Source organism: Centruroides vittatus, unplaced genomic scaffold (assembly GCF_030686945.1).
Source record: "Centruroides vittatus isolate TY-2023 unplaced genomic scaffold, ASM3068694v2 contig_301, whole genome shotgun sequence".
Classification (NCBI taxonomy): Eukaryota; Metazoa; Arthropoda; class Arachnida; order Scorpiones; family Buthidae; genus Centruroides; species Centruroides vittatus.
In genome coordinates this window covers 37,806-155,579 of record NW_027121927.1, presented here as the reverse complement: position 1 = coordinate 155,579, position 117,774 = coordinate 37,806, and the positions used below count along the sequence as shown (strand labels likewise).

Here is a 117,774-nt window from a genome sequence, read left to right as displayed (position 1 = left end):
ATTTGACTGCGTGTTTATAAAAATGTTTTCAATATTTATCGAAGAATTAAACACTTGTAAACGTACGATATGTCATGAAACGCTTTGTTATATCGCGAAAATTCCTTCTACAGTAAACTCGAAATCAAGAAAATAATAATAACTTGTCGAATAAACTTGTTGCCCAAAGCAACGAGCTTCTTTGAGTAAATTTCCAAAGCAAAGAACGACGCTATTCTATTTGAATTTACCCCAATACTAGTAATTGTATATCAGTGATGTTTTTCCAGTTCAAAATGACATCCGAAATTCACAGAATAAATTTTACAGACAAAATAATTGAAATTAAAATGTTTCGATATAATACGACGAAAATGTTCTACTTTTCTTTCGAATTGTCGGTAAAATTAATTGTTTCTGTTAATATTTTCATTAATGTGTATATATGCAACTTTTTCCGAAACTTTAGGCGGAATTATTATAACGGACGCTGCTAACATCGAAATTGCTGGTTTGGCCGATTACGTGACTCGAGCTACGGACTGGCTGCGAACAACGGACTTTCCGGCATAATTGGTGACTGCTCCATGGGTGCGTTCTTTAATAGCGGTCGCTCTGCGTCTCCGCTACTACGGGAGTGCGCTGCTGTTCGTAGGCATTTAGAAACGACGGTGAAAGAAAGAAAGATGGCGGCGCCCGCGCTATCGATAGCATCGTGATGGAGGAATCTATAATTCTAAAATATGAGCTTTAAAAGGCAAAAGAAAGGTCCCAATTGTAAAATTTAACCATAAAATGGATTATTTGTTGAAAGAGCATTCAAAATAACCTCGAAAAAAATTCGTAAAGACACTTACATCACCGCGTGCGCTAACTCGCGCTTTCACAATTTCTAAATTTCTCATTCATAAAACCATATAATGGACCCGGAAACGAAACTATCCGAGCCACGGAGGATGCCATGTTGCTTTCCACCGTAAACTACTGCTACGAGCGGCCGTTTTTGCCGTTCGACGGCGCGCACTCCCACTGGAATTTAGGAACGCGTTCCGCAGGAATTTTTAAACGGATGTCGCTCAGGCAGAGTTACGCGGAGGAATAAAAGAACGCACCCCATGTTTATTTTTTCTGATACAGTACGATTATTTTATGCTGCGGACACGAATTAGAATTTTTACAGACAAAATAATTGAAATTAAAATGTTTCGATATAATACGACGAAAATGTTCTACTTTTCTTTCGAATTGTCGGTAAAATTAATTGTTTCTGTTAATATTTTCATTAATGTGTATATATGCAACTTTTTCCGAAACTTTAGGCGGAATTATTATAACGGCGTTTATTATGAAATGCTGGTTTATAGGAGAAATTTAGCGATTACTTTTCACAAATACCGAATGTTTTGTTTTATTGGACGAGTTTTTATTGCTGACAATGGTATTTCGAACTTATTTGCAGTTTTTATTAGTTTAACGTCAAAATCAAAATCAATTTTACGTTATTCGTAATGGAATTTAATCGCTTCAGTCAAAAAATATGCCAGAGGATCTGAAAGATTTGATTTCGGCTTCGTTGTCATTCCGTAGTTTAAACCGAGAAAAATAGGAAGAGAAAAACAAAGAAAATTTAAGTACAGTATCTTATTTATAAAACATCTGTAAGCTTTTAATTGATCACCTTAATAACCGTAACGGAGAACATTTCCGACATTCTATACATATTTTTCCTACTTATTCTTTTTCGAAAAATAATCGTTTTGTGCATTCGATGTTCTTAGATTTTTAACAATTTAATTTTGTTTATAAACGATATTTATCAGAGAATTTTCAGGGAATGGGAGGTTCTTTCCGATACAAAAAATATTTGGATGAGTTATTGATATGATGACAGCAAGTTTATCGATGTTTTTCGTTTCTTACCTAAAACAGTAGACTTTTCCGGGAAAGTAATACATTGCAAACATTCTCCACATTCCTTGTGAAGATAAATGTAGTAAAGACAATAAAGCCATTGTAAGTCACTTTTTCAATGAGAACTTTGAATATATAAGATTATTCGAAGATGGGAAAATGTCTTCTGCTCACAAGAACCCAAGGATCTGGACGAAAAACTAATAAATATTATGACAAAAAAAGAACGTCAAGCTCCTCGTAAAATCTGTCAAAAACCATTCTTGATTCTAATTAGCAGCTTGGTCGAAAATTCCAGCTTGGACATTAAATATCGGAAGAGAAAAAGTGCCCTCCTGTTCTGATAAGCAGCGAACGTCATTCGTCCCGCCTTCGTTTCCGGTTGAAATTTCCGAATTCATCGTGGATGACGAAACATTTTATACTTTTTCTAACAAGAAGAAGAACGCCAACACTGGGTTTTGGACAAATAATAAAACTGAAACTGTTGATCGAGTTAAATTTAAAAACAAAGTGAAATTTGAGCCTATCATGCTTTGGATTGCAATCTCAAATCGTGAATATTCTCGTCCTCCAAACCTTCAGGCTTTGAAATCAGGACATCTATCTAAACGAGTATATTCTAAAGTGACTGGTTCCTTTCATCAAAAATCATTTTTATTGCAAGTTTATATGTAGTTTGGTCAGATCTTGCATCAGCCTAATATGCAAAATCCATAATTGAGTTTTGAAGAAGTAAAATATGAACTTTGGTCGATCGGGAAGATAATCATCCTCTCTGCGTTTCGAAACTACAACCGATTGAAAATTTTCGGTCGCTTCTGAAAAGCTTCGTTTAAGAGAAAGGCTGAGAAGCAAAAAAAAAAAAAAAAACCGACTGATTAATTAAAAGTTAGGTTCAGATCATGCTTGAAGCGATTGATATGGAGTGACAGAGAGCGATGAGTAACGACATCCCAAGAAATCTAGATTCCGTCAAATGATAGGAGAAATTGATTATATAAGCACTTAAGTTTTGTTGTTTCATTTGCTTTTTACATAATAAAAATACATTGAGTTGAGAAAAGCAATGAACTCGTGAATTTTACATACTATCAACCATTAAATTCATTAATTGATAAAACTGTTTAAAAATCGTACAAAATCGTTCGTTTGCTTTTACACATCGAAACTAAGATAAAGGGACGATATTCATCGCTTTTTCAGCCGAGCCATTCCGGAATAGCGCATCTCTTTGTTTACGAATTTCTTAGGTTCAAAAATCTATTTTTCTTAACATCTCTAATTTATACTGATAATTATTTATTTAAAAATATTGAAAATATTCGGCGTGACGTAAACTTCGTTTCTCTATACGATTCACGATCATTCCGTGTAAAAATGCGAGAACGAAACTCGACATAAATCATAATGGCAAACCGAAATTTATAAAAACTTTGATAGTAGAAGTCGGAAAAAGATCGTGGATTAGTGAAGTCTTCTTTGCCTTATTAATATGGTTTAAATTAACCGATAAGATAGGGAAATTAAAGTGATGACGTATTTATTACATCAAATTAAAAAGAAAAGATTCATGTAATTAATACATTTTTTCCTTTTGGAATTTCTGACGTAACAAGCGAAATTCCTTTTGAAATCGATCGTTGGCTTCGGTCGATCCGTAAGCTTTATAAACGCCATCGAACTGACTAAGGGAAGCGGAGGGAGAAATGTCCAAATGACCGATAGCATGAAGAAACTCTTTCCTGGCTCTTTCTACCTCCAAATGAAAGTCGTTCAGCTGCAATTAAAACAAATGCAATTAATTCATTTCAAAAATTAGGGAAACGAGTTTCGAACTGAACCGCGTTGCATTTAATTGGACGAGACTAAAAGTTCGATGCTTAAGAACGGCAAAATTAACAGTACAATCAGACTTAACGGCTTGATTCCTCAACCGAATTTCGCGATAGACAGAAACAATTCATTGAACCACTCGTCGACGCTTATTGTCCTCATGATTTTAACGCTCTGCCTTAAAGAAAAAATATCTGTGCGCTGGCGACATTTTTAAAAGTCTTTTTCAATTTCTTTTCAAAAAGAAACTGAAAGGCATGTCTTAAGATTTTTTTCTTCAAAATGACTGCCGAAGAATTTCTTTCTTAATTTTGTATAAATCTAGGAATTTCCCACAAGGGATAATCGGACTTACTTGCTTTTCGTCTTCAGTAGTCAAATCCATAGACCAAACGGTGTCCCACTGAATGAATAGCTCTCTGGCAATGAGAACGTCATCGAACATTTTCTCTAAATTTTCCAATCTGTCGATTATTACTCTGAAAAGAAAATACGGATTGATTGATAAAATTAAGAATCGTTGAGATCAGAAAATGACCATAGCTAAATTTACCTATATTGGTAAATTTATAATGGTCATTTTCCGATCTCAACGATTCTTAATTTTAATACAAAAAGATCTACAACACGGAAAATGTAAGATCCGTTATATATGAAAACAGGACCTCGAAAAATATATTTCACTAGTTATTTTATTATATAAATCATTAAAGACAAGATTTTTATTGGATATTGAGGATTTTTATTTGGAATTCTCGGAAACTTTACTAACTTCAGCAGCCCAATATGGAATGTGTAAAATGACCAACTTTATAAAATCATTTTAAAACAATGGTTTGATGTGCAGTGTTTGCGATTAAAGAAAAGAAATCGGTCTTTGGGATTATTCGGTAAAAATAAGACTAAAGATTTGTTAGAAGAATACTTAAATTAAACAAAAGCTGTAAATCTTTGTTTAAAGCCAAGAGAAAGCTCTTTTGGGTTAAAATCAATCTACAATAAATTACAATGCACCAAAAGTACAAAAGAATTTTTTCATTATAGTCCTTTGTTTCCTATAGACGGATTCCCATAACACGACACTTTTTCGGAGCGTAACTACCGTGTTATACGAGGGGTACCTGTACAAATAATAATATTTATCTGGTATGAAAAGGTAAAATACGAAAATAAAGCGGATTTAGGATTATTTCCAGTAAAGGCAGTAGTATTAAAATCAATTGAAGATTTAGTAAAGAACTTCATAAACCATCGACAGAAAGTTTACTCGACACACAAGTGTAAAAATTTAATAATCCCACTAAAGCTATTTTTCGCATAAATTTCCTATCGAATGGCGCTACAAAGTCTAGTGTTTAAACTAGAAAGACTTTATATGACGACTTTAAATTGTAAAATATTTTTGTTCTGTTTTAATTTTGTTTTATCCAAATTTATTTCGGGTCAAATAAACCCTAAATATTAAATGTCGGCTTTTTTAAAACAGTCGACGGTTCGCCTACTTTCAAAATGTAACTTATCGACTTGATGTAGGAAAAAAAGGTACGCCTCTACTACTCTGGTGTAGTTGCGAGAATCGCAGTTTGAGCAGTTTATACTGCTTTAGAAAAGTATAGACTCACTGATTTTCTAGGTATGGAGGAACTTTTAGGACGGTGGCAAGATCTTCTACTTCCATTTCAACCACGTCTCCTTCTATCGATTCCACCGTTTCCGACAATTTTTCGGTTGTTTTAATCAGATCTCGGAGATCAGACGGAGGAGAATCTGGGGTGCAAAGAGGGCACCGTACTTCCTTCACTCTGTATTCTCGGTAATGCTTTCCCAAGTCCTTCTTTAGTTCATTTATTTTATCTAAAAAAAAATATAAATTTATAATTTATTTTGGACAAACTCTGACTTTGAAGGACACAAGTTAAATTACAATCCGTTTTTATTACGTGATCAGAAAGTAAATACTGTATAGTATTAAAAAATATTCTCGCGCATAGCCTTTTTTAAAATTTTTGGTAATTACAAATTATAATGACAGAGAGTAATAAAAACAATTTACAAATATAATGAAAAATCAAAGAATATTTTCCCATTTAATAAATAAAAATAAACTTACGTAGCCACCAACTAACCGACCGCTAAAGAGGATAACAAAAAATGTGTAAAATTTGTAATATTTTAAAAATAAATTTTTAAAATTTACAAATACTTAAGGCAGTCGTTTTGAATAAATTCTCTATCAAAATAAAACTCACTTCTTTTTTGTATCAATTTCTCAAATGTTGTCTTTATCCTTTACAGTCAGAGATTACTTGATTATACTAAATCGTTTTAAATTAATTCTCTTCGGTTATTTTAGCGTTGGAACAAGCATGAATCACATGCATACACTAGTGAAATGCAAAAGTAATCTTGGAAAGATTTCTTTTGCCCCTGGATAGATGTAAATGAATACAGTGTATAATCGAACTGTGAGAAAGCAGATTTCATCAAGTGCAGTTACCCAGATCGCATATCATACTGTCGACAGTCTTCCCCATAGAAAGCTGCCCATGCTTACCAAGGCTGTATTATAATATGCCAGGACTTCATTCACTCACTGAATTATGATTTAACAAATGAAACTCATTTTTCAGTATCTCCTCGATTAAACTCCAGATTCAAATATACCTTAGGAATAAAGATGAAAAATAAAGCCGGATTGAAAAAATGAACTCGTTTTTCAACTTTGGCTTTATTTTGAATGCGAAACATGGGAAACATGTTGAAGTACGGCACTATACAGGTAATGTAGTTCAGAGTGATGGGTATGAGATTAACTAAAATTGTACCTCTTCAAATGGTCCAGAGTCGGACAGCACTTTCTACTTCAAGGTATACAGAAGCATTTTTCGAAATAAAGTTATAAGTATTATCAAAAATTAAGCGTGGAAACGTCACGATCATAAGTCGAGAGTTTATCAGCGGAAGAATAGTTAGGAAAACTAGGGAAAGAGATGGTTCAAACTCACCATCTCTTTGGAAAGAAACGATGAGTTTGAACCAGAAGCACTATTTGCAACAATGCATTTAATAGTAATAAAGCAATGTTTTCAGGTTATAACTGGTTTCATTCAAACTTTAATGCATTAGCTGTCCTAAACTTTTTCCGCACTGTATATACACTTGAGGCAAAGGAATCAAATTTTCCTAAGTAAGAAGGAAATTAGTACCACTACAAAATGTTTTTTTTTCTTTACTTCCTTTAATAATACAATAATTTGATTTAGTACTTCAATATGTATTTTGCCCCAGGCCCGTTTCTCTTTGAAGAAAGATGGTCCCGTTAAAATGTATTTTGATTTTGTAAATTAAATTTATGCCATTTTCTGGAATAAAATAAAACAACGTTAAAGAACTTCAATCACAAAAATTTATCAAAAGAAAATAAAATGCTTCTTAATTGTACGAGAGAAACTGACTGGATAGTCTTCACATCAATTTGTCGAGTTTTCTCAAATATAACCTCATTAATATAGGAAAAAACTTTATATTTTTTACAATTAAAATATTTGAAACGTCAACAATACAATTTTCGTGATTGTTGAGAGTTGATTTGTTGAAGCAATTTTAATGAGAATTTGTGCTATTTATTTCGAAGAAATGAAGAATTTCATTCTTTTTATCCTAATTTACATAGTTTTTGGAATAGATGCAAGGACGATATTCTATACCGGACATGACAAATTTTACCTAGCGAACAAACCGAAACATGAAAATATGCCGGTTCGATCCGAGCAACAGAAAGGAAACGAAGAACAGAATCAGGTTTTCTTTTCCAAACAAAGTACAACGACCGAACAGGACAGAAAACACAAAGTTTGGACCAAATTTTTCTTGACAAACGACTTTCTTCCCCAATTGTATGCTCCAAATTACAACAAATTGAATTTAATTACAAAAGAATTCAAGTTGCCAAGCAATATAAAGAAGCAAGAAAAGATTTTAAAGGATGTTAAAGAAATTCCTTTTATTAAAGACACTCCATCAATTGAAGATTTAGTAAAGAACTTCATAAACCATCGACAGAAAGTTTACTCGACACACAAGTCTGTCAGAACAAATAGAAAGAAAGCAAGAAATCAAAAGCACGCCGATGTGAATTTTCGTGCTGTAAACGGCACTAACAACACAATAAATAATAATAGCAAGCGAGAATCCATTAAACGCCAACATCCTCTACTACAAACCAGGGGCAACATCTATTATTATATATTATTCTACATTGTAATTCAGATGGTACTGTTAACAATATGGGCCTTGGTATACATTTTAATGGAATTCATTAAATATTGTAAACGGCAACTAGAAATGTGGATAAGCAAAGTTACATCGGCACAAATACAAGAAACATTGAAGAGATTAGAAGTTGAAAATTCAACCTACTCAGATAGACCTATTTCGATGAACAAATTAATGCTTTCCAGTTGCAATAACGATAACTCTCATCGTTACGCCGATAAATTTGATATGGAATCTCAAACTGGGGGAATTTTCTCAACGAATATCACAGAACCGATATTATCTGAAGATTACGAGACAAAACAAAAATTTGAGAAAGTGCAGTTAGAAGAAACTTCCATTCCTGAATATCTCAGCAACTCAGATATTTATACAAATAAAAAAGTTGAAGAAGAGGAAGCGATCGAATTGGAAATGGAACCATTATTACCTATTTCAAAGCAGCCACCGAAGTCGCTTTTAAAACATCTCAGACGCTTGTTTTTCTTCATAACAAGAATTGACAAGAAAACTAAAACTAATAAAAATATCCGATTTAACCCTCCTCCAATTCATTACGACAAGAATCCTAAAACTAAGTACTCAGCGGAGTCATTATCATCTTCGACAGATTATCTGGAAGCAAAACGTGCTGATGACTCAAAGAATTACATGTCGACTGAAGCAACTTCTAAAGACATAATATCATTGATGTTTGAACTTTATAATGTGTTAAGAAAGATGGACAAAGAAGGATTTTTTCAAGAAAAGTCTTTGAAGAACTCGAATTATGATAACGATATTAATATAAATCCGGATAAATTGGAATCCGAGACAGTTCGAGCTGTCCCTTCGCAGAAGTGTCTGTTTGAAGAGGAATACGGAACAACTAATCCATTTACAGATCAGTGCTCGGAAGGGTGGGATCTTTCTCCATGTGTAATAAATTAAGATTATTTATTGTTCTGCTGAACAAGAATTCGTGTTTTACTTTAATTACTTCTGTATAATTTATCGTTTAAAAAATAAACACTTTTAAAAATATTACCTAAAACTTTTAGTAAACTATCCTAAACCTTTTGTCCGATCTGCACCACAGTTTTCTTACATATTCTCTGGATCTTGAGGGTAAATATAGACTATCACGAAATCTGGACACCCAACTCCTCTCCCGATTTGATCTTCTTGACATTTCATAATTAACATAAAAATGGTAGCCTAAAACAACCAAATATGTAATATGGTTTCATTTCAATGGCTAGTCGTTCTTACTTTTTGGTCGAACATATTTGCCACTTAATAACAAAACCAATAAACCAATAATTACGAACTCTAATAAGAATATAACTTTTAAAACATTTTTATAAATCACAAGGCTTGGTACAAGCAAGTTGTCAAGTAAGCGAACAAACGAACGAACGAACGGTTTAAATTATATTAGTCTGTAACAAGGATGGTTTATAGTAATATAATGTTCGAACTCTGGATTAAAGGTCGAGGAGGCGCTGGAGGGGGTCACTTGTCATATCTCGAGAGGATTCGGACTTAATAACGATTTTACTTGTTATTAGCCTTTACATTTTTTTTAAATAAAACATATTTTTACCCTCAAAATTAAGCGTTTTGCCATTTTATAATAATATAAAAAGTTTTTTTTTATTATAAAATCTCAAAACAGATGGCACCACACAATTTTATTCATTATAATTAAGAATACAGTTGTTTTTAAATAAAATCTCATAACAGTTGGGAAAATTATGCAGCTTGTTGCTGAATCTTTGATTTTTGCAATATCTAATTCTTTGGCTGTGAGAAGCTAATTTTTATTATAAAAAATTAGCTTCTCACATCATTATAAAAATCATTATAAAAATTGTCAAAAATGATATATTTCAGATGTACTGTACGGCGAGATTTAGCATCAAAAAATCTCTTATGATAAATACATGTTTTTGCTGGCCGAAGTCCTACTGAAGCCAGTAATTTACGTTAAAAGTTGGGCTTTGATAAATCGTAATTTCTATAGACGCGAAGCTTTCGAGTTAATCAAACACCTTAAAAAATAAATAAAAATCAGAAATGCTTCGTCGAATTACAACTTTAACTCGTTTACTATGTTTCTTCCACGCTAGAGACGGTGACTTCCTGCACCAGATCAGTGTTCCCCAAACTTTTTTGATCCACCGCCCCTAGTTCCATAAAGTTATATCCAACGCCCCCAACCGTATTTAAACGCTCCCTAATCCATTTTCCCTTGTTCGAGAAAGGCTTGGAAATATTCTTAGAAAAATTTTTCTATGAACCTCACACTTCGTATCTTTACCGTACATTGTTTTCAATATCTGAAAACCATTGAACGCAATATTTCTTCTTACCCATTTTAACAGAGGAAAAAGAAAGGTTTGGATCACTTTGGGAACTTTTCCCAATCGGTATCGATACGTTTTCTCGGGTATCGGATCCGGTATTGTTTCATTTTTTTACAGACAGGTAAGGTCTGCCCGGAACCGGATTTTGCAGCCGAATCACAAACTGAAATGCAACTTTACACTATTTTCGGTTAAATTAAACTTATATAAAAAGTATTAATAACCTAACTCAATAAATATATTACGTCAAAAATCATTTCCAGAATCTATATATACTTAAGAGTTCTGATTAGTATTTATAAATGAATATTTAGTCAAACATTATGCAGTACATTAATGTTTGTTAATTAACTTGGTCCATCAGTGATGTTTAAAATCAGCTACAATTTGCATGTACTTATTTACACTGTCATTTGTAAACTTTGAACACAATAAAGAACTTTCAATGTAAAGACACTATTTTACCTTTTCACCAACGATTTTTTTATCGACCTCTATTCCAGAGTACTCACAGAGCCCATTAACATGACAATACAGTATTATATGTACTGTACAGTACTCGTCCATCAGAAAATGCTGTAGGACTATGTCGATTTTATGTTTCCTGTGCTACCTTTTGTTTACTATACTTACGTATAAATAATGCTAATGATAAATGATAGTATAAAAAAGCTCGTGCTTATTTTGTGTCTAGCACCTTATCCACTCGGCTATCGCTATTCCGAGATGTGGAACTTCCATGCTTATAAGCTAAACGCTGAATTTACTTAGATCCGTGTTTTGGAAATGCTTGAGAAGTGGGTCCTATTATTTGGACAAGGAGATGTTTGTGTTTAGAAATATTTGCTCATTAAGTTCTGTTCGAATCGGAAACCCAAACGTCTGGCCCTCTCCTTGTCAGTTAAGCTTTAGTGTTCGTTACAGTAGTGTATTGGGATGTCTTTACAAGAAGGCAAGAAGCAAATTTATAATATTCAATATACTTTTTTCTTGAATATTATCATAAACCTATATAATACCGCCGTTCCAGTATTATAGCAGTGTGTTTTAAAATTGAAAACTTTAATTGAGCGTATTGAATAAACCGAGAAAATTCGCAAATCGAAGTTATCTGAGCGAAAGATGGCGTGCGTATGAAATGTAGTAGGAAATTAACAGATAAACAAATTATTTTAACAGAGTGACGACTTATGCGGACTCGACTGTATGTGTATATATATATATATATATATATATATATATATATGCGTAATTCTAAAAATTCTTTATATATATCCAATTTTTACTTAATTGTATTGTAGAAAAATACACGAAAAATCAATTTTTCTCTTTGTTTTCTAACTTACGAAGGGTAGATAACTTTAAAATTCTAAAACACTACTTCAATAATGAAATAAAAATTAAAGTTAATAAAGGTAAAAGCAATCTAACTTTGCAGAGAAATACTTTATTACATTGGTAAATACCCTAAATGCATTTCGCCAAAAATATTAGGCCTTCTCAGCAGGGCTTTCAGCATACAGTTTAAACTCCAACAATTTTCCATCAATTGATGTAATGTTTTAGAATTTTAAAGTTATCTACCCTCCGTAAGTCAGAAAAGAAAGAAAAATTGATTTTTCGTGTATTTTTCTACAATAAAATTAAGTAAGAATTGGATAATTAATCTGACTTCATTGTTTTAAATAGTTATTTTGAATATATATATATATTATTTTAAATGGACTTGAATGAATTTGCTAAACTAAATTGCTTTACTAAAGTACTCAAGTAAATATTACTGCTTTACGTGACAAGTTACTAAATTACTGGATGTGTCTGAAGTCGCCTTAAAGGGAATTTTAGAAAAGTATGTACATTATTTTGTCACTTTTCTCCACTTTTTGTTTTATGGAGTTAATCGTTTGGCAAGTGAGCGGCACATATATAACAGAGCCGGGAAAGTAAAAATATGATTTATTTAATATACATAAAAAGTAAAGGAAGCAGAAATACAGTACGATGAAGTTTGAATACGACGCAGTTCCTAGCAAACGCAAACAAACAGTACCCTAATAATTTTTCGGTCAATTTTATGCGGATAAATTAAAATTCGGAAAGTTATTTTTTAATTAACACAGAATTAAAATTAACATAAAAGTAAAATCTGCAACGAAAATTTTTATGAAAAATATAAGAATAAATTAGTTTAGTTTATTTTTTAAGTTCGACCGAAAGTTTACTGTAATAGCGGTCGTTTGTAGGCATTTGGGAACGACATTGAAAGAAAGGAAAAGATGGCGGCGTCCGTTCTATCAATAGTATCGTGACAGAGTGATCTATGATTTTAAAATATGCGTTTTTAGAGACAAAAGAAAAAAAAAACGGTCTCAATTGTAAAATTTAACCATAAAATGGATTGTCTTGCCGACAGAACATTCAAAGTAACCACGAAAAAAATAGAATTCCCGCTACCATTCGAAAGAAATTCGAGATGACATCTGCGTCACCGTGTGCACTAAGTGCGTTTTCAGAATTTCTAAATTTTCATTCATTAAGCCACATAATGGACACCAAAACGAAACTATCCGAGCAGTGGAGGAAGCCATGTTATTTTCCATTGTAAACTACTTCTACAAGCAGCTGTTTTTGCCGTCCGACGGCAAAAATAGCTGCTTGTAGCATACAGAAATAATAAGTAATATAGGAATGCGTTCCGCGGGAATTTTTAAATGGATGCCCCGCGCGCGAAGTTACACAAAGGAATAACAGAATGCACCCATTGTAAACATATATTGGTAATGGCCTTCTTTAAAGCTCTTTCCGTCCAGTGGGTATTATGAGGCCCTATTTAATCAATCCCATTGTGGGTTCCGCCAGGTCCACAATGGTGGTGAGGAACGGAACCCAACATATCCGAACTGACCACCCTTCTAGGGTTTTTTCCACCCGACCGGATTCGATTCCGGGTTCTCCGGAGTGATAGGCTTTACCTCAAAACGCTCGAGCTTTTCTTCAAGGTACAAACTCATAAGCCGGATAAGCCGAAAATATTGCTTAAACACCACTTTTTTAATAAACACTCTTTAACACTTTACGTGAACATATAATACAGTAAGGATTTATTTATTGTCAAAAATTACAAACTGTCTAAATCATCGCATTGCGATTATCATACGATTCTAAAGAGGAAGTTATGACACTCACCTAGGAAAAAGACGTCAAAAGTTCCCGACTTTCCTAAAATCTTGGAAACGCTTTTCGAAACTATGTCTTTGTGATCAGGAGAGTCGCAGTTAAATATCAAAGTGGCCCACAACTCCCCTCCCCTTCTCAGTTTCGAGACGAAGTGGGTGCCCAGACCTTTTTTATTATTCCATTCCGCTTCGGGTCGGAAATCCTTCGACAGCGATTCTATCGCCTTGTTTTGAATACTTTACATTTTAGAAAAGTACATATAAAACTTAAATATTTTTTTTAAATATAAACTGTTTCAGTATTATTTACCTTTTTGTAGACTGCTCGGACTTGAATTTCGACCAATGTGTCTCGAGAAACGACGGAAGATCGAATCCGATTAGCCAAATCGTTACTGAAGTGGTCCAGTTTTACGATCAGGGCAAGTCTAGGATCGACGTCAAACAGATCGCAGACATCTCGGGATGATTCGATCACTCGATACCTTGACTCGAAGTGATTAATCTTCGTCTGAAAGTGCGGAAACGTTTCTGATAAGCAATTTACGCTTTAACAAAATCGAAAGAAGTATCTTACGTATTGATGTTCTTGATTTTTTCCATTCAAGACAAACCGAGTGGTGTGATGTGTTCTCAGATCGATCGTTCTTCCAAGTATCACTCCCAATATCAACACGGGTAATACCACGGTCATGGTATGGAAAGAACCGAAAGCTGCGTTTAAATTTAAGATAGGGTGACTTCTCGATTCTTGAGTGCGGAAACGAACGAAGAGGAGTTAACTCTCAGACTAACACTTGCCTGGCGCGATAAAAGATAATTTAATTAAAAATATCCTTTATCGCGTGTGATAAAGTACAAATTTTATCGAAAAAATGTGAATTTTCACACGAATTTTTCAAATTTGTTTATCAAGAACATTTGATAAAAATATCGGGAAACGAGAACCAACAGATGCAGGTCAAGATAAATATTTTGTACTTAAAAGTTAGTCAAACGAAAGATTATTTTAAAGAATTTTTAATAATTTCAATAAAAATAAAAAATCCAAAAGATAAATTCTGAAGATAATTTTTGTCCAATCATTACATAAACGTCGTATCCAACGAACTAGAATATACTACATAGAATGGCTGTAGTGACGCCATGTTGAAAGAAAATTGAATACACGTCCGCCATTTTCCTTTTATTCAAGGGGCGTGCGTGGCGTTTGTTTTGTGTAACGACAGCGAGATAGAATATTCTAACTCGTTGTGTAAAAGTGTGCAAAGGAAAGGAAAAGTTTTAACCCTTAACTGAGATGGTGCGAGTCAAAATGACTCTACTTAGTTTTCTTTTTTTAATTTTGAAAATAAATAAGACATTTCTTTCTTAAACCTTTTATTTAAACGTTTCTAAGCAAAACAAAATATTCTGTAGAGATAAGTTATTCATTCTCATTCTCGATAGAGGAATGTATTGCTGTTCGCTTGTACTCCGGAAGGACAGTGATCGCTCAGCGACCAAAGAGCCGGCCTTATAGAAGACGGCCAACGTGAGGAAGACAGGAGAGAGGTCACGAAGCGACCAAAGCCGACCTTATAGGAGACGGCCAACACGAGAAGGGGGGATAGAATGCCTTCCTGGAGGACATTTTGATGGGAAGCAGGCCCCTATTCAGGCGTCATCTGCAAGGAGGAAAACCCGGAAAAACTCCTGCTGCCAGCCCGTCCGAGTAAGGCGCGAACCCCCGATCGAACTCCAGTGTTTAGGGTCTGGTCACCGCCACTATAAGCGGAGGTAGAGATAAGTTAAATACATTTCTAAACATTCTTAATTTTACTTTCCCGGCTTTATGTATACATAACAAGGGAAAGCATTAAAATCGTGTCAAATTTGATCCTCAGAGTTTCTGCAAATTTCCACGTTTTGAGACCTCCTGAACTCAATGTCAAAAAAAATATATATATATTCCGTGTATGTGTGTGTTAGCGTCTATAAGAAACGAAATTTGGCATGATAGCTTGTGTATAAGGAGCATCGATGCTATTAAATTTTGGTGGTTAAAGATTAAAGGGGTGGGGAGATAGAGGATGTCATGTGTCATATCTCGAGAGAGGTCGGACTTAATAAAATTATTTGTTATTAACATTTACGATTTTTTTAATAAAAATTGTCACTACCCTCAAAAATAAGCTTTTTACCATTCGATAACAATTAAAAATACAAAAAGTTACAAGTAAAGGTTTCTTCTTCCAATAGTGAGACTAGTGGTATTTATTACGTCTTTCTTAATTATCCACAATTAACAGAGACCAAGATTAAAACAGTTCACTTTATTTCGCCTATTGAACTATGCATTTCAAATTGGTAATTTTTCTAATCCCTCTTCAAGCTTACGGCGTTAGTGTCTAATGTTTTGTCTACAACATAACAAAGAGGTTAGTTCATGTTAATACTTTTGTTATTCAGAATGATAGATATAGTGGACAATTTGTACTGTACACATCCCAATGGTGCAGTCTCTATATATCAGTCTCTTTCACTTACTGGCATGCTTTTCTTGTCTAATTTTGATGGACAAATGCAATACTCTGCCACTTCTCACAATTATTAGCTCCTTATTACCTCTTAGATGGATTTTAACTTCAACAACTTTAACATGACAAAGGTAATAATATAGTTTTCCATTGTAAATATTTTCACAAACTAACTATAACTGTAATAAAAACACAAGAACGCTACTTATATTCTGCAAAAGAAAAAAAAACAGTCTGAAAAAATCAACAGTGTACTGAGTATGGTACGGATCATACTGATCTGAATACACTATAAATAAACAATCATATGGCTGACAGTAAAGTCCTTCAAGACCTGGCTTGACTTAGATTATAAAAATATTGTTATATTGAGGTTAAATACTGCACTTATCACTTTAATCTGATCTTACCTTGATAAAAATTAAATAAAATCTAGAAAATAGATAAATTTAAGATAAAACAATCTCGATTTATATCACTTATCTAATTGCCTAAATCTCAAATCTAGAAGCATACAACAATCTAGATTTAGATGAGTAAAATAGATTCTAAAGTGACAATCCTGCCTGGTCCACCAGTGGCCAAGCAATCTTCGTTCCCTAAACACCGAGAGTTCGGTCGTGCGGTTCGCGCCTCGCTCGGACGGGCTGGCCATGTGGAGTTTTCCGGGTTTTCTCCACGTCTGTAACGCCTAAATAGAGCCAGTTTCTCTTAAAAGACCTCCCGGAAAACATTCCCCCCTAGGCAGATCGCCAAGTGTTGCGTTGCCATAACTTAAAATCCGTCCGCACTGGGCTTGGAAACGACAGGCGCTTCCAGGAACGAAATAATGACTTGGCGCGTCCAAAGATACAAAGTAAATCATGACGTCGGCAAATCAGCCCAGCCACTTAGGGGCGAAGACCCTTTACCATCGCACTATATAATCCATACCTAGCTAACGTGGGAGAGAGAGAGAGAGAGATTGCCTATTCAGAATACAACTAAAATGCGCGGTTATTAGAATCGCAATTGCCGAAACACAGTCTAAAAGAAATAGGGGATAGAAGAATCAATATATAAGTTATATTAACATAACGAAAACTTTTATAAACCATAGTGAAAGTTTAAAATATCCTAAAACTGTTTGAGAAGCGAAGCAACTAAAGAATTAACCAGGCATTTTGCATTTCAACTCTTTTCGAATAGCTTTATAGACTTTCCATATTTCCACCGAAATATTACAAGACATTTTTCATTAACATGCTACCATTAAAGAAAATGGAGTCTTGTAATATTTCGGTGTAAATGATAATTGAATTAGAAATGCCTTGTGTGTTATGCGAAAGATGTATATACGAATTTTGGGGCTACACTGCTATATAAAGGAATTTATATAAGATTTCAGTACTTAGATGTAACGAATAGAGTAAGGTTCGAAGAATTAAGTGGACGATAATCATTTTTGCATAATTTGGCCACGTAAAATGAAAAAATAGACACATTTATGTCGAATGGAAAATTTAATACGGTTTTTTTTTTATTGTCGTTAAGCAATTGTTATCATTGTTACGAAATACATTGTCGTTTGCATTGTTGAAGGCTAAATGACGAATTTTACAATAAAAATGGGGATTTCAGGGGGGTTGGAAAGGGATTACATAGTTGTAAAGCAGAAAAATTGATTGGGAAGTGCAGGAAGCGTGCGATTTGTGTGTGTGGTGTAAGAATAAATGAATGGACGCGCGTGAAACGGACTGGAGCAAGGTCCGGTGCAGCGTTCATATTTATATTATTTCTATTTTTGGTTTTTTGGTGGTCCAAGGGGGTTCTTCCAACGGGACGGTGGGCCCCAGGGCCGCCGATAAAGCGAAAATCCCACAGGGGGCCCGTAGGGCGGCTCAAGAACGGGATACGCCCGGAGAGCGGCCCAGCTACAAAAAAGGGGCCTGCAGGGCGGAACCGGAATCCGTATCTTAATCCGGATGTAATCGACCAACTGCGAGTTCAGCGCAGGGCGCCGGATCCGCCCAACAAGCAGGCAGTTGTCCCGGGGAACCCCCCCGGCCGAGCAAAGGAGCTCGGATGCCTGTTGCATTACAGATTGTAAGCAACTGGCAATAATAAGTCTATTGTTGGCGCGCGGAATTGTTAATTAATTTAATAAAAGCCAAACAATTTTTCGCGCTTATTCCTGGTGTTTCACAAGTCTAAACCATTTATTTACAAAACTGCTTCTCAAATTTTAAAAGTTTTATTCGAATTCCCATCTGAAACGGGCTGCATTTGAAAAAATTGTACTGTACACCTATGAATTTCCACTGTCGCCGCCGTCTGTCCGGCTGTCTTCCATCGTAATCCGGAACAGCAGCGCTAGATAGAGAAGAGTCGTGAGCAGATGTGGAAACTATAGGGTCGGGAGGCCCCGATTAAATATATACGAACTTCCGATGCAAACCGAAAGTCGCGTTATTTCAATTCAAACGTTTTCACTCAAAGGTGTTAGATAGACGTTAAAGGAAAAGTATGATGTACACGGATAAGCCACTGGTAATTTCAGGCGGAGAGCACATATTTTAAATTAATTTAAAATACAATTAAAAATTGCAGTTTACAGTTTTCGCCCATCTCTCTTCAGTCTATAAACAATAAAATTGTTTTCTAGCATACAGTTAATAATTTTGCTTTTTAAACAAAGATGTAAAATATGAAAATAACTTAACAAAGGTACAATCCGCCACAGAGTTTACACCGATATTTTGGGCCTGTCGCGATCGCGTAACATTGTTCTTTTATTTTTATATATGACGTCATCTATTAACATTCTGCTATTCAAATTAGTTAAGATATAATTATTTTTAATCGCTACATGTTCTACAAATTTCTGTAGATATACATGGTGTTGTAGAAATAAAATTTTAATATTATTTTTACTGCATTGCGATTCGGTATTTTTTAATTTAAACTCCAACGGATCACCGGTGTTCTCTTCCGCACTTAATATTCCGTTAATTAATTAACTCATCTGCCCGTGTTTTTCTGTAATCCGAGTACGGGCCACCGTGTAATTTCTTTACAAGATATTCTTCTAAGTAGAATTGCGAAAATGTACTAACGGTCTACATTTCTCCCCCCCTTCGGGTTTATGAGTTTTGAATGTAATTTTTAATATATGCGTTCTACTCTTTGATAGAATTTCAGTTGTGGAACACTCTTCTAGTTCTATAAAATCGTCATTCTTTCCCATTCGTTAGCAACTAAACTAAGTTATTCTGCTTTATCCGCCCGAAGAACAATTATATTATTTTGTTGTAGGCTTAGGGAAACATTTTCAACTCCTTCCTGTCGACCAACTGCCGAAATTTAAATTCGAAGAAACACGTAATATTTTTTGTAATAAATAATAGATTTTGAGACTTGAATATTTGAAATGTATCTAAAATAAAATCATATAAAATAGTTTTTCTTTCGTATTCAAATTTCCGTTTTCCGCAGGAAATTCTTCTCCAAATTGCCGCGGGCCAAGTCTAAATGCAGCCTGTCAAATCTTTGGCGACTTGTCGCTGATTTCTGGTGTTTACGATTAGAATAATTTCCATGCGTTTCTTCTTAAGACCGCTCTCGCGCAAGAAAAATCACTACGGAAAAGTAATGCGGAAAAAGAATACAGAAAAGTAATTCTATAGTGGTTCTGTGCGAAATATACATCGTGTCCTCGTCAGATCCGGAAAAGAATTTACGCAATCGGATATTATTGTAATGACGTCACGGCCGAGATGGAGGAAAACGTTATTGTAGCATTTAGTTGGCATGTCTGCGTGTCGATGGATGGAATCTCTTCTATAGACGATTGCATAAAATTCCGATTGCTCTTTTACTTCAAATACTATATTCTTTCGAAACTCTTTATTATGCAGTGGTGATGACGTAAATCTATACTTGATTGCTATCGGTGCAAGAAAGTCCTTTTCCCTATTGCGTAAAGGGAAAGTTAGACACGATTTTCTGCACTGGTTTTGTGGTACGGAAAGGGAAAATTTCTCTAAATACGTTTTCCGCAATTTTTTCCTTAAGGGGCTTTACTCAAAACCATTATCTGCCTATAAAGAAATAAACAAAAATCGACACAAATCTTACGGTTCTAAGATTTAGTAGACACTCTGATAACACAGTGCGATTTAATAGACAAGCTGCCCAACACGTGGTATAGACTTGACTTAAAGTAAAATGGCGGTCGATAGTATCCGTCGTTGCCACCAAGAGCGTTGTATCTAAACTCACAATCACTCTAGTAGTATATTCTAGCTCGTTGGTTGTATTTATTTTTTACTTTCCGTTTAGAATCAAAATGAACTGGAATATTTTGATTCTCTGAGCGAAGGTATTTATTATTAATTAACATTAAATACAAGATCGAAACTTATCCAAAATTATTTTGCTATTAGAGATAAATCTTTTAATAATAGAACGTTTGTGAGAACCCAGACTAAATAGACGAAATTTTATTTAAAATATTGAAAGAACCCACTCCAAGAAGACTTTATCGGCAGCGGATATATGTCAACTTTCGTACTTGAGAGAGTTTCTTCTTACTCGACCTTTTAACCTCCTGTCCGTATTCCACTGGTCGAATATAACAACAAACTGCCGATTTGTGCCGTCGTCTCTAATGCCTCGAACGGGTTAGTTAATTCAGTGCTTCCTATATGCCCTTCTCCTACGGATCCTACAGATATTACCTCGTACGAAGATATCACTACTCCAGTAACGGATATTACGTATTCCACGACGAGACGAGGATATCACCTATTCCAAGACGAGGATATCACCTATTCCACCAACGAATATCGCCTATTTCTGAACTGTTCCCATCATCAAACTGTCCGCACGACCCTACTACCGAAAACAAACTCTCATAGTTGGAACGTTTCAACAGGAATGTATTTATCTCAAAGCGCGATCCAATGTGCGCTCTCTCTCTCTCTCTCTCTCGGCGTGGCGACTCATGTCAAGATTCTGTTTTCTCGCTAACAGTGGCGTGCCGTCATTGGAAGCGGTGGAAGCGCCGCTTCCACCTTCCAATGACCTTCCCTTGTATTTTCTAAAATATAAATTTTCATATTTTAACGTACTTTGAATTAATTAAAATTAATATTTTATTATAACTGCATTATGTGTCTTTCACAAATTTCTATACTACATGTGAAAAAAACGATAAGATTGCTATTATATATTCAAATAATTCAGTGGTGGAAGGAATGTCGAAACCGGATCAGCTTCCAAGCAGCCAGATTATAGACATTGACGCATGCGCTTTACAGAGTATCAACTTCACCCGGTTTAGCTTGGTGGAAACTTCACACGTATAGCGCTTTCAATTTTATATCCCGGACCGGTTCTGGGTTGTTAGCCGCCTGCATGCTAGATATTCGGTCGCCCTCGCCCGATTATGTGAATCATGAGTAGACTAGATTTATAACTTAACCTAACCGATAGGAGTTTACTGGCATGTTTTTATGATAGTTCTGATATATTTATTCTGCTCTCCCATCTTATATTACTTACGGATTTCAATGTTAAACCAGTGATATTACGATTTAGTATGTCCCATCTGTAAGCGGATGCAGAAAAAACGTGTACAATTCTTGTATACATGTAATGTTAAAAAATTAACTGTTACTTTGGTAGCATTCATTTACAACCAAATTTAATGAATGAGACGTACAAGGTACAAAAAAAAAAAACTCTAGAAATTATTTTACTTAAACTTACGATTTATATATCCGTTGTCATAAAAATTTGTCATTCCATTGTTTTCCCAAGACTACAGATATTCAGAGTACAAAGTAACTGGTTTCGACTTATTTCTACTTAAGAAGTAATTAAATAATTAAGAGATTAGGGAATGGGGAAATAAATAAAACCTTGCCGAAAGAGCCAGAATTTTACTTAAACAAAAGCTTAACCGAACCAATCACTCAGCCGAGTACAGTGGGGACTGATTTCTTCGTAATATTAGGTAATAAAGACAGAAATTTTTCCAGTTCAATGAGAGTGACTAAAAAGTTGTAAATTTTGGAAATTTTCGTGGACACTGGTCCTAAAACGAATTAGTTAGAAAACAAATGACGGACAATCTATTAAGTTTAACATATTTAGATTTTTACAGCTATGGTGAGAAACGTTTAAAATTTACAACAAGCCCTGTCGCGTCCTTTGAGATATACTAGTGATGCGACAAAAGAGGCATTTGACATTGACCGGTATCGGCACCCTCGGGATTTGGCACGCACACACTACACACCTACCTGGACCGTCTCCGATTCCATCCATTAGCTACTCGTATCGAGCTATTTGACTAAGTGGATTGTTTTAAGATTTAAAAAGTAAAGAATATTTTATGTTATTTTTATGTACGTACGTTTCTTTACAAAGCTATATTTAATTATAATTTTCTTTAAAAGTATATTAATACAATCGAACAATATATTGTACCAGGTATGTATATCCACCGCACATTTTATTTCACGGAGTAAGTTTTTATAATTTATTTTTAATTTTAGCCCTTATATCGTGGCTAGCGATTCAGAATGTAATTGTGATATTAAAAATACATTTAGAGAAGTCTACAGTTTTTACTGGCTTATCGAACAAATGAATACGAATGGACCCTAGACCAGTGATTCTTAACAGGGGGCCGCGGCCCCTGGGGGTCCATAAGAAGTTTGCCGGGGGCCGCCAAATTATGCAAAATTTCCTTCAGAATATAATAAAAAGAAAATTGATGTATAACCGAATATCGTATTGAAAAGTGAAATAAGAAAGATAAAGTTTTCCTATTTAGTTTATTTATTTTTTATTTCTTCCTACATACAACTTTGTTAGTACAGAAGAAATAAATGCAAATATGCTACTTACACCGCAGTATTTACTTCTTTTATTCCAAAGCAATTCTAAGAAACTATTAATGCTTGGAATTTTAAAAATAATTAGGAAAAATAGTAGGCTTAGTAGTAGGCTTTGAAAATTTAAATATTTTTGCAAAAGATATGCAAAATCCTTACGACAAGTGGGCGTTTTAGTTTTAGTTTAGTTTTAGCATCGACATTGGATCGATTTATCGACATGTTTCTTATTTTATTTTCTGTTAAAAATTAATGAGTTTTCATGTTTAATTGTGAAGTTTGAATGTTATTTAAATAGATAATGAAATAATAAAGTTATGATTTACATTTATTATATAAAAAATAAAGCAATAATAAAAAATCAATTTATTATATATAATTTAACAAATATAAATTATTATTAAAAAAATGGGGGTCACAAAAAACTTATGAAATATTTGGTGGGCCGCGAGTATAAAAAGGTTAAGAACCACTGCCCTAGACCATCGCTGACGCGCAATTAACTGATTGCCCCTGGAAGTCGGCTTCTTACAGAAACAGCTTCTCTGTCATCAAATGTCACGGCACGCCACTGCTCGCTAAGGAGGGAATGTATATCTGAATGAATTGTTTTGTTTAACTTGTTTCCGAGAGCTTTCCTTCCTGGTCGAACGATCAAGGTGTCAAAAAGAAGCCCTCTTAGTACCCACAGGGCAGAAAGAGTTAATTAAACTAAATAAATAAAACTTATGAAAATTAATAAAAAGAAACTGTATCGTATCAATTTCATGTAGTTTAAAATGTAAGAAAACACTGGTTTGATTAAGGTAAGATCACAACAATTAGCGAATACACTGTAGTCAAACCCCGTTATTACGTTATCGGTTTATGCGAAGTAAATTTACGGTTTCTCGGGCGAGGGATGATAAGCATTTCGATTTTAACGAATTCGGTTAATACAAATTTCGTTAATTCAAAATGCCAATTTTTAAGTTCCGTCGAATTCGTTTCAACGGATTTGACTCATATACTTTAAGACTAAATGAAATACGTGCGTAAAGAATCACCGACGAGTTTTTCGGCTTATAGAACACTATCCATTAACAATCGTTCTGGTTAACCTCGGTTTTGTTATCACAAGTTATTCTGAAATGTACCAAACATACTACAGTCGACAACGATGTTAAAAATGAAGCATTGGAGTATATTATTCATGAGTAAGGAACTAAGACGAAGATAACATTAGGCCTAGGTGTGTTTTTTGTTTTTTTTTCTAGTGAGGAAGAGGGTGCATATCCAGACGAACCACCTCAGAAATTCTGGGGAACCCGGAATATCAATAATTCATCTAAACTTTATGTAATTTCATTGATGGGGTTTTTGTAGACTGCAATTTGTAAAAGTTGCAGACCTATAAATTCCCATTGGCGTCCGTCCGTCTGACTATCTTCTAATATTTGTTTTTCTTTACTCTCGAGAACGGAGTGAGATAGATGATAGTCCAAACCAGATAAGGAAAGCTTAGCGGCAGGAGACCTCGATTAACTATATACGAACTTCCGATTTGGAGCAGAAGTCACGTTATTTAAATTCAAAAGTTTTCTCCTGAACGTAGTTAGATAAGATGATAGGCATGATTCTATTAGTTAATAGGAAAAGTATGATGTACAGGGCAAGACAATACTAAAATTGAGATCATTGTGACGAAAAAATTGCAGCCCGGCATTTGTGATGATGTCACAATAAATAATTGCTCGTTTTCTGTATTGTTTTTGAAAGTGTTTCTAAATTTTTGAAGCATTTTTATATTATAAAACTTTTCCAGATTTTGAATACATGTAAAACTAAGTAAACTATAATTAATAATAAAACATTGTAATATATAACTAAATTTACAATATTTATTAGAAAACCTTACGACGGTACAAAATAAAATTATGATTGTTATATATATGTTATGTCTACAGGACGGTTGTTTCTATAAGGTTTATATAAAGAATATATTATCTTTAATAGAAATGAATATTTTCCAAGTTTCCCATTTAATACGAGTCGTGTAATTTAAGAACGATTATACTTAATTAAAATACTTAATAATTCTCTTTAGTAAATCACAAGTAAATAAAATAAATTCGTTTTCATAAATCACAAGTAATTTACTTGTGATTTATGAAAACGAATAAGAAAACCTTTCCCGAGTTTATTTGGAGTACCGAAGCACACAATACTGTAATAGGAATGGAACATTTGTCCGAGCATTGTGATATTACACTTGCAAAAGAAACTTTGAAGAAAAAAAAGGGCTTTCGTGTTCCAAAATTTCTACTTTTTACACAAAACTCATTATTGGGATGCAATTTGAAAAAATTGTAGACCTATAAATTCCCACTGTCGTCTTTCCGACTGTCTGTCTTTCCTTACTCTCGAGAACGGAGTTAAATAGATGAAAAACGAAACAAGATATAAAAACGTTAGGGACAGGAGGCCCCGAAATATGAACTTCCGATGCGCATCGAAAGTCACTTATTGAAATTCAAAACTTCCCCTGAAAGCAGTTAAAAATTACCGGCGCGACTCCATTGCTAACGGAAAAGTATGATGTACAGTACAGGGGCAAAACACTACAGTATTAATTTGAGGTGGTGAGCATATATTTTAAATTAAATAAATTAAATATACGATTAAAAATTGCAGCCCGACATTGTGACGATGTCACAATAAATTGCTCGTTTATGAATAAATTAATATTTTATAAAATATTTACTATGACCTTGAATGCACGGACAGAAATTATCCCTGACGCATAAAACTTTTGTTTTAATTAATGACTGCACATGCTAGGTACTTTCAAAAAACCAAAATAAATTTTGAGTAAAATTTTATATGATTTCATGTAAGGTAGAGTTGTATACTCTACGTTTACATGTGGCGGAAAAATTGGCAAATTAGTTTCCTTTATCTTCCTATCGGCGGCGCCATATTCTACGAGGTAAATGCACTCCGCGTTTTTATCTCGCCAAATGTTCGTAAAAAAAAACGAGATTAATAATATAAAACTAGCGTCAGAGGGCGGCAACGTCGTTCGTCCGAGAGACGAAGATTGGCGTGGAAGAGTTAGACCGTTGGCTTCGGATTAATATTAACAGTCCTTTTTTTTCTATGGCATTCGTTTATTCTCGTGATTTAAATAATTAATCGACTAACGTTTTATACAAGTAGCGTCCGAGAATTAAGAAATGGAAGCCTTAATACCGGTTATTAATAAATTGCAAGACGTATTCAACACCATCGGTACAGACTCCATTCAGTTACCACAAATTGTGGTGGTCGGTGCGCAAGTAAGTACTCTAGCCAATCATTTAAATATTAGACGCTTTTAATTATCTTTTTATGAAAAATATTTAACTTTACGGAATTTCTAAGTAACTTGCCGAAAATTCGTACAATCGGTTAATCGTTAAATGAGGCGAACAAATATGATGAAATTGTATAAATATTTGCCCGGTAATTTGTTAGATCTTGCCGGAAAAAATAACTTTCGAATTAGAGCGAAAGCCCGAAGTTCTTGGAAACAAAAAAAGGAAATAAACTTATTTTGGTCTATGGTTAAGGCGTAAATAATAAAATTGAAATTATTTCTTGGGTGATGGAAGTTGCAAAATTATATCTCTTGAAATGATTTCCTTGATAATAGACGGATGAGAAATCTTAAATGCCAAAAACCTTCAGAGGAACTTTAGCATTTTGAGGATGATTTTTCGGCTTCTTTTATTACAAAGGTAATACCATAGGTATCTGTTGCCTTAGGATTTGTAAGGCCATAAGCCGGTGATGGTGAATCTTTTATCTGTATGATTTTGCAGTACTGGTATCGTTTAGAAAGTATTCGGTTTTTTATAAATTATAAAACATTTTTGATGGATTTCAAACTTTGTTCATGCAATGTGAAAGCGGGGTCCTGATGCTATTGTGAAAAGTTGTAGTTATGAACCTCAGAAAAATTATTGTGAAATAAACAAAAGATTGCTCGAAATTGCAAAAACTCCAAAATATTTCAAAAATTTGAAAAAAAAATTTTTCTGACCACAAGAAAGACAAATAAAATATAAAATGTTAATAAAATCACATTAAATCACTTTGTATTGAAACATTAGGCACAGTCATCTATTGCAAATAACTGAAAGTAGTTTTATTTCAAAACCAATTGATCTGTAGATAAAAAATTAGTGGTTTCAATGTGAAACCACTTTGCCTCAAAGGGTTAAACAAAATTTGTTTGTTATAGTGAAATTATTTTCTTTTCACTTACATAGTTTTTTGTTATTTTTGCAATATAGAATAAAGTAAAATTTGTAAGCATTTTAAAATTTTTTAATTATTCAAAATACTTAATTTGAGTAATTAAAAAATAACAAAATAATGCTTATAAATTGAGCCACGATTTGGAGTTAATAAATTTTGAATTCGATTTTGACTCGCCTACTAAAAAAGGTTTGTCATCACTGCCCTAGTCACAACTTTTTGGGACCAATTAAGATTGATGAAGGAAGAGGCTAAATTTATTTAGATCTACAATGATTTGAACAGTTTTAATGTAGAAACAGACATGAAAACCCATAATAATGAAAGTAATAAAAATGCATACAATAGTTTTACCAGAGTCAATGGATTATGTGGTCATTGACTACGAGTGGAAAAGTAGTGGATTGGTTGCTAGGGATGTTTCAAACATTTGGGATTTGCTACAATGTGAAAATAGTCTAATACATTTTATTTTTCATTTAATCATTTGTTTTTTAGTCATTTAGTCATTAGTATTTAATTGTTAAGGCCAGGGCCGGATTATCTAATAGACAAATTAGACAAATGTCTAGGGCCCGTAATTCGGAGGGGCCCGGCTTCAGTGCAGAAGTTTTCTGTTTTAAAATGAGTTAAAAATTATTAAGAAATTCGATAGGACAGAAAAGGCTGTATTTAACAATCTTACTAAGCTTCGCTCAACCAGCCATTGCCTTAAAAAAAAGGTCAACAGCCACACGTGCGTCAGAAGTAATGTGCGCCACGAGATCTCTCGCACCATCTAGAAATATTCCTAGGGCCGCCTCTCGTGGTAGTACTAATGTATGGTTATGATTTATTTTCTAAATCTAAACTTATACGTCGTGACATCGCATATTCGATATAGCGTTCAAGTTGCTCGAGTGCGAAGATATTACAATTCAATAGTGTTTTATAAAGTGGTTTAAAGGGTGACTTGGGGTGACATCATGATATCCGCACTGGGTGTCACCCATGCTAGCTATGCTAATGTCACATTATATAAGATTTGTTTAGAAGCAACTTATTTAAACGGGGCCCAATTTAAATTTTGTCTAGGGCTCGCTAGAGGCTTAATCCGGCGCTGGTTAAGGCATTTACTTATTTAGTCATTAGCAAACATGCCAATGTGCTTTGTTCCGAGGTGCAATTCCAGATACTGTAGTCAAAAAGACAATAAAAGGCACTTTTTAAGGATGCCATAAAATCATTTGGAATGCTGGAGAAGATTCATTCCATGTGAAGATAAGAAATTAAACACAAAGGCTTGTGTATATGACAAATATTTTGGAGAAGAATTCTTAAAATCATTCAGTTACATAATTGATGGGCACTGACTCCAGATTTTTTTTCATCTAAATTCCCCGCTTGTCCATTCTGTCTAAGTTTAGTCCTAGATGGCACCTTTTTCACTTTTAATTTAGTCACTGCTAGCCATAGACAAGAAATACTTCCCCTCAACAAATAATATAGCATCCATTTAAAAATACAAATATTAAAAAAAATTTCATAATAAAACATAAAAAAATTGGTACAAATACAACAGATGAAAATTTACTAAAGGTAAAATAAGGTAAAAAGAAATTATACTAAAATACTATAGTAACATACAATTATATTTAAAAATTAAAAATAGTCTAAAAATACACAGAACTAAATATTATTAAAAATATACTGATAAATTGCTAAAATAAGAAAAACAGTGTAAAAAGTATATTATATTAAATAAAACTAGGACCTTGCACAACTTTGTCGTATCACTATAAAGTTGAGGTGGAGTCGAAAAGAAAGAAGAGATCCTTACACTTGTTAGACACAGAAAAGGTGATCCTTGTACCTGATGGTTGCAGACAGGTGATCTATGCACTTGCCACCACGAAAGAGGTGTCTTTTGCGTCCGCTGGTCACAGGAGAGGCAATCCTTGCTTGTACCCTGCTGGCCAAGGTAGAGGTAGTCCTTGTACTGGCTGGTACATAGAGATGATCCAAGAAAAAAGCAATTGATGTCAATACACAGCAGTGGCGATGTGGATAAAAACACTGAACACTGGTAGTTGGTTGTGACTTTGCGCCTGGTCAACTTGGAGTTTTCCAGGTTTTATTCATGTTAGTAACACCTAAATAGGGGGCCAGTTTCCCATAAAAGACCTCCTGAGGTATTCCCCTTCAGCATATTGTTCACATGTCGCGTTGCCATATACAAATGAAACCAAAACTGAAAGCAATCGATGCTAATTGCTTTATTCTTGTATTCTGTTCATTTTTTGCCTCTATTTTCTGTTAGGTGCATGCAATGCTGTTTTTTTATTTGACCCCTAAATTTTATTAGGCATGCTCAAGGAGCCTGGACATTGTCACTTTGACCCCACTTTATATTAATAATGAAATAATGGATCCCTATTTTTTACATTTACATTTATTTCATTTCTAGATTCTTCATCGCAATCAATAGAAAATGGCAGTTTTATCAAAATTGGCCCAACAAATTTTGAGAATGAACTCAATTCTTTAAGCCACATAGAGGACAAGTTAGCAATGTTGGGACATTACTTTGTCACGTACACTTGTGAAATGACCTTATATCTCGAAAATGAACTCGTGAACTCCCATTTTTTATTACATTTTTGGATTCCTCATCACAATTAATGGAAAATGGCAAGGTTTAATCAAAATCTATTGAACAGATTTTGAAAATGAACACAAATCTGTAAACCACATAGAAGCTTTCTTTGTTAATGCTCTGCCTCAATTATATACTCTTTTTTACAAATACACTTATAATTTTCAAAATTTATATATAAAAAATATTCAATATTGCTTATGTTATCAATAACTCTATTAAAACAAAACTAATGAGAAATGTTTTACAGGATATTAAAAAAATTGAAGTAGAAAATGAAGCAATAAGGATTAAAAGTTACTGCACTTCTTAGTTTATTTTTCCATTTTGTCTTTTGTATTCTTGAAACTATTTTCATACTGCATAGTTTATTTCATTCACTTGCCAAAAATAAAAATATTGAAACAGAACATTTTTGGTAATTATTTCTGTTGTCAACAATATACAAAAATCAATTTACTATATTATTTAATATGGTATTACATTATAGTAAATAAATAAATTAGTAGCTGTCTTACTTTGCTCTTTATAGTATGTTGTGATTTTTATAATTTTAGTTTGTGTTGTTAATGACTGTTATTGAAATGAGTTTATTTCCAACAGAGTATGGAAGACAGATTTTTGTTATAAGTTTTTTGATGGTTTTAGTAACTTAAAGATTAACTAGTGAAGAACTATACATGGTAACCATTGATGTTAATTAATTGATTATAAAATGTTAAAAAAAATTAAATAACAAACTTATGAATCTAGACTAACCAATATTTTTTTATTTTATATTTGAATAAAATATAAATTTAATGTAGAATAAGTTTTGTATAATTTTTCATTGCAGCAGTCTGAAATTTGAGTATTTGGTACTACTTATAAAAAAAAATGTTTATTCTTTAATATAACATTAATATATACTACAAAAATTATATGTATATTTAAATTATTACATACATACAAATTATGATGATTCATTTTTTTTTTATCATTCATCTTAAAGTATGACTGACTGATATACTGTATTTGCTCACATATAAGACAAGGTTTTTATTCATTTTTCACTGCTTCAAATTCCTAGGTCATCCTATACGTGTGAGCGAAAGATTCTTAGCGTTTTTGCAAATAATTTTTGTGAACCATGTATCTGCATTTTTTGCTGGATGCTTACCCTCTTATATTTAAAAACATAAGTATTTTATCTGGGTTGTTTGAATAGTTCTTATGTATTGTCAGAAGTAAAGATGAATAGCAATAGGGAAAACAAAGCTTTTGAATTGAATTCCAAAATCACACAACAGTTGGATATGAGTTTTATCCATTCCCACATGAAAACAGATGATTATTTGGAAATTTAGAATTTGGAGAAAAACTCTTGAGTCTAATTGACGGAGAGTGGATTCGAGTGGCAAAAAAAAAGGTTCCCGATTGTCCAGCTTTACAGGAACAAATTATGTTGTCGATTTTATAAGATTTTTCCGTGAAGTTTAAAATGCCAGTATTTTTTGCCGGACAATGTGTGCATTTATGTTCATTTGATATTTTACTTGGGATTAAACGAAAATAAAATTAGAATCTATATATATAATCGAGACGAGTTGATAATAATAATTAATAATCAGCGCAGAGCCCAAAACGGTTAGGAGTTGAAAGTTGAAATTTGGTACACAGTTAGGGTACGTCACAAAAACGCACACTAAGAAGGGATTTTTCGAAATTCTTCCCCATGGGGGAGAGGGACAGGATTAAAGCTTCTATATACATTATCGAGATGTGCCTAAACGGTTAGGAGTTGAAAGTTGAAATTTGGTATGCAGTTAGGGTATGTCATGAGAACGCACACTAAGAAGGGATTTTTCGAAAGTCCTCCCCACGGGGGAGAGGGACAGGATTAAGTCTTAACACTTTCATCAACAATGGAAGTGTTAAGTAACAACAAAAGTGTGAAGTAACAACAAAAGTGTGAAGTAACAATGGAAGTGTCAACAATGGAAGTGTTACGTAACAATGGAAATGTTAAGAACCCAAACGATTGAGTTGAAAGCTGAAATTTGGTACATAGTTACGGTACGTCACAAAAACGCACACTAAGAAGGGATTTTTCGAAATTTTTCCCCACGGGGAGAGGGACAGGATTAAGGCTTAACACTTCCATTGTTGCTGGAAGTGTTAAGTATCAATGGAGAACAAGAGAAAGCGACGTGCAAGATTTACGGGTGCTGGGAAAAAAAAAAAGGAAGAGAGTAATATGTTAGAACATATTCGATTTTCAAATTTAAACAGATTACGTTCGGTTTTTTCTCGACTTTTCTTCTTTACAACATTCAATGAAAATCGAACGATATAATCAGAATACGTCGTGAAAATCGAACAATATTACAATATTCGATTTTCAAATTCGACCTTTCTTTAGAAATATTTAGTTTGTTGATGAAATTACTCTTTTTCTTCTGTGACTATAACGTAATAATCTTAATCTTCTCTATCATTACTTTTGCCCGAGCAACGCCGGGCCTATCTGCTAGTTGTATTAATAAATCCAATTTTATTTATTTTGATCTTTAAAGTCACACCTCATCCTACATGTGAGGTCATCTTATATTCGACTAAATACGGTATAATGAATTTATGTGCACAGTCATGCTCTCTAATATTTATTATAACATATATCATAAAACCTGTGTTTCAAAATGTTTCATACTTTTTGGAGATATTCTGAAGTAATTGCTACTATAAATATTCATTGCACTAGAAGGTTAATAATTCTTTAAATTAAAACTTTGCTGTTAACTGAATGTTGATTGATTGAGTGATTGATATATAAAGGTTTTGGAATAGGTGGTATTGATTTATTACATGTTTAAACCACTATTTGTAAATACTTGATAATGTATTATACTTAGTTTAATCTATAATTCATTCTTAGCATCATATTTTGTGAGTTTTGATTCTGTTGTTTATAAAAATTTTTTTTTTTTTTTTTAATATGTTAACTGTGTTTTTTTGCTATTAAAGAAATTCCTATTTCATACTGATTTTAAATAAGTCAGGTATAAAATCTTGAAAAAATTATTTGCATTATCTGATTGATGTATTTTTGTAAATTAAATGTATACATTTGGGGCAAATAAATATCAAAAATTTCTGTGGATATAATTAAAACTGAACTCTAATAATGAGAAAGAAGTTTATAAATATATTTATTTTGATCAATAACAAAAGAAATTTATTAAAGAATTAATTATATTAGTATTCATGCTGAATATTGTATTTTTTCCCCCCTTCACTATATTATTGAAAAAACAAGTCTTATCAATATTGATATCTAGTTTTTTGCTGAATGCAAAATTTGATTCTAGGAACAGTATAGACACAACCAACAATCGGCTGAATGATTGGGCTAGAATTTGGCTAATTAAATGATTAATATAAAGCAATTTGTCACTAGAGAGATATTATATTAATCATTTAATTAGCCAAATTCTAGCCCAATCATTCGGGCGATTGTTGGTTGTGTCTATATATACTCATCAAGCTTTAAGATGTCTATTATATATACAGTGGTGCCTCGTATAACGTACGCTTCAAATAACGGACGCTGCGGACAACAGGCATTCTGTTTGGCCGTTACGTGACTCGAGCAACGGACTGGCTGCGAACAACGGACTTTCCAGCATAATTGATGACTGCTCCATGGGTGCGTTCTTTAATAGCGGTCGCTCTGCGTCTCTGCTACTACGGGAGTGTGCTGCTGTTTGTAGGCATTTAGAAACGACGGTGAAAGAAAGAAAGATGGCGGCGCCCGCACTATCGATAGTATTGTGATGGAGGAATCTATAATTCTAAACTATGAGCTTTAAAAGGCAAAAGAAGGGTCCCAATTGTAAAATTTAACCATAAAATGGATTATTTGTTGAAAGAGCATTCAAAATAGCCTCGAAAAAAAGATTCGTAAAGACACTTACATCACCGCGTGCACTAACTCGCGCTTTCACAATTTCTAAAATTCTCATTCATAAAACCACATAATGGACCCGGAAACAAAACTATCTGAGCCACGGAGGACGCCGTGTTGCTTTCCACCGTAAACTACTGCTACGAGCGACCGTTTTTGCCGTTCGACGGCGCGCACTCCCACTGGAATTTAGGAACGCGTTCCGCAGGAATTTTTAAACGGATGTCGCTCACGCAGAGTTACGCGGATGAATAAAAGAACGCACCCCATGTTCAATTTTAATGATACAGTACGGTTATTTTATGCTGCGGAATGAATTAATGTTTTAACATGTATTTCTATGGAAAAATGCGTTTCGTACAATGGACGTGCACCTGGAACAGATTAAGTACGTTATACAAGGCACCACTGTAATGGGTACAATTTCTGAAAATTGTAAAATGTATTGATATTATAGTAAGTTATGCTAGACAGAGATTCCAATTAAAATTACATTAGGTTTAAATTAATAAGTCTTCTTTAATCATGAAAGTCATAATTCATGAAGATCAAAAACAAATAAAAAAAAATAATGCAAATTTGTTTTGGATATTTTGGGACACTACCCAGTTAATTGAGACATTGATTGCTAGATAGGAAGCTTGTGATATGTAAACCATTAGTGGTATTCATGATGTGCAGCTAAATTAGTTTTTACGGAATTTTTAAAAACAAAAATGTATTGCTTTTCTTGATTGTTGTTTTACTAATACAGGTTCTATAGCAAAAGCCATTGGCTTAACAGAAAGTAATGTAAGAGTAATGTTTGCCAATTGTTGAAATCCAACAACTAAAGGAATAGTTATGTAACTTACAGAAATGATGTAAAAATAATTCTCCTAAAAGACAATATAAACAGGTGAAATGAGAATGGTGATGATTGTGGTTGACAATAGACAAGTTTTTCATACTTTTATATATCAAGCATCAGATTTAAATATTTCGGATGTTCTATTTAAATGTCTCATATCTTATAGCAGGGGTCACCAAACTACAGCCCGTGGGCCAGATCCAGCCCATGAGGTCAATTCATCCAACCTCCCACCACACTGTGCCACAAATGAATTAAAATATAATTATTTACCGTATTTACTCGGATATAAGATGATCTCACATATAAGACGAGGTGTGACTTTAGAGATCAAATTGAAGTAAATTAGATTTGTTAATGCAATTCTAATTTTATTTTGTTTAATCACAAATAAAATATTATCAAATGCACGTATTAACCAAACAACCATGTTTGCCTTAATATGTGATGAATGGAAGACAAAACTAAAACATTATAATGCACATGACAGAAAAAGTTTATTTTTAATGATTCAGAATATGCTTATATTCATTAAAAATAACAATTTAACTAATATAAAATAACTACATTTATAATTATTGCTAAGTGACCTGTATTTCATTAATGTTTTTATAAATAACTAGAAACTATTTTCTGCGAATGAATGAAATGCAATTCAGTTTTTAATTAATGGACATAGGATTAAACCAATAAACAAAGGAAAGTGTGTCTTAATTTGTTTACAGTAGGTGCCAACTTACACTAAATAGACTGTAGACCTATAATGACAGCATGAAGTATACACTGTTCACAGAAATTATTTCAAAAACGCAAAGAATCCTTTGCTCGCGCATATAGGATGACCTAGGTTTTCGAAACAGTAAAAAAATGAATAAAAACCTTGTCTTATATGCAAGTAAATACGGTATATGGAAATATCATAGATTGTAGATGGACTTACTATGTAGAAAAAATTAAAGTGTAAGTAAAAATGTCAAAATTGGTCCAATCTGATTTTTGCATTTGACAGTAATATAATTTTTAGGAAATCAGTGAAATGAAAAATTTGGCGACTTTTTGAGACTTTGGATATCAGAGCACTTTTTGTGTAAGTACTTGCAATGAAGTTTCTAAGAAAAGCAATTATGAGCTTACTGCAGCAATCATGTTTGTGTATTGGTAAATAAATAGCGAGGTTGCAGCCAAAGTTTTCAACATGAACGTTAGACGTTCAGCACTGCCTTCCTGTAAGCCTAGAAGTACGACAATGGTGTTTGGAATGTTGGGCATGATCCCACTGATGGTCCAAATGCCATTGTCAAACTTCTAGGCTTACAGGAAGGTGGCACTGAACGTTCACGTTTTTGTGTTGAAAACTTTGGCTAATATGTTGGTTTTCATTATTTTTTGTACAATATTGAACCGGTTATGTGGCCTGCATGTTCAACACTGATTTACATCAGTGGTTTCCAAAGTGGGCACTATCACTCGCTGGGGTGGTGGTAAATCTAGGGGAACAAAATGAAGCAAGTGGGTGGCAGGGAGCACTGGAGGCAAGGTACTAAAAGTGACCATAGGCAAGGATTGGGGTCACTGACAACCTTTCCCTTTTCTCTGTTAAAACAGGTAAGATGAAACATTGCATTTAATGGTTTCCAGATATGGAGAACAATGTATAGTAAGGATGCAAATTGTACGGTTTGTAGAAAAGTTTTTCTAAAAATATTTCCAAGTCTTTCTCACACAAAGGAAAATAGATTGGGGCATTGGGTATAACTTCATTGAGCCAAGGAGGCAGTGGATCGAAAAAGTTTGGAAATTATTGATTATTCATTGCTTCCTATCATGTAAATGTAAATTTCTTGTATTGTTTGCACATATCAAAATGATTAATGGAGACTTGGTTATTGGAACAGATACAATAATGCTTTAAAGCATTATTGTATCTGTTCCAATAACCAAAGCTTGGAATGAACAATTTTCTAGAAGTCTGATAAACTAATAAGAATGCATGGATGGTTTTTTAAAATTTTAAGAAATTTTAGTGATTTTGGAATGTGGAACTACTGTAGAAGCAAAGTTCTATTGCTTCTTGTCAATTGTGTGACATATTCACATTTAGGCTGTTTAAAAATATCTAGCTAGAACTTGTTTCTCAATGCCATATCCTTTGTGCATTCAATAGATGTGGGAATCCAGAAAAAGAATTTATTGTGCTGTGTAAAATTGGTAAACAATCCTCAAAGCAATTGAAAAAAGAATGCTTGATATATATAAAATTTAAATATTTTTCCTAATTTGTAACAATTGTTTGAAAATTTTTTAAATGTTTTTATTTTTGTTCAAAAATAGTAGTTTTTTTATTTTATATACATGTATTTTTTTTGTTATACATAAACTTCATCTAATTAATGCATCCACTTATTTGGTTTTTTAGTGCTTATATTTTGCAGGTAATTGGAATTCATTGTAATTAGTAAATATTTTAAACTTAATGTGATATTCAAAAGAAGAAGAAAAATAATACATACATGCAATATATAAAGTATAAAGTAAATGGTGGCTAAAAATACCACCAAAAAAATATTTTGAAAATTTCCATACCTATTTCTGTTAGTTGTAATTATTATTGCTTTAATCATATTATTTTCATTTAATAAATAAATAGCTCATTATTTTATTTATAATAATAAATTTAAATAATTAAACAAATTAGCGAAATCTAGACATCAAACATTTATTACCATTTTTTTGAAACCCAGTATAGATTTTTAAAACAATTTTTTGAGATTTTTAGAGTCTGTTTTAGATCAAGATAGATCTAAAATGATTTCTTATATTTAATTTAAATGATTATAAACATTTTTTAAAGCAAAGTAAATTCATCTTTTTATCTCGAATAAAAGAACTTAAACATTTAGAAAAATGATTGTGCTTAATAAAAACAGTTTTATTGATTTAGAAGTTGGAATTTAATATCATTTTTTAAATATCTTTGGGCTTCATCGTCAGATTATAAATAACTTCTAAAACTAGAACATCTTGATAATTATAGTATCAGAACAAGAAACAAAACTATTTGATTTTACAAATATCCAATTAAGTTTCAAACTAAATACTGAAAACTAAATTATAAATTTGAATAGCTTTGTTCTGATGACAATAAAATTATAGTATGTTTAGTTCTTGTTATATAATAGGTATTTTCTGAAAATTATCACATAAATTAAGATATGCAAAATAAATGATATCAACATTTATGAAGTTCATTATAAAATGATATAGCCTGAAGATAGTAATTTAAAGCAAAAATGTTTGTCAATGTTGAAATTTTCTGGTTTTAAAGATGGTGATGATTGATAGTGTAATATTTACCAGTTGTGATTATGGCGTTAATGATAAGAGCCATTTAACATATATTTTAATATAGAGTACACGAGAAAATTACTATACTTATAATCAGTGCTATTTTTAACTGGAATGCAGCAGTATGCCATATCAGCAGATAGCATAAAAAATATTGATAGTTGGTACTTAGTACTGGCATACTACCATTAAAAAACCGGGTATACTTGAATTAAATTACTAAAAAACCTAATAGCACTTATTACCTTTACTCTACTTGATAACAGTTTTGCCCATGTTGATTGGGCAGCATCAGGCAAAATAATCCCCCAGCTGCTGAAACAACGGGGGATTGCCATAGACATGTGAAGAGAAGAGGTGATGCAAGGAGAGAGAGGAGGCAGGATAGTAAGATTTATAGTTTAAAGAAAGACTTCAACAATGTAAAATTAAAACCACATTTTTAGTGGTTTTAATTTTATTATTGGCAGTTCTTCAGTGTTAGAAAAAATTCTATATGTTCAGATGAGAAGTCTAGTGGAACAATAAAAGTGAGCAGAATGAACTGGGCCACTCTAGCCACAACAAATACCATGGGTTGATTGAAGCTGACATAAAAAAGATATGAAGTGGGGCTCTGTTTCATTGGAGGCTATTTTTCAATGAAACAGAGAGCCCCACTATATTCTTGTCAAGAAACAAGGGGCAGAGAAGTGTTAATGATATTTTGAAAGGAAAAGATAAAAAAAAACATATTTTTGAAAGGAACTATTTAGCAACTGATGTTAAATCCAAAAGAAATAAGTGCAAATGAAGATATACAAAAACTTTGAAAAATACTGTAAAATGCTACAATATAAATGTGGGTTCACAATCAAAAATAATTAGTAGTATTAAATACTTTTTATTTATTTATTATTACAGTATTTTTAGTCACCACTTTATGTACTGTATGTATTTATTATTTTTTCTTCTGTTTTAGAAAAAGGGTACGGCTTGTAATTTTTCAATATCTGGATAAGATATTGGCTAATAGATTTAAGTATTAATATCTTTTATAATACATGCTCTTAAGACAATGAATTTTTTATCATATTTATTTAGTGAATTAAATCATTTACTATATTATATTAATATGAAATTGACATTTCATCAAAAATTATCTAGAAACTTAAAATGAGATTAAGAACATTTGGATTGGCGTATAGAACATTTAATCTACTCTGAGCATTTATTATAAGATTAATAACAATATTCACTGTAGTCTGTCCAATGAAATTTAAGTTTTTTTATCTTACATTTGTCCAGCAGTTAGTATCATTGATAGTTAACTTGTCATCATGATTCTAATGTTTGAGACCAACAGACAAGTAGTAGTTTATCATATTTTTAGTAGCTAAATCAAAATTTTAGTTTTGTAATGACATTTCTATGAATTGAATTTTGATGATTAAAATAATTGTATACATAAATATGATAGCCCTAGCTGAATTGTGCAATTTGTTTAATCTTATTATTCTTTAATAACAGCATTATTTCATACTATTTTGCTAAATAAATCAGACTGAAAATGAAATCATTACCATTTTAATTTATTCCTTCATTTTTACTTTCTGGCTGTTATCTATAACAGAGGTCCCGTTTTCTTTGCTGATGCCATTAAATTGTCATTAAGTATTTGTTTGTAATATACTGCTTTCATGCGATCCTGAATTTGAACAATATTGCCCATTTCGAACCCCAAAAAATACCACCAAACCATTATGTAAGGCAAGTGTTTTATTGTTCCCACAGTTTTATTTTTATCGAATGCTTGATTTTTCTTTCTCCAAACAAATTTCCTTCTTTTAGCATGCTGCAACTCTTATTTTAATTCATCACTACAAATAACACACTTCCAAAACTCTAGGGGCTTGTCCACAAATTTTTTGGCAAAAGCTACTGTTTTCTTCTGATTCACTGTTGAAATCATTGGTTTTCTACGAGCCACTTTTCCATGGAAACTTTTTTATTTATTCTTCTCTTAATAGTTGAAACACTGGCTTCAAGTTTAAGCTCTTCTTTTATTTCTTTAGCTGTTATAAAAGAGTTTTTTGATGGTATCATGGAAAATCATGGCATTTTCTCTTGATGTTGTGGCTTTAGGGCAGTGTTCCTGTGGTAAATTTCTCACTGTATTGTTTTTTAAATATTTGACCACTATTTTTCTGACTCCTTCTCGTGATATTTGATGCTTTTTGCAATAATGGAGTATTGCCATTTTTTCCGCTCATGTACAATCTGCACTCTTTCTTCTTTAACATATTTTCTTATTGATACTAAAAAACTGTATAATTGACAACTCTGGAATTAAATTTTGTGTTACAACCAGTTTAAACATAATTTCTTACTGTATTTACAACGTTTTCTTTGTTGTCAACTTTCAATTGATACCACAATATTTTACTTGTCGCTCTTCAATTGTTTATTGGTGAAACAAACTATTGTTTTACGCTAATTAACAAGGCTATAGCAATATGCAGAGTAGTTAACAGATCAGAAATGCATTTTTTTTCCTTAAAATGTTAAAGAAAAACAATTTTTTCAGTTGTCAACTTTGAAATGATCTTGACTGTAACATAAATCATGCTTAACACTTCTACTATCCTTAATCAGTATCCTATATATTTCTGAAGGAGTATATGGGATATACCGATTTAAGGATAATAGTTATGCATGATGTGATTATCCATTTTTAAATATTCTTTCTGCTTGTTAAGGAAATCAAAGTTTTTTTTTTAAACTTTTAACTTAGAAATGTTTTTGGCTCATTTGAGCCAACCTCAGCTTCAATGCCATGTAGACTGTGTAAATAAAAACTTATTCTTCAAAGGTGTTTCATGCATTTTTAAATTAATTTTACAATCTTTGGAAGCATCTTTTACTTTTTACATTGATTTTTTTTTTTTTTCATTTTCTGAAATGAAAGAATGTCCTGGAAGAAATATGAAATTAACTCTATCAATTTTTTGCATGATATTTTCTTTTCTTTACTGGAAGAATTTAGAAGATATTTAAATTTTATAAATTCAGAAGTGATTGTGAGACTGCAAATTTTAAATTTTTTATCCAGAAATATATAATAAAGATAGCTTTTGTTTGTAAATAACCTTTATTTATCTGTATCTCAATATCATAAAAGTATGTGACTATAGTGTATGCAATATTAATCACAAATATAAGTAATATATCTTTGGCTTAATGAAATATATGTCCATTTAACTTTCCTGAATACACACCCTTGTCTTTATCTATTTTAATGTGTTTTCCACTACATTAAATATACAAAAAAAATTTGTATTTATAGTTGGAAGTGGTAAAATGGGATATATTTTACTTCTAAATATTTTGTAAGTTCTACAAAATATTTACTTGTAAAAGTTTAGCGTTAAATTAATATATCTTCCTCATACACACCGGGGTGTATAATATATAACTAGAACTCACTTGTGCCTGTGACCGGTGTGAAATTAATTAATTCAAGTTAACGAACGTTTTCTGGACGCCTTCCGTGTCCTTCTTCAGGTTAAACTGCTGGATTCTATTATTTTTAAAAAACTCCGTTCCGATCTTTTAAGAACGAATTCGAATGATGATAGTTCGAAAGCGCGATGACTATTGCACATGCGCTATATCTGTCGTGCTCCGTGTCGTACTGTAATCGTATTCGTTTTTAAACTTTGTATTCTTTTTTATCTTTGGGTCACATGACTTCATGTGTCATCGGACCCAAATAAATCTTCATGCATCCTCTTGTAATAAAGTTTGCCAAGCAAGCGAAAGAGCTATCTCTTTGCGTGAATTAATGCATGTTGTTTTAGTTTGCGCTTTATGTATCTCTATCGCTTCCAGCCATTTAAGGTGTTCCATCTGAGTTGTTTTGGTTATTAGCGTGGCCCTGCGAAGTCCACATTAATGCCCGTTCAGAAGCGTACACTGCGAGTGACGTGGTAGCTCTGTTGTATCTTATATCTGCCTTGTGCTCTTTAACCCTGACTTCCATAGTTTAATAGGGATCTGATCTACATAGGATCAACGAAACGTTCTATGGAAGTCAGGGTTAAAGCAGCACAAGCAGATATAAGATACACAGAGCTACCACGTCACTCGCAGTGTAGCTTCTGACCGAGGCATTAATGTGGACTTCGCAGGGCCACGGCTAATAACTCAAACATATCAGATGGAACACCTTAAATGGCTGGAAGCGATAGAGATACATAAAGCGCAAACTAAAACAACATGCATTAATTCACGCAAAAGAGATAGCTCTTTCGCTTGCTTGGCAAACTTTATTACAAGAGGATGCATGAAGATTTATTTGGGTCCGATGACACATGAAGTCATGTGACCCAAAGATAAAAAAGAATACAAAGTTTAAAAAACAATACGATACAGTACGACACGGAGCACGACAGATATAGCGCATGTGCAATGGTCATCGCGCTTTCGAACTATCATCATTCGAATTTGTTCTTAAAAGATCGGAATGGAGTTTTTTAAAAATAATAGAATCCAACAGTTTAACCTGAAGAAGGACACGGAAGGCGTCCAGAAAACGTTCGTTAACTTGAATTAATTAATTTCACACCGGTCACAGGCACAAGTGAGTTCTAGTTATATGTTAAATTAATACAGAACTATATGTAACTATGTAATATTGCAGAACTTCATAAAGAAATTGAAAAATTAATAGTAGGACAGTGTTCACACATGTCCTACTGTTGTCCTACTGTTAATACTAACTGAACTCTGTCTTACTATACAATATTTGACGTGAGTGAGCCAATTTATAATATACTAAAAATTAATAAGTTTAAAAGCATCTATTATTTGCTTGTTTTTTTATATTTTGTTGTTTACATAACTCCTGGGAAAAAGTTCCTAAAATAGATCATTTTTAGCAGAAACAGTACTTTATCAAGTACTGGTTCTGCTAACAATAAAAGACTCAAAATTACTTGATAAAGTAATTTTTATAGTTATAATAACTTCATTTGAATTTGTAACTTTTTCAAATGAACTTTTAGACTGTTTTACAAAAAACTATGGTTTCCTTAACAAGCAGAACTGTGGACTTTAACCGTTTTTACATAATTTTGCAGAGGTGTAGCCTCTAAAGAAAGGTCATCTCTGCAATGAAGAATGGTTGTTCCTGGTGATTAGACATGGTGATAAGTGAAGATATATTTTTAGTATCTGTTATGAAGTTTTTACTTTTATTAAATTTTTTCAAATGATTTTAATGAAATATACTGTTTTTGGATATTTTGGATGTTACTTTCCTCCTCCCAGTTCTCCTGTTTTTTTTTATAATGCTATGAAAACACATGCCTTAATTTTGAATATCTAAAGATAACTGTTTGTTATTATACCACTGTTGTTAAGGTAACATATTTTGTTTTGAACTAGTGTAAAAACTAAATGTCAGAGTAAAGTAAAAGAAAGAAAAGACTGATTGCTTGTTTTTGTTTTTGACCATGCCTACACATGGAAACAATGTACAGTGGAACCTCACTCATCTAGAGTGCTTAACAAGCATAATTCGTTCCAGAGTTTTACTCGTAATGCGAAACACTTGTTAAGTGAAACAATTTTGCCCATAGAAATTAATGTAAAATACGATAATGTGTTCCATGCTAAAAAAATGCTCAAATGTTTTATGTATAATGTTTATTCAAAAAAAATTGTACAATATACACTGTTAAGGAGCGTGAATCATCATCATCATTTCTTCTAGCGCAGAATGAACCATCTTGGAATGAGAATTTGATTTGCAGAAACAAAAAAAAAATCACAGCTAATATGTTTGATAAACACTCCAAACGATATGCTAAATTCTTGGGTTATGTAAAGGCTATAATTAAATATTAGAAATTAATTAATTAGACTAGAGGTAGGTAGTTATGTTTCCATCTTGTATTAAATTTAATAATTATAAATAGTTAATTTTTAATTCAGACATTTCCAAAATTTAATTTGGAATCGGTCATTAAATTTAATGACCCAAGAATTTGGCGTATCATTTGGCGTGTTTATTATATAATGGGCTATGGTTGTTGATATTTAGGCCTATAAGTAATATGTGTGAACACAAGTTTGGAAAAATGTGTGATCTCAAGCGACACTAAGATGCTAGTGGAATGAGTGCTAAACACAGACTGATGGAGCATGCGCATTCGCCCCTCTCCTCATCACTTGTTATGCGAAACATTGGTCGTTAAGCGAGGCAAATTTTTACAATTTGTTTTGCTCGTTATGTGAAATACTTGTTGTGCAAGGTGCTCGTTAAGCAAGGTTCCTCTGTATTTGTATAGCAGATTTTTGATCACATTCAGCTATGGCCAATAGTGTGTCATCACACAGGTGGCCATTCTGTGTATCCAGGCTCTCTATTTCATATTACTGTACAGTACTGCAAACCTCTGACCATAATGCACTATACCCATGAATGTAGCACATTGTGTCAGATCTAGAGTGCTTAACTTAATAATGAAAAACATTTTGACCAGCAGTTCAGATTACAAATTTAACTTGGGACTTTACTAAAATTACAAATAACTTGAGATTCTAGTTTGTTTATTTTAAGGAAAGGAGTTACTTTTGAATTTTGTGAATTTCTAATGAAGTAGTTTGTCTACATAAAGTACTAAATACAAGTCATTACTAACTGTAGGCTTTGAAGAATTGTAATAGTTGAAATTATTTAAAATAGTGTAATGTAGAAAAATATTAGAAACTATTGCATTTCATATTTTCAATTAACATATTTGGTTTTAAACTTTCAAAGTAAATGGACTTAATTAGGACTTGAATAATGATACAAAGAATATCTTGGTTGAATCATAGATGATTTTTTAATTTTTTCCAAATTATGTTTGGAAAACTTGTGTATTTTATAGAAATGGATATTTTCTTTAATTTATTTTTACAAGAAAATATAAATATAGAATGTGTAAAATGAAACTAGATACAGTTTGAAAGCATTAAAATGTTTATATTTTATTTTATTGATTTATCATAGTAAAAAAGTTTTGAATTAAGGCTAAGTTGTAAATTAGTAAAAATTTATAACTTAGCTTTAATTCAAAAAATTTTTTATCCTATGATTTTATACTAGAAATTTTTTAGAAACAGTGTAATAATGTGAATTTAATACTGAATAAAATAATATAATGAATTCAATAAAATCAAAATCATTACTTTATATTAAAAAGAAAATACTTAGTGTCAATGTTGGAAAATGTTGAAACTATTTTTATATGTAATGTAATATCACTGATATCTAAAACATTGATAAAAATGTTTTAATGAATCCCTTATTAGTCATTATCTCCCCTTATTGGCTATATAGAAAATTGTTCTTTTGTTTTTGTCTAAAGTCATTGAGAATTCTTTAGAAAATGTAAAAATTCTTTAATGCATTGCAGATATATTCATGTATCAATGATTTTTTTCAAAACTGTTAAAGAACATGCATCTTGTCTATAGTTCTTTCCTATTCATTTTCTATATTCGATTCATGCCTTTGACATCAAACATCTTTAGAGGATAAATTTCTAGTAAGTATACCCTATCTTGTTAGAAGGAATGCATCACATCTCCTGTCTAATGTGATGCAGTTATGTGGGGTTTTTTTTAACCTTTTACCCTGTTGAATTCCTTTTTCTCAGTCAATATATAGTTCTTGTCACTGTTTGTAGGTTTGTCAGGACAGTTGAGTAGAGTTAGAGATAAAGTTAAAGTAATAAAGAAAGCAGGAGTCTTATAACTTGCTAGGATGACAATTATTGTCACAAGTCATAACCATTAAAGTTCTCTGAAATAGTGTTATATAGATATGGGAGCTCCTGTTCTTGTGAACAATTTGACCATATGTCTAAAATTTAAACTTTGCACAGATTCTGAAGCTCTCTTGCCATTCATGGGGTGATGTTGAAGTTAGTCTTTACCCAATAATAAATAATTAATATGGATTTATTTCTATTGTATGTCGTCAATTTTCATTTTTGCACAAACTCTGATGTTCCATTGCTGCTCATGAAGTGGTATTGAAGTTGGTAATGTTGGAATAATGGTGTTTTTTGCTATTAAAAAGAAATTACTAAGCTAAACTATCACTGTAATTAATCAGGCTAATATTATACTGTAATTAATAATTAGAAACTAAGTAATTTGTTACTAGAGATAGATATTAGGTACCATCTCACCTAAAATTAATAATTATAATAATTTAATAATTTATTAAATAATTTAGAACATTCTGGAAGAAAAGAAGTAGCCTGGAGCAAGACTTGAACCAGCAACCTTTGCTTACCATGCATGTGCTTGTCAGTTACACCATCTGGACCCCAAGCAAGTCTCTGCTTCCAGATGTATTTAAATTTGAGATATAACCATTCATGTCATCGTACTAATAAGCATTTATAATTTACCTCTTTGTGTTTACAATATATACAGTTTCCATTAGCTTTGTTGTACACATGTACTGTACAGCATAATATAGAATCTTGTAATGTAGATCAGTGATTCTCAAAGTGGGGGTCGTGAAAAATATTTGGGGGGTCGCTGAAAAATTGATGCCAGATCAATTTTTTGAAATATTTTATAAATTTACTATGGATTCATGTTTAGAAATAATAGAAATAAAAAATATATAAAATAATTTTTAATTAAATAAATTGCACATATAAATAATAAAAATAATATAAATATTTAAATACGAGCCTAACCCCCTCCCTCCGGGATGTTTTTTGACACATACTTATTCTTCGGGGGTCCTTTGAAATTTTTAAGTGCAGAAGGGGGGGTCGCGGTCCAAAAAGTTTGAGAAACACTGATGTAGATGTCTCTATACAATCACCACAATACTACTGGTATATAATTAAATAAAAATATGCAATTACCAATTAATTGTCATCTAAACAAACGTTTTCTTTCATTTTAAACTGTCATCGTCAGGTTTAAATGTAAATGGAATGTTTGTAAAAGAATATTCCATTTACATTGAAACCTGACAATGATCGTTTAAAACAGAAGAAAACGTTTGTTTAGACGACAATTAATTGCTGGTTTAATGGTAATTGCATATTTTTATTTAGATGTCTCTGTAGAATAAAGAATAGAGATCTCAAGAGACTGAATAATTTCAAGTACAGGTATATATTATATGTAGGGAGTTAAAAAGCAAATTTTTTTGCATAATGGGTATTTTTCTGGATGTTTGGGAAATCCATTATTTGTGATATAATGAATTCTTGGAACAATGATTTTCAGTGGCCTGAGCAATCCATTAAAACAATATTCTACTGTATATTTTCATTAGTTTTCATTCTTAGTTTTAATGGCTCATATGGAAAGTCTTACAAATTTGTTATATATTATTTAATTTTATTAGAGTATTGCAATACTCCTGTACAGTATATCTTTAGGCAATACCCCTTGGTGTTTTCACATCCATTTTGGAAAGCACTGATATATGCCATTGTGAGTCAAAAACCTGAAAATACAGTAATCTCTAAATTTAGTTTTATTTTATTTCTATATTTCTCATATAATTGATTAATTTTCTTTTTATAGAGCACTATGGTTTCCTTCCTTTTAATGGATTTGACATTGTTATTTAGGAAGATATTTTGTGTCTGGAATGCTTTGCCTTACAAAATATCAAATTGAAAACTCTTCTGATGATACATTCAAAACTTCAATTTGGACAGTCTTCAATTGAATGCCAGCATTATTTAAAGTCATATATGCTGAGATTGAACAAAAAATATCAATGATAATTAATATTAAATGTTGTATTAGGAAAGAAACCAATAAATTTTAGCAAATTCTTTACAAATAGCTTGTTTTTATTTGGGTAAAGATAAAATTCAAATGGCATTTAAGTGTACTAAAGTTAAGAGAACAAAATTTATATTAAAAACATGTTAATCAAAAATAAATGCTAATGGATTATTTAGATATTAGTGAATAAATTTATTAAAATTTATATCAGTATTTAATAATTTTTGTATACTTAATTTTTTTTTAATTTGTCCCCATATAATTTTGGTAAATTATTCAAATAATGTTCATAATATACCTTTACCACAAAAGCTTATTAGAAAAATGTTAACCAGAATAGAAAACTATTCACACATTTACTTGTTTGTTTCTGAATATAGCATATTATGAATATTTTTTGATGTACTACTGTTTTTGGAAATATGCCAAATGTTAACAGTAAACTGAATTTAGAATGCTATTTTATATAATTAAATAAATAAAAAAGATCTTAAATAAAAACTAATCTTATAAAAAAAGTTTTAATTAAATCTATATTCTTTAAATAATTACTTAATTTTAGCTAAATGGATTTTTTAAATTAAATAAAATTTTATTAAATTTGTGAATGGAAAACTAAAATAAATAAATTTAAAAATAAGTTCAAAGTTTTCAAATACTAGTATTACATTTATTTTGAATTAAAATAAACATATTAAAAAATTAGTAGTTCAGAAGTGTTATGAAATGCTTATTTCAGTTAAATTTCTCAATTTACAAAATTCATTTATTTTCTATTTTAATAAATTAATCTTAGAAATTCTTACGAAAAAAATTAACAACTTTTATTTCATAATGAGGTTTTTACAGAAATTTTTATTAAAACATTTCAAATATGAGGCAATGAAGACCTTTTTGATTATCTGTGATCTGATTTTAATTCATCAAGCTATCAAAATTTGCCATTATTTGTAATATTTTTGTTTAAAAAATTATTAATAGGAAGTTTTCAAAAATATATATACATTTTCATTAAAAAGTTAGATATAAATGTTTTGTTTCTAGAAAGTAGAAATTTCTATATGTTTTTGCTAGATCTATTTGAACAATGATATAAAGCTGTTTCTATATGCAAAATGTATGCACAAATTTAAGTAAGTCAAATTTAGTATTGAATTAATTTGGAGAGAGAATAAGTGAAACATTTCTGTCTATCATAGATGTGTCATTGTTTAAGTAGGCTTGTTTTCCTAGTATATGTTTTATCTCAATGCACTCAAAAGCATTTTTCAACAAAAATTAGAATTAATCAATAAGTCTGCTGATAGAAAAAGATTTTTCTAGGCGTAATTAAATCTCTCCTAATCCATCTTTCAAAAATTCTTAAGAATAATTATGGATTCTAAAATCTGATAGTGAGATGCGAAATATATTTAACTTTATTATTTTCTATTGATGATTTTAATTTTTTTTTTTTGTCTATTATTTAAGTTCCTTGAAGAATGATTTATAAATATAGTCCTTTAAATTTAAATTTAATTCTTCCCAGTACAGCACAGTTAAGTAGTATTAAATTAAAAACATTAATTAAAAATGCCAGGATGAATTTAATACATTTTTGTGATACTTTTGTGAATTAAATATGTAGTATTAAATTATTATAACTGCTTGATTAGCCACTCTATGTAGAACAATACCTTATTACTGTACAAGGTAAGGTTTTCAATAGTTTTTTCAAGCTCATATCTTTATTTTTTTGAACCTATTTGTCAGTTCTTTCCTTCAGGAAGCCACACTCAACCAGTAGATATTTAATTAAGAGTGTGCATTTCAGGCTTACTATTTGGCCTCTTCAGTTTCTTATAGCCAAGAAAAGAAAAAAAAACTCCAGTCTATGAAAGTTGGCACCATTATGATGCTAATAATAAAGCAAAACTATTAAAGTTTTGGCTACCAAAAAAATATTCAATCAAATGTTTTTGACCTTCATTAAGTTCATTCTTAGCTGTCAGAGCAAATGGAATAGAATTCCTTTTAAATCTAAAAATTACAAGTTTAAATTTGAAAAATAAAATAAAAAATAATTAAACTTTGTTTTATAATTTTTATTTAATTTCACAAAAGTCATGATCCATGAAGTATTGGAAGGGGGAAAAATTATTTATTGTGACATTGTCACAATGTCAGGTTGCAACTTTTAATATTATTTTTTTCATTTATTTAATTTAAAATATACTCTCCATCTCAAATTAATACTGTCTTGCTCCTTTACATAATACTTTTCCTGTTAGCAGCAGAGTCATGATGGTCATCTCTCTAGTTCTTTTCAGGGGAAAATTTTTTAATTGAAATAATGTGACTTTTGCATCGGAAGTTCATATATAGTTAATTGGGGCCTCCTGCCCTTAAGGTTTCCTGGTTTCTGCTTTTACCTATCTAACTCTGTTCTTGAGATTAAGGAAGGACAGATGAATGACAGTGGGAATTAGTATATAAATAATAATATGCAAAAAAATTTTGTATATATATTCAAATATAAATAAAAGTACATAAAGTAAAGACCAAAATAAAGAAATTGAAATTTCAAATGTCTTTAAAATAGAAAGAAGAAAATATAACTGAACTTAAACATTAGGAAATAACTTAAAAAAGCTAAATTTGGTCAATTTTAAGATTGATGAGATGGAGAGATCACATTTTAGATGCTAACCAAACCCACGTTCTGCCTAAACCTAGAAATGCACATGTGATTTTCTGTTGTAGTGAATAAAAAACCGTAATCATGGAAAAATAACATTAGGTGTACACTGTGGTATATTTATCAAAATTTTGCACAAGTTAATGACACAGATTTCATAGAAACTATGCTTGTAGTAACTTTATTATTACAAATGAAATACTACTATACTGAAAAGTTGCCAGTGTGTGCACATTCATACCTTTCCATATCACTCATTTCAATTTGTAATAAATGCATTGTAAAAGTAGATCCGGTTGCATATTTGTAATCACAATTATTTGGCATGAATTGTATGAATTCATATTAAAAACTGTTTCATTTTTGCAATTAAACAATTGCATTATGGAAAATTATATGTGCATTTATAGACTAACATATATGCATCATGTTCATTTATTATTGAGTTTGTCCAAAGCTGTGAATACATAGTTGTTCTAGGAATCTGAGTGGAAGATTAGATTTATTTTTTAAAATAGACTTGTCCCCTACTTTCTTCTGTCTGAGGCCCATTGAATTAATGATTAAAGTTAAAATCTTTGTGCAACATAGTAAAAACTGAAAAATGCTCATTTATTCTCTTATTGACAGATCTAAATGAAAAGCCTATATAATACTCTGTCTTCTTTGAATAATTTCACCATAAAGACAATATTGGAGTATATATCTGGTAGTGATGGAACGATTAATCAGAATTGAGAAAATTTCATTATGATTTCTGATTCTTAAACACGATTCTTCCACATTTTATAAGAAAATTAGTTTTTGTTTAAGTCAAAGATTAAAAATTTTTTAAATTATGATATTAACAATTAAATATTAGTTTATTAGAAACTTTCATGTTCACAAAGCAGAGATCATGCAACACCCCTGTAAAGTATGAGAATGTGATAAAATGATGTCATTCTGCTATACTTAATGAACACTAGATTCTATGTACAAGAACTTAAATCAGGCTTACTACATCTGAGAAGACCTAACTTATAAATAAATTGCAGTTAGTGTAACACACAATTTTTGATCTTAATATTTCCCACTTAAGCAAAAATTTGAAATGTTTCCCATATAATTATAACTTCAAAAAGTAATTAAACTTTTACCTATTTAATTTTATTAAATTTTGATAATGTTTAATCTACAAAAGAGAATTATTTGTTGAATTTCAATTTTGTGATATGAAAACAAACATTTGAATTCATTGTTCCTAAAAATAAGACTCTTTCTGACCTTTCTCAATTATTCTCCACCTCTTAAATTTAAATTTGGGATCAGCCTTTTATCACTTAAACTGCAAAAAGAAGTTATTTTGATTAATTATTATTTTATTAATTTTTATCACCATATTATTTATAAAAGTTTTAATGAATTATATACATTTGTAAATAGTTTATTATTGGAAAAAATAACAATAACTAAAGATTTTCTTTATTTTTGAAATCTGTATTGTAACATGTACATCTTTTAAAGTAGAAATATATTTTTACTTACTTAGCAAACTTTTTCTTAATATTTAGTTTTACAATTTCATGGAAATTGTGCAGTATGGCTATAGAGAATGTGTGTGCAGTCTCATTGTACATCTGTTATTTTCTTTAATGGCATCACTCCATCTTGTGAATGTTTAAATTAATAAATTTATTACAAAGTTAGGCCCAACCTAATGTACTAAATTTAAAATATCTTAATGTAATTTGAAATACAGTAGAGAGTCATTAATCCGAGTCAATTGGGGACAGGGGTTGTTCGGATAACTGATTATGTACGAAAAAATATAACCTGTCCGATGTTCAAATTTTTCTCCGTTGCGTGTCGCTTCATGTTGAATTTTTGTCGATTTTAAGCCCAACGAAAATTTTTATAATACTAGTCGAGTCTATTGTATCGTTAAAAATTATTTTATTTTGTACAAACAAAATAAATATATTGAAGAATATAAAAACATGAAAATTATACTTTAGAAGTAAATCTAGTATCAAAAACGTTTGATTCAGCACGACACAGTCCGACTGAAAAGCATTTGGATAACCAGCGATTCGGATTACAGGTGTTCGGATTAACGACACACTACTGTATAATAAATTAATATTTTATCAGTAAGTAATGTCAACTCAAAACAAAACAAATAACACTTTTAAGAATTTTATAATTGTAAGAAACAGCAAAAATTTGTATTTAATTTATAATAATTTTTATTATTAAACATTATAATTGAAAAATTAAATTTTGTAATTGTATTGTTTTCCATAGCAATGCAGTTTAATGGGGCTTTTATGTCACAATAAAATATTGAAATCCTTTTGTATTTGGCATATGTCAAGAATGTAGGGCTATGCTATAGTTTTCTGAATTGGACTAATATTTTTTCACAACTAATTAGTCAAATTGCTAAACAGTTTTTCCTGGCACTGAGTGTCTTGTATTAATGTCTTCTATAAATTTAAAAACAACTTTTTTACCAAATCATATGTATAACATAAAATTAGTTTAATATACTAGCATACTGTTTGATGATGAGACATTATACCTAGCATATTGTAATTTTTGCAAAATCATTGGATGCTGGAGACCCCATAGCAAGTCCTGAAGATGCATATTTTTGATATATCCTATATTATATTAAGGTTCCATTATGCATACAATCCATAAGGCTGCTGTTATCTGTAGTATTTTGATTAAATAGTTATTTCAACATACATATATATATATTTACATCAAAATTTATTAAAATGTACTACTATTAAAAATAGCATAATTAAATAAATTTTTACTTTATAGAATTTAAGATGAATTACTAAAACTTAGTATTAAATTAAAAATCTAAATTTAACACTTAACAAGAAGAAAAATCTATGACATTTTAAACAAATCTTTTATTTTATAGAGTTCAGGAAAGAGTTCGGTTTTAGAAAGTTTAGTTGGTCGTGATTTTCTGCCCAGAGGACTTGGAATAGTTACAAGACGTCCATTAATATTACAATTAGTTTATGTTCCAAAGGATGATACAACGTATCGTTCTGCTGCAGAAGGTAATTAAATTTTTAAAGTAAATTTTTAGACAAATGTTTAATTTTCTTATTAACTGATAATTTTAAAGTAATAAAATGAGATTTTATTTACAAAAGCAGAATTTGTTGTTTTGATAAATTAATTAAGTCATGTATAAAATAAAATTTTGGATGTAATATAAATTTGTTAATACTGTAGAAATTTGAGAGATGATTGTAGCAAAGACATTTACTTTATTATGTTTACAAAAAATTAAGAAAATCTTATTTGAGTAATTATATGATCTGAAAATTATTTCACTGATACATGAAGTTTTAACTTTTCAAAAGATAAATTTATTAATAAATCTGAACATATTTATTAGAAATCAGAAAACAAAACAGTGATTCTTAGAATTATTTTTAAAACTTTTAGAAAGTAAATTATTTGTTTTTTTATTCAACAATAAAGTATTATTAAAATTGTGCATTTAATGTGTGCGCTGTTTTATTGCCTTCTATTTGCTTTTAAATTGCTGTACATGTTGTATTTTTTTTTTTTTTTTTAACACTTACTGTGCTGGTCCAGTTGACCTAGTTCCTTACCTGTGTGCTGACTGATTTAAACAATTTTACAGTATTTTCTACTGAAAATAAAAAACGATTGACTAAAGCTAGGTAAAAAGTAAAAACAGTTTCTGATATTGGAAACATTTATCTGTACAATATTCAATTTTGATGTGTGTGGGCTTTATTTTTATTATTGTATAATGTTATCTGGACATGTTTTAGAGATAAAGATAAAATGAAAAAAATTAAACTGCAATATAGCTTTAAAATTTGTACTTTTATGTATGAAATATATAGTAAATCGATGAATTTATTTAAAATAATGGTGTACTTATCAATATTATTAGTAGACTTTTCCTGACTGTAGCTGTTTTTCGTAATTGAGAAAATGTACATAAGATGGCATTAGCATTATCAGAAATGTAGGAATTCAACTTTTGTATTGACAATGTCTAAAAACTATATAAATTGTGTAATATCATATAAACTATACAGGTTTAAAATAATAACAAAGTTACATGGCTTATTTGTATTTTTTCGATCTTAGTTAGGCCTAAATCATTATCGCAACATTTTGTCAGATAAATCAATATCATCAGCACTATATTCATTGATTTTTTATTAATGAATTTGAACAATTATTAGTTAGTATGTTAATGCACCATATCTAAACTTAACTTATACATAAAAAAATAAAACGACTCTATATTTGCTTGCAAAATATGGCAACAAAATTCCGAATCAGACGATGATCATAATTGGACAAAATTGCTGATATTTCAAATTTCTGAATAAATAGTGCCCACTATTTATTAACAGACACACTAAAATACACAAAGAAATAATATTTTTATTGCTGAAAACGTATTGTTACATTTTGAAGCTAGAAATTACAGTGTATATCGACAAACATAATATTACATTTCTAGCATGGTAAGTGTTAATGCATACAAATTCAACTAATTTAAATTTACTTAATATTCCATGTTATACCAGGATTATTTGAGATACCTTTTGTCTACATTATTTTGAATAATTAAGGGTTTTACTGTGGGGTTTTTTTCCTATTGAGATATTTAGTTATTTTCAAATCATTCACTACTATTATTTCTGTATAAACAACTACTATTTAACTGGGAAAACAATCAATTTATGTAGAATACCCTAACTCCAGCAGTAACATGAAATATTAATTCTAGAACATTTTTGGAGATCTTATGCCTTCATCTTCAGGTTCTGAAGTCTTTCAAACATAGAACAATGTTTGTGTATGTTTTTGAAAGACATTGTTCTACATTCGAAAGACTTCGGAACCTGAGATGGAGGCTAAGATCTCCAAAAATGTTCTAGTATTAATACTTTGTTACTGCTGGAGTTTTGATATTCTACATAAAGTAATACTTTTATTTTTTTTTACCATCACCATCTCAATTTGTCCTTAACTTTATCTAATTCTCAAAATTGTTCAAGGAAAAATATATAATTTAGATGTTAACATTAAAATAAATTGGTAGTAATTCAATATAATATCTAAGAATAAATTTAATGTCTATTTCTTTTGAGCTAGTTTTCTTGCCAACATGGGCAACCATTTAGCATTAACTAAATCCTAAATATGTGAATTTTTTTTAGGAACTGTTCATTTAGAAGAATGGTGCAAGTTTTTACATACAAAAGATAAGATATTTACAGATTTTAATGAAGTTAGAAAAGAAATTGAAGATGAAACAGATAGAATGGGGGGTACTAATAAGGTAAATCTTCAAATTTTAAAATTATACAATATAGTTATAATTCATTAGTTTAAATATATTGCATTGCTAGATATAGAATTTTATTTAAGTCAATTATAAAAATTAAATTTTAAAAAATGTTGTTTTAAAAAGATAGCTTTATTCTCTTTTGTGATTTGCCTTGTCATAGTCAGTTTAACTTTAAAAAATATAATTTTATACATCTAATTTAAAATTCTACTATAGAGAACACTTCATAATGGATGTTAAATAATTCTCACCCAAAACCTAAGGTCTGGTGTCGAAAAAATTTACTTCAGAAGAGCCCAAAAATGTTAGTGAAGTCATGCTTCAGGTGCCCTTTTTTGATGGAACACCAATTTAAAATAAAATTTGAATGTTTAAAAATATCAAATCATCATATTGTATCTAAATATTTGCTGTGGTTGGAATGGATTTAAAAATGGGAGGCATTGGATTGTTTGCCTAATAAGCATTATGCAAAATAGAATAAAATGTTGTGTGCGAGTACAGGGCACCATAGGCCGTATAATAACTAAATAATATAACACCGGTTCATAAAGGTTCAAGCTGCTGACAGAGAAAGTTCCTCTTTATAATTAATACATGTATTTAAACTTGCTTTAAAAATTTCTAGAGCCTCCAAGAATCTAAGGCAGTTGGTGCATTGCATCGTTACCAGGATGCTAGCTTGTTGTAATGTGCCTCTATATCTGGGTCAGAGGCATATTTGACAGGGACATGGATAGCCATGAATGCTTCATGTTGGCAGTGTGCTTTTGTAGTTTTTTCTACTGGTCTTTTTGTGGAGCTATATAGACAAGGTCCCTATCAAATCTCATATCTCTCAGAGGCAGGCAATATATCCCTGGAAGTTTAAGTGGGGTGGGCGGGTCCTTTGCATTCCTAAGAAATGTGAAAATGGTAGGACATCTCCTGTATGTAATATTTATGTCAATTTTCTTGACTGTAGCATTAAACACTGACTTCAGACAGGGGTGGAAAGTTAGCATATGGCTTTCCTCTCTACTGTGTTGATCATTATATAATTCATTTATCTCTTCTGGGGGATCTTGTTGGTCTGTAGCAACCTTATATGTTATCTTACATACCATTGATGCACTATACCCATGTCCTATAGGATTTTTTTTATGCATCACTCTTCATCACACATCTGTGGGGAAGAAGAATGGGTGTAGGCACACCAATAAGAGTCCTATACACTGCAATTTTTCAGGAAGGGATCGCATGAATCAACATGGTATGAAAGTCTGCTTATGATAAACTGCTGTGACAATAGCCACCCCTTGTACACGGGTTTTAATATCTAAGAAATGTACTTCATTCTTGCTTGCCTGTTCTAGTTCTAAAGATAACCCATATGAGTTGCGATTGACGGAGTCAATAAATACTCTTAAATCCAGGACCTCTTTCCATAAGATGAGAATATCATTGAGGTATCTCCTGTATAAAAGAATGCTTGGATGGAACGCTAGTAGGACCTTCTAACTGGCAAATCACCATTTCACACATGCCCCGAGATTGGGGGTTACCCATTGGAACCTGCATCCTTGGAGGAAGACCTTATCATTGAATTGGAAGACAGGGTTGTAGCAAGTTAAATGCACCAATTCCAGTACCTGTAAGTGGAGAGTGTTATCATTAACAAGCTGGAACAACCAGTCATGAATGGCACAGAAACAAGGGGAAGTTCAATTGACTGGTACAAGTCTAAAACTGTTAGGTAGCCTGGATGGCCCACATTGTGTACCAGTTCATACGAGCTAAGAACAGAGTAAGGATAATTCTGTAAATGCTCATTGAGGAGAGTGTGGATGTACCTCTCCAACAAGTGGTTAGGGGATCTGGTTTTGTCCACCACTGAATGGAGTTGTTGATCCTGTTTATGAGCTTTGGAAAATGTGAATAACTGGAATATTTGATGAGCTCACTGTTGACTTAGCTAGAGCCAGCCATTCAGCTAGCTTAGTACAGGCAAAGCACTTAACCCTAGCTTGCAGCTTATCAATGAATTTGTGCTCTATTTCAGTGTTCTGCAACCGGTGTGCAGTCACAAGGTGAAAGGTGTGACATGAACTTTTACATATTCTTTTAATTTTAAGTTTTATTTATATATTTTTATCACAGTTGCTGTTTCTTATGCTTGTATTTCATTCTCTGCTGCAGCACTGATTAAATAAGATGATGTTAATACAATAAATGCATATGTTGTCCCAGTATTCACTTATTCTTTTGGAGTTATACATTGGACTCACACAGATCTCGAGCAACTCCAAAGGAAAACAAGAACAACACTTACTAAGCATAAACAACATCACCCTAAATCTGCCATAGAAAGACTAACCCTTCTATGTAAAGATGGCGTACGTGGCCTGACTGACATAGTTAACCTTCACTACAAACAAATAGTCACTGCAAAAGTTTTTCCATAGAAAACAAGAAACATCACAGTTACATAAAGCAGTAACTCTAGCAGTGTCAAATAACACACCATTAAATTTATGCTCACAACATATGGGCACAACACAACATATAAATAGCATAGACACCATTAAGCAATCATAGTGCAAAAGGCACTCCATGGCAGACATCCCTATGACCTGGCCCAGGATTTTATTGACAAAACTACATCAAACAGCTCGGGGATGCCTCTTTGGGCAGATGGATGGATTTGTGATTGCCATACAGGATCAGGTCATAAATGATACAATACACATCTAAAGAAACATTGATACCCTGAAACAAAAACAGTAGCCAAATTGTAGACCCAATACAAAACCTGATAAATAAATCACTGCTAATTTCAAGAAGTCAGCTTTTATTAATTAAAAGAAAGTGTTGCTAAGTTATATAAAGTATTATAATGATATAAAACCCATATGTTACAAAAACAAAATAAATTATTCACAAACAATTAGGAATTTTTCTACAGACAACTACAATGTTATGTCAACAGAAAAATAACTTGCAGACTACTGATTTGCATTTTGGTCCAACCAATCACATACAAATATAAAACAAACTCAATCAAATTGGAAGAACAAAACATGCATAATGTTCTAATGTCCTGTGTCAAAATAAACATATACAGCATTCAAAGAAAACACAGTTTGAAGACTTTCACAAATTCTGGTAAGAAAAATTTATCTTCACTGGAAACTAGCCAAAACATTTTACACACAATTAACAACTAACAAAATTTTAAAATTCTTGTATAGGACATCACATAGATAAAACTAAAAAACAACAACAACAATAATAATAATAATAATAATAATAATAACATCAAAAGATACAACATAGTATAGATCAATAATATCCTTTAAAACATTTTACAAAATACTTACATCTTGTACTACAAATAAAATATACTACACATTAAACTAAAACAACTATCTCGGAACAGGGGTCACCAAACTACAGCCTGTGATCCAGATCTAGTTCGCTGCTGCATTGTGCCACAAATGAGCTAAAATATAATTATAATCTATTATATTTCCATATAAATAGATAAACTTACACTTACTATGTAAAAAAAATTAAAATAAGTAAAAATGCCAAAATTGGTGCAATCTGATTTTTGCATCTGACAATATAATTTTTAGGAAAACCAGTGAAATAAAAAATTTGACGATATTTTTTTTTAAGAATTTGGATATCGGAGTGCTGTTTGTTTAAGTACCTGCAATGACGTTTCTAAGAAAAGCAATTCATGTTTGCATGCTGCAGCATTCATGTTTGTGTATTCATAAATAAATATATTGATTGTCTTTTATTTTTTGTGTATTCAGTGGACTGTAATGAACAAAATGGAGCTTACACTCATCATTCTCTTAGTTATCTGGCCAGCTGTTAAAAAGGTTTGGTGACTTGTCATAGAGTAACAAAAAGGCTTTGTGTAGAAACCGCATGGAATGCAAAGACCAGCTGTTTGTAAATTGTTATGTGACGTGCAAAAAACAAAACAAACCAAAACATAGCATAGATTAAATGAAAGCATTTGCCAGTATCACCACATTTGTGGTTATTACGCATGTTATGAGTATTGTGTATATGAATGTGTCATCAAACATAACAAAACAACTCTATACATATTATCCCACTTCATGTACAGTACATGGACAACATAACTACTTCTATCCATGAATACCTATTAGAAATTACACCTATTTCACTGACATACAAATGGTATTTGTCCAAGACAAATGCAGAACATTTCTCATAGAAAAATAATTCTGAAGAAGGAAGACTGTTTTTATATTTCACTCTCATCTGTGGATGTTAGTCCATGGATGAGAGTAAGGTGTATAGACATTTAAAATTTCAACAAGCTAAGTTTACAAAACATGCACAAATAGAATGGAGACTAACAAAGGAATATAACAAGAGATTAAAGTCAATACTAATAACTTTGCTCAATACAAAACATACATTAAAATCAATAAACACATCATTCCAATACCCACATGCTCATTTGGACAATTACACTAAAAATTTTTATGTAGTTTTTACAGAAAGCAATTTATTATTACAAGATAATTTATTTATAAATTTTTTTTGTGTTTAAATTTTAAAAGAAAATTGTCAAATATTACACCCATGCACTCCGAGAAAGTTTGACAGTTTCTAATATTATTGATTCTTTTCTTTAAATTACTTTTCAATGGAAAAATGTAATTATATGGACTGTCAACTAGAGCATGTCCTGTTATGAACATGAAGTAAAATCATATATTACAGTTGAAGCTAAAACAATTATTTTTAAGAATGGAATGAATTTTCATAAAATTTACTGTACTCTGATTGCAGAGATTACTCTGCAATCAGAGTACAATAATTTTTATGAAAACTACACAAGATTACTTGTGTAGTGAATCTGCAATTTTACTGTAGTTCACTATAGTGCATAGAAAAAATGGGAGATTTTGTGCATACAGTATATCCCTTATCTATGTTTCTAAGAAAATTGCATTTATTAAAATTATCATCAGTTTAATAAACAGATTACAAATAGTAATGTCATAACTTATATATTTACAGGGAATTTGTCCAGAAACTATTAATTTAAAGATATTTTCTTCACGTGTTGTAAATTTGACTTTAGTGGATTTGCCAGGAATAACAAAGGTATGTGTATTTTTACATTTTGATATTTTAATCCTTGGAATTTTGTAATATCTGTGAGGCATCCTAACAAGTATTTTTCAATATCTAAAATTTTGTAAATATGTAAAAAATTTCCATTTTTACTTTTCAAGGAAATCATACATGGGCATTCATGCTTGTGACTGTTGCTTTGATTGAGCATGATGAAATACAATAGAAATTTAATATAAATATATTCTTACAAAAATGTCATTCCTTAATTCTCTGCTATTTCTTCACTGCACAACAATTAAGAGTTTCAATGTATTTTAAATAGATGCTGTGTTGTGTGCAACAATTTGACATAGTGAGCATCATGTTGATGCTCACTGTATTATACATCATGCAGTGAGAGAAAAATTAAAAAGTTAATTTTGATAATGCAAACTGTTAAGTTACAAATGAATAAAAATTTTTTAGATTTTTATCAAGACATCATGACGAGAATTTTAACATATAAATGCATTTAAGTTAAGTGGTTTATGCAATTGATATCATGATTGACAAATTTTCGATGATCCACTTCCACTTAAACAATCAGCACAAAATTTTGATGCTTTTTGTAATATTTCTAGCTACTTTAATTATTGAATTAACATAATCAATTTTTTGATAATTTCATGACTGCATTAAAAAAATGAAAATAAAAGTAATCAGTTCTGGCAAAACTGGTTGTTACATGTAAAAAAAAAATTCTTTGGAATAAAACAAAACAATAACATTGTCATTTGATTAATTTTCAAGTGAAGTGGGAGCTTTTGTTTACAGCATAATAAAATATAACTGTTTGTTTACAATTGAGTGGAGTTCATTGCTAGCTCTACTGCTGATCTCCCTTTAAAGTAATAAGGTTTTCCTATTCTGACCTTGAAAGACATTTTGTTTTTGAATTACAACAAACCTAATGTCAAATCCATGAAACCAGAGAAAATTTATAGCAAAGTGAAATTTGATATGTTTATTTTATTGCTTTATTATATCAGATTACAATAAAGTAAACATAATAAAGTATGTATTTTCACCAATCCACAAGTATTTTGCATAATTAAAAATAAGGCAAAATATCAAAATAAAAGCTAATTGTAGTTTCTGATATGATGCTGATAATTTTGGAATAAACAATGATGTCTGTCTGAAGGCAGTCACTTCATGTCTCCAATAAAATTAATTTACAACCAGTGGAAACTGGTGAACTTGAACAGGATAACTAGACGTCATGTTTACTCAGTCATTTTCTTTCTCTGATCATTTTTCACAAGGGATTACATGTTAAATCAAACCCGTTAACTTGAATGGAGTTTAGATACAGTATTTTCATAAATTGTTTTGAATTTTAATTTTCTGTTAAATAAAATAAGTAATGTTCATTTATCTTATAACTAATCAGAAACTTTCTTTAAAGCACAGGAACCACATAAAACTGAAAATAAGCATTGTATCATGTGACAACAGGCAAGATGGTAGCTTCCAGACAATGTTTTTGACCTAGATACTGTAACTGCTATTCAAACTTGTCTTCTTTTTTTGAATATTTTTATTTATTTGATTGCGGGTGGATTTCTCTGACTAGCCAATGTAATAAATAAATAGTTTTGATAAATTAATTCAAAAATAACAATTACAGTCTGATTCTATATAAAAAATTTTATCCTTTGCAGCAAAATTTTAAAAATATAAGAGTCATAGACAGATTTTTTTGGTGATTAAAAAAATATAAAAAATAGATTGATTTTAAGTGTGAAATATCACAATTAAAAAAGTCCTTACTAAACACACAGGAATGAACAGATCAATCTTTCGGAAAAGTATTTCTTGGTAGTTTATTTAACCATTTGGTTGAGCATGTTTTAGTTTCTGGACAATGCTGAGAGATTTACATTGATGCAACAATTCTATGTAATAGGATCCTGGAAATATCATATGACTAGTTTATTATAGATCACCAGTAAACTGATGCATAAAATCTTGATTTTTAGTTGAACCTTCATAATTCAAAACTTTTTAATTTAAAGTCCAAATTTTTTTTCCTGACCAATTCAAGTTAACCAGGTTTTAATGTATGACAATTAGTATAAATTTTCAACTCTAATATTAAAGAGAGTAATATTCTGGAATAATCACTGTTTTTGAATTATCATGATCACAGAAATCAATTTTAAATATAATTAAAACTAAAAAGAATAAATATTTTCTGTTCATGGATTTGCCACATATGAAAAGTTAATGACTTCATTGATATATATTATAATAATTCAGAACTGCTGAGACCCTTGAAATTTATAAACAGGTGCAAAAGGGGGGGTTGTATTAATAAGAAAGACACATTAAAGTTTCCACATGCATGGCAAACATTGCTTGCATTGGATTTAATTTTATGTTTATCTTTTAAAAAATATATTGTAATCTTTCATTTTGAAATATTTTTATTTTACTTTTTTCATTTTACATTTTTTTATTTTTAAAATTTTTTGAAATGTTTTATTAAATAAATTAAAATTTAATTTTTATCATTGACGTGTAGAATGCTTCATAAGTCTAATGTTTAGGTTTATTCAAAGTTTTGTGAAAAGTTTGTTAAAAATTTTTTTATTGAATGTACAAGTTCATTTAAAGAGTGTAAAAAAAGTTGTTGCAACAACTTTTTTACACTCTTTAAAGGAGAGTCACTAAAGTGACCAAAAACATTTGTTTTCTTCTATTTATCTATTAAACATCAGTGCTGGAAGTAGCAAGTAAAAGTATTTGTGTGTGTTTTTCAGTTAATTAATTTAAAAACTTAAGAATAAAAGCCTCAGAGCTCAACTCTCCATTTTACCAAGAAACCAAATAATGGACAGGACAGCTTGTAGTGTACAGGATTCCTATGCACCTGGAAAGTCAGGAATTTTCATTGGTGTTCAGAAAAGTCATGGAATGTCAAGGAATTTGTTAAATTGTCAGGAAATTTTCATCCTTGGCTGTCTTATTGATTTTTTGCTGTCAATATGTCTGCAAGCAGCAAGGCAGCAAGAAGTGATGTGGTGCAATACAACATATGAAAAGGGGTGTAGAATATTTTCAGGACCCAAAATTTCTCAAAGTTTACACAAAAATTTACAAAGTATACAAAATGATAATTAATTTAAATGGTATTATTTATCATTTTTTATTTTAATAATTTTGATTGCATAACAAAACAATTGCTTATATTTTTTCCAGTTTATTAATATTTTATAAAGTTCAGGAAATTTATTAAGAGAGAAATTTAATAAATATATACATTTATACATGAATTACATAAAATTTAATGAATAATAAAAATAATTGTTTTCTTTTTTTCAATGCCATATAGATTTTTGGTTGTGAATTAATAACAGGATTTTAATAATACATTTCATTTTTAATTTTAATAATTTGGCAATTATAAAAAAATAACTAATTAAAACATTAGAGAAGCAAAACATATGTGCATAGGAAGTCAAATACTGTTTTATTTTGTCAATGTTTCATACTGTAAGGATATGAGGGTCAGGGAATTTGTACAAAGTTGGTCAGGAGAGGTCTGGAAAAATTATGAAAATTAAAACAAAAATTTGAGTAGGAACCCTGAGTGTAGAACTGTGTTGCATAAAGTCGACTGCTAACTCAGTGCCCAACATAGAACCAAATCAGCAAAAAAAAAAAACAACCCAATCTGAAAGACAGGCACTTTTTAAATAGTACTCAATGAGTCCTTTTTTGATTATGGAAAATCACTCTTTTTAAGCTAAGGATGAAGTATAATGTGTGTGATCATATAAAGATTACCAGCATTCTCATTTGAAAACTAATGTAGTGCTAATATAGTGGAACCCCATTTATCTGGATCCTGTTAATCCAGATTTCTGGTTTATCTGGATTATAAAACACAATCCCTGTCTCAGAAAGATAGTCATAAAGAAAATCTATAAATGTAAAAAATCAAAGAGCTCCCAATTACATTCTTGCCTGAGTGTAACAAGAATAGACTTGTTTCCTATGAATTGGTATATAACATTGTTATGCATTCCAAAGGAATGTTTTTTGAATTTACTTAATATCTTGAAACTTTTCTACTCTTTTTAAAGATTTTCAATTTTAAAAAATTGCTACTTTCCTGTTGTATAAAAATGCTGTCCCCTCACCACATCAAATACTAGGATATACAAAAAAATTTCAAATTTGTGTGTTATGATAAAAATGTGTTTGAAGTCTTTCTTTATAATGTACAGTACACTATGTATAATATATATATATTAATTTTTTATAGGTTCCAGTAGGAGATCAACCTGAAGATATTGAAGTACAAATAAGATCACTAATTTTAAAGTATATTAGTAATCCAAACTCTATTATTCTTGCTGTTACTGCTGCTAATACTGATTTTGCAACTTCTGAAGCTCTAAAATTAGCACGTGAAGTTGATCCAGATGGTATAGCATCATTTTTTTGATAATTTTTTTTATAATGTATAATTTAGTAAATATACTCTAATTGAATTGAGTGAAATGTGATTATAGTAAAATTTTATTAGATTTTCAGTTAGTAAGAATTAATACAATTTATTTACAATTTGTAAACATTGTGATAGAGATTATAAACATTTATTACTATCAATATTATTATTTATTCCATAAGGAAGAAACTGTACTGTCTTTTGTTGATGAATTAAATACAAGTACTTTCAACATTTCAAAATATCATCCTCAATTGAATATACAAAAGACATACTTTTGGCATTTCATTTAGAAATGTTTAAAGTACAGTACTTTGTATTTAATTCATGAAGTAAATAAATTTAATGTCAAAAGACAATACATTTTCTTCCTTATACTATATTTGGCATTATATAAATTTTTATTGTTTATTCTGTGTGGATTTATTCTACTAGTCTAGTACTATACCAGACCAAGGTAAAGGCATGGCTCCAGAAAAATTTTTAATGAGGTTGTGCGATGATCATGTATGAATGTATTTAGGAATTTCCTGACTATATGATGTGTTTACTATGGCTGCTTTCTATAGTAAGATGTACTGTACATACTGTTGTGAAACCTAATGTTTCAAGATTTGTGTGTTATGTATGTGGTATAATGCCTGTACAAGAAACACAATAAATATCTTATCCATTCTTTAGGCACTTTATTTTTTTGGTGAGTTCTGATCATTTACTGATTTTTTGCAGTGTATGTGTGCACAATTTGATTTTATTTTGCTTATCTATCAATATAATGTATGATCAGATGTGATGAATTTTGTCTGTGATTTTGGCTCATAGTAAACTGTGTGTGTAATGTTTTCTAAGACCATCTGTAGTGTTGATTTATCAATACATTATAGTTAATGAATATGTAATAATTTGTTTTGTACACTTTTTATATATTATGTTTGTTACTTGGATACATTGATGTAAGTAGTTTGCATGTACTGAAAGCTTGCAAACTGATATAATGTGTTGTAATTGATAATAGAATTAATGAAATTAATTCTATTAATGATAATTTCATTAATTCATAATAGAATTAATTTCATTAATTCTATTATGAATTATAGAATTATAATAGAATTAATAGAATTCTATTATAATTCTAGAATTGATTTCTATTATAATTAGAATTGATAATAGAATTAATTTCATTAATTCTATTATCAATTCTAATTCTAACTGATTCTAATTCTGTTATCAGTTTCTTTCATGGTATTTTCTTACTCTTACAACAAAAATTTAGAAATGATTTCAGAACTGTAAATATTGAAATTTTTGTATCCACAAGAAAAAGCATACTTAGCAACAAAATTCTTTATCAATTAATTTTATCTTTTTTATTATTAAACTTCATTCAAATTTGAAACACTCTTCAAGTGATTTTAATGAAATGCACTGTTTTTAGTACATTTTTGGTGTTTGGGGTTCCTATGCACCTGGAAAGTCTGGGATTTTCATTAGTTTTGGAAAAAGTCATGGAAAGTCGGGGAATTTGTCAAAAACTGTCAAAAAGTCAGGGAATTTGTCTTCTTAACTGTCTTGTTCATTTTGTTTGCTGAAAATGGCTGACCAAGCGTAGCCATCTGCAGGCGGCAAGAAGTAATGCTGCAATCTTTAATAAAAAAATAGACCAGAATCCATTTTGAATCTGAAATGGCTCTTTTCACCATTCTGAAGCCATATAATTTTACAGTTGTGGATTAATAACAGGATAAACTACTATTATGTAATAGTGTTTAATTTTTAATTTTAATAATTCAGCGATTATAAAAAGATGAATTTGTTAATTAGAATAAAAAATAACTAACTAAAAATTAGTTTACAAGCTTTTAAAACTTGAAATCGTAATTTATTAGATTGTTCACTTCAAGATAGCTAAATAGATCAGTAAAAATCTGTAATTTAATTGTTTTTTATGTTTAAAACATTACTATACAACATAGAAAATTATAAATAGTTACCCGACATTTACAGTAAAATGCTGACGCCGACTAGTAGTTTTTTACATTTGTTGTTATGACTTTCCTTGAAAGAACTGTACTGCAAGTGTATTTTTCCCCCCTCTCCCATTAATTTCTGCAACTCCGATTCATAGTTTAACAATTAGTTTAACAGAAATGATGTTGGGTAACAAATATCCACTGATTTTGGCAAATTTTGGCATCATACTTGTAATAGATATACTGTAGTTATTGTTTTGAAAATCAACTAGGTAATCCAATAGTTTAACCAATGTTAACTTGCTTATAATTAATTATAAATTTAAAAAGCTGGTAAATTTAAAAAAAATTAATTAAATCACTAAAAAATTAAAATAAATTTGATTTATCTTTTGTGTGAAACAACACCAAAACAATTTTTATAGTTATGTTGCAAAAGAAAGAGATTTGTAGTTAGGATAGCTGAACTTCTATATTTTATTAACATATAATTGTAATTTTGTTTGATGTTTATTTCTGTACACTCAAACCTGTTTTTGTGCAGTATATGAAAATTTCAATCAAATTGGAACATAATTGACTTCTGTAAAATTTTTTAAAACTCTATTAGATGTTTTCTATGACATCAGCAAGTTTTTTTATCTCTTATTCAGTAAAATTGTTTCTGTTACTTTTTTTTTGCCTCCTATTTTAATAGCATAAAAATCAGAAATATTGTGTTAAATGTAGACTGCAGGTGTGAAATTTCAGGCCTTGTTAAATGAAAGAAAACACTTCCTGCAACTATATTTATCAAAAAAATCCTTTTTTAATGATTACTTTTAACTTTTTATATAGTTTTTCTGTAAAACCACTTTTTGGGAGGGTGTTTATTTTGTGGGAATTATTTCCCTGCAAATTTTTTAAATGTTAGATTCGTATTTAAGTGGAAATAATTAATTAATATAAAAAAAAATTCTTAGAGGATTTTTTTTCCCATTAGGGATTGCAGAAAAAGGCCCAAAGAATTAAAAAAGCAATTCCTAGTTATTTGGTATGGTTTTGAGTTATTTTCTACGTGAGACTTTTTTATGCAATCCCTATTCACCGCATAAAAAAAATACTTTTTAATTGTGTTGCGAAAACTATTTTTTATAGCTACTCGTGAAGTTTTGTGCAATTTTTTTTAATGCGTTTTCTTTTATGCTGTCCCTATCCACCGCACGAAAACAGGTTTGAGTGTATTTATTTTATTTAAATTCTGTACATTAAGAATCCTAATTTTCGTAATACTATGACGTCATAGGAATACAAGTCTCACTAAAATAGAAAAACGTAAAATAATTAAATTATTAGATGAAAAAAAGGAATGAATAAAAAAATTTTTATAGAAACTTGAGAAATAGTCAAGACAGTGCAGCTGTCAAGATCGATCATTTGGATTGGAGTTTGATTTTCCATTGTTTGAAAAGACAATGAATACTTCTGTGACTCTGATTCTTCGATTGACATAAGTAAATCAGAGAATCCATTAGATCCCCATCATAAAGCGTGGGTGACGGTCTGAAACCAATCCAGGGAACGATCGAGGGACAGGAAGGTGATGATAAAAAATGGTGTCTCAAAGACATGAGGCTGTCGAGAGTCATCTCTTCCATAGCCATCGCCACCGATCACCTCCAGTCATTTGCCTTTTCCCCCCACTTTATCTCCACTATTTCGCTGCTGCTGCTACCTTTTCCTTCCACAAATTAACAGTTGCCTTTCAAAAGGAGGACTTTTCTAACTCAGGAAAAACACGAGTGATTTACGTTAGTGCTAGACATCAAACAGAAATCAAATGAACTTTCCTTTCCGGATCGTTCACCGAACATTGCTCCGGATTCCACTACCGCCACTACGAACTTAAGACGAGAAACGAAGACAACTTTAGCTATATTGTAAGCATATTTTTACAATAAACAGGTTAAATGGTAAAGAGGTGTCTTTGTCCATCTGTACCATGTTTCCCACTATACTTATTAGTCCCTGGACTTTCCTCACATTGGGAGAATTAACTTTATCCCCTTTATTTTCCCAAAGAGAAAGAGTCGTCATATCTCGCAAGCGAAACGCGAAGTTTCAAATCTTATGTTCTAATTGACGTTTGAAATTATGTTAAACCTGAGGAAGGCTATTTAAGATTGCTGAAAACATTAGTTCATTTATTAAAATTTGCTATAAAAGTGAGAAAGATGGTTTGTGATATGATTTGCAATAATTATAAGATTTGTAATTAAGGGTTAAAATAGATAAATTTTGTCTGCATTCTTAAGAAAATGTTATGCAAAGACAAAATTTAATGCGAAATTAAATAAATAATAAATAAAAATTATTAAAAATAACTATTAAAACTCTGGCCTTTTCACCGAAATCAAAATGGCGGCAACGAAACACTTTTTTTCTTTTAATGAGTTGCCAATTCAGCTAATTTTTTGCTAGATTTAGTGGATTTGTTAGAGAAGCTATAGTAAAAACTTACACCTATTTCTCTTTATATACAATCTATTTTTATGCCATTTTGAAATAATGTGGTTGACAAAAGAAAACTATTTTTTTTACATGATCGATTTTTTTGAGGGAAAAATGCTTTATTTGAAAATTTTTAAATTTAACTTTTTGTTAAAATTATGTTGCTGTTTAAAAAAAATTACTCTTTTTGTTGAAAGATTTTAAAATTATGTGTTTCTAAGTCAAGAGTTCATTTTAAGCATAGTACAGTATTATTTGTATATCAAAGAGTACTGTTTGTTGATTTTATGCTATCTTGTATTTACTAGATTTACATACAAATAATAATGATAAATGATGATAAAATAAAAAGCTCATGTTTCATTTGTAAATTGCTTATTTTTTCATTACATTGAAGTTGTGGATTCTATCATACATTTTTCTACAGGATGTATGCATACTGTATTTTTTTAATGTGACAGTCTTTGAAACATAAAACTAGGCAAAAAGAGGGATAGATATTATCAATGTTCGCAGTAAATAAAATGCTGTTTTATTATGTCGATATTCCATACTGTAAGAAATGTGAGGGTCAGGGAATTTGGGCAAAGTTGGTCAGGGAAAATCAGGAAATTCAAAACAAAAATTTGAGTAGGAACCCTGAATGTTACTTCTTTCTTTTTAGCCTTCATCCCAGTTTTATCATGCTTTGATAAATACTCATTTTAATTTTGAAAATCTACAGACATTTGCTTGATTTTATACCACTGTTGTTAAGTTGAGGTATTTTATTTTGAATTAGTGTAAAAATGAAATGTCAAATATAAAGTAAGAGATTAAAAAGACCTTAAGACTAGTTTCTGTTTAGACCAGAGGTCGCCAAACTTTTTAGATCGTCAACTCCTTACAACTTATCGAAACTTTACATCGACCCCCACCAAAAAGTTTGTTACAAGCAAAAAAGAAAGCTCTTACTATTTTAATATATATTTTTTAATTTTACATTTATTATATATATGTTAATAATAATTTTTGTAACTGACAATAAGATGGATAAGCTTGATGATCCTTAGCAAGATTAGCAATATTCGGTTCAAAATTTGTTAGTTTTAGTTTTTTCATCAACCCCCAAATAATCAGATAGGTATCGACCACTTTGGCAACTTCTGGTTTAGAGCATGTCTACAACGTGGAAAGGAGATTGTAATTGTACAGTTTTCCTCTCTCTCTCTCTCTCTCTCTCTCTCAATGTATAGGTTGTCTAGAGTTTTAATTTTTATATTGTCATCTAGCATCAGTGTACTGAACTAATTTGTGAAAAGTTTTCATTGCATTGATTTATTGGTAAACTATAATCAATGATATCTAGTCAAAAGGGAATACGTGAAATTAAGGATATCTGTCAATATAATTAATATGTCAGATGCTAAGATGTAGTAGTAGTAATCATAATTGTGAATAAATCATTGATTTGAAGCGGAGACCATTGTGAATGATAAGAAAAAAGTGAAAACAGAGTTTGATAAAATTCTAAATAATAAATTATGCATTTTATGACAAATTTTTAAAGACTATTATAATAATTATAATTCTTAAATTTTCAACATAGGAAGACGTACATTGGCTGTGATTACAAAATTAGATTTAATGGATGCTGGGACAGATGCTGTTGATGTGTTATGTGGAAGAGTAATTCCAGTTAAGCTTGGCATTATTGGAATAGTAAATAGATCTCAACAGGACATTAATGATAAAAAGGTATTTGCTGTAAATTTTTGTTTTTCAGACTGATTTAATGTAAAGATATTAAAAGTACAATCAAATTTGCTTTTCCAGAGTTCACATTTTTTATTCTTCTAGCGTTTTCAAGTTGTTAAAACTTATCTTCAGAGGCATTAACAAACAAACTAAAAAAATCACATTCAAGAATATTTGTCAGAAAATAACAATATTTAACTCTCAGTATCTAATAAAAAATTCTTGAGGTGTAATTTTTAATGAATTTTTTTTTTTTTTAATGATGACTGTTAACGTCCTTAAAGATGGTTGTAAGAATCCAAATCATTAGGATAAAAATGTGAACTCAGGAAAAGCAGTTTTATGTGATTTAAGTTCATATGGAAATTGCTGTATATACTAATTAAAAGTTTGAATTTAAAAATTAATATTTTTATATACTAATTTATGTTGATATTTTTTGAGGATAAAGTTAACCCATCCCATGTTGAAATTTTTCTCCATTGCGTGTCATGCCATGTTGAATTTTCGTCAATGTTAAACCCAATGAAAATTATGCATGTTTGAAAAAAAATAATTGTGTTGTCCAAAATTATTATTTTATTTTCACAAACAAAATAGATATATAATTTTTTTTTTTTTGTTTACATTTATTAATATTTCAGAAGTTAATTTTAATATAAAACTTATAACGAATAGTGACATCTACAGTAGAGTATCGATTATCCGAATCAGTTGGGGACTGTGGTTGTTCAGAAAATCAATTTTCAGATAACTGATTATGTACGAAAAAAATACATTATTAATATAGTATATTAGTATATCCCAATAATAGTATATTGATATATTCCATGTTGAAATTTTTCTCTGTTGCGTGTCACTTCGTGCTGAATTTTCGTCAATGTTAAGCCTAACGAAAATTTTTATAATAATCGTGGCTATTGTATCGTTAAAAATTATTTTTTTATTTTGTACAAACAAGATAAATATTGAAAAATATAAAAACAAAAAATTATACTGTAGAAGTTAATCTAGTATCAAAAACATTTGATTCAGCACGGTTGATCGGCATTCGGATAATCGATGCTCTACTGTAGTTTCAAAAACCTTCCTATGCAGAAACAAGATATTTTGGGTCCACAAGTCAAGGTCGTTAGGTTGCAACCTCAGATATGTCAGGAATACCAGGGAGTAGATTAATAGAATGTAAAACTGAAACATTTGAAAAGTTATTGCTGTAATTAATTTTACATAACATATCATTCTAGTTTACATATGTTATAATCATTGTTTTCTTTTACATGTATTTCATTTTTAGTTTTAGTTATTAATATTTTTATGCTTTGTATAAATGTGTTATAAAAAATGTTTGGTCAGTAAATTGTCCATTCAATCACACATCCTTTTGTTTAAATGTCTGTCAACCAAATGACTTTTGGTGAAATGTCCTGTGATGATTTTTGGTACTCTTTAATAATCATTCAATAACCTTAGGACTATAACCATGTTTTATATATATACTATGGTTTATTGACTTTATTATAAACAGGACTTATATTATGCAATATTAGATAGAGGTTATACTGTAACTTCTTAGGATTGTGGTGACATCCCAAAGAAGAAATGCTGTTAGGCAGATTTTTGCTGGCTGGACTGACCTTTCGTTCAATGGGATAAGAGTGCCAAATATTTTCAAACTTTATTGTTTTGATTCTATAAGAATTATCTGCATCCTTTTTGTATAGTAACAGTATACAGTCAAACCTGTTTTTATGCGGGGGATAGGGACCGCATTAAAAAAACGCATAAAAAAAATCTCACGAAACTTCACAAATGGCTGTAAATAATAGTTTTCGCAACACAAATTTAAAAATATTTTTTTTTATGCGGCCAACGGGGACCGCATAAAAAAAGTCTCACATAGAAAATAACTCAAAACCGTACGAAATAGAATTTATTGACAACAGATGTCAGCACTTGACTGCATCGTCTGGTCTATCGTCTGTTTTACATATTTTTGTCCAGGTGGTGTTTTGTTGACTTAAAAAGTAAATTATTTCATTTTTCGCATATTCATGCAATAATATTACTATAATAAGTGCATTTATGCTATAATAAGTTTATTTAGCTATAATAAGTCAACGTGAGACATGACGAATCGCACGAGACTAGTCGCCAACTATACCGCACAAATTAAAAATTCGCATTAAAAAAATCGCACATAAAAAGAGCACATAAAAACAGGTTTGACTGTATTAGTTTTTTAGACACAAATGATTCATTCTTTGTGTTTTGGACTTTTGTTTTAAATCAACTAAAAATGTTTTTCTTAGACACCAAATAATGTTTCTACTTCAAAATGTGACATGACTAATGTAAATTTTTAAAATTTAAATTATTCAAGTAGGATATCTAATCTAGTATATGAGGTTGCTGATTTTATAGCCAAAAATAGCCAAAATTGATGTCAGGATGAAAACAGGATGAGAGCTCATATGTGGAGGGTGGAAGTGGACACTGAAACTGGTTGCTGTTTAAAAATTGAATTTTTATTAGATGAAAATTATTTACATAGTTCTAGGATTTTTTACTAGGTAATAGAATGAATTTCTCAATGGAAAGGATTCAAGTTTTCACAATATCATTAGTGATCTACAGCATCAGGTCATCAGCTCCTTCCTGCCCTGGAGCTGATGACCGATACCTTTTGATTAATTGTCAAATGATGTTAGTTGACACACAAATTGAGGTGTCAGTACATTAGTCAACTCTTGTCCAGAGAAGAAAGTTAGGGTTGCATCAAAGAACATAATCCACAGAGAACCAGAGAAGATATTGAAACAAGACCTAGGAAAAAAGTTTCCTTCTAATAGTAAATGATAGATTTGGATGGAGAGGAAAGTGTAGTTAAAGAAAGGGATCTTAGCAAAAGAACTTTACAGATGTCACTTCAGTTTTTGGAAGGCGAAGAACCTCCTGTCCTTGATGTTGGCTTTTGTTAATGTGACCCTTTCAATTAGTCATCCTGATTGATTTTGGTCCCTAATCTTTGCTCTCTAAGTGGTTGTTTTCCTGTTGCTAAATGCTGCTAAGTGTAAAGCAATCTTTACTTAGGTAGCAGGAGTGGTCAACATTTAACAATTAACAGAATGCACTCAGCAAATAATTATTAGACCATCAAAATATACCTTATGTTGCCAAGATAATTTATTAAAACCAAACTATGGTCTAATAATTATCAATGTTTAATCTGATCCCAACCAGAGATGTCTGATCTTGGGATTTGCAAACACGTAAATAATCTAAGAATGTATCATGATTTTTCATACGAAAAATATTCCTTCCTTCCTTTTCATTCTAAAATATTTTAATGTGAACTTCAGTGAGGGGCTAGAGCCTCACCAGGCTTAATTTTTAATACTTCACTTGAATTTTAGTGTTGGGGGTTACTTTTTAGAAATTTTTACATCAATACGAAATCTTGATGTTTCATTATTTGTCATTAATAGATGAAACACTTATCAAATTTAACAAGTATAGAAAATTTTAACTTGAAATTTATTTTTTGTTTTTTAAACTGTTTCAGGATTTCAGTAATTTTATAAAATTAATAATTAGCTTGTTTTCAGACAATTGAAGATGCGTTAAAAGATGAAACTTCATTTCTTCAGAGAAAATATCCATCATTAGCTGCTAGAAATGGAACATCATATTTAGCAAAGACTTTAAATAGGGTAAGTTAATTTACTATCTATATTAATAATACACCATATTGCATAATTTTATAAAATTATACAGTGATACCTTGGTTTTCGTTGATAATCCATCCAATTATAATTGGCAAAATCCGAAACTGACAAAAACCGATGAAATTATTTCTATGTGAATCAATGTAAATCCAATTAATTCATTCTAGACACTCTAAAATACGTACCAAAAAACATATTTTATAGACAATAAATATAGTGTTTATTACTAAAAACTATAAGAAAATAATATAAAATGAATAAAAAAGACTAATATGATGACCTCCGAAACAGAATCACCATTGAACAGAACCTGGTTTTTTTTTTTTTTTTTTTTTCTGGATAAGTTATGGCAATGTAACACTTGGCGACCTAAGAGAAATGCCTTCCAAGAGGTCTTTAAGGATTACTGGCCCCTATTCAGGTGTTACTAATGTGGAGAAAACTTGAAAAACTCCACATGGCCAGCTCATCCAGGCCAGGCACAAACCCATGACCAAACTTCCAGTGTTCTGGGAAAGGAACAGCTTGGCCACTGGTGGGCCCTGGTTTTGATTGATCCAAATTAATAATGACTGTTCGAAATCTTCAATTGTTTGCGATTTCTGTTTTGTTAGCACATTCACATCTTTCACTATATTAGCCTCCTTTATTGCTTCCTTTTTCGCCACAATGGAACTTATCATGGATGGCAACTTCCTGTCCATGTAGCTGATTTCAGCAATCTTAATGTTGCTCTCGTATTTTTCAATGATTTCCTTCAATTTGATCGTGTTCCTGGCCTTCTTCTCTGAAGGGCTGCTGGGCTTGGAAACTTCCTTTTGTCCCATGATGGAGTTAAAAGGAAAGGAAAGCAATGGAATTGTTTGGTTAGATGTGCAGGGTAATGCTCACACAATGAGAAATAATGCTACACTGAGCAGGAAAATGCATGGGTTGCCCTTTGTTTTAGCAAAATTAGCAGCGAGGTCACATGGGCATGCTGATGAAAACCGAGACACTGTACCGAAACTGATAACTGTAGTCAATGAAAATCAAGGTATTACTGTATTAAGTTCTTGTGTACTTGAAAAATAGACTGCATATAATATAAAATGTGATTCATAGCCAACTTGGATTTGCACAATTATGTGACATCTTTCATCTCAAAATTGTTTATACTTTACTTAGGATGATTACATAACCATCATTTTCATGATGATAGTTTAGATTCAGGATGATTTAGTAAAATATCAAATAAGTAAGTATTTATTTATTTATAAAATTTAATAGCACACTATTTTTATATTAAATTTTTTATTTTTTATTAGTTTAATACATGAAATGCCACTTTTTTGATGGCTTTAAAGTATCCTCAATGCCTTTAATTATTTTCTATCAAATGTTTGCAATCTTAATTTTTAGATTTTCTGTTGACACTTATTATACAAATTTATTATACAGTTTTTATAAAGTAAATTAGAGTGAATCTGGGTTTTGCTTGCCTAGATGAGGCAATTTTTGCCTTAATGTATCAGAAATGTTCAAAAATATAATTCAATGTAGTACTCTTTGTTAATGGATCTACATTTTGAAATGAACTTTTAATACACCAATCCTTTTATATCAAAAATCCACAAGAATTATCTTTTCCTTGGATCTCTTGAGAAAAAGTTTTCTCTGGTAAAAAGGTTAATTTCCCATGTCAATGAGGTGGGTTTCTTCAAGAAACCTAGTTTTATCATTAATAATCATTGTGGGATGTCTGAATTTTTATCAACTTTTATCAGTTCTCCACTGAGTACATGCACTTACATTAGACATCTGTTAACTTCTTTGGAAGAATATGAAAACAGATACAATACATATTCAAGTTGTCATAAAGAATGGCATTACAGAATTCCCAAATGTGCATGCAAATTTTCCAGAATGTGGACTAGATAGTGTGCTGATTGTATACAGTCTCTCTTGATTTCTTAACAACAAAGGAAAATTTTTATCTAGCCATAGCTAGCTATTCTTTAAAATACTTAAATTTGATACAGATTTTAATGTTGATTTGCTGCTTATGGTGTTTTGTTTCAGAACTCATGGTGTGCATGATGTTTGACAATTATGATATAATCCATCTAAATATCAGCATCTACTTTTAGATATATGCTGTGTTGAATGAGTGTGACATATCTAAGAAAATGTGTGAATGCACATGTGTGTGGTTGTTCGTATCGAGAGAATTGTAAGTCCGCGAATAAACGTTACAAATATGAACACAAAAACTTATGTATACAATTGAATAATCCTTTATTGCTCTCGGAACACAGTTCTTTTCTTTTGTATTTACAATTGATCCCAACTTGAGTATTCTCACTTGGGAAGGGGTCACCACTCGCATACAAACAATGATACACGCGCGCGAAACATCAAACCTCTATAACCGACTTAAAAACTAAACTTATAACTACCTTAAAACTAATATAATAGGGAAACGGATAGACTTAGGAAAGGTGGAAAGTATATAGAAATAGATAGAAAGTACCCGGGTTAACGCTTGATCGATCGATATCCTTCTTCGGCTGCTCGTCCTCGATATTCTCCGATTCTCTTGGCGTTTGTTCTCTAGCCCTCGTGCCTATACTTCTCTGGCCCCGACGGTCCTGCAGTCTCCTTTCTTTATCTCTTTCGAGTCTGGATCACTGCCTTGCACCTCTGTTCCTTTCGAGGTCTAGCCAAAAAGTGTCCGTTCTTCTACCACTTAGTCCTCAGAGCTTCCTCTTTTCTTTTGTTCTCACTCCCCCTTAGTTCTTAGAAGGGGTAATCCTGCCCTCCAGCGATAATGGTTAGATTGTTGAGACAAAGAAGAAAGGAACGGAAATAAGAAAATAGAGATGAAGGAAGAAGGAAGATATATATGTATTTACAACTTATGAACTAAAACAAAAAATAAACAAGAAAACAATATGGCTGACAGCCACATGTGTTTATTGCAATCATGGTTGTTACTAGACATCAAAAGTTTTATTTATTTTTGACTCTATTGTATATAAATGAGTTTATTAAATTACTGTTTATAATTAGTTTTTTCTCTCTTTAAAACTTTTTACTAAAATTTTCATTACCAAAGTATGAATATTGTATAAATGTAAGAGTACTGTAGACTTAAAAAGGTAAAAACTATAGCATGTTTAAAATATATTGTTTTTAAATTTTCTTTTTTAAGTGTAAATTTTTTCCCTTATATAACTTTCAGTTGGACTTCAACTATGGTTGAGTTGCTAAATTTATATAATTTATCTTAATACCTGAAATTAAATTATTTTTATTAAAATATAATTAAATGTCTTCTGATTATTCATATTAGGCATTAATGTTAATAATTTCAGATTTAAATTAATTATTGAATTTCTTAGTTTTTAAATAAGAAATTAAGTTTTTCTATGCTAAGCATAATCACAAAAATGAAAAGTTTTTGAAATTTTTTTTGCAGTAAATTGTCATTATTTTTAGTTAAATAATAGAAATGACTATCAAAATTAAGATGTTATTTTTCTGTTAAGAATTAAAATATTTATTTATAAATTTACAAAATTATTTTTTGGTACTGTATTTTAAATCATAAAATTCAATTTTTTAAAATAAATTTTTAGATGAAATAAATGAGTGAGTGTTTTCTGAATTATCGTCAGGTAACCAAAAGAAGCTTGTAGGGATTTTTAAGAAAATTAAAACATTATAAAAATAAAACAAGGATATTCTGAAAAATAATTATCCTCTCACAATTAATAACTTTTCCAATGAGAAACAAGTTTAAAAATTCCCACTCATTAAAAAAATTTATCTTTAAAATCAAAAAAGTCATTCAGTTCCTTTTATAAGATCTCCATAAATTACATCTGCATTTTTCTTGATGTTTTTAGTTTCCCCTCCTCTCTTGTTTCAGTTTGTCCAAGTTTAAATCCCTCACCTCTTTGGATGTCCAACAAAAATCAACTTTCCCTTAAAACCTTTATCATTTTATGAATGATAGATACCATACATAGAAATGAAACATACAAGAAACTTTGAAATAAATGTAATAAAATACATACTGTATAAAATTTAATGAAATAAATGGACATCCACTGAAGCTCAACTCCCCTCCCTCCCTTCCAGTATGGGTGTCATTTATGGACAGCTCCTAATCCCTCTCAATTTTGAAATAGTTTGTTACTCACACAATTATTAAGTGATAAGAAAAGATGAAAATCAGATGATGAGAAGTCTGATGAATATGGAGAGTGGGGTAGAATTTTCCAAGAAAGGCTATGGAGCTTTTCCTGAGTCATTGTATAAGGTTACCTTGAAGACCACTTTCCTGGAATGTAGCCAATGATAAGATTGCTTAATATTTCAGTCAATAATTCATTTTTCATCACATGTTAGCAGTCTGTTCAAAAATCATTTGTTGTTATAACAAGAAAGAAGAGAGAAACAAATTGAAAATCTTTGGATTTTTTCTGCTTTGAGTTCATGTAGGACCAATTTGCATAATTTATGTACAATACTTTTCCTAGTCAGTGCTAGTGCAAATGCCTAGCTTCATTTCTCTTCTATGAGTCCACATATTTGACTCAAATCTGATTTAATAGCATTCTTTAATTTTATCATCAATGCTGTTGGCCATCTTTTGTGGGTGCATCTTCAAGAGATTCATGTCCTGAAGCAAATTTTTTATAGCATTTTTTAGTTGTGCATTCATTAACCATTCTTCTCTGAATGCTATGTATATATTTTGAGAAGTTTGTGCAGCAGTTTCCCAAGTTTAAATTCATAAAGTAAGCACACTTGAATAACTGCACTTGAATCTGATTAGTAATTTTATAAAACTTCAGAAACTTTTTTGGTTATTTTTTGTGTTTGTGTATTATGTCTAACTAGCATCAATTAATTTTAAAATAAATTACATTTTTCTAATATTAAATACAAATTTTTTTTCAGCTTCTCATGCATCATATAAGAGATTGTTTACCAGAATTGAAAACCAGAGTCAATGTCATGATTTCACAGTTTCAGTCTGTAATGAATTCTTATGGAGAGAATGTTGAAGATAAGGTATTACATTTTCACTATAATATAGATATAAAAATAATTTTAATATTTGACTGTAAATAAATAAATCTTAATTTTAACAAGTAATTACCTCTCTAAGACTTGATGGAGAATACCAATATACCATTACAGTACCCTGATCCAGTCTGGCACCAGGTTACTTCTTTGGAAAAACTAATGTTTTCAATGTTGCATATATATAATTTTTCTTGTTTGTTTCTTTACTTTTCCATCTAATACAGGTTATTATTTACTTGGTAAATAAATAACCTATATTAGTTGGATGAATTTGATTATATTTCCATCCAATTTCAAGCTAGAATGGAATAAAGTTTTAACTCAATTATATAGATATGCTATAAAAAAATATATCATTAGCCATATGATGGTTAAAATGTTTTCATTTATGTGGCATTCCAATGATATTTCTGATCCTCTTTTATTAAACTACTTTTGTATACATTGAGTATGTGACTTTTTTATTTAAAATTTTTTTAAAAATTTCATGATAATTGTTCTAGTCAAATATAACTTAAATATTTATAATTATTCCTTAAATAATATTTAGTAATGTAGTTTTTATTTAAAATAGGGTCAAACACTCTTGCAAATTATTACAAAATTTGCTTCAGCATATTGCAGCACAATTGAAGGTACAGCTAGAAATATTGAAACAACTGAATTGTGTGGAGGTGCAAGAATATGTTACATATTTCATGAAACATTTGGCCGTACATTAGATCATATTGATCCTTTAGGAGGTTTAACTACACTTGACATATTAACAGCTATAAGAAATGCAACTGTAAGTATAAATATAATTTAAACAATATATCAGCACATTTACAAACTAAGCATTATTAGGCTATTTAAAAAAATTGACAAATTGTCAGTTTATGAAAAATAAGATTTATCAACAAATCTTATTTTTATCAGCTATTCTAAACTATATTTTTAGTTTTCACCATTATTGAATAATTTATCATAATGGGGGTACCAGTCTCTGTATCTCCTTATAGAACAATTGCTTGTGAAGATAGCCTGTCTGACTACTCCTTTGACATAATCATTATTGAAGAGAAGCTGATCAGCTAAGAATTTTTCAGGTATATGAACAGATGAAATTCAAGTAATGTTAGGAGGGAATGTTCCATTTGTTCCTAGTCAAATGATTTGGCTTGAGTTTGAGCTGCAATGTGTGGCATTGTCATGAAGCAAAATAACTCCCTGAATAAGCATGCAACTCCTTTTATTCAGGATTGTACAACAGTTTCTTCAAAGTCTTGCAATAGGCTGTTGAATTTATTGTTGTTCAATTAGGCAAAGCTCCTTGCCTATCCCAAAAAACTATGCATATTATCTTACAGATTGAAATTGTCTGCTTGGATTTCTTCCTTTTTGGTATGCTTCTACTAAATAGACTACTACTTATAGTTCTGGGTCAAATGGGATACCCATATTTCTCCACTTGTGACAATCTTGCTCAGAGACAGATTAAATTGAGTGTTGGACCTAGCAGCTATCACAGGCCCCATGTTTGAACAGGACCTCAAGATCTTTAACTTATTAAACAAAAATAGTTGGAAATTTTTACTAAGCAATTGGTTTTGTGACTTTATATGCTCTATTGCATAAGAATAAAGCCAAGCACTTCAAATAAATCTTTATGTTGATTAGAATTACTATGATGAAAAATGATTGCTTATAACCAGAGAAGAAAAGAGAGCCCATGCCATATGCAATAAATCTCTATCAAAATAAGTTTAAAACAAGTAAGTTCTATACAAGTGTGTACGTACAAAAACACTTCTCAGGGAATTATTAATTATTTATCACACCAAATCTAGTGATTGATTTAGAGATATATCAGTAAATGTATAATAATTACATAATTTTGACTTGTTGATATCCTAACAATTTGAATTAGACACTTTCAGCACTTTGTGAGTTCACCCTATTTAAGTCTTTCATTATTGAAGTCATTGGTGGATGGGATTGGAACAAAGCAACACAACACATAGGCAAGAAGTCAGAAGAACTTCTATGGGGAAACTGGTCCATATTTAGGTGTATGTCTGAAGAAAACCCAGAAAACTCCATATGGCCAACCCATCTGTTGATGAGCTGTAAACCCACAATTAACTATATTTCAGTGGTTTTATCCACTTGCCCTCTAATGGGCATAAGTCATTGGAGAATTTTATTAAAACTCTGATGAATTTAAAATGTAGAAAAAGAAGTGAAAAAATGAGTTATTGAACTTCTAACAAACCGATATTCAAACCAGTAAAAAGAACTTTTAATAATGAAAATGAAATTTCAACACTGTTGGCAAAGAATCTTAATTCTCTTCAAGTGAACACTTCATTTGCAAAAATCTTGCTAGAAGAAATAAAATGTTCTGTTGTATCTTCACATACTTTAAGATTGTTTACTTTTTTAAAAAAAGATTAATGAGTATTGCAATTAATATTTATAATGCTGTATTAGTTCTAAAGTGAATGTTTCCAAATGTAAAATTTAATTAAAACATGTATTTGCATTATCCATTATTATTATTGCTTTGGAGAGAGATCTTTTTCTGACTTATAAATGAATTAAAAAATATTCAGTAAGCACTGACAGGATATCATTTAAATAATATGGTACTATAATATACAGAGTTAGTAGAAACCTGAAAAGTTGGGGAATAAAATTTTTAGCAGAAAAAATCATGGAAAGTCAGAGAATCTGCAAATACCATGGAATCCATCTGTTGCTCTCACTCCATTTTGATCCAAACACATCTTTAAATTCAGTTTGGTATAAGGAGGTCTACGAAAACTGGAGTGACCAAACAAATGGCAAGATTTGCCACATTTATATCTTAAACTATAAATTATAATCTTACAATTTAAATTTTGTTGGATAGAAGGTTTACATCCATATTTAAAATGGTGGGTAGTGGGTATGCAGCTGTGTGGGGGAGGAGTAGCAGTTGTATATGAACACTGAAAATAGCGACATGATATGGATTTGGGCAATGAAACTTTTGATTAAAAAAATAAGACATTGAAATTGGTGTCAATTTGTACAGAACAACAGGATCTATGTAATTATTTAGCAATAATAATTGATAAAATAGAATTTGTAAAGTTATAGGTTGATAGCTGTGCAAGTTGAAAAAAATTTTCATAATGTTGAAGAAATTTTAAAGGAATCAGAAAAGCCAAAATGACTAATGCCAAACAGTGCAGATTGTATAGATAGCATAAGAAAACATAGTGTGTTGAAGTATTTGTGTCAACTCCGACACAAATACTTCCAAGTGTGCTACCATCTGAACTGATTGAGACTGACTTGGAATGTGATAACCAGAGAGACTTTATTTGTTTACATCTTATCCTTCCTCTGATAAAACAGACTGATTCATGCCTTAAATGATTGCAGTTGTGTCCCATACACAACCCTCCTAAGTTTTTTGACCTGCACATCTGGTTAACCATTTGCAGTCAGTTGATGCCATGGGAAAGGCAAATAACTGTCAGTCAGCTTAACGATGTTGTGTAAGGGATTTTTGGATGTGGCAGACCTCGCACAATTAAAGTATTTTTATTCGTTATATTCTTCATTGTTGACCACATGTAACATGTGGAGATGATAATCCTGCCAATTTTGACAGAATGATGATCTGTAATATGTCTTCTTTCTAACTGCAAATTTTTATCTCCAGATGGCCTGTGGAATTTCGAAAGTATACCAAAATGTCGCCATAGAATTAGTCAGGTTTTCAAAAATATCATCGACAACAACCCACTTTCCCATCAAAACTTCGCCATTCCCATTATGAGTTTTGGGAGAGATGGGAAGAAATGTAATGACCTTGAATGCTATTTCTTCTGTTTAAATTATTTGAATTTACTGTCTCCTCGTTTTAAGAAAATTTATTTTACAATGTAACGTGAATCTTTTTTTCTTACTTTTATGAAATTTACCAATTAATTTAAATAGAATCATGAAACTTTTTATGCCATAGAAATGACATGGCTAATTACACAATCAATTTTACATAAATTTTTTTGTAAGTAAATATAGTGTTTTTAATTAAAAAAAAAAATTATATAATTGTCTACAAAATGGGCTTAAATAGACTTGGCCAAATATCACATAATGGAAAGGGGAAATGCAGAGATGTTAATAAGTCAGGGAATAATGTCATAATTGGTCAGGGAATCAAAGATGGAATTGTCTGTATGAAGCCTGTATAAATGGAACATTATTTATTAAATAACATTGATTAGCAAACTTTTTATTACTTCAGAACAAAGAAACATCCAGGAAAGCATCATATATGATTAGTTTTATGCTGAATTAAATAAAATTTATTATTTCTTCTTAATTTAAAACTCTAATTCTTTCATACAAATTCCTATTTTACTTTAAAAGTATAGTACATATTTTCTAATTCCATTGTATTAAATATTTTTTAAAGAAATTTTGCAGTTAGTCTACTGAAACCCTGGCCCCACATTTAGAAAAGATTGCTTATCACTACTCTACACTGTATGCTTTTAAGAGTTATATTCTATATTGTATCTTGAATATTCTTTTTCATTATGTTTAGTCTCTTAATGTATTTATTTAAAATATTCATATTAATTATTTTACCATAATTTGATTTCATGTGTGTTACAGAAATTAGAAATAAACTCTAAAACTTGTGTAGTTCTTACAAAAATCAAATGCTTTAATAAGTTCATAATCATTTCATTTCAAAGATTTTTGAATTTGCTCTCAAATAATTTGTATTTTTTGTTTTTATTTTATAGTGAGTAATATTATGGAAATAGACAATTCCAAATTATAAACAAAATCACTGTCCTAATGTTATAATGAAAAATTATATTATTATAGCCTCATCATTTTTGTAATGTTTACATAATTTTTACATAAACTATCTATCATAAAATTATTAAATGAAATTAAATAAAACAGATCTATTCATATTGTAACTACTATTAAAAGAAAATTTTTAGAAATACATTCACAGTTGATATCTTGAATTAATTTTTTTTAAATATAATGTCCATAAACCTAGTCCAAATGTTTCATAATATTCTTAGAAAAATATACATAGATTGGTGGAGAATGGGTGATTAGATTCATGTATAAGGAAGATATTATCATTATGAAAATATTTTAAGGGACCAAGACCTGCTTTATTTGTACCTGAAGTATCTTTTGAATTACTTGTAAAACGTCAAATACGGCGCCTAGAGGAGCCCAGTCTAAGATGTGTAGAACTTGTCCACGAGGAAATGCAAAGAATTATACAACATTGTGGAACAGAAGTTCAGGTTTGTAAAAAGTGTTAATTATAATACTGTAACTCATTATTGATAAGAATGAACTAATATGATGATAGAATACAATTGATATTGAAAGATAAAATAATAAAAATAAATCATCTGCTGCAGTTCTAGAATATTCTTTTTTCCTTATTTCCTTAATTTTTGAATATATAATTTATAAAATAGGTCTCAAAATTTTATTATAAAGCATAAAAATTTTTATAAGAATAATCTTTCCCCCCTTCTTTATTTTTAACTTTGACTTTTGATATTTTTATTATTTTATGTAATATTCTTACAAATTTTATTTTGTTGTTTATATTTTATAACTATATTTATTATTTGAATTATTTTACATAAAATTTTTAATATAGTTTATTAAATTTAATTTTACTAAATTGTTCTTACATAGCAAGAAATGTTGCGTTTTCCAAAACTTCATGAACGTATAATTGATGTAGTTACACAGTTGTTAAGGCGACGTCTTCCACCAACAAATTCTATGGTAAATAAAATTTTTTCTAGTTTTAAAGCTTAATTTTTTAAATTTAATATTGAAACAGTTTCAAGGTTTTAAATGAAAACTTAATAATGGTCTTTGCTATATGGAAATATCTAATTTCATGACATATTAGACCAATATGCCGGACAATCTGTGAAAGTACAGTAATAATTCTAAATAGACACACTGATTCAATAGAAAATTATTTTATTGAAATAAAAAATTATGAAAGTAAGTACAAAAAATAATATAAGCATGTACATTAGTTATCGTCAGGTAAATAATGGAATGTCACTTAAAAGATCTTAATCCACAGTGAAATGGCTGAAAACATACAATAGAATTGTTTAAAACAAATTTGGACCATTAACCACTTCTTTCATTTGTACATCAATTAATTTATGGAGAAAAGTGGATATTGCCTTAAACCTTCTTATGTATTATAACCTTGAGTAATTGTGTTATGGAATTAATTTTACATTTTCACAACTACATTATTTTTATACATTCTGCAGCATGATCTTATTTTAAATTATTACTGCAATAACAATTTGTTGCCCAAATCTTAAAGGATTTGAGGCAATGCTGGTAGTAAGTACACAGTATCTTGCATTTCACTAGACAGTGTTTTTAATCCAGCAGTAAGGAATAGTTTTTTATAAATTTTTTTTATAAAGAATTGTATTTTTTATTTTGTTTTAATTGTTCAAAAAATGCATTATGCATAGATATTATTATGCAAATGAGGTAAGTTACGGTAATGAGGTAGCAGGGGCAAATTCTCTGGGCTTGCTTACCATTTTCCATTTTTGTGAAACTTATTTAAATCTCATTTCATTACTTATAAATTTTTATTTTACTGAATTAAGATTAATTAACGCATTATTGAAATGCTTTAATGTGTTGTAAAAGTAAAATTTATAGTTTGACTTAGCAAAGACATAATTATCTACATTTTAATATAATTATTAGTTTTTTTTTTAATGTTTTTAAATTTGCAATGTTTGAATTATTTTAAATTTGAGATATTATATAATGACTTGTATGTGATTTCTTTTTTTCCTCTAAAATGTTTTTTTGGTAGGTAGAAAATTTAGTTGCTATTGAATTATCATATATAAATACTAAGCATCCAGATTTTCATGATGCCGCTTTCATTTGTTCAAATAAAGCAGATGTGTTTGATAACAGGAAAATAGCTAATAAAAAGACAGAAAATATTTCAAATCCAAGTGCTCAGTATGTCACAAATCTAAATGTTGCAGATTCTACAACTGAGAAAGTAGTGAATAAAGTAAGTGATGCTATATTTTTAATATTATATAATATAAATAATATATATATATATATACAGGGTGGGCCAGCGAAAACGAAACGGCAGAGTGTTTGTGTTCGTCCAAGCAAATCGCTTGGACAGGTCGATTTTATTCTCGAGAGGACATCTTTTGCAATAAAGTTTTTGCGATTCTGAATACAACAGATAACAAAAAAGTTTAAAAACTCATTTATTTTGTATTAACTAAACAAACATTTATTTCGAAAAAATTGTTTGTTTAGTTAATATTCAGATTCGCAAAAACTTTATTGCAAAAGATGTCCCCTCGAAAATAAAATCGACCTGTCCGAGCAATTTTCTTGGACGAACACGAACACTCTGCTGTTTCATTTTCGCTGGCCCACCCTGTATAAAGATGTGTCATATGTAAGTTTATAATGGAAAATTTACATTTGGTCAGTCAGATTAACCATTAATGTCACTCATTGACTGATCAAGAAATGTCCAATGAGTCCAATAGCAATCACACAATAATAGTGTATTAATTTAGGTTTATGTTCTGTTCTATGATTATGTGAGTGTTATCAGGAACTAGAAAACAAAATTATGTAATTCACAGAATTGGACAAATAATATTAGCCTCTTAGTTTAATTAATTAATTAAATGATGTGGCTATTAAGAACAAGTTGTCCACTCTTTGTAGCCGTTCCTCAGCAAATTGCATTATCTAGATCTGCATTTTTCAAACTTTGCTCACATGATCCAATGTATTTCTTTGTAATGGTTCTGCAACCCAAATGTTCATAACATTTTTAAAAAAACCTGGTATACTGGAATTATTGTATATTATATAACAAAATAAAATTATGCATTATTGGGCTGCAATTTGAAAAAATTGTAGACTTATAAATTCCCTCTGTTGTCTGTCTGTCTTTCCTTAATCTCAAATGGAGTTAGACAGATGAAAGTCGAGACCAGATGTGGAAAGCTTAGGAGCACGAGGCCTCGATTAACTATATACAAACTTCTGATGCAAACTGGAAATCACATTATTTCAATTCAAAAATTTTCCCTGAAAAGAATTAGATAGATGACGAGCATGACTTGATCACTAAAGGAAAAGTGTGATGTACAGGTGCAAGACACTGGTTTCTGAATGCAAATAGCTTACATTTTAAATTAATTAAATTTAAAAAATATAAGTATATATAATAAAAATATAATATACTTTTTTAAAAAATTAACTTAAAAATTGCAGTCTGGCATTGTGACAATGTCACAATAATATAATTGTTCATTGATGATAATTTTTTACATGTGAAATGTAACATTTCGGGCCAGTTTTTATTTATAACAAATAATTTATTTCAATTTCAGTTGTTATTGAAATTTTACTGTTAGAAAATGTAAGGCTGACAATTGAAAATAAAATAGATCATTTCAAAATTATTCAGGGTTCTGTTTTCTTTGAAAAATATTACAAGTTTTTTTTTATAAACTTGATGAACCCTTTTTAAAATGTACTTTTCAGATTGGAAGATTTTTGTCAATTTCATTTTGTATATACACAAAAGAAAAAAAGCATGTATTGATCCTTCACTTGTACGAAAATTCATCCATTATTAATTTTTTATAATTTATTGATATTTATGGCAATAAACCTAAAAATTTGAAAAAACAAGTAAATATTTTTGAAACCATTGCAACTCAAATGGCTTAATGACTATGACCTTATATAAAATATCTATTTTGATGTTATTCAAAATAGAAGAGAGAGAACCTTTCATGTACACACATTCTATAATCTTAATTTTATTACTAAATGATGACAATAATTATAAGAAAAAGACTGTTAAAAGTATTCTGTACTTAACAGATGGATCTATTCTTAGTTCATAGAGAATTTTTTGGTAATACAAGTATTACAAATATTTCTGCAGAAAGTATTATTATTTCACAACCTATTAAAATTTTAATGTGACCCATGGTTTGAGAATTGTTTAGATCATTTTCTTGCAAGTTGTTTGTTTGCCAAGCGTAGTAACACTGCATTTTTAGTTCTTTAATGATATGTTGAATTGCCTGGTTTGGCTCTGCCTAATGAATGTGACAATTTTCTAGCAGATTTTTATGTAAAGTCACTATCGATTCAAGAATACATTTTGTTCTTGATTCATTGTTGACAATTCTAGGTTTTTGATACTCAGATTGTCCCAATTTGATTGAACTACTTATTTAAACATGCAATTGTTCTCATTTGGTGGACTTTTTCAAAATTCTGCATGTATTTGCTGCTGCATTTCAACAATGCTTCCAGTTTTTGAGAATAATTGGGCTGTAATTTGAAAAAATTGTAGCCCTATTAATTCCCACTGTTGTCAGTCTGTTCTTCCATAATTTCAAGAATGGGGTTAGATAGATGAAAGTTGAGACCAGATATGGAAAGCTTAGGGGCAGGAGGCCCTGATTAACTATATAGGAACTTCCAGTTTGCATTGGAAGTCATTGTACATGTTTCACTTTCTCTTTCTGAGACAGCTTGTGTGATAACATGTTTCTGTATCAACAATGTTGCCATCTGTTACATGATTTTAAATAGACTATATCTACTATTTAAAAAAAGTACATTTTTAAAATGTAAAATATTTTAAAATTTATTTTCTAACTTTATACACTGTAAATATAAAAGGTGATCTGTTTGAGATGTCATAAAATTAAAAATGTGTAGAAAATAATGCAGTTAGTCTACTAAATGTAAAATGTACATGTTGACAGGTTTCAGTTTCAGGATGGTTTGTCTGTTCATTTTAGTACTCTTCCATGTAGTGGCACATGCAAATGTGAAATGGTGATCATGCCACAGCAGTGTGGCTGTACGCCATATATTTTTGTAAATATGTATTATAGATTTAATTAGTTTTAATAATTTTTCTCTCTTTCTTAATCCTTCCTTCTAACTTCCTTTGTTTCTTGTTCTGGTTTCTGGGAACAGGGATTTCCATTTTCCACCCACCAGGGGGTCGGGTGGGACAAAGATAATGAGTTAAAATCTGCATGACTGACTGACTCATTCTTTTGCTGGACACAAAGAAGCATGGATGTAGGTCAGGAAGCTCGTGTGACGGAGTTCGATTAGTGCTGAATAGAACTGTGAAGGGAAGATCTGGTCAATAGAATCGGAGAGACCGGCGAAGCTATTAAAAGGAATATTCAATACATGAAAGGAGAATCCACGAACCATACACAAGAAAAAAGGAACAATGCAAGCCGGCATAAGAGTCTCATCAAGAAATTGGGTATCCCACTATCCTATTCATTCTTCTCATTTCTCTATTTCTATCTTTTTTACCTTTAGGATTCATTTAGTTAAGAACCACGTGTATTTTGATTATCATTGTTGGGCAAGTAGTCTTAGTGAAAGCAAGCTACTTGATTTATTGTTGCTATCAGGCAGCAAGGGAGAGATTGGTATTGTGAGAGATCGAGGGAATCCAAAAGAACTTTTTCTCTGTATATAATTGTTTATCGCAATATTAAATTTGTTTTAGTTGAATTCATGTGTTTGTGTATTCTGATCGAGTTTCACATCTTACAGCAGTATGATATGAAAAGTGGTAGTGTGTTACTCATGTCCAGCTAGAGATCCAGTCCATTTAACTGTAACCATACTCTGTCACATCAGGATATTGTGAAGTGGTACCAGAAATTAATGTAAGTGGGTCTGACATTGCCTCATGCCAGAGGAAGAGTGCATGATGGACAAAGAGGAGAATGTTTGGCAGATCATGATTCAGAATTCAAAGAAGTCTCTGTATCATTTGTCAGTGGAACATCATATTTTGTACAGCATGTGTCAGAAGATAGTGCATTACTACTTGGAAATATCTGCATGCATGCAATGACTGCAAGCATTGCAGTAACATAGTAATGCACCTCATATGAACTGTGCACCATTTGCCATGGCACCATGTTAAGTGCTGAGTTTTTTTTAAACAGAAACTAACAACTTTACATAACATTCAGTAACCTCCAATTGCATTACATCATTTTCTACACATGCTTAATTTTATGACATCCCAAATGAATTACCTTGTGTTTGTGTGTATAATTTATTTACTTACTTATTTATACTTTTTATAATAATCTAAACTTTCTCAGCCATCTAGTATTCAACGCCTTTCTGGATTAAATGCAAATGACCCTAATATGACCTCTGGGTGGATATCAAATTTTATGCCTGCAGGCATGGGTACAAAACCTGAAGTCAATAATAAATCAGAAAGTGCAAGCAGTACACCTATTCATGATAAATCTTTAAGTCCTGTTAAAGCAGTTAATTTATTACCAGAAGTAGTAAGTTTGTGCTTTTGTACATTCAAAAAAATACTTTAAGATTTCTTATTAATTTATTTTCAATAGTTAAGAAAATGTTCTGAAAAATTACCCTTTATCAATTCTTTTTAATCAGTGTTAAATACTAAAATTTAAATTATACATGAAACAATAAATAGTTTTACTCAAATAATGACTTCAAAAAATATTTTGAATGTTTCATTAACTATCATATTTCTTTTTGCATACAGAAATTAAAATAATGTTTCTTTATTAGCCAACTAGCACATCTCGAAAACTTACTCCCAGGGAACAGACGGACTGTGAAGTTATAGGTGAGATTAATTTTTTAATTTGCAATAATAATGATGTAAAATATATTATGATTGTAGATTTTCACTGTAAGAAAAGTATTAAAGCAATGGATTTCAGGTGATCCCCCTGTGCTTACAAATATGGATCATAATTCTAGAAACTAAAAAGTTGCATTAAAGAAATTACAACCATAAATACATTACTATTTCTTTAACAGTAATTTCTTATTTTTCTGACTTTTACTTACAAAATCAAACTTTTATCTGTAATGTTAGATGTTTGGGTTTTTATTCTGTCAAATTTTTTTCTTTGATTCTTTATAAATAATCAATTCAAACATTTTTATTATAATTGATTAAAAATTCTAATGTTTGGAATTGAAGAAAGTAATTTTTAATGTCCCATAGCTCTTCCTATTTCTCCATTTATCTTCTATACAGGTAGTCCTTGATTAACAACAGATTAGGTTTTGTCAGAAGAGATTATAAATCGAAATATCCTAAATTGAGATAAAATTATAATACAAGGTATTGAGAAAAAACTTATAAACATGAAAATTCAATTACTTTTTTACATAAATATGCATAAAACTTAGGATATTTATTGTCACAAAATAATTTACATCGTTCACAAGCATACAGTGATGAAAATAACAGTAATTAGTGTAAAATTTCAAATTCACTCTTTGGGATCTCTGAATTCTGCTGCCACAAGCTCTTTCAGCAATAGTTCTGTATGTTATGCTTTCATAAGAATTTGGTCAATGTTGTGACTGTCACATCTGGGTTTTTTCCACATTCTTCGTGAAAAATATTATATTAGGGATGGAGAAAGGCATTGACTTCTGAAGATTGTTGGAGTCTGTGCACCCAGTCAGGGACTTTGGCACAGAAGTTATTTATAGCTTTGTGTATTTTGGTAAGATTATCTTATAGAAACTGTAGAAAATTGTTTCATTTCTGATTCTTGCACTTCTTCTGGTGCCTGTTCTAGTTGTAAACCAGCTTCAAAGTCTTTTGAAAGTGGTATAGTATGATCGTTAACTCAATGACATCCTGAACATTAACCTGTCCTGTGTTATTCCCAACACACTCAAACCTGTTTTTGTGTGGTGGATAGGGACTGCATAAAAGAAAACGCATAAAAAAATTTTTTTTAAAAATTGCACAAAACTTCACGAGTAGCTATAAAAAATAAAATTAACCACAATTAAAAAGTATTTTTTTATGCAGTGAATAGGGATCGCATAAAAAACGTCTCACGTGGAAAGTAACTCAAAACCATACGAAATAACTAGGAATTGCTTTTTGAACTCCTTGGGCCTTTTTCTGCAATCCCTAATGGGAAAAAAATCCTCTAAGAATTTTATTTTTTATATTAATTAATTATTTCCACTTAAATACGAATCTAACATTAAAAAAAAATTGCCGGGAAATAATTCCCACAAAATAAACTCTCTCCCAAAAAGTGGTTTTACAGAAAAACTATATTAAAAGTTAAAAAACCTGTTGATGTCACAGAAAACATCCAATAGAGTTTTAAAAAATTTTACAGAAGTCAATTATGTTCCAATTTGATTGAAATTTTCATATACCGCACCAAAAGAATCGCAGAAAAAAAGACCGCACAAAACAGGTTTGAGTGTATATATCAGGTCATGACTTGCTGACATTGATCTCATTTCAGCATCAGAATGTTTTTGAAACTAGATGTCACTAGTAGTAATATTAATAAATGTAAAAACAAAAAAATTATATTTCGGAAGTTGGTTTTAATATAAAAATTATAACTATTTTGTTTGTATAAAATAAAAAATAATTTCAGACAATACAATAGCCATGATTATTTTTCAAAAATGTGTAATTTTTGTTAGGCTTAACATTGACAAAAATTCAACATGGTGCGACACATAATGGAAAAAAATTTAAACATGGGATAGATTAATGTTTGGAAGATCACGATCATGTGCCATGTTTGTGATTTCTTCTATTACTTCTGCCACTGGTTCTGTGCTAGCATAGCCCAAAAGAGAATATGGCCACAATTTTCTCCAAATGCTATCCAAACAGGATTGGCTCATTCTTCCAGGAAAACACAATCTTGATGATGGCCTTCAAATTGTGATAGGACCTCCAATACTCCTTCACTGTCACTACTGTATCAATTGCCCGTCATACCTTTAAATGTTGTTCACAGATAATTGCAATATTCCAGGCATACTAAGCTTTGGTCCAGTGGTTGAAGAATTAATGTTGTGTCTGTTAGTAAATAAATAACCTTGATGTTTTAGTGAAATTATGGAAAAAAAAAGTTTAGATAAGTTTACTAGAAAAGTGTTGTAAATTTTTGTAATAGATGAGAAAGTGATACAGTTTTACTAGAATTCTAATATGTATTATTATAAATTCTTCCAGAAAACTCAGAGTAGTCATTAATTATTCATTTTCATTTTATTAAGAACTTAATAGTTTAAAAATTTTAAATTTCTATTATGTAAAATACTTGTTTAAATTAAATTGTTTTTTACATAATTTGCTTTCTTTGGTTAACTTCAGAATTGGAAGTAATTTTTTTGAGAGAATTTAGTCATTTATCATTATTGATATTACAGTTATGTAGAAAATCATTTTAAAAAGATAAATGCTACTACTTGTTTGAACAGAAGAACTCTCTTGTTCAAATGAGTTTTCCAGTGCCTGGTGATGATCTAGCAAAGCTTAAAACATTTTATGCAGTTAAAATAAAGAAAAGACCTGTATAAATGAGTAGCATTTATCTTCTTACTGATTTAAAGATATGGGTTTGGAAATTAGTGGACACAATTAAATAATAATTGACACAGGTTTTTGTTCAAAAGAAACACATTGTCAATTTTTTAGTGATATTTTTTTTATCTGTTTTGTAACAATGAAATACAGTATAAACTTTGTAATGTATTAAACTATAATCCTTTTTATTTACAGAACGTTTAATTCGCTCGTACTTTCTAATCGTTCGCAAGAACATTCAAGATTCAGTGCCTAAAGCCATCATGCATTTTCTAGTTAATTTTATTAAAGATAATTTACAGAGCGAGTTGGTGAGTCATCTTTATAAACATGACAAATTTACAGATCTGTTACAAGAATCCGAACACATCGCCATAAGACGTAAAGAAGCATCCGATATGCTAAAGGTTCAAATATTTTTTAATTTATTTATTTAGAAAGATCAAAATGAAATGATCTAACACTCAATATTGTTTATTTTTCTTTAGGCATTACAAAGAGCTAGTCAGATCATAGGAGAAATCAGAGAAACTCACATGTGGTAAATAATCCAACTGAACTAAAATGCTGTTTAACTGCCACGGATTTGCAACAATGAAATTCGGTTAAGAAGCTGTAAAGTAGCCATTTTACATAAAGTAAGGTTAAAGGAAAAAGGCACTATAAAATAAAACTGTACACTTCATACATTAAATTGGACATCTTCCATTCAGTATTAAGTCTGAGGAAAAAATAACGTGTTAATTCTTAATAATAATTGTGATATATAAGTATGCCTAGTTTTTTACATTAGTTTGTGTCATTTACCAGAATCTGTACTTAAAAGGGGTTGAATCTGGTTTTTGATATAGTTTGAGGATAATTACATTTGATATTTAATTTGGAATGCAGATAATGAATTTATTTGTATTAAAAAGTACTTCCAATAAGTTTTAGTGGAATGAATTGTATTTTTACAGAAATTTGCAAAATATTTGTTTTCTATTTAATGGAAATGAATTGTACAGTAAATAAATGTCCTAGATGTTTAATAATGTAAATACGTGCCATGTAATTCCAGTTTCCCAACTGATAACAATTTTAGACTTCTAAACTATAAATATTTCATTAAAGAAACAAATGGTGACTAATTACGTTTTATGTCAACTAAGTTATTGCAGTATTTTTTTGTACATAGAATGGATTACTTTTAGTTTTCCTACAGAAATTGCAACCCTTGCAAGAACAATCATTCCTATTTAAATTCTTAATTCAGTATTAAAGTTAAATTCAATGAAATTGTAGCAGAAATTATAAAAAGTATAAAATAACATTGTTACCATCTTATAAATAAATTTATATTATTTAAAACTTTGCATTAGATGAAGTTTATTGTCAAAGAAATGTGTTTTTGTTAAATACGAAATTTAAAATCAAATTTGAATCAGAATTTATTCTATTTCTATATTTGCTCGAACATTTTCATTAAATTTAATATGCAAGATACTTCATTTTAATGTTAATTTGCTATCTGATTTTGAACAATCAATGCCATCACAAAAGATTTTTCCAAACTTTCACTAACAAGGATAACCTGCGAAAAGGGATTTCAGTGTTGATTGGCTTCCAGGGTTTATTCAGTCATGAGATTTATTTGCCATAGATGAATGGTTTACATTGGGAATAAAGGAGAATTTTTTGACCAGGCTAGGAGTAAAATTATATATAAAGTGAAAAACACCTGGAAAGCTTGTAACCAGCCTATCTATTAGACACAAAACTGGAATCAACTGTGTGTTCTGTGATTTTATCCACTCAGTTACCATTTAGTGATGTGAATAGATACATTACCATAAAATACATTCTCCTGCTATGCACATAATTGTGAAACTAATAGTTCCTTTACTAATATTGCTCAAAGGTACTCTAATTAATATTCTGTCAAATTATTGTATGTGCAACAACTTTAAGGCACAAAGTAAATCTCAAAGCCTTTTTCTGTAACCATGTTTGCCTGATTTATTATCATGGTGACGTTGCTTTATCCAAAACTTCCTTTAGTTGTGATCTGTGTAATGTGCACTTTATTCACATGTTGAGTCTTGCTGACAAATCTGGTTCCCATTCTTATGCTACAACTTTCAGAAGTCTCCTTTGTTTAGATGTTTATGCTGAGTTTTACTTTTCAAACTGGCTCCACCAGTTTTTTACAGAACTTGTATTTTCCAGTCATTAGTAATTTCATAATAGAAGTTTTCATGATAATTCTTTACTCACCTGACAGTCATGTGATAGCTTGCAGTAAGTCATGCCATGTGATAACTGATGGCCAATATGTTAAAATTTTTAAAAAATGGTCTAATTACTTTATAAATACTCAATATTTTACAATGAAACTTTCAAAAGGGCTAATGGGAGGAGGTCAGCTCTCATATGAGCAATTAAACATATGCAGACTCCTTTTAGATTCAGTTGCTTGATGTCACTATTTTCTCTCATTGCAAATCTAGCCAACAAAATGCTGATTTCCTAAGTCAAAAACAATCCAATGAATTCATTCAAAATTTCAGATGACCAAAGTACTCATTATGGCCACTAACTACTTTACATTTCATCGAAATTGGTTCATTGAACATGGAGATACTAAAGAACAAAGGTGGCACTTTAAACATGCAGAAGAACTTTACTATAGAGCAGTGAGTCTGAACAGGGGTCGCGGCCCCCTGGGGGTCCATAAGAAGTTTGCCAGGGAGCCACCAAATTATGCAAAATTTTCTTCAGAATATAATAAAAAGAAAATTGATGTATAACCGAATATCATGTTGAAAAGTAAAAAATAAGAAAGATAAAAAAAACTAAATAGGAAAATTTTATTTGTTTTTTATTTCTTCCTACATACAACTTTGTTAGTACAGAAGAAATAAATGCAAATATGCTACTTACACTGCAGTATTTACTTCTTTTATTCCAAAGCAATTCTAAGAAACTACCAATGCTTGGAATTTTAAAAATAATTAGGAAAAATAGTAGGCTTTGAAAATTTAAATATTTTTGCAAAAGATATGCAAAATCTTTACGACAAGTTGTGGGTGTTTTAGTTTAATTTTAGCATCGACTTTGGATTGATTTATCAACATGTTTCTTACTTTATTTTCTGTTAAAAATTAATGAGTTTTTATGTTTAATTGTAAAGTTTTGAATGTTATTTAAATAGATAATGAAATAATAATTATGATTTACATTTATTATATAAAAAATAAAGCAATAATAAAAAAATCAATTTATTATAGATACAGTAGAGACTCGTAAATCGGAACCCCTGGTAATCATAATCGCCGGTAATTGGCACGATTTTCAGTCGGACTGTGTCGTGCTGAATTGAACGTTTTTGATACTAAATTTACTTCTAAAGTATAATTTTTATGTTTTTATATTCTTCAATATATTTTTGTTTGTACAAAATGCAGAAATAATTTTTAACGATACAATAGCCTCGATTATTATTATAAAAATTTTTGTTAGGCTTAAAATCGATGAAAATTCAACACGAAGCGACACATAACGGAGAAAAATTTGAACATCTGACAGGTTAATATATTTTTTCGTACATAATCCATAATCAGAACAAATCCCTAATCTGAACAACTCCAGTCCCCAATTGATTCAGATTTTCGGTTCACTACTGTAATTTAACAAATACAGGTATACCTCGAGTTACGTCATTCCCGATTATATGTCGTTTGTCAAAAAAGTATATGGAAAAATAAAAATCAAGTTTAAGTCAGTTTATTTGACTTTAAATCCGTCCGCCACAAACATTGAAGTCGTAATATCACTAGAAAAGCGTTGAAAGCACATAAAATCATATTAAAATATGTACATTTACAGTAAATGTTAATATAATCATCATAAATCCTAGGGAACGAAACATGAAAACATCTGTACCTGTATACCTGTATAAATTATTATTTAAAAAAATGGGGGTCACAAGAAAATTATGAAATATTTGGTGGGCCGCGAGTATAAAAAGGTTAAGAACCACTGCTATAGAGCATTTATGACCTTGAAAGGGTCCTTGCTGTGCCAAAAATAGTATGTGATGATAAGCTATTTCTCCCTTTCGCGGAGTGCATGATTTCTTCTGTTTAAATTATTTCTAATTTACCGCCCCTTGCTTTAAGAAAATTTGATTTTACAATACAAATCTTTTTCTTGTTTAAATAAAATTTATAAATAATTTCATGCTTTAACTTAAATTAATTAGTATGACTTAGCTAATTACATAATCGAAGTTTTTCGTATTTTGTAAGTGAATAAAGTGTTTAAAAAAAAAATTTGTATAATTGTGTACAAAATGGGCTTAAATAAACTTGGCTGAATATTACATAATGGAAAGGGGAAATGCACAGATGTTAAGTCAGAATCAAAGCTGGAATTACCTGTACAGACCCGATTGTAGAGTTGCACAAGAAAATGGCCTTTGACATGATATAAATGCAAAGTTGGATTAGCAACTATTTATGCAGAAACATTCACATGCAAAATAATCTTTCAATCATGATATTGATATAATATATAGAATCTTTCATGTCCTTGACATTACTTTATTCCTGTTATTTGTTATATATTTATCTTATTTACAGTGAAAGCTGTCTTGGATTTTTTACAAATATTTAATATGAATTTCAGACAAATATTTAAGATTTTCATTTATCAAATTTACAGTTGGAAATATCTGAGATATCAGCTTAGATCGTGGGAGATGTCAAAATCAATGTTTAATTCAATCCCCCAACTGGAGATGATTGATCTTAGGACTTGCAATTTTTAAACAACAGAAGGATGCATCACATTTTCATACCAAAAAATGATTTCTAGCTTCTATTTTTCTTTCTTTAAAGAAGTTCTTTTTAACAAATTTCAGTGAGAGTTTGGACCTGTCCAGAGCCTCACACTACATAAATTTGTTGTACTGTACATATAAATGTTCCATGTGTTGAACATTTTCTGTGAATTCTGATATTAGGAAATAAGGTTATTTTGGGAGATGTTGTGAGATTTACAATATAATATACAAATTATGCATATAATTAAAACAATGGGTGAAATGTTTCATTTTATTGTTTGTGATAATTTGAAGCATTACAATGAAATTATCATTACTGTGTATTCAGTTAAGTTATATTATAAGAGGACCACAGAAATTTTTTTTCCCCCAAAAAAAATATTTTTTATTGTAATATATTAAAAACCACTATTATTCTGTGCATGTATAGTGTAGACTGTGAAATATAATACTAATTTTGCCGAAGAACCTAAAAAGAACTATTTAAAAACAATTCTTTCAATACTAAAAAAGTGTTTTTATTTTCAGTAACAGTTACTGTATCATTATATTTACATTAACATATCAATGCACTGCCAAAATAAGTTGGCATTTACAGTCTGGCAGGGAAGTATAACTATGATTATTCTGAAAAAATGTCATACTTCCCTGTCCATAAGCTTTCAGAATAATCATAGTTTTCTTTTCTTAAACAAATAACTATTTTTCCAATATATGAAATGCATGCCATTTAATAATGTTAGAGGGCCAATTAATTTCAAAAAGTAATGTTATTCAACTGGCATCCATCTTTATTAATGCATTTCTGTAACTTTGTGAAGTTGACCATTGCCCACTGAACCATGTTTTGCAGAAATTGCTTGGATTCCCTGTGTAATTGCATCTTTTAGAGCTTACCACTGAGCGATGAGGGCTATTATCCACAGCTTGTCTCATCAGCTCACTGTTTTTATGAGTTCAAACAGGTAGTTCATTTCCTTAAGCTTTCCTTCGCAATGCTGAACCCGGTTTCAGGTTTCTCAGGTTTTTGATCCACTTCAGAATAGTGTTCTGGCTCAGAACTCTATCGTGATGTCTAACATTAAAATAGGTTCAAAACTTCAGCTTAGTGAGAGTCACTAAATTACCACTTCTAAAAAATGTGCATTGTGCTTATTGTTGAACAGTGTTCCACAGCTCCATTGTTACTGAAAAATGGCATAACCCGACAAGGGGTACATAGCAATTAACATGGTAATCAGCATCCTCAAGATGATTTACCCATAGAGGTTTCAAGGTCGCATGTCACGTGATAAAACACACGTTTGCTCCGCCCATTCGCCATTTTTGTGGTAGTTTTCGCTCGCTTAGCTTGCACGTAGTCTGTTATTCGACGTCTTTTTTTTAGTTTAAACGTACAAAAATACTGCAGTTCTATTATCATGGATTAAGTTAAAAAAGATTCTTTTCTTGCAAGCTATTCTAGCAGTCTAACAGGACGAGATGCAGCTCTGTACGAAGAGAAAATTTCGTTATGTCAAGGCGATCCATACGAAGCCAGTTTATCAGACTTCGTCGTATATCAAGAGTTGTGGCCGAAAGTAGAATTTGGTGACATTATAAACTATTTGGTTTTTACAACAAATTTCTACACCCTGTCACAAATGAAAGCTTATAAATCTTTAGAGGCCCATAACTATTTAACAAGTGGCTGGGTTTCTCCTGATATAAAAGTAAAAGTAATTAATAACAGCGAAGTAATATTGCTTGGAAAGATATGTTTTCTTTTGTTTGTTTAAACTCGTGTTTTTACGTATTTCTTAAGTAAGAATTTTTGTCTGAAAGTAAAAGTCTAATTAAAAACAGCCGTGGAAATTTTTTAATTCAAATTGTTCAGTACCTTTATTTTCTAGTTGAAACTAGCATATAATAAGTCTACTTGCTTTTCGTTTTAACGTGTAATGTTTATAAGTTTGCACTAGCTAAAGCCTGAAATTACGTTAGGTATAATGCATTTATAAACGAATAACTAACTAAATTAATATAAGCAAATCAGTAAACTCTTTTAGGTTTTAAAATATAACTTAGTGTTTATTAACGTAAATATTGAAATGAAATGTTTCTGACAAACTCTTGTATTGATATTCACTTTATTCGTAACGAAATTTTTCCGGTTAATTCTCGAGAGCCATGCAGTTTGCCTTCGTCGTGAAAGCTCCTCAGTTTGAGATCCTTGATGACAAATAATGCCGGGAATTTTAAAAAACGATGTTCCTTTGTTCTTGAGTGAACTAGCATTACACCCAATTACACAACAAATCACCATAGTGATATTCGCGACGAAAAAAACAACACAAGAACTCCAGTTAAAACGTACGTGAACACACACAAAACGTAAACAAGTCACAAAGATGGCGCTGGACAATTGCGCATGCTCATGACGTCACTCGTAATGTCGACATGAAACCTCTCTATACTACAAATGTCATGCTTCCCTGTTGGCCTCTGTATAAGAGCATGGTCTTGTTAGTGATGCAGAACATGCTTCAAACTTGTAAAAATGATTTTCACATAGAGCATGCTCTTATATGCACAGAAATGTCGTACACAGTACAGATTGACCCAATATTCTATATTAGACTAGTTAAGAACTTTTCTATTGTATTTTCAGATAGATTGTAAAGTTATCTTAAGGATACAGCTATTAAAAACAGGTTTTCAGCTGGTCATACACAGCCAACAATTCAATAAATAAGCAAATAATTTTTGCTTAATAAAATTTAAATTCATTTATGATCAGGAAAGATTTAAGTAACATCCTGGAGTTACTACTAGTTTTTTAATAAGATGACAAGTTAAATGTTGAAATTTCATAAAAACTACCATAAATATTTTCTTTATATTTTTGTTTTTTGCCATAAAATGAAACAATATAAGAACATATTATTTTGTATCAGCTTTCCCATTCAGCAATATTATCACTGAGAAATTCCTCAGGTCTGGCCGGAATAAGTGAAGGTGTCATATTTTCTATGCTAAGCAACTTAGGAGGGAATTCAAAACTACTGGACGCCACTTTCACGTTATCCACCCGTTTCTTTTCCGTATGTTTCCGTAGCCACGAGTCAAGATCGAAGTCTGGAATTGGTACTTTTTTGCCTTCTTTCCTTATTCTTTCTTCCATTTCGGCTGTATCAAATATAAACATTAAGATATTATACTGTTTACCACTCCTTTCCTGAAAAACTAACTAGCATTGTGTTAAGTCAAACAATAAAACCTGAAAACTCAAAATTCTTATAAATGGGCCTAGTACAATATATAATGGTGTCCAAAATTAAAATCCAAAATACATTCATCCAAATTATATACTTGACTTAACAGTATATGATTACACATATTTTAATACAATATTAAGGAAAATTAAGATAAGCAAATCATTTTAATCCCTCGTGATCATAACAGAATGGGATATCACACGCTATCAGGGCAAACAGATGCTTAATAATCTCTAATGGTCAAACAATGACAAATCATAATCAACTGCTAAGATTTCAGAAGATGAAAAAAGACATTTTGTGGTAAGTTTTGGTACTAATTTTTTAAGGAAGTGTCTTTTGGCAGTGCAAACAACAAATATTTTGTTTTTAAAAGACAGTTATGCAGGGATACTGCCAAAACCTCCTATAACTGAAGCTTCTAAGCTATGACAGTCATAAGAAGTTAGCCATTGTAGAACAGTAAAGAAGTTTATTTTTATAAAATCAAATATTTAAACAAAAAAGGAATAATATATTTTCTTTCAAAAGTCAATTCACAAAATTTGCCAAAAATATTTATAAATTAACTATTAAACAAATTAGAAGATGCACATTATAAAACATGCTTTTTAGTTTTTATTTATAATTTACCAATGTATAGAAATAAGTATCTGTTTTAATATACATTTATCAATTTGTTAAAGAGGAAAAAAAATAGTTATAAATTTATCATTTTTTAAAATTAAAGCTTCTACAAATACTTTGTTTTGTTAACTATTGTATATGCTTTAAAGTAAAAGCAGAAGTATGACCTTCAAAACAAATATCATGTAAACAAATTTCTCTTTTAAGATGTCAAGACTTACATTAATTGCTAAACATTTCTGATTAATTACCTCTGTTCTCTTAAAAACTGTTACAGCAGATTTAGAGAAACAAGTTTTTGAATTATGATGTACCTGTACTGTAGAGCATCGATTAACCGATCGCGCTCTAGTCGGCAAATTTAAATGTCCGCCAGTGATGTGCGCTACAATATTTGGTTATGTCTTGGCTACTTTAATATTATTTTTGCATGTTTTAGCTGGCAGCACTGGCTCGACCATTAAAGGGAGGCTAGTATTTAAACCAGGCCTAATACACTATACTAATAATGTATTTTTTCATACTTTTTGGTTATCTGACTTTTCAGTTATCCAACCAACCCCAGTCCCCAATTAAGTCAGATAATTGATGCTCTACTGTAATTGTGAATAATGTCAAGAACATCAGAGTAAGAATATGTTAATTAAAAAATTAGATAGAGGAGACTTAAGTCATTTGTATCTGTACATAGTGAATCAACTTGCATAAATTATGTATTACAAGATAAACATTTCACTTTTAAATTGTTGCATGGACACAAAATCCAGCAACATAGGCCAAAGCAGGAATCAAATTCAAAATATCAAAATCTTTTTCAGGGAATACAAGTTCTAACTTCTTGTTAGTGTATATGTTACCGGCAAAACCCGATTTTACGCCAAACTAGTTTTGCCTAGGCCAAACTAGTTTAGAATTATTATTCAGGTCTATTAATGGTTAAAATAAAATTAAAAGGCAATCAATTAGATGAACAATATTTATTCAAACATAGTCTACTTAATTATAAAAAACGGGGTTAATGTTACCCTAGATATCGAAGGTGGCGGTTCATCTCTGATTCCAGCAATCAGAAGACAGAACAGTGGGGACGCACTTTCTAACCTAACCTAACCTATTCTAATAAATTACCAGAATTATTAGAATAGGTTAGGTTAGGTTAAAACATGCGTCCTCACTGTTCCCTGTCTTCTGATCGCTGGATTCAGAGACGAGCTGCCATCTTCGATACCTAGAATAACATTAACCAAAAACGGTATTGATTAGAAGTGACACAAGACTTGAACAAAACTGAAAAAAAATACAAACTGATGAGTACTAATTAGCTTATTTTTATTTTACAGTTTTGTACAAGTGTTGTGTCACTTCTAATCAATACCGTTTTTGGTTAATGTTATTCTAGGTATCGAAGATGGCAGCTCGTCTCTGAATCCAGCGATCAGAAGACAGGGAACAGTGAGGACGCATGTTTTAACCTAACCTAACCTATTCTAATAATTCTGGTAATTTATTAGAATAGGTTAGGTTAGGTTAGAAAGTGCGTCCCCACTGTTCTGTCTTCTGATTGCTGGAATCAGAGATGAACCGCCACCTTCGATATCTAGGGTAACATTAACCCCGTTTTTTATAATTAAGTAGACTATGTTTGAATAAATATTGTTCATCTAATTGATTGCCTTTTAATTTTATTTTAACCATTAATAGACCTGAATAATAATTCTAAACTAGTTTGGCCTAGGCAAAACTAGCTTGGCGTAAAATCGGGTTTTGTCGGTAACATATATACAGTAGAGAGAGTAATGCATGGGTCACATAAGCTCAGCTGGAACAGACAAAGCAAAACAAAAGTTAATCATAATGCATCAAAGAAAACAGTTTTGGAATTCCAATATAATCAGTAATGAAAAGAGATTTAATTTTGTGGCTAATGGATTTAAATATTATTGGCATAATTTAAAGAAAAAGACTAAAGTTAGTGGATGGGGAGGTGGAGTTATTGTTTGGGCAGAATTTGTGTATGATCATAAAACAAATGGCCTTTCTGAAGGAAAACTGATAACAGGTAAATGTCACTGGCTATTCAGAGTTTTTATTGCCCAAAAACCCTTTACTCACAGGAGAAAGGTAGATCTTTTGACATGATGATGCCTCCATCCATACTGTAAATGGATTTTTCAAGGAATGGAAAATCAACATTTTGAAATAGCCAGTGAAGTCCACACTTAAATCCCATCAAGAACTTCTGGGACATCCTAGCAAAATTAGTAGAGCTTTGCCCAGTACAGAATAAAGTTATTTGAGTCTGTCTTTTTAATGACAAGTAGATAGTTATTGCCATGATAGCCCAAGAAAGGCTGTATGCCTTACTTGTACTGTCATGTCAAATTTTGATTTGTGCTTAGGGCAATCTGGAAGAAGATAATTGGTATGTGAATGTGCATGCAATGTTTAAAGTTTCGTCCTTTGCAATGATTTTTCAGAGGAATAAATTAACATTTCCTTACATCCGCTACATCTCTTATTATGTGACATTCACAAGTATGATAAGAAATAGGAAATTAAAGAAAATGTTTATTGTGGAATGAGAATATATAACATAACATGAAAGTTTCCCAGTACCATGCAGTATGCATTCACCCAGTACAATTTCACCCATGCAGTATTCTAAATACATTTTGAAATTTTAAGAAAAATCAACATCAATGACTTTTGTTTTTTTTTTAGGCCTATGATGTCAAATGCAAGTGATTTCCAAAAAATACTTTAACAAATCTCTCTCAATTTTAGATGAAACAAGCATAAGGTCATTAATGAGAAGAAGTGAAAAGAACAATTTTTAACTTCAATTCCACATAAGAAAGTTCACAAAATTAAAACATAATAAAAGAAAGCAAAAAATCAATTTCAAAGAAAAGAGAAAGCCAAACACAAAAATACCAAATTTTCACTTTGAAAAGTAAAGGTTTTATGCAAGAGTCAAATTTTAGGGTTCATATTGAATGTTGAGAGTCAGATAATATACTTTTACACACTTTACATATGTGACTTACGCATGTAGATTTTCTTAATTAAAATATCAACAAAAAATAAATGTCTGAGAACTTAAGTAATAATAAAACTACAGTATTTCTTTTATTGCCTTAAAAACATTCAGTGTCATTTTAAGAAAAATTTTTTATTTAAATTTCTTGCTATTCATTCAAGTAAATAGTTGCACCTTCACTTGTGTGCTATGTAGATGTGAATCTAGTAATGAGAGAGAACTTGCAAGTGATATAGTTCTTGCAAAGGAAAACCATGCACAAGTGAGAAGTGAGAAATCTCACTGAAGAGAGCAAATTTCTGGCTCTCACAAATATCTGACAGGGTTTGATATTTATAGCATCTCACCTTGTCTTGCTAAATACTGTTCAAGCATGCCCCTTTGCATGAGCAGATGGTGATTTCTCATATCTTTCATCTACTGTATATAAAAAAAGATTTTTCTTTTTTAATTAACAATTTTGTTTTTTTGGGATAAATTCTGTTTTATTAAATTATAATAAAATTTTTTTAATTCTTTTGCTGTTTCCAGAGAGAACAAACACCATAATTAACACACAAAAAGAAAATGAAAATATGAAGTAATTGTAATAACAAACATTTTTCTTTGCTACTAGTAATTGTTGTAGTTGAACCATTTTAATTTTTACTTCCATTCAGTGCAATAATTCACACGTCTTTGTGACAAGTTCAACAGGAACATGTGATGTCATCATCTCCACACCATTTTCTGCCATTTGCTCATATGAATATAGTTGTACTGTACTTTACATGGGTGAGAAATGTCATCGCTTCTTACCACATATTCTCGTTTGCTCACACATCACTTGGCAAATTCACTCGCTCACACCTGCATAGCCACATCCTAACTTCTAATATATATCCAGTTACTGGGAAATGTTTATGCTGTCTGAATATCATTGTATTTTCATTTAAATTTTAAAAATATATGCTGTTAAATTTTTGTATTTTTGTTCAGTCTACTATTAAAATACATATATTTTTCTGCTCCTGTCAAGCTACAGTTATTTACACTCTCAAGTTTTACATTGAAGTTAAAACAAACTTTATGAATTATGTAAACAACATTATTATTTATTAATTAAATTATGCTTACCAGCCCTCTTCAAATTTTCAATATCTGTTGGTGACATATGTGAATATTTGCATCCTGGTCCAAATTCACAATTTCCTATTAAAAAATTAATAGACTTTGCTTTTAATAAATAAATAATTTCTAATGATTACATTAATTTAACCTGTTAGTAGTAGAAAGTTCTCAAAAAATAAAATGAATAATTTACTAAAAATTTAATAAAATAATCATTTTGGCTTGTCAGTCTTCTTCAGTTTTAACATTCTTGCAATTAAAAATTTAGTAATTTTCTTTTTACATCTATATAAATTTTTGGATATATAATCTTTGAAGAGAGTTTCATTTGCATTAAACTATTTAATATACATTATACATATATTATCGAATCAATAACAAATAATTATTTGATTTAATGCAAATGAAACTTTCTATAAAATTTCCTTTTTTGACACCTTGAAAAGATATCACCATAAATTTATTAAAGAAAATAAACAATCTTTATCATATCATAATCAAGCAATAGATATTTTTGTAGAATTAATGTTTTTGAATTACTTTGTTTCTATTCTTCAGGTTCAAATATTTAAGAACATAAAATATGCAGACATTCAAATTATTTATACAACACAGTATATATAATAATTTGATAATACAAACTGAAATACAATATAAAGTATTTTTATTGTAATACTAAGAAAGAGCCTTTCGCTGTATCATTAGGTTGACCAAACTCAACCTAATCAATACAGCAGGACTAGATGTAGATGAGCAGGATATTGAGGAGTTACAGCAGGTTTCTGGTGAGAGCCTTACCAACGATGACCTTCAAGAACTGGCAGAACTAGAAAACAAAGATTCTGAAAACGAAGAAAACAAAGATTCTGAAAACAAAGAACCCAAAAAATTTCTCTACAGATTTCCTTAGTAAAAGTTTGGTAACAATAACTGAAATTGTTGATCAAACTGTAGTGAATGATCCAGATTTTGAAAGGAGTGCAAAAGCAAAATGAAGCATTTTGGATGTGATCTTCTGCTACCAACATTTGCTTAAGGAAAGAAAAAAGTGACAAATGAAACTTCATGACTTTATTGCAAAAAAACAAGAATTTCAGAAAAGTCAGCACCTTCGTCACAAAAAATGAACTTTACATTTCTGTGTGCATATGTTTGTGTGTTATTTAACATATATTATACAAATTAATATAAAAATAACTTAAAATTTGTTTATTTTTGGTCGTGTGTTCCCCTATCCCTATTTACTCTATGTTAAAATGACCTCGTTTAACGTTGTTTCATTTAGTGCTTTGTCATCTAGGAACGCATCCTCCGCATTAAGTGGGGTCGTACTGTACACTGATAAGGAGACAATGTCAGATCATGAGCAAATTTTTTTGAATTAATCAGTAATGACAAGTCAAGTACATTATTTTTTCAAGAAAATATGCTACAAAGTCTATAATGTGCAATAGGGTTTATTAGAGAATATAGATAAAATAAAAAACAAGTTTTTGTGTCCAGTTTAGTTTTTACAAAATTAATAGATTTACTAATTTATAAATTAAAATACTATGAAACCTTTATTAAATATTTACAAATTTGGAAATTTTAATTATTTAATAATATAAATAAGTACAAATTTTTGAATACTTTTTAGTCAAATAAATATATTTTTAATTAACTTAAAATTAACAATAATAGATAATTGATAATTTAAAAAAATTAACTTCTAAAATTTTTAATTTAAATTGAGAATATTCTGGAAGAAAACATTGATCTGGAATGGGAATCAAACCTGCAACTCCTGTTATATTACTATGACCTCTGTCCAATCTTCACTTTTAGAACAATTAATTAATTAATTTAGATATAACCATACTAGTTATTTACTGGTTAATCTGATTATTGAATTTGTTATATTACAGTAGAACACATCTATTAGAAAGTCCCTTAATAGCAACATCTGCTTAAAAGCAAGATTCTAATACACCAGCAAATCCTGCACATTTTAAAGTAAAGTAGTTTGGCTAATAGCAAGTTGCATTTTAGTAAGATTTTCCTAGTAAAAAGATATTTTCATGCACCACCTATAAAATTAGTTTACCTATTAGCAAGTTTTGACAATGAACACTCCCCTACCTGACTTCCTCATCTAACAAAATGGGTTGCATATCATGCACTTGATGTGCTGCTTGGCAAGGACTGCATTTTTGACCTTGAGCTGAGAAGTGAAGAATGGCAAGCAAAATGCCAAGATATGATTTGAATTTAAAACAAAAATATGAAATTTTACAGTTGCTTAAAAGTGGATGGAACCAAAAAAAAAGTTGCTGAAAAATTTAGTGTGAATGAGTCAACAACTTAAAAAAGAAAAAATGATATTGCAAGAGAGTTTGAGTTTGGAAAGACATCCACGTGGCTCAAAACATTTTGGCATGGAGAAAGTAGATCAAGCCCTGCTTGAATGCTTTGCAGCTTAGTTGCTATCCAAGCTGGAATATCAGGACCTTTGCTCCAAGAAAAAGCAGAACAATTTACACAAAAAATGCAATATAGTGAAGACAAGTTAAGTAAGATCAACGTGAATTTGATCAACCATTTCAAATCACAACATGCAATTGTTGTGAAGCTCTTGCATGAAGAGACATTTAAGTTTCATTAAGCAATGTTGCTGATTTAGAAACCAATATTCTGCCAGTAATATTACTCCAATATAACTTAGCAGACACTTTCAATGCTGATGAATAGAGGTTATTTTGGTGGCTATTACTGAATAAAACTCACAATTTCAAAGATGTTACATGCCCCAAAGGCAACCAGTCCAAAGAACACATCACCATCCTTTGTGATGTCAGGGCACTTGGTGAAAAACTACCCTTGTTTGCAAAAGGAAAGAGCAAGATGCCACATCACTTTTATGGCACGTAAAAGTCCTGAATGATTGGAGAACCGTTTACACAGCACGTATGAAAACTTGATCAGCACACAACCACAAGTAAATGTAACTTGCTTGTGGATGGGAAACAGTAACCAAGGGAACAATAACACTGTTTTAAACACATTGGATTTGACATCATCTTCAAAGAAGAGTCAAATGCACAGAATGAATAACAGCAGAATAACACAAATCAATGGATGACAATTGAATTTAGAACAGAATTTAACTAATATCTAGACATTGGCACAAACCTTATCAGAGCCAAAATGTGCTCAGAAGAAATAATCCTGCATGCAGTATATGGAGATGAAATTCAAGCTACAGAGGAAAACAATGAAGGAAAGGCAATAAACAAAGCTGAACTTGTGGCTGCTTGCATCCAAGCATCCAAAACTTCAAATCTCATGACAACTCAACTGCACTTCCTCTATAGAAAGTTGAAGAATTTTTAACAAAATTGTGCAATGATGAAAAAACAATGAAATCAATTACAGATTTTTATAATAAATTGTAAATAATTAAGAAATTAATAAATACAGTATTGTATTCCAAAGAGAGTTTGTTTATTAGCAAGTTTACCTATTAACAAGGGATTTTCCTGAGGAAGGAAGTTCTACAGCTTGGTGTGTGTGTGGTGTATATATATATATGTATATACACACAAACACACACAAAGCTGGGGTAAAGCAAAAACTGGCTGAGGGCCATGATACTAAAGTCCTCCTTAGTTGGCACCATGAGAGATCAGTATGGTCATATCTGAATTAATTAATTCATAATTCTAGAAGCAAAGATCTGATGGAGATCTGGATAGTGTAACTGGAGGTTTGAGTCCCACTCCAGGTCAATCTTTTCTTCCAGAATATTCTAAATTTAAATTAAACAAATTAATATATTTCAAAATTATTGATTGTTTTTTTAATTAATAAATAAACCAGACAAAATAATTTACCTGTTTGCTTAAATTTTCGACAAGGCTTCTTTGACATTTCATTTTGTAACAAAGTTGCTGCATCTAAAATTAACAACATTTTAAGTAATCAAAGCAGACCAAATTAACGTAATGGATTATTTACTTATTTTGAAATTTGCAATCTAAATCAATCAAAAATTTATTTTCATATAAAAAAAAATGTTTAAACTGATGCAATCCTGTCCCTTAGTAGTATAGTAAAATAAACACTACATACTAAACTAGAATATGTTTGTTCTATAAGCGCAATATAGCACAATAACTATCACTTAGCACAATTCACTTCTTTATTTCAATTTTGTTGAATTGTGCCAAGTGATCGTTATTGTGCTATATTACACTTATAGAACAAACATAAAAAATATGATATGGTTTCAAAAAATGACAGAATAAACTAGAATATATAAATAAGACCCAGATTTTTTACAGCTAAAACTGCCTTTTTTGTGCATATATATGACACAAACATAATCAAAATATATGCTTAAATATTTACTATAAACTAGTTACTTATTATTTATTATAGGAAAACCTAAACATTGCAATATAAAATGAAATATACTCGTATTGAAAGTTTTTTTCAGTGAAGAATAATTAATTCACTTTAACATTTTTGTGCCTTGAAAATGATCTCTTGACATCATAAGAACAATGGTGAATTAAGAACTGTTGTTTGTGCTCCCGACACCATGAGGTTCTTTACTTTTGCTAAGACACAAGCAGGGCAAACAATTCAGACCACCAGCCTTGGCCATTGAAAAGCAAATACATAAAATACTAGAACACCCAAAGGAATATAAATACTCAATCAAAAACCCACAAGAAATGTTAGCCCAATTATATGAAATCACTTTGATGGATAATGAACATCTCACTGTTCAAGATTTTGTTTCCATGTTCCCATCTATTAGATTTCAGTCTTGTTTCTGTGTCTAGGTGAATTTTTTATTTCAGATTGTTCCTGCAGCACTGTCATATCATCAATTAATTTTAGAGTTGGCACACATCCTTCTTTTCATTTAACAAACCTACTTACCTGCAATGACAAGGCATTCTCATGGGAATCTATATTAAGAGAACAAAGCATTAATAGCAGACATTGTGTGACAGTATCGTTTGCATGACAATTATTCAATAACTCCCTAAACAAGGAGGGCAACAAAGATGTGACATGTTATAAAAACAATGTTTTCATAGCCAGTAGGATTATTTCATTTATTCTCATTTTATTTTTTATCCTTAAGTGTATTTCTATTTTTATTTTACATAATTTTTGGTTATGTTGAAAAATCAAAAACTATTATAATTTAGTCTTTGACTTAAATTTAGTCTTTTAAATTATTTGAAAAATAGAATCTCTCTTTAAATTTTGTCCCGTAATCTGACGAATGCTTATTAATCAGGCCAAAACCATTTGTTTTGATTACTGGAAAAGTGTATAAGGGGTGTTTAGTATCTTCATATATTGGTGAAGTTCTAACTTAGATTATTATTGAGGTATATTATTAAGGCGACCAACTTTTTTATAATGAAAAGGAGGACACATAAATTGAAGGAAAAAATATTGTAAATAAAAGAAACATTTTATTCATTGCAATAATAATACACTATAATAATCTCTACTGCATGCGCAGTGGCATAGCTAGAATCATGGGTGACACCCGGGGCGGATATCGTGGTGTCACCCTTCTTAACTGTTTTATAAAACAGTATCGGATTATTGAATTGTAATATGCCCGCACTCGAGCAAACTTGAACTCTATATTGAATAAGCGATATCATCACATAGGTTTATATTGACTAGCATGAATCCGTTGACCGTTTTTTTTTTTTCAGTCATGGGTTGTTGAGTTGGTCAAACTTTCCATGACAATATTAAAGCAAAGTGTCAAGGTTTATTTCACAACTTATTTTTTCACAGTCGGGTGTCGAGGGAGAACAGAACTTACGAAAGGAGGATATTTAGGAGGAGACTTTTCGAGGGAGGACAGAACTTACAAAAGAAGGACGGTTGGTCACCTTAATATTATCCAAAGCATTCTTTGTTAATGCTGTCTGTCTCCATAGTTGTAATCTGTTAGAGTTCAAAGTACACCTAAAGCAGAAGTCTTTTAAAATAATTTAAACAAAATAAAATACAGAACCGATCCTACCTCGGAAAGAATCATAGTGCAGTTTTATAAGTTTTTGATGATGAACGCCTTGAAGATGCTTCTTTCTATTCTGGGCACTGTCGGGAAAAGCTCGATCGCAATAATCACAGTAGTAACGTTTACCCATGACTTCTGTAACAAATAAAATAATAACGAAAACATCAAACGAGACAATACACCGTTGCAAGATAACTTAATAAATTCTCGAAAAAATAATCGACAAATATTTTTAAACATTTCTACTAGCCAAGACTATCAGTAATTTAAGAGTATTATGGCAAAACTATTAAACCTTAGAAGTTATAACATTGTAGTTTGAAACTTTTTTCAAATGAAAATTTATTCTTGAAATTATTCCTATCAATTCTTATTGGACATAGTATAAAGCAGTGTTTCTTAAATTATTTTGACTATTGGGTCCTTTTGCGCTTAACACTTTACTGTAGCGCCTAATTTTGATAATTTTGCATTGCAGGTAACATTGTTAACATTAAATCACGTAAAGTTCAACCTTCAAATTCAAAACATGCGTATGCATGGTATTATATATAAATGTTATTTTTAAAAATACTTTCCTTTCCTTCTGCTTGTTTGATATGGAGATTATAGCCTTAAAAATATTTAAATCAATTTGGAATACTAAAATATCTGTATATAATTATGCGGTTAACTGTAATCCGAGTAATAACACTCGAGACGTTATTGAAAGCGGGCATTTTAAATTGTTGTTATAGCCATACATAAACGTCGAATAGTTCATCTTCGTAAAATATATGAAATTCCCAAAAAATAAAATACTTCGAAACAAACCTTCACGTCTGCTTTATTTCGCCAAATACAGATGAGACGATCGATACTAGTGTTGCCACATTGGGAAAAGTTTTATATCGTACACATTTTTTATCACTATATCTGCCCTATGAGCACTAATAAAACCGTTTTTAGCAAATTAATCGTGGATTTGGTCAGGCCCAACATATAACCATCCCAAGAAAAAATTCTTGGGAGTTTTTCGATTCGTCCGGAGGTATTCCCGGATTCACCACAGCGGTAGGCTGACATCTTAGCCGCTCGGCCATCTCGCAGCCTCCCCTAAATGATTAGGCTACCAACAATTAACACCACTTTTTTTTTTTAGCTCTTTCCGCCCTGTGGGCACTAAGAGGGCCTCTTTTAGTAGGCCCATTATGGGTTCGGCCAGGCCCACAATGGGGCGACCGGGTGGTGAGGGACGGGGCCCGACATATCCGAACGGACCACCCCCCGACAAATTCCTGGGGATTAATCGACCCGTTCGGATTCGATCCCGGGTTTCTCAGAGCGGTAGGCTGCCACCTTGACCGCTCGGCCATCCGGCCGTCAATTAACACCACTGCTACGTTGTTGATGATGTTGCCTTTACTTTATCCAAAAAATAGATTAATTCATTTATTTATTATTCTGATAATGTAATTGAAGATATACTAGTGAATAAATAATTAAAAATATGTAAACATTATTAAGTGTTTCTGCCATGCAACCATCGATTAATGCTTCTATAAATGTTTTTATATTTCGTACAGGGCTGTGGAATCGGTAGATTTTTACACGACTCCGACCAATGGCAGACTTGTTAACAAAGTAGGAGAGTTTCTGACGTCATCACGTGACCTCAGAATATTAGCATCAATAAATATAGTTCTAATAAAGATAGAACGTAGAAACTTTTCTATTCCAAAGCTAAAATATGCCTCTAAGTAATGAGTCAATACGATAATTTTTACTTTTCTGTTGTTATATATAACAGAGGAAAAGTGTAGCGATCGTTCAAAAAATGATCCCACCCCAAATTTTTCCATTTTTGGACTCGGGGCACCTCGAAATGTCGAAATTTGCAAAAGATTCGGGTTTTTTTTCTGTATGTACGAATGTTAGACTGTATGGGAGGCACGATTTTGAATCGGAGTCGGATGGCTTAACACAGGAGTTATTAAGCTTGAAAATGGTTGAACTAAATCGGTTGGTATACATTCTAACATCCGTACGTACAGAAAAAACCCTGAATGCTTTTGCACTTCTCTACGTTTCGAGGCTTCTCGAGTCCGAAAGCGTAAAAATCTGAGAAAATCATTTTTTGACTGATCTTTCTTGACATCCTTTTCCTTTGTTATAGGCCTTACTGTATAACAGCCAAGAAAATAATAAAGACGACGATTCTGATTATTTTTAAAAAAATACAAAATAAAACGATTTAAAAAAATTAATTAAACATTAAAATTTGACACATCTACCGAATATATAAGTTCACATTTATTGACTCGTTTGATGATGGCATTGGTATTTGGTAAGCGTGTATGAATAAAAATAGTAAATACATTCTTATACAAACAAATTAGTTTAATAAAAATGTTGTACATAATATACGAGTATATTGAGTAATATATAAGTATACAGATACATTAAACTAAGTCAAGAATGAGAAATATAACATTTAGACTGGTAAAAAACAGGTTGCTTATTTTGCCATGTTGATTAATTTATTATTTTTCATCTCTGTTATAAACTGGATTACTCTTTACAAAAAAGTCACTTCTATTAAGTCAGCATTCACTGAAGTTCTTAAATCATATTTAATAGTTTTAAGAGCGGAAAATAAACGCTCTACCGAAACTTGGTTGGTGACAATGCTGTGACAATTAATGTTGTATTTTGGATAATGTCTGGATAGTGCAGTATTGCCGTTTTAACATCCAAACGTGAAGAATGGTCAATGTGATTTATTTTTTCCAGTGCATAATAAATATCATCTTGAAATTTTGTAAGATTTCCTTTTCTGTCTGTTCTCATATTAGAACTCAAGCTTAATTTCGAAGATAGAGATTAGTTTTATAAAAAAAATAATAAAAAAACTAGCAGATGAGCCAGATGTTGCTCACGCAAAAAGTAACAATAACGAAGATTAACCCTCTCCCTCTTCCCTCGCGAGAGGAATTTCGAAAAATTCCTTCTTAGTGTACGTTCTTGTAATGTATCGTAACTCTGTACCAAATTTCGACTCTTAACTGTTTGAACTCTGAGCTTATTATTATTATTACAGTATTATTATTGTTATTAACCTATCTAGATTATATTATAAGATTGTGAATGCTAATAACGAGTAAAATATTCATTAAGTCCGACCACACTGGAGATATGACACGTGACCCCTTCTATATCTCTACCCTGTCGATCTTTAATAAAGAACCAAAATTTAATAGCATTAATGCCCTTTATACACACGCTACTGTGCCAAATTTTGTTTCTTAAACTTTACTCATTCTGAGATATTGTTTAATAGTTCAGAGCAGAATAAAGAAATTAAACAAATTAGACGCCAACATACGCGCGTGGACGCGCGAATTTTTCCCTTTATTTGACATTTTTTGGGTTCGAGAGATCTCCAAACGTATAGATTTGCAAAAAAACTCGGAGAGTCAAATGTGACACGATTGAAATACTTTTTAGTTTTTAATATACATAACAAGTTGGGAAAGTGAAAAGGAGTCGGGGTGATTTTTGACGACTCCGACTCCGGCTATAATACCAAAACTCCACGACTCCGACTCCGACTCCAGCTAAAATACCAAAACTCCACGACTCCGACTCAGACTTCGACTCCACTGCCATGATTTCGTAGAAATTTTTATCATTGTTTACACAAATGTTTTCGGGTTTTTGCATTTTCAGATAAATAATAGGCCGTAAATGCATAAATTTAAAACTTTTGAGAGATTGTAATGAAATACATCTTCGTGTATAGAAGTCGTTTGCGCTAGGATATAATCATATAGCAAGTAAGCCAGAGATGCGTAACAGTCTGTGCTAGAAAATTCAGTGTGCATGCGTTACTTCTAGCAGACAACACCGAGCCGGCAAGGACTGCATTCTTTTATTCTCCTACGTAACACCGCG

General features: G+C 30.7%; 3 protein-coding genes across 3 annotated transcripts; 1 reads left to right on the top strand and 2 right to left on the bottom strand.

The window, feature by feature from the left end:
• Positions 1-3,416: 3,416 nt before the first annotated feature.
• On the bottom strand, positions 3,417-14,325 carry LOC136972795 (uncharacterized). Its single transcript, XM_067267439.1, has 6 exons — positions 14,103-14,325; positions 13,836-14,036; positions 13,536-13,749; positions 5,349-5,580; positions 4,082-4,205; positions 3,417-3,670 (listed from the first exon to the last, which is right to left on the bottom strand). Exons 1-6 carry the CDS (start codon positions 14,217-14,219, stop codon positions 3,470-3,472), a joined length of 1,089 nt encoding a protein of 362 aa, XP_067123540.1. The 5' UTR covers positions 14,220-14,325; the 3' UTR covers positions 3,417-3,469.
• An 11,677-nt stretch (positions 14,326-26,002) lies between these two features.
• Positions 26,003-96,289, top strand: Drp1 (dynamin related protein 1). The gene is made up of 17 exons (XM_067267335.1): positions 26,003-26,021; positions 26,127-26,245; positions 53,384-53,528; positions 55,689-55,810; positions 60,872-60,958; positions 65,244-65,406; positions 71,478-71,626; positions 75,235-75,339; positions 80,305-80,418; positions 81,008-81,220; positions 85,599-85,751; positions 86,158-86,250; positions 87,332-87,541; positions 91,683-91,877; positions 92,134-92,191; positions 95,135-95,346; positions 95,428-96,289. Exons 2-17 carry the CDS (start codon positions 26,144-26,146, stop codon positions 95,482-95,484), a joined length of 2,178 nt encoding a protein of 725 aa, XP_067123436.1. The 5' UTR covers positions 26,003-26,021; positions 26,127-26,143; the 3' UTR covers positions 95,485-96,289.
• A 6,361-nt stretch (positions 96,290-102,650) lies between these two features.
• LOC136972794 (zinc finger matrin-type protein 5) lies at positions 102,651-114,692 on the bottom strand. The gene is made up of 5 exons (XM_067267438.1): positions 114,655-114,692; positions 113,845-113,976; positions 111,671-111,733; positions 107,805-107,879; positions 102,651-102,932 (listed from the first exon to the last, which is right to left on the bottom strand). Exons 2-5 carry the CDS (start codon positions 113,969-113,971, stop codon positions 102,697-102,699), a joined length of 501 nt encoding a protein of 166 aa, XP_067123539.1. The 5' UTR covers positions 113,972-113,976; positions 114,655-114,692; the 3' UTR covers positions 102,651-102,696.
• Between the last annotated feature and the right edge of the window lie 3,082 nt (positions 114,693-117,774).

What these genes read in the sequence shown, in the direction of transcription:
- LOC136972795 (XM_067267439.1), bottom strand. Translation starts at nt 14,219, where the DNA reads ATGACCGTGGTATTACCCGTGTTGATATTGGGAGTGATACTTGGAAGA. An exon ending in CCTCCATACCTAGAAAATCA is followed by an intron (nt 4,206 to 5,348) that starts GTGAGTCTATAC and finishes TTTTCTTTTCAG; the next exon opens with AGTAATAATCGACAGATTGG. An exon ending in CTACTGAAGACGAAAAGCAA is followed by an intron (nt 3,671 to 4,081) that starts GTAAGTCCGATT and finishes TTTTAATTGCAG; the next exon opens with CTGAACGACTTTCATTTGGA.
- Drp1 (XM_067267335.1), top strand. Translation starts at nt 26,144, where the DNA reads ATGGAAGCCTTAATACCGGTTATTAATAAATTGCAAGACGTATTCAAC. An exon ending in AGGACATTAATGATAAAAAG is followed by an intron (nt 71,627 to 75,234) that starts GTATTTGCTGTA and finishes GCTTGTTTTCAG; the next exon opens with ACAATTGAAGATGCGTTAAA. An exon ending in AAGCATCCGATATGCTAAAG is followed by an intron (nt 95,347 to 95,427) that starts GTTCAAATATTT and finishes ATTTTTCTTTAG; the next exon opens with GCATTACAAAGAGCTAGTCA.
- LOC136972794 (XM_067267438.1), bottom strand. Translation starts at nt 113,971, where the DNA reads ATGGGTAAACGTTACTACTGTGATTATTGCGATCGAGCTTTTCCCGAC. An exon ending in GCACTATGATTCTTTCCGAG is followed by an intron (nt 111,734 to 113,844) that starts GTAGGATCGGTT and finishes TGTTAATTTTAG; the next exon opens with ATGCAGCAACTTTGTTACAA. An exon ending in TCGAAAATTTAAGCAAACAG is followed by an intron (nt 107,880 to 111,670) that starts GTAAATTATTTT and finishes ATTTTTTAATAG; the next exon opens with GAAATTGTGAATTTGGACCA.